Source organism: Mesoplodon bidens, assembly GCF_964165515.1.
Source record: "Mesoplodon bidens genome assembly, chromosome: Y".
Taxonomy (NCBI): Eukaryota; Metazoa; Chordata; class Mammalia; order Artiodactyla; family Ziphiidae; genus Mesoplodon; species Mesoplodon bidens.
Genome location: NC_138180.1, coordinates 52,712,503 through 52,856,681, shown reverse-complemented (window position 1 = coordinate 52,856,681; position 144,179 = coordinate 52,712,503). Strand labels below are relative to the sequence as shown.

Sequence of the window (144,179 nt, the reverse complement as noted above, 5' to 3'; positions counted from 1 at the left end):
CTTACAGTAACTTAGTAGAATGTATACAGTATAGTCCAGTATACAGTAACCTTTTATACATATCCGCATTATAAAGAGAGTGTATTCTGTAAGATTCCTACTGTCCAGTGTTTGGTCTGTGTTAATAAATATTGATTTGGTGCCACAACATGTGAACCAGATTCATAACTCATAACTCGTGAACCAGACTCAGTTCACCATCCAGTGAGGTGTCTTCCAGTGAAAGGAGACGGAATACCATCAGGCTAACTGGTGATTGCCAAACATATCACCTGTTTCTAAGTTGAAGGATGAAAAATAAGGCAAGGCAGGAACATGGAGTGTGTTTGAAATCCATTTCGTGGGAGTCGCATTTTCCAAAAGGAAGGGTTTTGAGTGAAGCTCTGATGATGGCTGGAAGAGTGAGTGAAGTGTGTATCTGTGGGTAGGACATGCTGGGACGTGGGAACAGAAAATACACAGGGGTTTTGAAAGGTCCTTTTGGTTGTAACTGTAAATATCCTAAAGGTGTGTTCACTTTGTCAAGGCATTTCCATTTACAGAAATTTTAAAATGATTGATACATATAAGTATGATTCACTGGTTTGTTGTCTGTAGTGTTGAAATATTTAAAACAACAATCTGGTAGCTATGACATATAGTGTGAGATGTAAAAAATTAATATATTAGATCTCTATGAATCAACATACAAATAATCTCTAAATATATTACCTTGTGAAAAAGCAGAAGCAAGATTCTCCATATAGTTTCATTTTTATGTATGTGCAAAACAAAGACTGCTGTCCAATATATTAATAGGTTTGTGTTTTAATGAAAATGCATGCCTACGTGTAATGTGTAAATTATACCAATCTGTTGAGAGGACCCAATTCTGTCTAGGGGATTAAAGAACAGTTCAGGATATAGAGATATTTTAATATGAACTCGTATGTTTATGTATATTTTGACGTCTTAATCAGATTTGGGGGTTTTAGGTCGTGCTAACCTCATAAGAGGAGTAGGACAGTCTCCCTCACCATCTCCTTCTGAAAACTTTGACTAAGTTTAGTGCCGTCTCTGCATGTCTGAGAGGATTCTGCAGTGAAATCTTCTGGACCTCCAAGTTCTTAATGGAAAATCGTATGATGACAGATTGAAATTCTTTAATAAGAAAAGGGACTTGTCAAATTTTGTGTTTCATCTTGTGTCAGTGTTGGTAACAGATCTTTCGAGAAATGTGTCCATTTCATCGAAAGGGTTAATTTGGTTGGCATAACTTTGGTTTTCTTCTACATTTTTCTTCATTTCTGTAGCATTTGTGGTGACTACCCTGTTTTCCTTATTAAGACTGCTCACACCACGATCACATATACTATTTCACAGTTGTTTAACTTGTCTATACCAGGTCCTACCTTTCAGTATTCCTTAAGAGGTTCATCCCGTCACTCTCTATTCTATTGCCTATGTGTATTTCCACCCAACCAATCCAGCATTTCCTGACATACTGTGAAGACCAGAGTTAGAACTCCAACTGCATACACCCTATTATACAGGAGAGATAATTCAAACATTGCCATTGAGGGCTTTGTTACTTTCAGACAGTCCCTGTAATCTTCACAACTGATGTCTCTGACACTGGCCAGCTGTACATTTGGAGTCTGTGTCTGTGTAGGCACTCAAACATTTATTCTGGTAAATATTGCTTAGGTGTAGCTTTATTTTCCCAGGGCTTGGACCAGTTTTCTGAACTTTGGCCCCACCCTGGGAATAAGTCATGCATGGAGGCTGCTGGATCTTTCAGACCAAAAGCACCTTGAGTGCTGTGCGGAGCTGATCACGGGGCTGTGCCCGTTAGAGTGGGGATGGCCACTCCTTGGGAATATACTAGTGTCTACTGCTCTTCGAAGCATAAGAGGATGGAACACCATCTTTAGGTGTTTGGAGCTGTGTTTGCAGGTACATCTTCCTGACTGAACTCTCAGTCATCTGGCCCCTCCAAGCAGTACACTGACTTCGTGATTCTATGGACTGACCAAGTCTCAGCTGCTGCTCCATCTTTGATTACTAGGGACCTAATTGTTAAGAAATATCAGGTCTTCAGCGCAATTTCAGAAGTGTTGGTGATGTCAGAATAGGCATTTCCCTTCAATTATGGCACATGGCATCTTGCATTTTCTGTGCATAAATCTCAGTGACTCAAACACAAGTTCCCCTTCCTGTAATGAATAAGGTGCTTTCTGGGGACGTTTTTCTTGACCAGACTGCCTCCTCCCACTACAATATGAGTCTCTGTAACCCTGTCCCCTGTCCGGTGATGGTTTAGTCCTCTTTCTCCTTCTCTCCTGGACATCTCTAGGACATCTGTATTTAATCCTCATCAGAATTGTGTCTGATGGGACATCTATCCTATGAAGGGCACATTTTCCTGGGTACTTAATGTGGATATTTGTGTGTTTTAAATTAGTTGACTTTCTGCACAGACACACATGTGCAGGGTATATACTACATCTATTTATTTAAACCCTCTGAAATCAAGTAGCACCAGACGGGACATGAATGGTGACCAGGAGAGATGAAATGGGAAAGGGAGTGTGATTCTGAAGAGAGAAGGATGATTGTTGTGCAGGAACCAGGAACGTTGCCTTCATGTTGTTGACCTTGATTCCATGGAGAAGATGATGTGCCTGGTTCTCAGTGACACATCCTGCAGGTGAATAAAACAGGACCAAAGTTTAGTGGAGTTGACTGTATGACAGCTGACAGGGGTGAGCCTCAGGTAGTGGGACTTCCAAGGGTAGAGGAGATGTTAGTGAATCCAATGGTCAAATTCCTGTGGACACATCTCTGTGACGTGGGAGGATCCATTTGGAATTTACCTAAGGATGTACGTATGGTGGGACCGTTCCCATTTGGGATCCACTCTAGGAGTTATGATTTCAGGATTCATGCTCGTGTGGATGCCTCATGTAAAACTGGTGTACCAGTTCTGTGATTGAGGTACACTTCTCTCCAATTCCAAATGTTTTGTCTTTTGGGGCTTTGAGAATTTTTTAAAAAAATATTTATTTTGGAGTATAGTTGATTAACAATATTGTGTTAGTTTCAGGTGTACAGCAAAGTGATTGAGTTATACAGATATGTATATCAATTCTTTTTCAGATTTTTTTCCCATATAGGTTATTACAGAATATTGTGTATAGTTCCCTGTGCTTGTTTATCTATTTTAAATATAGTAGTGTGTATATGTCAATCCCAAGCTCCTGATTTATCCATCCCCACCCCTTTTCCACTTTGGTAACTATAAGTTTTTTTCTCTGTGACTGTTTCTGTTTTGTAAGTCTGTTCTTTTGTTTCAGTTTTTAGGTTCCACATATAAGTGGTAACATATGGTGTTTGTCTTTCTCTGTTTGACTTATTTCACTTAGTATGAACATTTCTAGGTCCATCCATGTTGCTGCAAATGGCATTATTTCATTCTTTTTTATGGCTGAGTAATATTCCATTGTACATATGTACCACATCTTTCTTATCACATTCACCTGAAAGCTAGTGTTTTTATTTGCTTTTTTTCTTCCATTTTGTTCAAACAGAAAAATAAAAACACACTTTAGCCTAGATCAGTGTCATTTTCTGAGGCTCTCTTAGGTTAGAAAATTTAAAGATTCCACTATAACAAAATCACCTTCTGAAGGGGAATATAAACCAAACGCATGTTTCAGACAGTGTGGTTGGAAGGCCTTGAGCAGGGCAAAATTAAACATTGTTCTTGCAGGAAGTGTGAGTTCTCTTTAACCCCAGTCCTCCTAGAGTTGGGATGTGTATGGACAGCCATCATGTCAGGACTGACTGGAACACAAATTAGTTTCCACCAACTTCTGGCCATCCCTGCTTCTCTGTAATGACTCTGGTTGGCATGATTCCTGCAGGATAAGGCTGTCTCACTGGAACCACTCAGCATTAATCAACCAACAAACTTGAAATTTAATAGGGCTCAAGAGAAGCGAAATTACCTAATGTAACAGAAAAAGTTCTCTAGTGACAGAATTTAAGTTACTGGGACACAGAATCGTTACCTACAAAATTTGGCACATATGAAATCACAGCGTGTGCTTGTTGATTTGTTTGATGAAACAGCATTAATAACAGGCTGTGTTTACTTAGAATTAGGTGGTGAAGTCACTTTTTTTTCCACTGGGGAAAATCAAAAGGGCAGGAATCAAAGAGCCACTGATTACTACCATTTCTCAGTATTTCCAAAGTTTGTTTTTTTAAGTAATGGATTTTATAAAAGATTACTTATGGAAGATGAAGTTTTAAATAAATTGACTTGTTTCCTGATAGCATATTTACATACCAGGTGAATGATACATTCAGGAAAAAGTATAGTTCTGTTACCAGTTTCCATGACATTCACAGTATTTTCTTCTGAAATCCCCTCTTCTCTCGTCATCTGCTTGAACTTCTCAAAGTCTTCCTCTTTAATGTTATTTCCTCTGCCTGAAAACCACCATACAGAAAGCAGAATTTTGCCCGTTAGAACCCAGGGAAATGTCTGAATACAGAACAAGGAATTGAATGTGCAAATCAGATTTCGCTTGGTGTACAATGTAAGAGAGTCTCAAACGGTTACCGTTTCCCATGACACAGATGTCTGCTGTCTGTCTTGAGAATGAATCCCAGTCCAACTCTGTAACTAGGCACCGTCCAGCATCAGCAGCAAGACCCCAAAGGCTGACCAGGAGGTCTATGAATTTGGGGCTCAATCATCACATTATGGAACCTACTTGGTCCTTTATCAACTTCCTAGAATCTATACCTGACACTCATGCCTTGTTCTAGACTGAGATTAACTGGAAACACGATTCTCCGCTTCCAGAGACACATTCACCCTGTCACACAGGGTGATGGGTGATGGGAGAAAATTTATTCTCTAATTACCCCACCATTCTACCCAATACCTCTTCCAAAATAGACACCTGTTGTCCCAGTGGTACATACATCTCTCATTGCCCCTGTGTGGGTGTTTGGGGTGATGCCAGTATCCCTAATAACAATGCAGCAGAACAGTTGAACAAGATGAAGATTTATTTATTTTTATTTTTTTAAATTAATTTATTTTTGGCTGGGTTGGACTTTGTTGCTGCACGCAGGCTTTCTCTAGTTTCAGCTAGTGGGGGCTACTCTTTGTTGAAGTGCTTGGGCTTCTCACTGCAGTGGCTTGTTACGGACCACGGGCTCTAGGCGCATGGGCTCAGTAGCTGTGACTCGTGGGCTCTAGAGTGCAGGCTCAGTAGCTGTGGCGCATGGGCTTAGTTGCTTTGCGGCATGTGGGATCTTCCTGAACCAGGGCTTGAACCCGTGTCCCATGCATTGGCAGGCGGATTCTTAACCACTGCACCACCAGGGAAGCCCTGAAGATTTATTTTTAAAGCTTCAGTTCCAAGGCTCAGAATGCATTAGAAAAGTGGCATGAATGGAGAAATGGAGGTCAGCCTGATTATAACCAGGGCTTGAAATTAGTTGACATGTTAAACTACTCCTAGGAAAACTCCGTATTTTACTTTTTAATTTCAGCAGGTGGGAATTATTTTGAAATTTCTGATCTGATACTTCCCACCCCTACAAGCCCCTCTTTCTTGATAGATTACTTTCCAGGGTCGTTAACTCAGTAAACATAAAGACCTAGGCCTTGTACCCTGAGTAATGAATATTGTCAGCACATACTGACTTTCTGAATAAAAAAAACTGACAGTGGAAATGTTACATGAGAGTAGCAATGGGAATATTAGGATGTAATACATACCAATCAGTCCAGTAAATTTTGTAGTCTTGCCTTGTTCATCCATGTTGACATTATACATCCTCAGAGCATTTTCAGAGATAGGAATAATTTTGATTTTATTTTTACCTACATCTGTGAGAGAGAATATACATATATACAACCCCACGTTAATTAATTTATTGTCGATTAGATTTATCATGGCACATTTAGGGTATTAGCAACAGTACATCCTGTATTGATCTCTGTCTTGCTCCATGGGTGTGCTGAATGCTACAACTGATTATAAAGCAAGGCAAGCAGGGAAGAGTTTTCCTTATTCCCACCTTCTTATACAATTAAACTGGCCACACCTTGCTATCTTACTAAGATGTTTTCTAGAACATGTTTTTTAATGAACCCAACAGTTTTTTTAAACAACATGAGCAATTTATCAGATCCAAATTCTACAGTTCTTTGGTTTTCCATGATCCCAGCTGTGGAATTGACTTCTCTTTGGGACCAAAGTCAATAAACCACTCAAAACTTTGTGATCCTGAGTGCCTACCCTGTCCCAGGGAACCGTCTGAACACTGTATATTAATTATTGCATTTCCTCTGCCCCTTGGTCTAGGTTATTACTTTAAAAATGTGTAGACTTAAAAAATGTGTAGAGACCACTACCATGTCTATTGGTATGAAGACAGTTTTACTTGCTAGGATATGCAAGCAGTGACCACCTAACAGTTAATTCACACCCCGCCTGGAGGGTTGCACCTTCATCTCTGGCTCTGCCTGTCCACTCTGCCTTGTTTATCTGGGGAAGAGTAAGCAGTGACCTACCTTGCTTTCCTTCTAAACCCTCTAAATGCATTCTCTCGTCTAGCCCTGCATCACACCTTATTGAAATCGCTCATCCAGGTAGGATGTCAAAGTGCCCAGCTGTGTTCCTGAAACCCCAAATACCATTGCTCATTGTCTGAAACACTGAAAAAGCATTAGTCTGCTTGAGAAAAAGAAAAAAAGAGCAGCCGAAACAGCTTCAAAGTCTCATAGCCCCAGACAGGTACATGCGTCTTGCCCAAGGCCACTCTGAGTCCATGAGCCTTGGGTTATATTGGGACAATTTAAATCAGATTATACATCTCTTCAGGTCCTCAGTGAGCACCTGTGTTATAACCGTGGTTTTACAGAGGTGGACATTGCAGCATCACTAGATAGGCTGTAAAGGCAATGAAGGTGATGGAGACAATGAAAGTAAATCTGTCTTCCAGGTCTCACGTCATCATCAAGGCCACTGCTGTGTGCTGCATACTGTGGGTACACATTAGAGTCCCCAAATCAAAGGGCGGAGGGTGGTGAGGGTTTCCAATAGCTAGTTCCCAAGAGACCTGCACAAGAAGGCCAGCTACTCTGTTTTTCTTCCATCTTAAATTGCCCTTTCAAAATCCATTTAGATAATGTACAGCAGTGGAGAAAAGTGAAGAAAATACAGTAGAAGCATTAGTGAATCAGCCAAAGGAAAAATTAATACAGGAGTTAAAAATCTACTCCCAATCTAAAAATTACTGATGAATGTGTACGGGTACGTTTCAGGCATATGTTTTACTTACTTTTGTTCATTGTACAGTCACTTTGCTGTTGGTTATGTTAGGCAAGGGTAGGAACCACAGGTTGATAATGTTTAAATTTTAATCAAATACGTACCCCTTAGACCATTCCACATTCAGAGTGAATGAATCGAAAAGGATGTAGAGATAGAAATCTGAGCCAACATCCCCATTGCTTTGAACAGAAGCTGTGCTTATGAAGAAATGTGCTTGAGAATTGAAATAATTTATATCCCTGGATTTATATTCATCCACCAGACATTGGATGGATTAAGATGTTCTAAGATTGTTTTTATTTTTTATAGAAGATGTTGGGGGTAGGAGTTTATTAATTATTTATTTTGGCTGTGTTGGGTCTTCGCTTCTGTGCAAGGCCTTTCTCTAGTTGTGGCAAGCTGGGGCCACTCTTCATCGCGGTGCGCGGGTCTCACTATCGCGGTCTCTCTTGTTGCGGAGCACAGGCTCCAGACGCGCAGGCTCAGTAGTTGTGGCACACGAGCTTAGCTGCTCCGTGGCATGTGAGATCCTCCCAGAGCAGGGCTCGAACCCGTGTCCCCTGCATTGGCAGGCAGACTCTCAAACACTGCGCCACCAGGGAAGCCCTAAGATTGTTTTTAAAAAGTGTACTCTGTGGAGTGGCATTGATGTCTAAACTCAATATAGACCCATGAGATGTTAGTTCCTAAGGTTGTTTTAGATTACGTAGAAACAGTTTCTTATACTGAGAACCTTATGAAGTACAAGTTCTCCACACTGTGCTTAGTCTCTCAATGAGTAACACTCCTAATCGGGGCAGGGGGGGGCTGTCCAATTCGGGTGATTGAACCCTTTGCTCATGACCAGGTACATGGAAGATTTAGGGACTAGTGCCTGGTCACACCTCTAATTGTTAATAGAACTAGAATTCGGATATATGGAGTGGTTGGAGGAAGTTGAGACCAAGATTTCTACCCTGATACACCTTTACCAGTGAAACACTCTCATACTTACAGTCAACTTGGAAAACATGGTCTGCTGTCTTTCTTCTGTTAGCAGATAATTCTGTGCATTTTCCATGGAACCTTAAAAACAAAAGATCTTCAAGTTGGTTGATTACAGTGATAAAAATGTGACATACAATTAGGATTTTCCGTTTTACCCTCTTTAGACCCCGTGTTCAGGTATCCTTTTAGTGCCTGTGGAACGATCTGACATTCGAAAGAGTAGAAATATGTTGTCTAACATCAAGCAGCTATCAGGAGGCAAAGGTGTCATGTCTACACATAAAATGCGAGCAGAAGTTCCAAAGATAAACTGCAAATAAACAGGTCACGTTTACAGCCAAATAAACATGAAGAAATCTAGAATTTTAGAAAAGAAGAAAACAAGTCTTTCCTTTAAATACTTCCTGGAAATTGAGAGGTCTAGCCATCATGACTAGACCTTAGGGGTTCTCACAACCCTGGCAATGATTTATTAGATAATATGATGGCCAAAAAATTAAAGAAAACAGTGAGTTTAATTTCATCAAAACACAAATGTCTTCTATAAAAAACCTTTTAGAGAATTAAACACTGAAAGCCACATATGTGTATACAAACATTCACACACTCACAAGCAAATGCAGAAATACACATACATATCTGACATAAGGAAATTATGTACATGTAACATAAGATAATTACATATGTCACCTGTATAACAAAAGGCTTTGTCTTCATGTATCTCTGTGTGTAAGTATAAGACAAAAACATGCTATTTGTCATATATGAAGATGCACACAACCCAAATAAAAGGGGAAATAACCCAACAAAAATTGGATACATTATGGAACAGACACATCCAGAAGAATGGCGGTGTGAAACTGTGTACCCCCATTATTCGTCATTAGGGAAAAGCCAGTTAAAACCACAGTGAGAGGGCTTCCCTGGTGGCACAGTGGTTGAGAGTCCGCCTGCCGATGCGGGGGACGCGGGTTCGTGCCCCGGTCTGGGAGGATCCCACATGCCGCGGAGCAGCTGGGCCCGTGAGCCATGGCCGCTGGGCCTGCGTGTCCGGAGCCTGTGCTCCACAACGGGGGAAGCCACAACAGTGAGAGGCCTGTGTACCGCAAAAAAAAAAAACGAAAAAAAAACCACAGTGAGATTCCACTTTACATCAATGAGACTGGATGAAATTGCAGACGATGTTTATTCCAAGTTTGTAAAAGGACGTATTGCAGTTGAATGTCTTAAACACTGGTGGTCATAATCCAAAAGGAATTGTTACTGGGTACTTTACTGATTCCTGTAGCTAAATATACACTTGTACTGGGAAGCAGCCACTCCGTGCCTACCCAAGAGGACTGAGAGTATATGTCAACACAAAGATTAGTACAGAACTATTCACATCAGAGTTAGTCAGAGTCATCACAGATTGCGAATAACACAGTTGTCCAGTAACTGCCAAAATACGAATATTTATATCCCCATCGTCCTTTCACTTGGCCGTGAAAGATGTGACTCCTTGTGTATGTAGCCTGGTGGATACATTTTTAAAGTAGTATGCTGAGTGAAAGAACCAGGAGAAAAAGGTGCAGAGTGTATAATTGTTTGAAGTTCTAGAACAGGTGAGAAAATCAGATCAGTTGTTACCTCTGGCTGGATCGGTAGACATTTCATGGTCAGAAAGAGAAAGGGAATTTTCTGGGGTGATGGAAAGGTTTTATATCTTAACTGTGGCAGTGATTACACAGGTCTGCACATATGTCAAAACTCACTGAACCTTACCCTTCACAAGGGTGCATATACTTACAGATAAATAGACTTCAATAAAGTTGATTTTTAAAAGTGTGCCCACATATAATGTCAATTAAATGGGGCACAGACATTCTAAAAATAGCAAACAAGCAGGTAATGTATTCTTTAAAAAAATACTGAGAACTGAAAGGGACATCTACTGGGATAGGATATGTATTGTGTGTATGAGTGTGTATATAATTTAATTATATGTATACAATCAGGTATATATTTTTATGATTATCAATCATATATATTTATAAACCAATCTCTCCAGGCATAAGCCTCTTAGTTATTTTTTTCTTAATGTTTTTATTCTTCAAAGTATGTGAAGACAGGGAGAGAGAGATTGTTGGAATACACGTATATGGTTAGAAATTAGGTCTTCAGAAATAGACTTCAGTTTCTTATATGATTTTTTGGTGTCTGTTCTTCATTTTTTTATCATAGGAAAAGCTGCCCTCCTCCTCCAGTTCCAGTTTCTTTCAGTTCCTAACAGGTTAATAACTTTCTGTCCTTATTTTCAAGGCTTTATGCTTGACTCTCTTCTGGACAGTAAATTTGCCCTGGTTATTTATACTGATAGAAATATTTCCTTCAGTCTTCTGTTTCCTCCTAGATTTCTTCTTTGCACTTTCCCTCTTTGTTTATACTGCCATTTTTTTGAAACATTAAGCTATATTTCTCAATGCCATCATACCTGGATTTAAAGGACAGATAAATGTAAACACTAACATAAGTTATACCTACCATGTAAATATATATTTTAATCCTATCGACAAGCGATCTCTTAGCACTGTTTGATGCTTTTGGATACCCTACATTTCTTCGATTTAAATAATTCCTCCTGCTTCATTTCTTTATGTTTGTCTTCTTCTGCTTAAACTTAAATGTTAGTGTGGGAATAACTGTTCTTTCAAGGACGAAATCATCAAATTATGTGTTTACATTTATTACTAATTTAACGTAAAATTTAGATGTGAGAGAGACAGACAGACACTAAGATCTACAATTCCTAAAATATTCTTATTTAGTTTAAGGCATTGCCAGTGATCTATATGGTGAAGCTGAAACTTCAGAATTAAATTTGAGAATCCAAACCTTGTTTCTTTTCTATTTCATGAGTTTATAGGAGAAGCATAATCAGAAAGAAGTGGAATTTGACTGCTTCTGCATAACTCAGCAGATACCCATTTCTGTCATGGCGAAGTTGAAACTGGTAGTCGTTGGGCATATAAGAGTCTTCAGAACGAAGTCTCATATTTCTTTTCTAAATTTCCGCTTTTACAGTGACCTCCACACATACTATCCCAGCTCCCTGATTCTATTTGCTATTTCCTGGGTTTTTAAATAAATGGGTGCCTCTGAGGATGGCAGTATTTCTCCCTTTTCCTAGCTCTTTGTTTAGAAAACCCAACCCCCCTTCAAAGCATCCTATGCACCCCACATTCCTCATGTAATTTTTCAGGCTCCCCATGTTCCCACCCTCTCCAGTTTCTTGGTGCCCTCTTTCCACCTCATCCATACCATTACTGTAGAATTTCCCGTACAATATTGTTATTAGCATATGAATCTGTATCCTTCACTCTCCTTTCACCAATGAAGGTCAAGAACATGTTTCTTCATCTTCTCTTATTCCTTTGAGTTCCTAGTAAACCCCTGCAGTATAGTCAACATTCCATGGGTAGTACTTGGGGTTATGACAGCTTTAACAAATTTATTCGCGATTGAACATCGATGTGTGTAAAGCCCTTTCAGGGCAGAGCACGCTGTGTGTCTTCCACCTGCTCACAGCTTCTGGGGCGCAGTGGGAACCATCGCTTACCAATTCCGCGTGAAGGATTCAAGCCCCTGGGTGGGACTGTCGGGGTCGAGGGCAGGATCCTCTTCGCGCTGCTGTGTCCCTCTTTCCTTTCATGAGTTGATGCCAGTGGAGCTTCTGGGACTCCTCCCTCGAAGCAAAGGCTCCAGGGCATTCCCTGGAGGCTTAGAGGGGACCTGATCCCACAACTCCAGAGGCCCTTCTCAGCCCCATAACTCAGGGAGTCATGCTCTTCAACATATAATCCCCATAATTCCCTGCAAACGTGGAAGCCAGACCCTCCCTCAGGCTTCGGGATTTATATGTGGTTTCCTTCTACGTTATTTTTGCTACTTGACAAAAAAGTTGAAGGCTACTCTGTCATTTTCATCATCAAGATGAATATTAGGCATATAAACCTTGAATGGCCCATTCTCACTGGTCTTCTCTGGGTTACTGGATGCGATGTAAAGGGTTTTCCTTTCTCCTGAAAGGTAAAAGCAAAATTCTCTAGAAATTTTAGTCCATCTCTTTTAATCTTGCCCGACATCATCCGTCAGTAGTTTCCCTTCACTTTTGCACTTCAGCACAAATTGCCTAACTTGACTGAACAAAGCAGGATATGTAAAATCGTGTGATTACCCGTATCAACGGTAAAACAAGAAATGGAGATATTCCTGAAATACCTTACACTCTGTTATCAAATGCAAGAACTCCAGTCCAGTAGTTAAGTGGCTGATTCACCTTCTCTTTTACAAGCAGAGTAGAAATGGATGAGGACCCAATTAAAAGACAATATAAACACACAGAGACCGTGGAAGACATGTTCAGTAGAAGTGTATATGGACCCAGGTAATGGAGTAATTCTGAGTCAGAGGAGATGGCTAGGCTTTGGGGCAGATAAATTTGGATACACGTATATACAGCCCTAAAAGAGACACACACACACACTCACGCACACACACATACTCACGCACTCACATGCACATCCACATTCATAAAACAGCCATCACACCCCCTTTTTCCAGGGAGCCTTTTGAGATCTTTCTTCTTCAGCCAGCCCCACCTCCATGAAATCTTTTTTTTTTTTTTTTTTTTTTTTTGCGGTATGTGGGCCTCTCACTGTTGTGGTCTCTTCCGTTGCGGAGCACAGGCTCCAGACACGCAGGCTCAACTGCCATGGCTCATGGGCCAAGCCGCTCCGCGGCATGTGGGATCTTCCCAGACGGGGGCACGAACCCGTGTCCCCTGCATCGGCAGGCGGACTCTCAACCACTGCGCCACCAGGAAAGCCCTCCATGAGATCTTAATAGCAGAAATAACTGTCTGTCTGGTTACATACACTATTTGTGTCTGGGCTTTGTAGATACAGGGACGTGATTCTTTTTAACCCACAAGGAATCCCTTTTGGGCCCCTTTTAGGGGCAGTATTGCCACCACTGAGAATGCATATCCTAGAAAAATGCCCCCTGGTAATTGATTGTGTGGATTCCACAGTGCACTGTATCATTCCAAGGGCATCTCAGGCATATGCTGGTGTAGCCAAAGCAGCCCCTACTCGTTGCTTCATATTCTAATAATAGTTGTTATTATTATTGCTATTATTATGTTTTAGTCTCAACTTTGGTGTTGTTAGGGAGAGGTTTTCAGGCTCAGAAAGGGCCAGGCTCAGGTCTCCAAAAGGGGAAAGCAGGAGCAAGGGTTTTCATCTTGCTACGCGGTTTTCTCTCCAGAAATCTCTCCTCCCCAAGCCTCCTGTGCGCCCCTCGGGCCGTCCAGAATCCCATAGATCCATCCATGCAGACGGGGAAAAATGCAAACCCTGGTCACACCTCCAGTGTCTGTGCTAACTTCAGGATACACGTGTGGTCCGTTTCAATCATGAAAATAGGCATTGACCCAACTAGAGGAGACAGTCCTGTAGTTTGTACAAACATCAGAGGGTCAGCTTCCCGCTGGAAGGGTAGGCACCACTGTCTCCCCCATTATCCGTGCGCTGCTTTTCACGTGCATAGTGTCTGTTCTTTATTTTCATCTCGGTGTGCGTATTTATTTTGCCAGATGGCGGGCATGGCGTTCTTGTGGGGACATGGCGCCGAGCTCCGTTGTTTGTCACCATGTTTACCGTCCATGAACTGTGGAATTTCTTCCCCCTCCCCGCCCCAGAGTTACAGTTCCATATTAGCTAGTCCTGCGTTTGAGGAAAAAGCCACCCTCAGCACAAATAAGGTGCACTAGAAACGTATAAGAGCTTCCTCTCCAATCCTACCTAGCAGGTTACCTGCACTCAAGGACAGCACTTAATGAACCTTCCTAAATTGTAGCCATCTGGTGAGTGTGTTAGGAGACAAATTCAGTGTCTGTGGAATGAATGGGTGTCTCCGATTTTTAAAAAATAACTATTAAAAAGTATAGCAGATGTTCAGTGTCTTGGAATAACCTATAATGGAAAAGAATCTGACAAAGAATATGTATGTATGAGAACCTGCTGTGGAGCACAGGGAACTCTACTCACTGCTCTGTGGTGACCTAAATAGGAAGGGAATCCAAAAAAGACGGGATATATGTATACGTAGAGCTGATTCACTTTGCTGTACAGCAGAAACTCACACAACATTGTAAAGCAACTATACTGCAATAAAAACTTTTTAAAATGTATGTATGAAGAGTATATATATGGATGTATATATATAACTGAATCACTTTGCTGTACACCTGATACTGTAAATTAACTATGTTCCAATTTCAAAAAGTACAGCAGAGAGCAAAGTAGGCACTTACCCCCATGCATACTGTCCAGAAAGTGGGTATTTTCACAGGTGCCAATACCGTCGGGGTCAGTGTCTATTCAGCAGGTATCTGTTGAGCCAGGCTGGGGCAAGGCCATTGTTCTAGGCTTGCGGCAGAGAAAACAGCGGCCCACACAGGTAGGATCCACAGAGCTTCTGTTCCGGAAGGGGAGACAGGAAACAGACAAATAAACCGACAGTGTAGGAGATCGAAGAGGGTTATATGGAAACATAACATAGGCCACCCAGGCAGAGATCTGATGAGTGGAAGACAGCAAGTCATACAGTCGCTTGAGTGAAAAGATTCCCGAAAGAGTGACTACTAAGTCTAATACCTTTTTTTCTTTTAATTGTTAATTTTGGTGAAATACACAGAACTTGAAATTGATAAAATGAAATTGTATGTAGATAGACAAATAGGTAGGTAGATAGATCCTATTAAATGTTATAGTATATAATTTACCTAAATTTATCTGTCATCTATGTTTGCACATACATGTACAGTAATAAACTTATTTAAAATTTACTTTCATCTTCATATAACATACGAAGAGAATCAGACTCTGTGAAAAATGTACAACGTATGCTCTTTACCAGATATACTTCTTAGATATAAAGATGCAAACAGACTGAAAAGGAATATACCATGAAAATCTTAAAAAGAACATTTTGGAGAAAAAACTTTTCTGGCTTTTTCAGTGTTTCTGTAAAAAAAATTAAATAAAACAAAAAAGCTTTTGTCAATGGGACACGGAAGTATATATGACATAAAATTAGGAAATGTTACCTTTCACTTCTGGAAACATTTTCATATGCCATAAGGGTTAGGTGTGTAGCCATTTGTTTCTCTAATGAAGGAAATAATTGCTCTGATCCAACAGGATAATAAAACTTATCTCCCCCAAAGGTAACTGGTTAGAACTCAGACTTATCTTTTGGTGAAGCCCCAAGGTCCCTAGATGACTGGTATTCACTTGGGGTATTTACACTTCAAGGAGGAATGATCCCATGACCTTATGGCCATGGGTAGGGATAAAAAAAAGACCTGTGTCTCAGGCTCCTGGGGAGGTTTCATTTACATTGCAAAGGGCTGGAGGAAGGAGCGGACTCCTTTAGAGGACAGCTTCCCCCTTGACCTGTCCACACAAAGAAAACTCATTTTTCCTGCCCGCTAGGGCATTAGGCTCTTTACTTTGGACAGTTGTTTCTCATTGCATCCCCCCTTGGGTAAGGACTGGAGCAAACCCCAGGAATGCACTTCTTATTTCCTGTGAGATTCTTCACAGGAAATCCACCTCTGAACCAAGACACCTTGTGTGCAGAGTCAGGATAAAATTAATAAAAACCCAACAAACACTAAGTTTAAGTAAGCTGTTATGGCTATAGTAATATCACACAGAATTAGCAAAAAAAATGCAAGACGGTGTTGGGGGGGAAGGAACAGTGGACAAGAGTAAAAGATGAAACACACCAGGAAGGTATAACAATCCTAAAAGAGCATATGAGGAACACTAAATCCTGAAATCACCAGAGCAGACATCTACAGAACTACGATTGCAAAATTAGAGTGGGAGAGTTGAACACACTTCTTTCAGGACTGAGAGAACATTTCAATAAACTATCACAAAACATATAAAACATTTGGAAAAGAAGATTCATCAAGTTGAACTAATTATTCTGTCTAAAATATTTCGCAGAGCAATGGGAGAATGCTTGAACTTTAAAAAAGCAAACCAAATTTTCTATCTGCTGAAACTTCGAGGGAGTCTTACAAATGACACAACAGTAAAATCATACAGATTATTATGCATTTAACATTGAATTTAGTACAGCATAAGTAAAAGGAGAACTGGAAAGTGCATATATATTTGGAATTTAGAAAGATTTTTTTTTAAAAAAGGTGGATCCAAGAAAAAATAATTGGAAATTTGAAAATATTTTGAACTTATTGGGAGGATATATGTTAAGCTTTGGTCTAAATGTTTTCGGCATATCTCTTGGGATTCTTTTAGCCACCCTCTGAAATAAGGGTCCTTATTATCGTTACATTACAGATGAACTTGACCAAACACAGGTGTTACTTTGGGGTAAGGCATAAATGAAATTACCATAAATACTGAGGTAATTTATAAGCTGTTTAAATAACAATTGGTCATAAATTCTCAGGGCTTCCCTCTGTACCTCGCAAGTCATATACAGACAGGAGAATTGTGGAGACACAGAAGCATTTTTGAAATGTGGTCTCTAACCCTTAGCAAAACAGAAAGCCCCCGGTGAGTTTTGAGTGGAGAGACACCGTGCTCTAACGTTAACTTTAATCAGATTGTATATTTCACTTAACAGCGGCCGGGCGGGGTGAGACCACTCAGGGGTCTTGTTAGAAAACAGAGCAATGGATGAGAGGGTGGTATTTGTTCCTGGTGGTCCTGGTATTAGTAATGACTCATGTTTGGTTTCTGCAAACACTTTGAAATAGAACCTCCGTCACGTGCTTGCAGCTTGAGTATAGATTGGGAGAGAGGAGGAACAGCCAGAGGTGTAGACGTCTGTGTGCAGGCTTCTAAGACTCAGAAGGTGGACCTTGGGTCGTTTGGGGGCACGTGGTGGAGTCTGTGTGTGGACACCTGATGTGTGAGAACATACCAGATGTCTTCCTCAGCCCGCTTGGCTGGTGTCCCCAGCACCCAGCGTCAGTGGTAGTCGACACGGGTCAATGTTTATTTCAGCCTCCCGGCCATGCACGCGGCAGCTCGTGGAAGGCACTGCTCCATGTTTCCTTTCCAGGACAGCAGAGGAGAAAGAGCTCTTTCCGTGGGAAGTGCCCATTCTCAGGGCAAAGGGAAAAATAGGAGTTTGCACTGGACCCCACAATGACATTGCAAGTTTCTTCTCAGAGGTGGCATGTGGCATGCCTCCGCAGAACATGTCATTAGGTAAGAACTTGACGTGATCCGTCATACCTCACGGCGTGGAGATGGTTGAAATGTGGGTGCATCCCGGTCACTCATCATTTCAGCTCATGTCCGTATGACATCCATAAGCCCCACCCTCCCCTCAGCTTTGAGGTGCATTCCAGAGAGACATGAAAAGGAGAGATAGGGGTACTCTTGTCTAGACTACTCTCTTGAAGAATTTGGCAAGAGAAGGAGAGAAGCATGGCATATTTGGAGGGGAATAGGTGCTAAAGTCACTTTTTTAATTGAGGAATAATCAAAATAAATAAGTATCAACAGTATAACAAATAAATGATTCAGAAGAGAGTGAAACAATCAAATGTAGCAAATATGTTTCTCAAACCCCATAATATTGTTTGCAAATCTAAAAAGCATCCTTAAAATTTAATAATTGCTCATGAAGTTTGTATTAGGGTTCTCCAGAGAAACAGAACAAATATGAGATATATATACTGAATATTTATTATACATAATAAACATCTCTAATATAAATATATAAAATATGTAATATATATTATATATTACATATACTTTTATAATATATAATAGTATAATGTATACTTTTATGTAATGCATAATATACTTTTATATTAAACATAAACATGTTGATTATAAGTATTATATATAAAATTTAAGTTGAACAAAGCAGAGTATTTTTGCATGCATAGAGAAACTTAGTGAAAATTTTAAATAGATCCTTATTGGTATGAAAGCTCACACTCATCCATCCTTTGAGAGTCTCACCTATTCATATCTTACGGTTGAGCAAAACAGAACAAAAACACCAGAGAAACTACACACCCCACGTCTCTCTAAATGTGGGGAAGGGCGGGTTTTCAGAAGTTCAAAGGAAACACATCTAATTTTCACCAGTTCTGTGCAGGAGTTGCAGGACGTTGCAAGACCCTGTTTTCCTGTCTAGTGCTGATAAAAGTTAAATAAGTTCCACTTGTAAGTTGAGTTAAAATATCCTGTTGGCTTTCTATTTATAATATACTTTCAGTGAGAGCTGGTAAATGGCCAAGACAGTTGTTTCCAAGGAGGGAGCAGTTGGTTGAACAGGGTTGTTTGTTTTTCTTCAGGGGAGAAAGAAAAAAAAATCACTTGTTATTTTTAAGACAAATATTTCAGAGGTTTCAATAATTTGTGCAAATAGACTAAATAATTTTTCCCTGCCTTTTCCATAAAGTATTGATGGACAGCTTTGGCACAGGCTAAAATGCAAAGGCTCTGACCCCGATCTTTTCTGGACTGTTTAATTGTTTTCAAAGCGCTTCCGTTTCAACTCGTTTGCTGTGCAAAAGTATCGCAAACAAAGCAAGCATCGTGACCACTGAAGAGGTACAAATATTGTGATGTTAGCCACCACTTACAAAATTCCAAAGTGTTTCCAGGGAAAGCTTCTCCCCCAGAGTCCATGTAAATCTTGTAAGGTCACAGCTGAGCCGGTCCCCAGACCCTCCATGACGTCACAGGCTCAGTAGCCCTCCACCCGGGACCCACACTTCATCTCCCAGTGGCAGAGGATGGTCATCCCAGGGTGTCTCCCTTGCCCTGCTTTCTGTGTGGAGCAATGTTCCTGCTCTTATTTTAAGGCGTCCTCTTTCAAACCTGTAGTCTGTCTCCGCTGTTCTCTCCGTTTTATTTTGCACACCAAACTCATCGACATCTGACCTAATAGACATTTATTTACTTGTTTGCCTGCTTTTCCCAGACGAATGGGAAGGTCCCCAGGAGAAGGCAGGGTCTTCTAAGCTTCCTCAATACTTTATACCAAGGTTTATAAAAATGCCCAGTAGGCATTTGCAGAAGGACTGCATGTAATGTGTCCACTCTCAAGCTGTGGTTTCTAAAAGGTCCCCAGCTCAGTCCGCATGCTTCTCTCCACCTTCCCGGTGCCCACACACAAGCCTACTGCTGTGTCACGGGGCCGTCTTCATACAGAAAACTTCTCCTTGGCTGATTCCCACAAGGACCCTGCTCCTGTAGGTTTGTCAGGAATCTTAGCAATGACGTTGTGTGTCACCGAGAAGGGTCGTGTCCCACTGTACCCAGTCTTCATCCTGCCCATTTTTTCTGAAACTCATTCTTCCTTTCCTACCTATTTACTTTTATTAAAATTAGGAAGCAGGGACTTCCCTGGTGGCTCAGTGGTTAAGAATCTGCCTGCCAATGCAGGGGACACGGGTTCGAGCCCTGGTCCGGGAAGATCCCACATACTGCGGAGCAACTAAGCTCGTGCGCCGTAACTGCTGGGCCTGCACTCTAGAGCCCGCGAGCCACCACTACTGAGCCCACTAGCCACAGCTACTGAGCCCGTGTGCCACAACTACTGAAGCCCGTGCACCTAGAGCCCGTGCTTCACAACAAGAGAAGCCACTGCAGTGAGAGGCCCACGCGCTGCAATGAAGAATAGCCCCAGCTTGTTGCAACTAGAGAAAGCCTCTGTGCAGCAACCAAGACCCACACAGCCAAAAATATATAAGTTAAAAAAAAAATTAGGAAGAATTTCCCAGGTGTCAGGCATCTTTCTAAAGAAATCATAGAGCAGTGAAAATTAATCTGAAAGCATATATATTCTGTACTGATTTTTTTCAATGATTTATGATTTCATATATTCATATATCTGCTATTCCTTCATCTGGTGCTGGGTTTAATTTGCTGTTTTTTCTAGATTCTTAGAGAAAAAGTACGTTGATTTTAGTCCTTTACAAAATCTAATAGCATATAAAGCCATAAATATCCCTCTAGCTACTGCTTTAGCTACATCTCACATTTTTAATAGGTTGGGTTTTTAATACTTCTTGTCCTTCTATGACCCATGTACAAAGCAGAACTATTTTTCTTAAATTGCTAAATATTCAAGGATTTCCCAAGTAATTGTTTTCATTGATTTTTAACTTAATTCTGTTTTGATCAAAGACTACACTTGATAGATCTTCAGTCTTTGAAAATGTGTTATGATTTATTTTATGGCCCAGAGTATGGCTGATCCTTGTGGGTGTTTCATGTGCACTTGAGGATAGGATGTGTTCTAAACTTGGCAAGGGAGTGAATGTTCTGCAGAGGTCAGTTATTTCAAGGTGTCGTAGGGGGGCAGCTCACATCACCTCTACCCTTACTGATATTTTATTTGTTACACCAGTTACTGAGAGGGGAGGGTTGAACTCGGAATCTTTAATTGTGGATTTGTCCATTTTCGACTTTAGATCTGTTAGAATGGTGCTACCTCTATTTTGAATCTCTGTTATTTGCAGATATACATCTGTAATACGGTTATATTTTCCTGATGATTTAACCCCTTATCGTTATGTATCCTTGGTACTCGTATATTCCTGAAGTCTATCCTGTCTGGTTTTAACACAGCTGCTTCAGCTTTCTTATGCCTCGTGTTGCATAGTAGATGTTTCCCATCCACTTATTTTATTTTTATTAATTAATTTATTTTAACATTTATTTATGTGGCTGTCCAGGGTCTTAGTTGCGGCAGGCATGGGGGATCTTAGTTCCCTGACCAGGGATCAGACCCGGGCGCCCTGCATTGGGAGTGTGGAGTCTTAACCACTGGACCACCAGGGAAGTCTCGAATCCACTTATTTTAAACTTAAGGGATTCTTGTAACTAATGTGCATCTCTTCTAGGAGCATGATGTTGGATTTTAACCTTTACTGAGTCTATGTATTACATAGATGTATGAATGTGTTTATGTCAGTTTGTATTTTTCATCTAATTTGTTGAGATATAATGCATACAATGGACTACATCCACTTAATTTTTTTAAATATTTTTGTTGTTGAAGTATAGTTGATTTACAGTGTGTGTTAGTTTCCGTTGCACCACAAAGTGATACAGTTATACATATATATGTATCTATTCTTTTTCAGATTCTTTTCCCATATAAATTATAATAAAATGTTGAGTAGTGTTCCCTGTGTTATACAGTAGGTCCTCGTTGTTTACCTATTTTATATATAGTAGTGTGTCTCTGTTAGGAATTTGGGACTACATCCATTGAAAGTGCACAGTTTAGTGAGTTTGAAAAAGTTGTATAATTAGCGTAGCCACATGCCCACCACAATCAATGCACAGAGCCCCTGTAGAACCCCAGACATCCCTGCATGCCCTTTTTCCGACAGACCCTCCTGCTGTTCGTAGCCCTAAGGCAACCATTGGCATGTTTTCTGTCACCGTACACGCTTCAGAATGTCAAATATAGGAAATAAGACAGCATGTACTTTTTTGTGTTTGTCTTTCTGGCTTAGCAGGTAATTTAGACACTCAACCGTGGAGATGCAGGTATTGATGTGTCCAACAGTTCTGAAGCCGAGTCCCATTCTACTTGTGTGTCAAGATTCCACTTTTTATCTAGTCATGTTTTGTCAGATGTCCACTTTCTTTCCAGTTGACGCTGTCTTGAGTATACCCGAACAGATACATGTGTGATTGTGGTTTTCGTTTCTCTTGAGTTAAGGACATAAGAAGGGTATCGCTCGGTGGTTCGGTAAGATGATTTTTCATAGAGACTCTATTTTTCAGAACGATTCTAGAGTCACAGCAGTGTCGAGAGGGACAGACAATTTCCATACCCCCACCCCCACCCAGACACAGCCTTCTCTAATGTCAGCAGCTCCCACAGATGGTACAGCTGTTGTAACTGATGAACCTACATTGAAGCGTCATCATCACCTCAAGTCCCTAGTTTGCATTGGGCTTCACTCTTGGTGTTGCCCGTTCTGTGGGTTTGGACAAGTGTAAAATGACATGTATCCCCCATTGTAATATCATACAGGGGAGCTTCAGTGCCCTCAAAATCCTCTGTGCTCTGTCTGCTCGTTCCCTCCCTCCTAACCCCTGACAAGCACTGATCTTTGTATCGTCCTCACGGTTTTGGGTTTTCCAGAATGTCACATAGTTAGAATCACCCAGCATATACTCTTTATAGTACCATCATTTATAATTGCCCAGACTCAGATGCAGCCAAAATGTCCTGCAGTAGGTGAGTGGACAAAGAAACCGTGGTCCATCCACATAATGGACTATTACTCAGCGCTAAAAAGAAGTGAGCTTTCAAGCCATAAAAAGACATGGAAGAATCTTAAGTGAATATACTAAGTGTAAGTTTTTTTCAAATTTATGCATACTGTCAGCCTGTTCAAGCCAGCAATAATTGTCATCTTAATTAGCATTCTCTGCATTAGAGTTTTCCAGTAAGACAAAACACAAGAGATCATTCAGTCTTAATTTTCACATATATATAAAATTTTCAGCTTATATCTGTCTGTCTTCTATTTATCATTTATGTACCTAGATAATCCTTAACTTTTGCCCAGTTCACTTGTAATACTTGTGATATCTCACTCTCGTGTTTTTTCAAACAGCCATGTATTTCAAAATACGAATTGGTGTCCAGACAAATTATATCCAGAGATTTAAAGCTGCCAGTTCTCATCATCGTAGCTTTCAGGCCATTGATCAAATTAGAAGAAACATGATCTTCCTTTTACACATTAAGCTGACAGTGTGGCTACTGCCCATCAGACATGCTGTGAACACTTCACTTCTGCTAAAGCCTCAAATCTAGGATTGGAATTCCAATGGCCAAGTCCAGTTGGGGGTTCTGCCTTAATTTAAGAGATTTTTTCCACCCACCGTCCAATTATTTCTCTACCATTTTCAGAATTCATTGCTATAATCGGGATCTGGCGGTTGACCCACATTCTCAGGAATCGACCTCCGCCAACGTTCCCCAAACGTGCTTCTTCAGATCGCGTCCGTTTCCAGACCTCCTACGGCGTAGAGCAAAAAAACTGCACGACAAGCCATTGTGCGGTGTCCTAGCGTTGAACATTGTCGTATCCTCCTTCCTTTTCTTGACATCTCATCTTCTAGAGTCATCTACATCTCGTTCCTCGCCTTTCTCATCTTCCATTCATTCCTTAGCCCGCTCAGAATGAACTTCCTTATCTTCTCACAGCTGAAAAGTCTCTTGTCAAAAACCACACATTGTTGCTTCCCACGCTTGCAATTAAAATCTTGCTTTCCCGTGGTCACTTGCTATTAAATGTTGCAGCTGTATTCTGAATCTCTCTGCCATCTCTACAGCTGCTGTTAGCATCGTGCCTTTTCTACCTCTCTGTCCGTCCACTCCCATGCATGTCCGGGGTCCCTGAGTTACTAGCAACTGTGTCCATGAGGTGTGCGGTCTCCAGAGCCTTGGCAAGATACATGTTGCACCCTCTGCCACAAACCACCAGTCCTTACCTAGTTGATGCCTTATCATCCTCAGTGCGTCCAGTCCGATGTCATCTCTTTCCAAAACATTCTCTTACCCTTTTATTCCCATTCACAAAGCCCTTTTATATATGTATGCATCCTGCATACAAATATACCAGTATTGTAATGAAATAATTACCTTCCTTTCTCCATCACTTGATTACTTGAGGGCACAAATGAGGAGCTTGTCAGATTTCCACTTGAATCTCCCTGCCTGAAATAAGACTTTTAAAAAACATTCATTCATTCATTCATTCATTCATTTATTTATTTATGGCTGCGTTGGGTCTTTGTTGCTGCGTGCGGGCTTTCTTTAGTTGCAGAGAGCACAGGCTACTCTTGGTTGCGGTGCATGGGCTTCTCATTGCGGTGGCTTCTCTTGTTGTGGAGCATGGGCTCTAGGCCTGTCGGCTTCAGTAGTTGTGGCACGCGGGCTTAGTAGTTGCAGCTCACAGGCTTAGTGGCTTCACGGCATGTGGGATCTTCACGGACCAGGACTCGAACCTGTGTCCTCTGCATTGGCAGGCGGATTCTTAACCACTGCTCCACCAGGGAAGTCCCTGAAATAAGACTTTAAGGGTTCACATGTTATTGATCATTGAAATGATATTGATTGAACGAGTTACCTTGATGTTAATAAGCTACATTTATTAACTAGAACAATAGTGTACAGTACCCATACAACTACCCAGAACCAGGAAAGTGAAGGAGGGAAACATCTAATGACCACGGCCAAGAATTGTTACAGTGAACACCAGTTCAGTAAGCCATATCAGTACTTTGGAGCGATAGCAACGTAAAGTTAACCCAGATTGTTCATAACGAAAGCGAAATTGAACCAAGAGCTCACCCAACCCTGCAAACTATCTCTTTTCCTTTGAATTATTCTACTTCTAATTCACACTGGGAAAAATGATGATATTTTGAGCAGGGAATTTTCAAAAATATCCCACTAAATTTTGCCACTGAATCATAACCTCAGTAAGTGTCATGGTAAGAAGTCTGCTCTGACCATACTGGCTAGGTCTACAAATTTTAGAGTGACGGCAGTAATAATAGACAAAACAGGAAAGAGGTGGAGGAGAAATTATACAGAATACTGAGGAACTAATATCCAAAGTCTGAAGGAAGTGTATGGGTGTAACAGTATAACCTACTTCAGGACAAGGATCTTCGCTTGTATGAAAACAAGGTTGAAGAGCTTTGAAAACAATAAATTTTATACACCACTTTCTAGAACACTTACACGTCTTTAATAAAGCAATTCACACCCATGAAGGAAGAAAACAAAGTCAAAATACAATCACTCAAGAAAAGGATGGCAAGACAGCAGAATGTGGTCATGAACCAACATAACACTGTAATGCAGAGAGAGTAAAAATCACGGAAATGGAAATGAAAAGAAAAGCAAGAATATAACCTGCAGGGAAAATAATGAAGAGACAGAGAGGATAGGTGTAAGAAAAATAAATGCAATGAAACAGAATAAAAAGACATTAAAAAGACTTAGAGGGGTATATCTATCAAAAAGACCAATATAAGCATAATTGTAGTCCAGAAAACAGAAAGCCAAAATCATGCTATATATCGGTTATTACAGATTAATCCCCCCAAAATGTCAGAAGTAACATCACACTTGAAATCACTCTTTGGAAAGACCCATGTTATGTCAGGACAGTTAATCTGTCATAAGTTAGACAAAGTATTGCCCATGGTAGACAAGTATCCTTGGCAAAAAGATTAAACTGATTTATAAGTATTAAAATTTATACAGGCCTCCGTTTCTCTGTAGTAATATGCAATATTAATAACTGATCATACATGAGTCACAAACAAATCTTCAATATATTCAGTACAGTAAAATCCTGATTTTTAAATAGGGAAAATGCATAAATGTCTAACCTAAACAAAAGCCAAAATAACCAAACAACAATAAAAAATAATGATACCAAATTAAATATGTGTAGCCCAAAGGCACCATGTACTTATAGAGGAAACGCTAAGGGAAATATCCATTAAAATGAGGAAAAACACAAAAAATGCTTATTCTCACCACTGTTACCAACATTTACCATTGCTGAAGTCGGAGGAATTAGCAACGCAAATAGGCAATACTAAGGCATAAAAGTGTAAGAAATTCCCACAACTCAATAGCAAAAAAACCCCAAGTAACTTGATTAAAAAAATGAGCAAAGGGGGCTTCCCTGGTGGCTCCGTGGTTAAGAATCCGCCTGCCAGCACAAGGGACTCGGCAGCTGGTCCCTGGCAGCCATGCTCAGGGGTCTGTAACAGCCTGGTTCATCAACAGGAAATGAGGTGTGGATTACATTGTGAGACATGAGCCTTCAGACACAGAAAGAACAAGATGTTTATATTTGTAAATGAAACTGATATCTTCATGTGTGACTCTGTGTGTGTGTGTGTGTGTTGTAGAGCATGAACATTTGCTTTTCTGTGACCAATAAAACAAAGCGCCTAATGCATTTATGTGATAAAATTGCTAGTATCTATGAGAAGACCTTTTGTTTACTTTTCTCAGTTGCTTTTGCCTAAAGACTATTTTTATATCCTTTCGCTTTCAAAAACTCTACTTGACTGCAACACAGTAATGTGGAACAGAATAGAAATGAAATGAAATGAAACAATGATTTTCTTTTTACAAACAATGATTTTCTTTTTACAAACATTTCAGTTAGGAAAAAAAAATCACATGCCATTAAGTATAAGATCTGAAACCATGTGTCAGGAGCGTTGATGAAATTATGTGTGTGATTGTTAAGTATTAGTATTTCTTTGGCAAATGTTTGCTGTTTCAGAACAGAGCACTTTTATGCATAATTGTTGTGCTGAATAAATGACTCTGACTGTGACAGTCATGTGATGAGACGTGTTTATAGACAACTTGAGGAAAATGGTTGCCTGTTATCTTTAATCTCTTATAATATGGTAGGGGAGGGGGAGATTGCCCCTTCTACCCATCTTGAGTCCTTGTGGCTGGACTAATAATAAAGTTAACACAAGACAGATGAACAGGAGAAAAATAAACACATTTTTTTTTTTTTTGATGCAACCTGGACTGACCACATCTACACCGACAGCTGGATGAGACATAAGCCTGGACACTTTTTTTCCCCATTAATTTACTTTATTAATAGTTACTTTAAATGGAAAACATTGTGTTAAGATATAGTTGGTAACAATAATAGATTTGTCCAAGGGAATGAAGGACCTCATTATTTTAAAATGTTTCTTCTTTTTTTTTTTTACATCTTTATTGGAGTATAATTGCTTTACAGTGGTGTGTTAGTTTCTGCTTTATACCAAAGCGAATCAGTTATACATATACATATGTTCCCATATCTCTTCCCTCTTGCGTCTCCCTCCCTCCCACCCTCCCTATCCCACCCCTCTAGGTGGTCACAAAGCACGGAGCTGATCTCCCTGTGCTATGCGGCTGCTTCCCACTAGCTATCTGTTTTACATTTCGTAGTGTATATATGTCCATGCCTGCTTCTCACTTTGTCACAGCTTACCCTTCCCCCTCCCTATGTCCTCAAGTCCATTCTCTAGTAGGTCTGTGTCTTTATTCCTGTCTTACCCCTAGGTTCTTCATGACATTTTTTTCCCTTAAATTCCATATATATGTGTTAGCATACGGTATTTGTCTTTCTCTTTCTGACTTACTTCACTCTGTATGACAGACTCTAGGTCCATCCACCTCACTACAAATAGCTCGATTTCATTTCTTTTTATGGCTGAGTAATATTCCATTGTATATATGTGCCACATCTTCTTTATCCATTCATCCGATGATGGACACTTAGGTTGTTTCCATCTCCGGGCTATTGTAAATAGAGCTACAATGAACATTTTAGTGCATGACTCTTTTTGAATTATGGTTTTCTCAGGGTCTATGCCCAGTAGTGGGATTGCTGGGTCATATGGTACTTCTATTTGTAGTTTTTTAAGGAACCTCCATACTCTTCTCCAGAGTGGCTGTATCAATTTACATTCCCACCAACAGTGTAAGAGGGTACCCTTTTCTCCACACTCTCTCCAGCATTTATTGTTTCTAGATTTTTTGATGATGGCCATTCTGACTGGTGTGAGATGATATCTCATTGTAGTTTTGATTTGCATTTCTCTTATGATTAGTGGTGTTGAGCATTCTTTCGTGTGTTTATTGGCAATCTGTATATCATCTTTGGAGAAATGTCTACTTAGATCTTCTGCCCATGTTTGAATTGGGCTGTTTGTTTTTTTGATATTGAGCTGCATGAGCTGCTTATAAATTTTGGAGATTAATCCTTTGTCAGTTGCTTCATTTGCAAATATTTTCTCCCATTCTGAGGGTTGTCTTTTGGTCTTGTTTATGGTTTCCTTTGCTGTGCAAAAGCTTTGAAATAAACACATTTTAATTTGTGTGCACAGAGGTCTCCTAGAAATGGGACCTAAGAAGTGGCCAAAGCAGGCGGCTTTTATACTTTTTACACAAAGGAACAATACATTTGTGAGGAATTAACAGGACAAAGAAACACTGGCATTTAGTTAGTGAAGAGTCTAAACAGAGTTTGGGGTTGAGGCAGTCAGTTAAAGAAATAACAGGCTTCTCAGCCCGAATTCCCTGTCTCTGGCTGTAAGGATGTCCTTCTGTTTCCAGATGCAAGGAGGGAACCTTTCACAGGGGGGATGTATTTCCTGCTTCAAGGGGACAGAGAGGAGGGTCAGAGTGTCCCTCCTGCATCGGCTGTTTCTTAAGTAACTTTAATTCAAAATAATCAACATGCCAGGGAAACACATTTTGGGGTGGCCTGCCTGCACCCCAGCAATATCTATTCCTATTGTGGTCACTGTGCAGGACAGTGCAATCCATGTATAAGAGTAGCATTCTTCACTACTCAGCCATGAAAGAGAATGAAATAATGCCATTTGCAGCAACAGTGGATGGACCTAGAGTTGATCATAGACAAATACCCTATGATATCACTTATATGTGGAATCTAAAATATGACACAAATGAACTTATCTACGAGACAGGAGCAGACTCGCAGACACAGAGAACAGACCTGTGGTGGGCCAGAGGGGGTGGGGAAGGGATTAAAATATACACACTACTATAGGTAAAATAGGTGATCAACAAGGACCTACTGTATAGCGCAGGGAACTGTATTCAATATCCTGTGATAAACCATAATGGAAAAGAATACAAAAATAAAAAGAATATGTGTGTAACTGAATCACTTTGCTGTAGAGCAGAAATCAACACAACATTGTGAATCAACTATACTTCAATTAAATAAAAGAACAGTATCCTTCAAATAAAGGATATATTACATATTTGTGCACTCACGCACACACACCTTTCTTCCAGGTACTATTACAATTAGATGAATAAAGGCATCCGCAGGTGTTCTGTGATGTACGCGATTCTAATGAAGCCTAACTCACTGCATGTAAAATGGTGTCTCTTTACAGCCACTTTTTAAAGCACCTGAACGATTAGATGAACATGGGAAGGCTGGAATAAGGGGAGCTTCTATTTTCAGTTATAAAGAGTTATCTGTAAAGGAGGGTCATTACTGACCTATTTTTAATACCGAGCAGCAGAAGAGGCAGGTTACTAATTTGAAAGAATCACCACGCCTTATCTAAAGGAAAAAGCATTGCCGTCTAGTGCAAAACCAACAGAAAGCTTGGACTGTGTAGCAAATGTTTAAAGTATACCTGGCATTATATTATTTTATTCTATTTGCACTGTCTGCTTTCCATGTTTTTCCTAAGTCTTCAGAAATGATTTAACAATGTCTTGTTAGTACTGTTCTTATTTGAAATGTAACCAATGAATATAATATGAACTTTTATAGAAAACTGAGACTCCTTTTTAGACCTGGCTCTGGGGTCTGGGTTCAAGAGCGTTATTGGCACCAAGAAAACTGTTTCACTTCAAAACACATATAATGTGGACATTCACTGTAGTCATTTTTTAAAGTGCCAATGAGACAAAATATCTGATGTCAGGGTGACAGATTGCATTTCTTATTTTCCGCCTATTTTGATATCTTGAAATACAGTGTGTTCTCTTTAGGAAGCTAGTGATTAAGAAAAGTAAAAACATAGAAACAAGGCAAGGCAGAAGGTATAATTTCTATTTACCTGCAGGAAATTATGTATTTAGACAAAATAATAGAAGTAAGCGAAATATCAAATAGCTTTAATTCTGTATCAAGGATTTTTTTTCTTTTCCCCTCAACATCATTTATTTCATTTTTTACCACTAAATATTGTAAAACTGTGTGGTGTGTCATTTAAATAATATATGTTTTATTGAAATATAGTTGATTTTCAGTGTCTTCTTAATTTCAGGTATACAGCACAGTGATTCAGTTATATATATGTAACTTTTTTAGATTCTTTTCCCTTATAGGTTATCACAGGATATTGAGTAGAGTTCCCTGTGCTCTACAGTAGGTCCTTGTTAGTTGTCTATTTTATATATAGTCGTGTGTCTATGTCAGTCCCAACCTCCTAACACGTTTATACTTTGAATAGAAGTGTTCATTTGTTTAGATTTTACTTTTCTGCCCAGTTCTAAGACTGAAAGCTCAGCTGGGACACAGCCTCAGTGTTGTCAAATCTGGGCTAGAAATGGACCTGGGAATGACTGTCAGTGACACCTGTGTTGCTGGACATCCCTTGGGAATTAGAAACAAAGGACTGGGGTGAGGGGACCCTGGGGGAACACTGGGGACCCAGCTCAGCATTGCCGACTGCACTTTCTAGCTCCTCTGTCGCGACCTCATTAGCTGTATCCTCACCTAGCACCTATGCCTCTTGCACACACGCACACGCATGGGCTCCTACATCTCGGAATCGTGTCTTCTGACTCCACCGAGGCTGCTGTCGGGAACTCCGATACATTCCCTTCTTCTCAAAGGTGTGGTCAGAGTCCCTAAGAGTAAATTCTCGTTGACATTTAGCAGCACCCCCAGAAAAAAATCATAAGATAAAAAGCCCTCCAAAGAGCATGAAACATCACAGACCCAGAGAATTCTCTCTCATCCCGAATCATTTCATTAACCAATGAAATGAATGTCCTATCTTACATGTGAGAATTTTCTCCTTTAAAAAAATGTGTACAAATTTTCATAGAAATAGTCGATACTTCATAATTCTTGTGTTGTTCTCTGATGCCAGAGGTATTTATTTTTTGTTCAATTGCATGTTTACAGCAAAATACAAGTAATTATAGATAATGACTTTGATTTAGTAGGCGGGGGCCCTTGGGGTAAGGAATTAGGGGAGAGAGAGAGATACACCTTGGAGATTTGTTGCTGAGAGAAAAGAAACAAAAAGAAAAAAGGAAGTAGTGAAAATCATCAGTCCTGCAAGATCAAGACTGTCTCACAACTGGCGCTATCCCTGTAAAACAAAACAAGCAAAAACCAAACAAAATCTATACAAATTATTTTTTTAGGATTCATGATTATGGATCCTCTGAAACCTCTATGCGACGCAGGGCAATAGCTCTAAATGGCCCAAAGGAAAAGGTAGAATCCGGTCGAGTTGTTGCTTTTGTAAGTTGCCGTGAGTCTAACTTAAGTATGCCTTTGTTCCTGGTCTTTTTAGATCTTCCCTTTTGCTGTTTTATCTCAGTTTGATGAGCCTATGTACTGCCTTTTTTTTGGTTTCCTTTCCATTTTCCTGGGTTCATGTTTTTCTCCAGTTCTAGAAAATCCTTAGCCATTAAATCTTTGAGTATTGCCTATTTTCCTAATTTGCATATTCTCTTCTTTTGTGACTGATTACATGTGTGTCAGATCTTGACATTTCTGCTTCCTATTTATTTTTTGCATAATTATATCCCCAAACTGCGTTTTTCAGCCCTTTTCTATTTTTATATTCGTTCCCTTAAGCTATGGATAAATTGTTACCCATCTTTTAGATTTTTAAATTCAAAGGTTTTCTAAAATGTCAGTATTGTTCTTTTTCACATTACACCGATTGCTTTCAAAAGTGATACTGACACCCTCAGATGTTTCATTATCCTCTGAATGCTTTTAAACATTTCAGACCTGGTTCTTATATTCTTTGTATGATAATCCCAATTATAATATGGCTTTGCGTTCCCGAATCCTCTGCTTTTGTCACTCAGAGAGGCTTCTTCTCTTGGATTTTGGTTATTTATTTTATGATCTCATCTTTGATTCAACATAATTGCAGCATCTGTGCCCTCAGTGGGAATTGCTTTCTTCCAGAGATATTTGCTTTGGCTTCTGCTGGAAGCCAAGAGAAATATTGATCTAAGACCAGTTTAGCTCCTGGCAAGAATGCTGCCTGCTAGAGGGCTCCTAGGTCCTGCTCACCCATCTTGTTTGATGGGCCCCGGCCTGAATCACCAGGTTCCTTTCCACAGTGTTTCTATTTAATCCCAAACACACACACACACACCAAACAAACAAAAACATTTGACCTTGCCCACAGCCTACGTTTTGGTTTCAACTCATGGGATTTGCTTTTTATTGCTTGTTGTTTTGGCTTTGCATTGTTTGGGGTTCTTGGGATTTGCTTTCATTTTTAAAAACTCTTATTGGGGTAGGAACACTTCACGTGAGCTCTATCCTCTTAACAAAAATTTAAGTGGACAGTATTGTTGACTCAAGGTACGCTGTTGGACAGCAGAGCTAGAACTCACCTTGCTTACCTGAAACTCTGTGCCCTTTGATTCCAAACTCCCCATTTCCACCTCCTCCCAGCCCCAGGCAGCTCAGAACAGTCTGAGCCCATGGGTTTGACTGTCTTAGATTCCACATATAAGTGGGATCATGCAGTGTTTGTGTTTCTGTGACTCGCTTTATTTCTCTTGGCATGGTGTCCTCGAGGTTCCTGCATGTCCCATATTGCAGAATTGCCTTGCTTTTAAAGGCTGAATGGTACTCCATTGTATGGATCTAGCAAATTTTCCTTTTCTCTTCATCTCTCGGTGGACACTTAGGTGGTTTCCACAACTTGGCTCTTGTGAATAAGGCTGCAGTGAACATGGTTGTGCAAATATCTCTTCAGTATCCTGATTTCAATCCTTTCGGATAAATACCTTGGGATTTTCTTTCAGTTGTTAGGAGATCTACCAATTCTTAAAAGGCTTATGGAAATGTATGCAGGGTCCAGGCTGTATCGTATTAAAAGTATCTTCAGGAAATCCACTCCTGCACACTTTAGAGTTTGCCAACGCATCACTGAAGAGGTTTTGCGGATCATCTCAGGAAAAACAGACCTTAATCTTAAGACTCGTATTATTCCCTGATTCTATTCTGCTTATAGAATACAAGTCAAACTCCTTGCCATTACATACAAGGGGCTCTGTGATTTTTCCCTTTCATGTATTTCGTAGTCTTGTCATCCTCTGTGTCTGCATGTGTATTAGGCTCCAGTCATGTTGGGCTACTTAGAAAGCTTGTAATGCACACCTGACATCAATCTCTCTCCAGCATTGGTGGAGAAGCACCACACCCATTCTTTCTACCTTCTAGACACACAGAGAAATCACATCTGTCATCCTGTCTTACAGTTCGGGATGGCACATGATTGAGTTCTATCCAATGACCCATGGATGGACGCTGCTCACAAAACCAATAAATACCTCTGACATCATGCTACACTGTCTTTCTCTTTCCTGACCTGTGAGTTGAAACCATTATCATTAAGTTCTGGATTCTGGAGGCTGGATCATAAGCATCTGAAGAAAAAATGCTTTATGTTTGAGACTGGATTTCCCGAAGATCCATGTTTCACACTGTGTTCTAGGTCCAATAATTCTGGTGGGTTTTATCTGATATTCAGTGAAGCTGTCATAATTCAAAAGTATCCCTCTGAGCTTAATGTGGACAAAGGATGAAGAGAGAACATTGAGAGAGAACAGACTCCTAAGTACTGAGATTTGATACTTAGCTAGCAGTGAGGAAGGATGTCTTTTATATGAGAAACAGGAGAGGTGAATTATCTTCACGTCAGTTGAAAACTAGCGGCTTCCCTTCAAATAAAAAGTGACCAAAAGTAGTCGATGTAAAAAGTCTTTGGACATCCCTGGAGAAGCTATAGTTCGTGTGTTCTTTTAAATATTAGTAGTTAAAGGATATCAGGGTACTTTCTCTGGAGTGTTTCTCTATGTAAGGGCTGTGTGATATATCCACCATAATGACTGAGAGATTTCTGGGCTCCACAGATCTGCCGATTCATAATCTGTAGAAGGAAAGCCTGTGATTTGCTTCTTTAAAATCTCAGGCAAGGGACTTCCCTGGTGGTCCAGTGGTTAGGACTCCTGACTTCCATTGCAAGGGGCACAGGTTCGACCCCTGGTCGGGGAACTAAGATCCTGCAAGCTGCGTGGAGTGGTCAAAAAAAAAAAAGCTCAGTCAATTCTTGCATGTTCTGTAGTTTGAAAACTACGGCCCTAACGAAATACCTGGCAGCCATATAGTCATTAAACCACCCTCACCACCACCAGCACTACCGTCATCATTATAATCATCCTCCTCATCATAGCATCATATACTACACATCGTCAGCCAAGTGAGGATTGAGTGAAAGAGTTCACTTATAAAAGAGGGACAAATCGTACTTAACTTCACAATTCTGCTAGGCAACTTGACGTGAGTTTCGAAAATTTATTTTCGAAAATTTATTTTATTGAAATATAGTTGGTTTACAATGTAGTGTTAATTTCTGCTCTACAGCAAAGTGATTCAGTTACATATATATGGTATGGAGGAGGAATGGGCTGGGAGTTTGGGGTTAGCAGATGCAAACTATTATATAGAGAATGGATAAACAACAAGGTCCTACAGTAGAGCACAGGGAACTACATTCAGTATCCTGTGATAAACCATCATGGAAAAGAATATAAAAAATTATATCTCTATGCGTATAACTGAGTCACTTCGCTGTACGGCAGAGACTGCCACAGCATTGGAAATCAACTAGACTTCAATAAATTTTTTTTTCTTTTTTTGGTCTAATTTAAAACATTTTATTTTAAAGCATACATGGATAATAACCTAGAATAAGAAATTTGTGTGACTATTAAAAATAAATGACACTTTAGGGCTTCCCTGGTGGCGCAGTGGTTGAGAGTCCGCCTGCCAATGCAGGGGACACGGGTTCGTGCCCCGGTCCGGGAAGATCCCACATGCCATGAAGCGGCTGGGCCCGTGAGCCATGGCCGCTGAGCCTGCGCGTCCGGAGCCTGTGCTCCGCAATGGGAGAGGCCACAACAGTGAGAGGCCCGCGTACCACAAAAATAAATAAATAAATAAAATTTAAAAAAAAATTAAAAATAAATGACACTTTAAAGAGACTGTGGGTGCTCTTCCAGATTTCTGCACTAATGGCTGTGATAAACACTAATGGCCATATATTCACTTTCCTTTTTCCCCTGTTGTTAAGTGAGAGAAGCACTGTCTTATTTAAATACTGTTGAGAACAGAAAGATGATTGTGTAAATTATCAATTTATTTTCTTTCTGCTCCAAACTAACCCTTCAATACCTGCTCTGCAGTAATGGACTGGACTCGACTGCATTTCTCCTTTATAAAAAACATGATGTTAAGCTTTAGTAAGTGCCGAAGGCGTCAGGATGCTGGAGGAGTTTTTTCCTTTCTAGTTCCCTGGAGCTGTGTCTGTCCTGTCCGCCCCTCCTCCACGCACTCCCCCCTCCCCCCCTTCTAGGGACACTGGGAACATCTGGTGGTGCTCTCCCTCAGCCATGTGCCCAGAGTAAACAGGCCCTCACTGACACTGCAGTCCCAGTCTAGACCTGGTGACCACCTTGCCACGGCCCTTCTGAAGTGGATACCATGTACCCCAGGCCTCATGCCTCCAGTGCCTGACTGGACCTCTACGTGCCTGCCCACCAACCTTGGCTTGCCTATACCCCAGGGAGTTGTTTCCTGCAGTTTTTTTTTTTTTACATCTTTATTGGAGTATAATTGCTTCACAATGGTGTGTTAGTTTCTGCTTTATAACAAAGTGAATCAGTTATACATATGTTCCCATATCTCTTCCCTCTTGTGTCTCCCTCCTTCCCTCCCACCCTCCCTATCCCACCCCTCTAGGTGGTCACAAAGCACCGAGCTGATCTCCCTGTGCTATGCGGCTGCTTCCCACTAGCTATCTATTTTACGTTTGGTAGTGTATATATGTCCATTCCACACTCTCGCTTTGCCCCAGCGTACCCTTCCCCCTCCCCATATCCTCAAGTCCATGCTCTAGTAGGTCTGTGTCTTTATTCCTGTCTTACCCCTAGGTTCTTCATGACATTTTTTTTCTTAGATTCCATATATATGTGTTAGCATATGGTATTTGTTTTCTCTTTGACTTACTTCACTCTGTATGACAGACTCTAGGTCCATCCACCTCATTACAAATAACTCAATTTCGTTTCTTTTTATGGCTGAGTAATATTCCATTGTATATATGTGCCACATCTTCTTTATCCATTCATCCGATGATGGACACTTAGGTTGTTTCTATCTCTGGGCTATTGTAAATAGAGCTGCAGTGAACATTTTGGTACATGACTCTTTTTGAATTATGGTTTTCTCAGGGTATATGCCCAGTAGTGTGATTGCTGGGTCGTATGGTAGTTCTATTTGTAGTTTTTTAAGGAACCTCGGTTACTGTTCTCCATAGTGGCTGTACCAATTTACATTCCCACCAGCAGTGCAAGAGGGTTCCCTTTTCTCCACACCCTCTCCAGCATTTATTGTTTCTAGATACTTTGATGATGGCCATTCTGACTGGTGTGAGATGATATCTCATTGTAGTTTTGATTTGCATTTCTCTAATGATTAATGATGTTGAGCATTCTTTCATGTGTTTGTTGGCAATCTGTATATCTTCTTTGGAGAAATGTCTATTTAGGTCTTCTGCCCATTTTTGATTGGGTTGTTTGTTTTTTTGTTATTGAGCTGCATGAGCTGCTTATAAATTTTGGAGATTAATCCTTTGTCAGTTGCTTCATTTGCAAATATTTTCTCCCATTCTGAGGGTTGTCTTTTGGTCTTGTTTATGGTTTATGGAAAAGAATATAAAAAATTATATCTCTATGCATATAACTGAATCACTGCTGTACAGCAGAGACTGCCACAGCATTGGAAATCAACTAGACTTCAATAAAAGAGTTGTTTTTTTTTTTAATTTAGAAAAAAAGAATTCTCTTTTGGTAGTTGCATAAGTCATTCAAAGATTGTAACCTTATCTATTTACATGTATCATTCCCCACTATTTCATTCTCTCTTTATTGAGATATGTTCATATTGGATGGTCTGGCCAATAAATCAGGTATCACCAATGGAATTATTTTCAGTTAATTCAGTGATGGTTAAAATCAGAATATGCTTCATTGTAGTATTTTAAATTAGCTCAGAATATAACGTTAGGGCTGACACTCCTTAAGTGCTGTTGTTGTTAATTATGTATTTTTTTCTTGTGTTATAATTGCTGCATTCAAATCCCAGAATATTTTAGTTTGCTGTGATGTCCATTTTCCTGTTCACTTACCTCTAGGGATACTTTTTATTTACAGTACTGTGTTTAAAAATGACATTCACGGGCTTCCCTGGTGGCGCAGTGGTTGAGAGTCTGCCTGCCGATGCAGGGGACACGGGTTCGTGCCCCGGTCTGGGAAGATCCCACATGCCTCAGAGCGGCTGGGCCCGTGAGCCATGGCTGCTGAGCCTGCGCTCCTCCGGAGCCTGTGCTCCTCAACGGGAGAGGCCACAACAGTGAGAGGCCTGCGTACCGCAAAAAAAAAAAAAAAAAAAAAAAAATGACATTCACTAAACACAAACCCCTAACTTTTTTTTTTTTTTTGATGTGGACCATTGTTTTTTAAAGTCTTTATTGAATTTGTTACAACATTGCTTCTGTTTTATGATTTGGTTTTTTGGCCGTGGGGCATGTGGGATCTAAGCTCCCCAACCAGGGATCGAACCCGCACACCCTGCATTGATAGACAAAGTCTTAACCACTGGACCACCAGGGAAGTCCCTAGACATTTTGAATCATATCTTTAAAGCATCAATCTGTGCGTTCTTTTTATTCTATCTCAGTGGAAAGCAGTGGCTCTTGAGTTGGTCTCTTCTTCCACGCAGAACTTTCTGGTACACAGCTTCATCTTCCTTTGCTTCATTAAGTCACGGGGTGCAGACTTGATTCAGTACATCCTTTGTTTAAATTCTTGGTATCTTTGTGGCTCTGTAGAGTTTACTTCAGAATCCATGGGCAACTTTGGGAGTGAATTAGGAGAAAGACAGGGGTTTTGGTTGTATCTTTACTTTCTTCATATGCATATTTTATATGTAAATTTCATTTAACATTGATCATTGCTTGGTTAGGCTGTGAATAAACTGTGCAGGAAACATGATGAACACTGAGTTTCAGTGTAACTCACATATCTTTGGGGAGGCAGTTGAATATAAATTCAAAGACTCACAGATTTCTGCCCATAAAGATAGATTGAAATATTTGAGGTTCATAACTTGCCTTCCTAAATTCATACAGAGAACTTTATAATTATATCTTGAAACATACACAATAGAAAAGGAGCATATTCTTCTCCTAGATCTATCTGGAAAGAAACCAAATTTATTCTAATCAAGTATGTCACTATCCATATAGCTAATAGGAAAGCCATCACTTCTCATCAGAGATATTAATCCACATTCAGATTACATTTTTAATAGGTGGAATCCACAGGGTTTTTGGTGATTGTTATTTGTATTGAGAGACTGCAATTTCTGACCTAAGACTACCGTTTTGGTGTTTTCAAGATGCACTAAAAAGGGTTCCCCTTGTGTGTGAAATACCAAAGAATGCCTTGAATCCACCAAACTCAGAATACCAGCTTTACTGCTGACAGTGAATATGCCAGAGATTCTACATAATCACTGCTTGAGAAATAAATGAATAAAGCTGAAAAAATTACTTTCAACAGTACAGAGACTGCTGGTATTTATCTACAGATCAAAGAAATAATGCACAGTTCTAGAGTAAGGAATCAGACCAGACAGTGGACACAAATACTTTGCTTTCCTCACACAGGAAATTCAGACTCTACATAGAGACATCTTCCTCTGAGAGGGTTGGCTGATGAAAAGTTTTTGTGTTTTTTCCAAAAAGGGCCAAATCACCTTGCAACGTTTAACGTGCCAGAGTCTTTGGCAATTTGATTTCCAAGACTATCATAATATTCAAATCTTCCAGCCTGAGTTTCTACAAAACATGTGAATATTTTTAATACACTCTTCAGTGTCTTTGATGGAAAAAGAGAAAATTCTCTATTTCTTTTGGAGAAACAACTGTGAAGACCATTTACAAAATATGAAAGGTACATTCTTTGGCAACTGCTGGGAAGAACACACCCAGCAATCTTCAGTGTGATCGTGAGGATGACAGTTAATATTGACAGAGTGTGAAATAGGAATGCATCATGGCTCCTCGTAGGTTTTTTTTTTTTTTTTTTTTTTTTTTGGCGGTACACGGGCCTCTCACTGTTGTGGCCTCTCCTGTTGCGGAGCACAAGCTCCGGATGCACAGGCTCAGCGGCCATGGCTCACGGGCCCAGCCGCTCCGTGGCACGTGGGATCTTCCGAGACCGGGGCACAAACCCGTGTCCCCTGCATCGGCAGGCGGACTCCCAACCACTGAGCCACCAGGGAAGCCCTCCTGGTAGGGTTTTTATCTGAAGAGAGGAATCCAAATGCCACAAAACAACGACAGCAGAAACAAGACATGAGTAGGTTGGAATTTGGAAAACTATTACATTTAGAATGGATAAACAACAAGGCCCTACTGTAGAGCACAGGGAACTATATTCAATATTCTGTAATAAACCATATGGAAAAGAATTAGAGAAGAATGTATATGTGGGTATAACTGAGTCACTTTGCTGTACAGCAGAAATTAGCACAACACTGTAAATCAGCTGTACTTCAATTAAAAAATAAAGTTGTGGTATATCTGTATTACAATGGAATATCACTCAGCCATAAGAAAGAATGAAATCATGCCATTTGCAGCAACATGGATGGACCTAGAGATGATCATAGTAAGTGAAGTAAGCCAGGCAGAAAAAGACAGATATCATATGATATTGCATATTTGTGGAATCTAAAACAAAATGATACAAATGAACTTATTTAGAAAACAGAAAGAGACCCCCAGAAAACAAACTTATGGTTACCAAAGGTGAGGGATAAATTAGGAGTTTGGGATTAATGGCTACGAACTAATATATATATAAAATAGATAAACAACAAGGACCTCTATTGTATAGCACAGGGAACTCTACTCAATATTTTGTAATAACCTATAAAGGAAGAGAATCTGAATATATATATATATATTGGGGTGGCCAAAAAGTTCATTTGAGTTTTTCCATAAGATGCTATGGAAAAACCTGAATGAACTATTTGGCCAACCCAATTTTTTAATATATACACATAAATATTGAATCACTGAATCACTCTGCTGTACACCTGAAACTAACAACATTGTAAATCAACTATACTCTAATTTTTAAAAAGTGGGACAATAAAATCTGTACATAATGTTCTCTAATAATAGGGAATTATTTTAATGAAGAATGAATTATCTCAGTCACTAGTAATCTAAAAGCACAAATTAATATCTGTTAATAGCCAACTTAATATCAAATGATTGGTCTTTACTAGAACAATGCAACTATTTTAACTGCCCTATAAGCCACTCAGTTCTTCGAGGTTTTCTCTAATAGACGGAGCTAGGCTATTCATAAAGAAAGCGATTTCATTGAACACTTTATTCTCTGATGTTCTAACTATTGCTTTGGCAATCTTCATAAACTATAATAGGGTAGTGTAACTGCCTTAAAAGTGCCTCAGTATCATGTTTCATAGGAATGCCCTTCAAAATGATCCCATTATGATGGTCTGTATCCTTTGTATTTTATGTGTGTGATGGTTAAACCCCTGTGATTTTAAGACCTCTGCATCCAGCAGGAATGCAAATAGGGAGCACACTCTATTTCCAAAGTTTTCTTTATAATTTTTTCCTAAAGCTTAATTTCTTTTTTTATTATTTACCATCCTAGCCATTTTTTAGTGTACAGTTCATTGTGTTTAGTCATATTGTTGTTCAGCAGATCTCTGGAACTTTCTCATCTTGCAACACTGAACCTCTTTAGCCATTCAATACCAACTTCCCGTGCTCCATCCTCCCAGACCTTGGTGTACACTTTTCTATTTTCTGTGTCTATGATTTTAACTATTTAGATACTTCATACAAGTGGAGTCCTACAGTGTGTGTCCTTTTGTGCCTGGCTTATTTTGTTTAGCATGATGTCCTTGAAGTTCATGTTTTAGCAGGTGACAGGGTTTCCTTCCTTTTTAAGGCTGCATAATTTCTTGGATAGGACACCAAAACCAAAGGCAACAAAAGGAAAAAATAGACAGGTGGGACTACAACAAAACATTAGCACATCACAAGAAGCAATCAAGAATGAAAAGGTCACCTGTGAAATGGGAGAATCATTGCAAATCGTATATCTGATAAGGGGTTATTATCAGGAATATATAAGGAACTTCTACAGCTCAACAACAATAAAACAAATAGCTCGATTAAAAGATGGGCCAAAGGGCTTGAATAGACATTTCACCCAAAGAGACATACAATGGCCAATAAGCATGAGAAAAGATACTTCCTGGCACTGATCATGAGAGAAATGTAAATCAAAACCACAATGAGATATTACCTGATAGTACTCAGGATGACTGCTCTAAACAAAACAAAAACAAAAACAACACCAAAAACATACAGAAAAGAGCAAGTATTGGCGAGGATGCAAATTTGGAATACTTGTGCACTGTTGGTGGGAATGTAAAATGGTGCAGTTGCTATGGAAAACAGTATGGAATTTCCTCAAAAAATTAAAAACTGAATTACCGTATGACCCAGCAATCCCACTTATGAGTATATATGCAAAAGAATTCAAGCAAGATCTTGAAGGATGTATTTGCACACCTGTGTTCCCTGCACCATTATTTATAATATCCAAGAGCTGGAAGCAACCCCAAAGGTCCATTGAGAGGTGAATGGATAAAGAAAAGGTGTTATATCAAAGCTTAATTTCTTCATAGGTTTCTTTTCAAGGTTTAGGCCCAGCTGTTTAAGTGAATATCTTAAAAGCTGGGTGCAAAGTTTTGAACAATGACCTGAGGCTCGACACAATTTTTGTAGTGTAAAAGGCAGGAACAAAAAACTGGTTCAGGCAGTGCAGAGAAAATTCAAGTGAAACCTCCAGTCTAAACGTAAGTTAAAGAAATTAGCAAGGTAAAAAGAAAATTTATCATATAGAACAAGAGTTTGATAGCGACTTTCCTCTTAACTTCCTGTGTACACAGACTAATTCATTCAGAGAAAACTTTGTCATAGACTTTTTTTATTGAAGTAGAGTTGATTTATAATGTCAATTTCTGCTGTACATAAAGTGATTCAGTTTTATTTATATATATAGACACACACATTCTTTTTTACTGTTCTTTTCCATTATGTTTTATCATAGGATATTGAATATAGTTCTCTGTGCTATACAGTAGGATCTTGTTGTTTATGCATCCTATATGTAAAAGCAAAAGTTTTACTTGAGAGATACTGGTGATTATCTACCTATATAATATTTATACCTATATCTTTTATATTAATCATCAGTCTGCTACATCTATCTATATATTTTCTAAAGTGAAAATGAAATATTCCTTGTGAAAACAGGTTATCTCAATTTAATAGTTATGTATGCATATTTATATTTTCAATGAGTTAGTCTTTTTGTTTTTCAAAATAGGTTACATTGCTAATCTGTAGTGTGTGCATGTGTGTGCGAGGGAATGAAAATGACATGGTCTATATGAAAATATTTTGAAACCTGTAAATCCATAAAGCGCCCTGAATCCTCTTAGATGAAGAATGTGAGGCTCACATATGTCTGGTAAGTGTCTCGTGGTGAATAAGACCCAGGTCGTCTTTCAACGTGTAATTTCAATCCGTTTCTAAGTAATCATGAGAAAGTTCTCAGCACGTCCTTTTGGTGTTGTATTTGTATCCTGCTAGTGTACCCGGCAGGTACAACATACAGTGCTTCATTTCATAACAGTGGTTAATGATGCAATAATCACCATGGACCATGATGTCCAGATATAGATAATAAACACGTGCATTTCAGTGTATGAATGGAAGCAGTTCACCAGGTGTCCAACTGTGTGTGTTCCTCTTGGGAATACAACCCCCCCCCATTTTAACAACTTTCATAAATTCTTACCATCACTTCATAACCATCATTACAATGGTCATGGGTACTGAATTTAATAACAATTTGATACGGTAAAATATTAGCCTAGAAGAAGCATTTGCTTTCCATAATGCAAATAAGCTCTATAATGCTCTGAATATCCACTGTTAATTATTTTAAGTCATCTAATCAATATGAAACTTTGAACTGCTTATTTTCAATTAGAAGTAACACAAATTTACCACAATAACAGAACTAATTTCAAAACATAGCATCTAATCCCATAATGGTTACATGCACTATCAAATTTAATATAAGTTGACAGAGAAAAGGGTTAAGATACCATTTTCTTAGTGTTGCACTGTGTACATCTAATGTCCCCCAATTCTGGAGGACTACCTAATTTATAGTTAATCCTATTTAACATATTCCACTGAGTAAATTAGGCTCTAAGGGAGCTGTGTACATTAGGTTTTAAAGGGTAAACAGAATGGGACAATTCTGGCAGAGAACAGCTGTACTGCGTCTGTCCACATGTCATAACTGTACTCACGTATGCAATCAGTATGGACTCAATTCCTAGAAATAATGGAAATCGTAATACTTCACTCCAGCAGCTTAATATGCTTGTATGATTTATTATGCTTTATTAACCAAAAGGAGATTATACTGTTGTAGGCAAAGGTGTTATTATTTTAGAATTGAGGAAACTCAGGTCTCCATGCATGAGAAGCATATTTATGGATGGAGGAAAAAGTGCTTGTTCTGAGAAGAAACAGAAAGGAGTAATTTGGGGGACGCAGCATCATTTGCTCACTAACAAGTTTATCCCGTGGTAGGTAAAGGACGGGAACAGCGTAGTACAGGAAAAGCAAAGAGCCCGAGACATTCGTCCTTGATCTCGTGCTGCCCCCGTGACCACGAGCAGGCAGTTCACATCTTCAGTCTTTAGTCGGCTTGGCTCTTGTTGAGGTTGGGATGTGTTCCAACAATCCCCTTTTGGCTCTAAAATCGTACACTGCTCTGATCACTTCCAAGTAAAGTTATACATGGACATAAACCCTGTTATATAGGTAGAATATCCCAGCATTAATGGAAATGCTGACTATTCTAGGGCATCCATGACAAAAATTCCTATCCTGCTTATGTTCTAATTTTACCTGTGTCTACCTTTTCATTTTTGGTGTATTCATTGGATAGAGACAAACCATGACATAATTCTGTTTTTCAATAGCTCATGACAGATCAAACAAGGTCCAAAGGACTGTACAATAATTAGGGCATAACAACAACTTTAACTACTTCCTAAATTCTGAACACATAGATTATTTCGTCAAACAATAGCCCTGAATCTCAAATAGAAGAACATTGGGGTGCCAGTGTTACTGAACCATACTTGGGTCCACTTGGGTCCAGAGGTGCAGTAAAGCCAATCTACTGACCCCAGGTGAAAAGAAAGTACAGCGTTTACTGCAGGTGCCAAGCAAGGAGAACAGGCAGCTCATGCTCAAAGGACCTGAGCTCCCCGATGGCTTTCAGGGAAGGGTTTTTAAAGACAGTGTTGGGGAGAGGGTCCTAGGATGCCTGATCAGCTCCTGGACCTTCTGATTGGTTGGTGCTGAGGTACAGGGTGATGTTTCGGGGAATCTCAATCATCAGCCTTCTGGTTCCAACCAGCCTGGGGTCTAGTGCTTGTGGTCGGCATGTGGTCACCATCCTTCACCCGGGCGGGGGTCTTGGTTTCTGCACAACAACTCAAGAGAATACGGGTCAGATTGTATCTCTGTCCTTTCAGGAGGAACTATGAGAGCTGTGACTCTATAATTCTAAGCCTTAACTGCTTGAGTCTGCTCTTTGGAATGTGGGGAAGGCCTAAGACACGAAAGCCTTCTTCTACAAACAAGAAACTGGGGACACAGAGGAGATACTGTACCCGGGAGATTCCCCAAAGAGTCCTGCTCATTTTCAGTCCCCTCTTTTCTTTGATATTCCTCACACCTTAGGGGAAACGGACGGGACAAGAAAGGCAATAAAGTTTTGGATGAAGAGGTTAATCTTAAACTCGGCTGGGGAACTCAGTACTGGGAGACTTGGTTTCACCAGGAGTCATAACCTCATTGTTCCTGGTTGACATTAGCAAGGGGAAATAGAAAGATTAAGAATGGGAATTTTAGGACAGGAATGGAAGAAACGTGAGCAGAAAGAGCTTACGTAAAACCAGTAATGATGCCAAAAACTGAGCGTCTGTGCACCAGTGCTGAATCAAATCTCGGAGACAGTTGTGGGTGAAGTAGAAAAGAATAGCTTTATTGCTTTGCCAGGCAAAGGGGGAACATAGTGGATATGCCCTCAAAACTGTGTCCCAACCTGGAGCGGGGGTGTAGTGAGGAGTTTTGTAGCAATGGTTCAAGGGTGGGGTTGCTGATAAGGATCAGGGTGTACGCAGGGCCTGCACTCCTTTAATCTGGTCTCAGGTAATCTCTCTCTCTCTTACTTTTTTCAAACATTTATTTATTTGGCTGCACCAGCACTTAGTTTCGGGAACGGGATCTTTGTTGCAGCACGGAGGATCTTCAGTTGCAGCCTACGGAATTTTTAGTAACAGCATGTGAGATCTAGTTCCCTGACCAGGGGTCGACCCTGGGCCCCCTGCATTGGAAGCATGGAGTCTTAGCCACTGGACCACCAGGAAAGACGCTCAGGTAATCTCTTGAACTTCTCTGGTCCCTTTAATCTGGCCTCAGGGGGTCTTCTCTGGAATAAAAAATGACAGCTTCCATCTGTTGGGGGGTTTCAGTGCTGTAAAGAGCTCAAACATATTGTCATGTGTATCTCTCGAGGGGGAACGAGGACCCTGCCCCAGGGCTGCACTGTTGTGTCTTGACTCCTCCTCCCTGGTCTCTGCATCCCCTCCTCCCCTGATTGGCACTGTTTGCATCTGCCCTTTGGGAGTCAAGGAAGGTCCAGGAGGCTGGAGTCTGTTCCCTACAAACAAGAAATGGGGGACAGAAAGGCTTCCATGCCCAGGAACCCCACAGGGTCCTGCTCAGTTTCAGTAACCCAGAGCAGTGGTGACCAGAGATAACAGACATTCTGTTATCGAGTCTGTTGCCCTGAGATCAGGAAGCCGTCACTCTAAATCAGTGGAATCTCTCCTTGCAGGAAGCATACACGTTTAATGCTCACTTTCTATAAACTGAGCACCTACCTCATGGAGTCCTCATCTTTATTTCTCTTGCCCTTCACTTTTGATCTACCAGCAAATCCTGTTGGTTCTGTGGTTATCCCATGTCTCAAGTCTGATTCTCACTGTCTCCATTTCAACCACGCTCTCTCAGTGATGCCCCTAGATGGGTCTCCCTGTTTCCACTTGTGTGTTACAGACTCCCCTGTGCCCCCCTCAAGTGCATACGTTGAAGCCCTAACCCCCAATGAGACTGTATTTGGAGATGGGGCTTTTAGGGAAGTAATGATGGTGAAATGAGGGCAGAGCCTTGATCCCATAGAACTCCTGTCCTTATAAGAGGAGGGGGGCACACCAGAGTGCTCCCTCTCTCCCCCCCCTCTTTCTCTCCCCCTGTCTTTTATCTCTCTCTCTCTCCATCCCCCTCTCTCCCTCTATCTCTCCCTTTCCCTCTCTGTATTTATCCCTCTCTATCTTTCTCTCCCTCTCTGTCTCCCTCTCCCCCCCTCCATCTCTCCCTTTCCATCTCCCTCTCCCCCCCTCGCTCTCCTTCTCTCAATCCCTTTCTCTCTCCTGCTCTCTGGGTCCTTCTCCATCTCTCTCCCTCCCTCTCTCTTTCTCTCCCTTTCCATCTCTCACTCCCTCGCTCTCACTCTCTCAATCCCTTTCTCTCTCTGGGTCCTTCTCTCTCTCTCCGTCTCCCTCTCTTTCTATCCCTCTCCATCTCTCTGTCTGCCCCTCTGTCTTTCTCTCTCTCCCTCTCCATGTCTCCCTGTCACCCTCTCCGTCTCTCTCCTCCCTCTCTCAATCCCTCGCTCTGTCTTTATCTCCCTCTCTGCGTGTCTCTCTCCTACTCTTTGGGTCCCTCTCACTCCCTCTGTCTTTCTGTCACCCTCTGTGTCCCTCTCTCTGTCTCCATCTCTCTCCCTATGTCTCCCTGTCTCTCTCCATCTCTCACTCTGTCCCTCTCTCACTCCCTCTCTCCCTTTCCATCTATCTCCCTCTCTATCTGTCTCTCTCAATCCCTCTCCCTTTCCCCCTCTCCCCCCCTCCCTGTCTCTCTCTCCGGCTGTCTCTCTCTCTCCGTCTCTCTCTCCCCCGCTTTCTCTCTCTCTGCCTCCCTGTCTCTCTCACTCCCTCTCCTGCTGTCTCCCCCTCTCCATCTCTCTGCGTCCCTCTCTCTCTCCCTTTCCCTCTAAATCTCTCTCCCCCTCCCTCTCAGTCACTCTCTCCGTCTGTCTCCCTCTCTCTCAATCTTTCTCTCTCTGTCCCTCTCACTCTCCTCCTCTCTCAATCCCTCTGTCTCCCTCTCTTTCTCTCCCTGTCTCTTTCACTCTCTGGGTCCCTCTCTCAGTATCTCTCTCCTGCTCTCTGGGTCCCTCTCTCTCTCCCCCTCCCTCGCTGCATCCCTCTCTGACACTCTCTCCCTCTAAGTCTCTCTCACTCCGTCTCTCTCCATCTCCCTGTCTCTCTCCTGCTCTCTGTGTCCCTGTCTCCCTCTCCCTGTCTCCCTCGCTCTCTGCCTCTCTTTCTCTCCCTCTCTATCTCTGTCTACCTCTCCATCTCTCTGACTCCCTCTCTGTGTCTCTCTCCCTCCCTCTCACTGGCTCTCTGTCTCCCTCACTGTCCATCCATCTGTCTTTCTCCCTCTCCGTCTTTATCTCTCTCTGTGAAAGTAGAGGCTAGTGCCTTGCATAAGGGTGCCCAGGGGTGGAGCCTGGCGCTTACCAGCCACGAAGTGGATAGCATCTTTCTCTTGGGCTGGAAAGGCTTGAGGGTGGGTTGCCTCTTCTGCAAGCTGAGATCTGAAGGTTGGATGTGGTGATAACATTCCTATTGCAGGAACAGGCGTTATTCATGGAGAACCTGGCTGAGTGGCTGAAGAAGACCCAGAAGCACTGAAAAGAGGCCGTTCAGGAGCCCACACGGAGGAAAAGGAGCTGCTACTGAGATGAAGTAAAACCACGTTGTCTACGTAGGTACACAAACCATTTCAGCATCTGCTTCGGAGGGAAGGGGTTCAGCTCTGGATCCATCAGAATTAGACAGTAACTGATGCACAAGCTCCTTACCGTGTCCCTACCAAGGACTTGGTAGCTTAAAAGAACAAAAATGTGCTGTCTTACCGTTTTAAAGCCTAAAGCTCTAAAATCAAGGGATCCGCAGGCTGGTTTCTTCTGGAGGCTCGAGGGGGAGAATCTGTTTCCTGCCTTTTCCAGCTTCTGGAGGCATCTGCCATCCTGAGCTTGTGGCCCCTTCCTTGATCATCAAAACGAGCAGCTCAGCATCTTGTAATCAAATGCTCCTCTGACGTCCTCTTTACAGGGACCCATGTGATGACACTGGACCACCTGTAAAATCCAGGTTACCTGTGCATCTCAAATTCCTTAACGGGACCACATCTGCCAACTCCCTTTTGCTATGTAAGTTCACATATTCACAATGTTCGTGGATTAGAACATGGACATCTTTGGGGACATTATTCAGCTGACCACAGTGGGTGTCTCAACACTGATGCTACTTAGGCTATTCTGTGCTCTCCCTCAGCTCTGGACTCACTGGTGGATTCCCCCAATCTTCCTCAGTTCTTATACTGTTTTACTGTATCCTTAAATAACAGAGGCCAGAAATAAACCTGCACACCTATGGTCAATTAATATTTGACAAAGGACACAAGAATACGCAATGGGAAAAAGTCTCTTCAGCAAGTGGTGCTGGGAAAGTTGGAGACATGCATGTAAATCAATGAAGTTAGAACACACACCATACACAAAAATAAACTCAAGACATGGCACCATAAAACTCCCAGAAGAGAACATAGGCAAAACATTCATCATACCAATGTTTCCTTAGGTCAGTCTCCCAAGGCAATAGAAATAAAAGCAAAAATAAACAAATGGGACCTAATCAAACTTACAAGCTTTTGCACAGCAAAGGAAACCATGAACAATCTACAAAATGGGAGAAAATATTTGCAAGCAATGCAACCGATGAAGGCTTAATTTCCAAAATCTACAAACAGCTCATACAACTCAACAACAAACAACCCAATCAAAAATGGGCAGAAGACCTAAATAGACATTTCTTCAAAGAAGACATACAGATGGCAAACAGGCACATGAAAAGATGCTCAGCATCTCTAATTATTAGAGAAATGCACATCAAAAGTATAGTGAGGTATCACACAGGTCAGAATGGTCATCATCAAAAAGTCTACAAATAATACATGCGGGGGGGAGGCTGTGAAGGAAAGGGAACCCTCCTGCACTGTTGGTGGGAATGTAAGTTGGTGCAGCCACTATGGAGAACAGCCTGGAGATTCCTCAAAAAAACTAAAAATAGAGTTACCATATGATCTAGCAATCCCATTACTGGGCATATACCCTGAGAAAACCATAATTCAAAAAGATACAGGCACCACAATGTTTATAGCAGCAGTATTTACAGTAGCCAGGTCAGGGTAGCAACCTAACTGTCCATCAGCAGATGAATGGATAAAGAAGATGTGGTACATATACACAATGGGATATCACTCAGCCATAAAAAAGCATGAAATAATGCCATTGGCAGCAACATGGATGGACCTAGAGATGATCATATTAAACAAAGTAAGTCAAAGACAAATACCACCTGATCTCACTTATATGTGGAACCTGAAAAATAATACACATAAACTTACTTATGAAGCAGAAACAGACACTCAGACATAGAAAACAAATGCATGGTTACCAAAGGGGAAATGTGGGGGAAGGGTGAGTTTGGGATGAACATACACACACTACTATATATAAAATAGAGGAAAACGAGGACCTACTGTGTAGCACAGAGAACTCTACTCAGTATTTTGTAAGAACCTAAATGGGAAAAGAATATGTACAGGGATAACTGAATCACTATGCTGTATACCTGAAACTAACAACACTAAATGAACTATACTCCAATAAAAAATAAAATATGTACCAAAAGCTGAGTGGATTGCAGAGTAACTTACATCAGCAGATTCTCATTTCTCTGATCAGGGAAGCAAGAGATGATCCATTAAATGGGCGAGTACAGGGGGAGAGTATGGTGGGTGTTCTGATCGCCTGCACTCCATCCCTGTCCACCTCTGCTCCTTGCCCCACAGAGCTCACCGTGGGTCCGCCTGTTGGATGTGGGTAGAGATGCCCAGCAGGAAGGGAGAGAGATGTGAGGGGCACGGAGGTGAGGGCTGTCCACCCTCGGCCCCGTCTCGCAGGTCAGCTGAGACCCTCCACCAAAAACCACTGCTCCCAGGGGACTTCCCTGCTGGTCCATTGGTTAAGACTTCACCTTTCAGCGCAGGGGTGTGTGGGTTTGAGACCTGGTCAGGAAGCTGAGATGCCACATGCCTCATAGCCAAAAAACCAAAACATAAATAGTTAATCAAGTCCAGGAAGCACAGAGAGTCCCATACAGGATAAATCCAAGGAGAAACACACCAAGACACATATTAATCAAACTATCAAAAATTAAATAGAAAAAATATTTAAAGCAGCAAGGGAAAAACAAATAACATACAAGAGAATACCTATAAGCTTAACAGCTGATTTCTCAGCAGAAACTCTACAAACCAGAAGGGAGTGGCATGATATATTTAAAGTGATGAAAAGGAAGAAACTACAACCAGGATTACTCTACTCAGCAAGGCCCTCATTCAGATTTGATGGAGAAATTAAAAGCTTTACAGACAAGCAAAAGCTAAGAGAATTCAGCACCACCAAACCAGCTCTTCAATAAATACTAAAGGAACTTCTCTAAGTGGGAAACACAAGAGAAGAAAAGGACCTACAAAAACAAACCCATAACAATTAAGAAAATGGTAATAGGAACATACATATTGATAATTACCTTAAACATCACTGGATTAAATGCTCCAACCAAAAGACACAGGCTCACTGAATGGATACAAAACCAAGACCCATATATATATGCTGTCTACAAGAGACCCACTTCAGACCTAGGGACACATACAGACTGAAAGTGAGGGGATGGAAAAAGATATTCCATGTAAATGAAAATCAAAAGAAAGCTGGAGTAGCAATACTCATATCAGATAAAATAGACTTTAAAATAAAGAATGTTACAAGAGACAAGGAAGGACACTACATAATGATCAAGGGATCAATCCAAGAAGAAGATAACAACAATTATAAATATATATGCACCCAACATACGAGCACTTCAATACATAAGGCAACTGCGAACGGCTATAAAAGAGGAAATTGACAGTAACACAATAACACTGGGGGATTTTAACACCTCACTTACACCAATGGACAGATCATCCAAACAAAATTAATAAGGAAACACAAGCTTTAAATGACACAATAGACCAGATAGATCTAATTGATATGTATAGAACATTCCACCCGAAGGTGGCAGAATATACTTTCTTCTCAAGTGCATATGGAACATTCTCCAGGATAGATCAAACTCTGGGTCACAAATCAAGCCTCAGAAAATTTAAGAACATTAAAATCATATCAAACATCTTTTCTGACCATAACACTATGAGACTGGAAATCAATTACAGGAAAAAAAAACTGTAAAAACCACAAATACGTGGAGGCTACACAGTGCACTACTAAATAACCAAAAGATCACTGAAGAAATAAAAGAAGAAATTAAAAAATACACAGAAACAAATGACAATGAAAACACGATGATCCAGAACCTATGGGATGCAGAAAAAGCATTTCTAAGAGGGAAGTTTAGTGCAATACAATCCTACGTCAAGAAACAAGAAAAATCTCAAACAATCTAACCTTACACCTAAAGGAACTAGAGAAAGAAGAACAAACAAAACCCAAAGTTAGTAGAAGGAAAGAAATCATAAAGATCAGAGCAGAAATAAATGAAATAGAAACAAAGAAAACAATAGCAAAGATCAATAAAACTAAAAGCTGGTTCTTTGAGAAGATAAACAAAATTGATAAACCATTAGCCAGACTCATCAAGAAAAAGAGGGAGAGGACTCAAATCAATAAAATTAAAAATCAAAACGGAGAAGTAACAACAGACTCTGCAGAAATACAAAGCATCCTGAGAGTACTACAAGTAACTCTGTGCTAATAAAATGGACAACCTGGAAGAAATGGACAAATTCTTAGAAAGGGATAACCTTCCTAGACTGGACCAGGAAGAAATAGAAAATATGAACAGACCAATCACAAGTAATGAAATTGAAACTGTGATGAAAAATGTTCCAACAAACAAAAGTCTGGGACCAGATGGCTTCACAGGCGAATTCTATCAAACATTTAGAGAAGAGCTAACACCCATTCTTCTCAAGCTCTTCCAAAGAACTGCAGAGAAAGGAACACTCCCAAAATCATTCTATGAAGCCACCATCACCCTGACACCAAAACCAGACAAATATACTACAAAAAAAGAAAATTACAGACCAATATAACTGATGGATATAGATGAAAAAATCCTCAACAAAATACTAGCAAGCAGAATCCAAAAACACACTAAAAGGATCATGCACCATGATCACAGTGGGATTTATCCCAGGAGTGCAAATATTCTTCATTATACATAAATCTATCAGTGTGATACACCATATTAACAAACTGAAGGACAAAAACCATATGATCATCTCAATAGATGCAGAAAAAACTTTTGACAAAATTCAACACCCATTTATGATAAAAAGTCTCCAGAAAGTGGGCACAGAGGGAACCTACCTCAACATAGTAAAGGCCATATATGACAAACCCACAGCAAACATCATTCTCAATGGAGAAAAACTGAAAGCATTTCCTCTAAGATCAGGAACAAGACAAGGATGTCCACTCTCATCACTATTATTCAACATAGTTTTGGAAGTCCTAGCCACGGCAATCAGAGAAGAAAAAGAAATAAAAGGAATACAAATTGGAAAAGAAGAAGTAAAACTGTCACTGTTTGCAGATGACATGATACTATACATAGAGAATCCTAAAGATGCCACCAGAAAACTACAAGAGGTAATCAATTAATTTGGTAAAGTTTCAGGATACAAAATTAATGCGCAGAAATCTCTTGCATTCCTATACGCTAATGAAGAAAAATCTGAGAGAGAAATTAAGGAAACACTCCCATTTACCATTGCAACAGTAAGAATAAAATACCTAGGAATAAACCTACCTAGGGAGACAAAAGACCTGTATGCAGAAAACTCTAAGACACTGATGAAAGAAATTAATGATACAAACAGATGGAGATATACGCTATGTTCTTGGATTGGAAGAATCAACACTGTGAAACTGACTATACTACCCAAAGCAATCTACAGATTCAATGCAATCCCTATCAAATTACCAATGGCATTTTTTACAGAACTAGAAACAAAATCTTAAAATTTGTATGGAGACACAAAAGACCCCAAATAGCCAAAGCAGCCTTGAGGGAAAAAAACAGAGCTAGAGGAATCAGGCTCCCTGACTTCAGACAATACTACAAAGTTACAGTAATAAAAACAACATGATACTGGCAGAAAAACAACTATAGATCAATGGAACAGGATAGAAAGCCCAGAGATAAACCCATGCACCTATAGTCAACTAATCTATGACAAAGGAGGAAAGGATATACAATGGAGAAAAGACAGCCTTTCGCAGTAAGTGGTGCTGGGAAAACTGGACAGCTACATGTAAAAAAATGAAATTAGAACACTCCCTAACACCATACACAAAAATAAACTCAGAATGGATTAGAGACCTAAATGTAAGACCAGACAGTACAAAACGCTTAGAGGAAAACAGGAAAAACACTCTTTGACATAAATCACAGCAAGATCTTTTTTGACCCACGTCCTAGACTAATGGAAATAAAACCAAAAATAAACAAATGGGACCTAATGAAACTTAAAAGCTTTTGCAAAGCAAAGGAAACTACAACCCTCAGAATGGGAGAAAATATTTGCAAATGAATCAACAGACAAAGGATTAATCTCCAAAATATATAAACAGCTCATGCAGCTCAGTATTAAAAAAAAAAAAAAAAAACCCTGATCAAAAAATGGGCAGAAGACCTAAATAGACATTTCTCCAAAGAAGACATACAGATGGCCAAGAAGAACATGAAAAGCTGCTCAACATCACTAATTATTAGAGAAATGCACATCAAAAGTACAGTGAGGTATCACCTCACACCAGTTAGAATGGGCATAATCAGAAAATCTACAAACAACAAATGCTGGAGTGGGTGTGGAGAAAAGGGAACCCTTTTGCACTGTTCATGGGAATGAAAATTGATACAGCCACTGTGGAGAACAGTATGGAGGCTCCTTAAAAAACTAAAAGTAGAACTACCATAGGACCCAGCAATCCCAGTACTGGGCATATACCCTGAGAAAACCATAATTCAAAAAGAGTCATGTACCACAGTGTTCACTGCAGCTCTATTTACAATAGCCAGGACATGGAAGCAACCTAAGTGTCCATTGACAGATGAATGGATAAAGAAGATGTGGCACACATATACAATGGAATATTACTCAGCCATAAAAAGGAACGAAATTGAGTTATTTCTAGTGAGGTGGATGGACCTAGAGACTGTCACACAGAGTGAAGTAAGTCAGAAAGAGAAAAACAAACACCATATGCTAACACATATATATGGAAACAAAAAAAAAAAAACAAAGGGTCATGAAGAACCTAGGGGCAAGACGGGAATAAAGACACAGACCTACTAGAGAATGGACTTGAGGACACGGGGAGGGGGAAGGGTAAGCTGGGACAAAGAGAGAGAGTGGCATGGCCATATGTACACTACCAAACGTAAAATAGATAGCTAGTGGGAAGCAACCACATAGCAAAGGGAGATCAGCTGGGTGCTTTGTGACCACCTAGAGGGGTGAGATAGGGAGGATGGGAGGGAGGGAGATGCAAGAGGGAAGAGATATGGGGATATATGTATATGTATAACTGATTCACTTTGTTATACAAACTAACACACCATTGTAAAGCAATTATACTCCAATAAAGATGTTAAAAAAAACAAACCTAAAAATAGAATTACCATATGACCCAGCAATCCCACTCCTGGGCATATACCCAGAGAAAACCATAATTCAAAGAGACACATGCACCCCAGTGTTCATTGCAGCACTATTTACAATAGCCAGGTCATGGAAACACCCTAAATGCCCATCGACAGATGAATGGATAAAGAAGATGTGGTACATATATACAGTGGAATATTACCCATAAAAAGGAACAAAATTGGGTCATTTGTAGAGACATGGATGGATCTAGAGACTGTCATACAGAATGAAGTAAGTCAGAGAAGAATAAATATCGTATATTAATGCGTATATGTGGAACCTAGAAAAATGGTACCGATGAACTGGTTTGCAGGGCAGAAATAGGCACAGATGTAGAGAACAAACGTATGGACATCAAGGGGGGAAAGCGGGGGTGGATGGTGGTGGTGGGATGAATTGGGAGATTGGGATTGACATATACACTAATATGTATAAAATAGGTAACTAATAAGAACCTGCTGTATAAAAAAATAGAATTCAAAAATTCAAAAAAAAATAAAGCTGACTTTTCTCATAGGTGTTGAATGGATGTAGTTTGATGTACCGAAGGTGTTTGCTTTTTTATTTCTCCTCTTGGGTAACTATCCAGGGTGGGTTTTATTTTTCCAGGAGCTCTGCTGATTGTCTTGGCTGGGGTTCCCCAGCATGCAGAGTCTGAGATGCAGATTTGGGAATATGTGGGGTGAGGGAAAGGGATGGGGGACCAGGGTTGTGAACCAGGCCAGGTAGCGCTGTGGGGCGTTTGGACTTAATTGCTCTGGAAACCCCGGTGCCCTGTACAGCCCCTGTGAGCGAGCTGCCCAAGGTGGCTGGGGGATTTCTACTCCACCTCCCCTCGGGGGCTGGTGGCTGTGGATTCCCTGCACTGAACTGATTCTAGGGCGGCCAGTGGCCTTCTGGGAGCAGAGGGAGGCTCAGTCACTGAATCCTGGATCTGGCAGCTGGGATGTGGGCAGGGATGCTGAGTGGCAGGGCTTAGGGGCACAACAGGGGCACCCTGACCTCACGGAAATGAAGGGCTCTACAAACGTGGGGAGCAGTAGGGGGTGATTGTTCAACTAGCAGGTTTCTCAGCCTTGTTGGGAAAGGTTCCCATTCAGAAACGGAACGAGGTAGGGAGCTGAGATGCCCCTGCTGGGCTCTGACAATCCTGCATGCTTATCTCAAGCCATGTTGCTATGGACGGATTTATATCCCCTCAAAATTCACATGTTGAAGGCCTAACCCCCCCGCAGTAGCTGTATTTGGGGTAAAGAAGTAATGAAGGTGAAATGAGGTTATAATATGCTATGGGGTCTGTCTCGCTTTCTGTCTCTCTCTTTCTCTCTCTTCCTTTGTCTCTCTCTCCACCACACGAGGACACGCAGATAAGGTGGCATCTGTAAGCCAACAAGGGAGCCTCGCCGGGAACGGAGCCTGTCCACGCCGTGATCTCAGACTCCCAGACTCCAGACTGTGAGAAATAAATTTCTGTTGTTTAAGCTGCCCAGTCTGGGGTGTTCTGTTACAGCGGCCTCAGCTGACTAATACCCACATCTGCATGTTTTAAGATGATAAAGCCTGATGGTAAAATCAGCGGTACTCGGCGAGAAAGAATCATACTGACTGACGAACGAACACAGAGTGATATTAACTTAATATTGCAATCATCACCGACCAGGGACTGAACCCACGCTCTGCATTGGAAGTGCAGAGTCTTAGCCACTACCAGGGAAGTCCTATACTGAAGATATTTTATGAGTTGTATATATTTCTCTTAGAGCATCTATTAAATTCCCCCTGAGCACACCCCACCAAGTCCCATGATTTCTCTGCATCTGTCTCACTCTAGTCACACGATAAACCTCTTGTGTGTACACACACACACCCATCTCATTACACTCCTGTAAAACTGTCTTTTACAAGGATTGTGCTATGCCTTCTGGAATAGTTTCCAGGAGCATTTTACAAAATGCTCTTCCCTTAATCCAATTTTCTTTGGATTGGATTAAATCCTTGCTTTTTTGCAAGACTAATTTAAATTGTTGGCACGAAAGACCCAGATGTCTCTCTTCGGTAAATACTGAGCCGGCTTTGCTCAGAGCTCTGTTAGGAAGCAGCCCATGGCCAGCACCCTATGCTTTTCTGATGTGCCCTCCTGGCCACTGGGACGTCAAGGGCAGGACTATCTTCACGTATTTCCCAGATGTCTGTTGCATAAACATCCTACCACAGAGGCTTTTCTGTGTCCAGTAACATCAGCACTCCCCTTTCTACGAATTTCCAGGGATGTGTTCCGGGCCCCCAAGCAGCCTGCAGCACAGCTCTGTGGTGATCAAGAAGGGCCCCTCCTGGGTGTGGAGGAAAGGGAACCCTCCTGTACTGTTGATGGGAAGGTAAATTGATGCAGCCACTGTATGGAGGTTCCTCAAAAAACTAAATATAGAGCTACCATATGACCCAGCAATCCCACTCCTGGGCATATATCCAGAGAAAACTATAATTTGAAAAGATACATGCACCCCTACGTGCACTATTTACAATAGCCAAGACTTGGAAGCAACCTAAATGTGCATCAACAGAGGAATGGATAAAGAAGATGTGGTACATATATACAATGGAATATTACTCAGCCATAAAAAAGAGTGAAATAATGCCATTAGCAGCAACATGGATGGACCTAGAGATGATCATACTAAGTGAAGTATTGATAAGTCCAACAGAGAAAGACAAACATCATATGATATCACTTATATGTGGAATCTAAAAAAGAACGATACAAATGAACTTATTTACAAAACAGAAATACACTCACAGACGCAGAAAACAAACTTATGGTTACAAAAGGAGAAAAGGAGGGTGAGGGATAAATTAGGAGGTTGGGATTAGCAGATACACACTATATATAAAATAGATCATCAACAAGGACCTACTATATAACAGGGAACTATACTCAATATTTTGTAATAATAAGGAAAAATAACCTGCAAAAAAACAAAACAAACTGACTCACTTTGCTGGACACTTGAAACTAATGCATTATTGTAAATCAACTATAGTTCAATAAGAAAAAAAGAACTTCTCCCTCTGACATGAGCCTCAAGGCTTACTGCCTCTGATAACTGGCATCTCATTGTGTCAGAAAAATCCTCTGAGATGCTGGACTCAGTCCTAGGATGTGTGGTCCTCCCAGATCTGCATCCCCCATGCCAAAAGACCATGCAGTCACAACAGGGCAAGGCTGAGATACAATGATGCCCTCGTGGCCACTGGGCCACCCACTCCCATGTCCAGCTGGATTCCAATGACGGCTTAACATTCCCTTTCCCAGGGGCCTTTACAGGCTGATGGTCCGGAAGCTTTGATCTCATTTATCGCTAATGATCAATTTGGGATGAGGAATAAAAGAAGCCACAAGCCAAAGCCTGCCTTTCTTTGCTGGCTGGACCTGGGTCAGAGATGGAAAATACACACTTTAGAATAAACTGGATTTTTAAAATACTGCTTAATAGCTCTCCTAGACATCCGTCACGATGAGCCAGCACTTTCCAAACAAATACTTATCCCCAGCGTTTTTACCTGGTGCAGCTGGGTGGTTTTGGTCCAGGTCTGCCCTTGAAGGCCATTGCTTTTATCCTTTCCAACAAAGATTAAAAGCAAATCAGATTATGGAAATGGCTGAGCTGCCTTCAGAGTAGTTAGGATGGGGGGGGGGGTTGGTATGTGCCTACGATATGGGAGGAGGGGGGTGGTTTGCAGGGTCTGTGGAGCTTGAAGACTGCATCAGGATTAGGGCTGGCAGGAACAGAAACCCTAAAACAACAGGGCTCAAAAATGCTGGAAACGTGATTCCCTCTCACGTAAAGGTGACCCCGAGGAATGGGGCCAGGGCTGGTGTCAATCCTCCGAAAGCAGGGTCCTTGCATGTCCCTACTCCTCCACCCCTAGTTATGGTGCAGGAGGATGGCTCCCCATTTCAGGGGGCAAGGAGGAAGAAGAGGAGAGGAGGAGAGGAAAGGGCAAAAGCCGTATCTGTCTTTGAAGGAAGGTTCCTGGCATGTGGTACAGGGAGTGGGCAGAGAGGGCTTTGCTTTGGGAAGGTCTGTGTATGAGTGATGGTGTCATTAATTACTAGCTCTGTGACCTTGGGTGAGGCTCAACTTCTGTAACATGATGGTGATGGTGATGATGAAAATGATGATGATGGTGGTGGTGGTGGTGGTGGTGATGATGATGGTAGTGATACTGTTGATGGTGGTAATGATGGTGGTGGTGATACTGTTGATGGTGGTAATGATGGTGGTGGTGATGGCGGTGATTATGGAGATGATGGTGACGGTAGTGATGACGACTATGGTGGTGATGAAGGTGATGATTATGATAGTGGTGATGATTATGGTGGTGATGATGGTGATGGTGGTGGTGGTGGTGATGACAGTGGTGAAGATTATCTTGATGATGAAATGATGTAGCCTCATCACAGATGAGGCTAAATGAGACAAATGAGCTAAATTATACAGTCCCTTGAAAATTATAATGTGTTATACACATGACAGTTGTACAGGTGATCCATTTCTGATGAACATCTTTATTTTCTTGAAGGCTCACACTGCAAGACTACCTACTTCAGTTAATTAGAAGGCAACTATTTATAATTTATGTGTTTGTGTTTGTTTGTGTGTGTTTATGCATCAGGAGATAAATATAAATATATACCCATTGCATTTTATATAGACAGACATTCAAAACACTACTCAGCATGCACATCAATTAAGTTAGAACACACCCATACGCCATATACAAAAATAAACTCAAAATGGCTTAAAGACTTAAATATAAGACTTGACACCATAAAACTCCTATAAGAGGGCTTCCCTGGTGGCGCGGTGGTTAAGAATCCTCCTGCCAATGCAGGGAACATGGGTTCATGCCCTGGTCTGGGAAGATCCCACATGCCGCGGAGCCACTAAGCCTGTGTGCCACAACTCCTGAGCCTGCGCTCTAGAGCCCGCGAGCCACAACTACTGAAGCTAACTCGCCTAGAGCCTGTGCTCCCCAACAAGAGAAGCCACTGCAATGAAAAGCCCGTGCACTGCAACAAAGACCCAACACAGCCAAAAATAAATAAATAAAAGTAAATTTTAAAAAACTCCTAGAAGAGAATGTACACAAAACATTCTCTGACATAAATTGCACCAATGTCTTCTTAGGTCAGTCTCCCAAGGCAATAGAAATAAAAGCAAAAATAAACAAATGGCACCTAATCTAACTTACAAGCTTTTGCACAGCAAAGGAAACCATTAACAAAAGGAAAAGTCAACCTATGGACTGGGAGAAAATATTTGCAAACGATAGGACTGACAAGGGCTTAATTTCCAAAATATACAAACAGTGTATACAATTCAACAACAACAAAAAACAAACAACACAATAAAAAAAAATGGGCAGAAGACTTAAATAGACATTTCTCCAAAGAAGACATCCAGATGGCCAACAGGCACATGAAAAGATGCCCAATGTTGCTAATTATTAGAGAAATGCAAATCAAAGCTACAATGAGGTATCACCTCACACCAGTCAGAATGGCCATCATCAAAAAGTCTACAAACAATAAATGCTGGAGAGGGTGTGGAGAAAAGGGAATCCTCCTATGCTGTTGGTGGGAATGTAAATTGATACAGCCACTATGGAGAACAGTATGGAGGTTCCTTAAAAACCTAAAAACAGCTACCATGTGACCCAGCAATCCCACTCCTGGGCAAATATCCAGAGAAAACTCTAATTCAAAAAGATACATGCACCCCTATGTTCATAGCAGCACTATTTACAATGTCCAAGACATGGAAACAATCCAATCAACAGATGAATGGATAAAGAAGATGTGGTCCATATATACAATGGAATATTACTCAGCCATAAAAAAGAATGAAATAATGCCATTTGCAGCAACATGGATGGACCTAGAGATGATCATACTAAGTGAAGTAAGTCATAGAAAGACAAATATCATATGATATCACTTATATGTGGAATCTAAAAAATGACACAAATGAACTTATTTACAAAACAGAAACAGACCCACAGACGTAGAAAACAAACTTATGGTTACCAATGGGGAAAGGGGGGAGGGAGGGATAAATTAGGAGTTTGGGATTAACACATACATACTATTATATATAAATAGATAAGCAACAAGGACCTACTGTATAGCACAGGGAACTATATTCAGTATCTTATAATAACCTACAATGGAAAATAATCTGAAAAATGTATACATACGTGTAACTGATTCACTTTGCTGTATACCTGAAACTAACATGATATTGTAAATCAACTCTATTCCAATTAAAAAAAACACTACTCAGAAAAGACAAGTTTTATTCTCCCAAACTTGTCTTCACATCAGATAGACGTGGTGCAGTTTTACACTGTATCCCGATTATTTGCTGCATCTGTTCATCACACCTTGGATGGGAAGTACTCATTTCTGTCTCCCTGGTACCTGGGTGAGTGTCTAACGCCTACACCACCCTCCACAAAAGCCTTGCATTGAATTAAATTCTGCAATACTGTTAATGAGCCAGATCAAGGTGGTGGGTATGGGGGAGAGCAGGAGAATGCAAGGCAAGAGAGCGAGAAGACACAGAACCGTCAAGAACAGGGTAGCCTCAACAAGGAAAAGAGAAGCCCAGATAACCACGCAGATTCCCTTCATCTTTTTATGCCGTTCATCAGCAAGTCCCCAGTGAGCCTGATTCTCATCACCCACCCTCCATCTCCTGCCTGGTCCAAGACGCTGGACATCTGTCCCTGGACAACTCCAGCATCCAGGACCTGCCACCTATCCCTCCTGCGTCACTGTTGTCCACACAGCAGTCAGACTGATCCTGTTTGTACCCCAGTCAGGTTTTGCAACTGACCTTCCGCCAGAAGCAGAGCCTGGGTTGAGGGTTGAATGCAGGGAGGGGCAGGGAGCTCCAGTAGTGGGATGGGGATGTCACACAAGGGAGGAAAGTAGCCAAGGAGGGGGGAATTAGCAGGCCAGCCACACCCAGGTGACTGGAGCGTAATATCACGGTGATGCTCTGAGAAGCACCATAAAGCACTTTCCTCGGGTGATCCTGGCCGAGAGGTGTGTGAGCTGGGGTATTTATACCCTGTGTTCAGTAGTTACCAGTGGGGCTATGTGCCTTTCCCAGATCTGCAGCTTGTCTCTCCCATGGGCCCCCTGTGTTCCAGCAAGCAGGGTAGGTATCCAACCAAGAGCCAGGGCTTGCATTGGAAGACAGGTCGTTGTTCACGGAAATGGCAAGGAATTCCCAGCAGTTGTGGGTAGACCACCACCGACATCGGCTCCATCCGGGAATAACCTCCAGTGGCTCCCATCTCACTCACGATAAACTCCAAGTCAGATAACAAGACCTGCCCAGTCCCTCTGACCTCAGCCTCCTGCACACACATCTGCTCGAGCTGCATCCCTCCATGATGGACCATCGCCGTTCTACCGTCCACGCAGTCTGCTCCTGGCTGGGGCACAGCTGTCCTTTCCCTTCCTCACCTCAGCCAGGTCTCCGGACAAATGTCACCCCGCATAGAAGCCCTCTCCGGCCACGATGCTGCAAGGCCTCCTCTGGTCAGTCTGTCTCCTCCCCACTCAACCTCAGAACACTCAACGACCATGTTGTAAAAAAACACATTGTGCGTTTCATCTCCTTGCATCTCCGCTCACCGTCTGCTCCTTCCCCCTGGGATGGACATTAAGCAGGGACTTGACCTGGCTTGTTCACTGGAGCCAGAATGGTGACCAGCACAGAGAACCCCTGAATAGGTAAAGACTTGTTGAAATAATACATGAAAGAGGGTGAACCAAGGAAGGAGGAAGAGAAGGTCTGTGGGACCTCAGGACTTAGGAGGTTGATTCTGCCATGCGCCATCTTTGATGTGGAGGCAGGTGGGTTTTGACCCTTTGTTCCTGGGACCGTGGTCACCAGGTGATCACAGAAGAGGATTTTGGAGGATCTTTCAGGTAAACAGGAGAAGCTCTGTCTCTGATCAGTGGAGGGACCTTGACTTGACTACTTCATCGCTCTAAACTTAAGTTCCTTAACCTGTTAAATGGGAGATACGTCATCCCTTTGTCATCAGAGCATTGTAAGCATTTAATGGAGCCACCGGCATTCAGTGGGCGTGTCGTCCGCACTGGTTTTTCACCCTGTTACCACCCTCCGTTAGCTGCTCATCCCTGCGACTTAGGAGGGGGCTGGGGGAGTCGTTTTCTCATGTTGCTTTTGCCCACTACAAATGGGCACGTGCCATCTACCTCTATGAGGATTAAGTCAAGAGCCGCTGCAGCTGTTGACCTTCAACACCCCTGGAAACGAGCTCAGGGTGGAGACCAGGAATGAGGAACGCTGTGTTCTGGGAAAGACTGGCGGGACAGGACTTCAGATACTTAGAGATTTTCAGGAGACGGTTTTATGAGCCCAATGCTTGCATCTCCTCGTATCCACAGAAGCACTAAAATCCTTCCCGGTGACTTCTGCTGCTCAAGACTAGCAGAAACCTTCTGCAAAAATATGTGCTTGATTGCATGCACCCCCCCTTCACAGAAATCCCATATACACTGACCTTCCCCCCTACCTCTTTGGAGCGGTTTCTCAGGGCTCTCTGAAATGCTGTCTCCCAGGCTATAGTCCTCCTTTTGTCCCAAATAAAACTTAACTCTCACGTTGTGTTTTTGTGTTTTTTTTTTCAAGTTGACACTTTCCAAGAGGAATACTGGTGATTGGGCGTGGAGCGCACAAAGCAAGCAGGGTTTGTGCCCGCTGCAGGGGATGAGGGCTTCTCTCCTTGCTTTGTGCGCTGAATATCCTGCAGCCAACTTTTGGGTGTGGGTCCAGGACCCCTCCCTTTCCTTAGCTTCTTAGTGGTTAACACATAAGGTGTCGGGTAGCTCTGGAGCCATCAGAAATCACAGCACAGTTTCCCACCAACTGTGAGGTCCCGGAGTGGCTTTCATGAGTGGCGGCTTGCAAACCACACAAGAAACGCTTCCAAAGCAAACCTGTACGAACACGCCCCCAAGCCTCCTGCTGAAAGCAGTTCCCAGTAAACACGGAGAAATCTGTATCCTGACTTTTCTCCTATTTCTCATCACAAGCATTTTTTTTTTTTTTTTGTCGTACGCGGGCCTCTCACTGTTGTGGCCTCTCCAGACACACAGGCTCAGCGGCCATGGCTCATGGGCCCAGCCGCTCCGCGGCATGTGGGATTTTCCTGGACTGGGGCACGAACCCATGTCCCCTGCATCGGCAGGCAGACTCTCAACCACTGCGCCACCAGGGAAGCCCCAGGATCCTGTTTTTCTCCATCCTGAATCCCCTCAGGGGGCACCATTGTGGGCGGCTGCAGTGGCTGAGGGCTCGATGGCCTCAACGTCCTTTGTTTACTGATATGGCAGGTGACATATTTTTGTCCACACAGCCATGCCTTCTGTTTCTCTTTTCCATGCCTCCTCTTCAAGACCAATGCATTGAAATAATTCTGCAAAGGCAGGAGTGGAAAACACACTGTAGCCCTTTGGTTGGTTGTCAACGAGGCACAGTCAATGAATGCAGTGGAGGGCATAGCTGGGTGTTATGAGTGGTTTTGTGTGCCTGGACTTTGACAGCAGGTAGGAGTCTGTTTACTTAAGTTGTGTCTCCATCCTGGCTGCCTGGCTCATTGCCTCTTCATGCCACACCATGAGAGCATTTTAATCAGGGTGAATACTTTGGTCGAAGCCTTGGGAACGTGCACACGCTGGCCATAATGTGATCTTGTGTGCTGAATGAGCTTCTTGCCTGATTACACAAAGCTAACACCCCAGAAGACAGCCTGGGTAGCCACAACTTTCCAGCGCACCTGGCCTCTAGGAGATTGGGGAACACCTTACTTAGAGGATACACACGGACTTACAGAAGCTCAGGTGAAGACGTGCCATAGAGACCAGAAATCAAGAAATTTGTTTGTGCCTGGTTCACCATTGTGTGGGGTTTCGGAGGATGAAGGTCTATCTGCTGATGCCCCAAGTGTGGTCCATACACCAGCACCATCAGCCTTACCTGGGATCTTGTTAGAAATTCAGAAATCTCAGCCCTGCCCCAGACCTGTTGGGTCAGAATCGGATTTTCACAAGACCCCCCAGGGAATCATGGACACAGTAACGTTTGAGAAGCCTGAAGTAGTCCCTGATATCTTTTGCCTCATTTCTGCAAAAATAATCTATGGAGAAAAAATATGTTTTGCCACAAAATGCACCAGGGTGCGCCATCATATTTTTCAGACTTTATGAGGAAGGCTGTACATGGGTCCATCAGGATACAGAACAGGTGGTGATGTCTGTACCTTTAAGCAACTATAAAATGCCAAGTAAATGAGGCAGAAACATGTGGGAATTTTACCAAATCAGGCATTTGGCTTGGCAAGGAATACTGTTAATGAGGCATAGCCCTGTCGAGTGAGGAAGCACAGCAATGGAGTGTCTGTCTGAGAGGTTCGGGCTCTTGCCCCCTAGCCAGGTCTTCAGTCATTCTGTCATGGCTCTCTCTCTTCCTGAATGGGGAGTAGGTATGTGATGGCTGATTTTATGGGTCAGTGTGGCTGAGCCACGGTACCTAGATCTATGGTCAGACATGATTCTGGATGTTTCTGTGAGAGTGTTTTTTTGGTAGGAGATTAACTTTTAAAATTGGTGTACTTTGAGTAAAGCAGGTTGCCCTCCCTGGTGTGGGTGGGCCTCATCTAATCAGTTGAAGGCCTCAAAAGAATAAAGACTGGATCTTCCCTGAGCAAAAAGGAATTCTGCCAGCAGACAGTCTCTGGGCTTTGGCTGCAACATCAGCTCTTTCCTGGGGTCTTCAGCCTGCTGGTCTACCCTGGAGATTTTAGAATTGCCAGTCCCCATGATTACATGAGCCAATTCCTTAAACTAAATCTCTCTCTTTCTGTAGATAGATAGATAGATATAGGTATAGGTATAGATATAGATAGATGATTGGTAGGTAGATAGATAATAGATACAGAGAGATAGAGGTACAGATATAGATAGATATAAATGGATAGATGATTGATACCAGAGTAGACAGATAGATAGATACACAGATGTAGATAGATGAAAGGTGGATGGATAGATAGATGGATAATAGATAGATGACGGATAGATAGGTAGATAGATAATAGAGATAGATGAGTAGATAGGTAGGTAGGTAGATAAATGATGGATGGATAGATGACAGATGATTGATGAATGGATAAATAGATGATGCATGAATAGATGACAGATAGGTAGATATAGATAAATAGATAGATATAGATAAATATAGATAGATATAGATAGATAGATAGATAGATATAGACAGACAGATAGGTAGATACATACATACATAGACAGACAGATGATCGTTAGATCCTTCTGGTTCTTCTCAGGTCTAACATTCTATTCTTCCTTCCCTGCTTCCTCTTATATTCCTCCTTTTTGCTCCTTTATTCCTGATAAACAACATTGCATTCCTACTAAGTAGGTGCTGTTTATCAGGGCAACTCAACCTTAACTATGCATATCATGTCCTGGAGATACTGCAAAAATGTGGATTCTGACTGAGTAATTAGGGGTGGGTCCTCTATTCTGTGGGAATGCTGTTAACCTGGGCTTCGTGCTTCCAGTAGCAAGGTGACCGATGACATAATGCTAGATTAACTTTTTCTTTGTGAATAAATATGACACGTAAAAATGAAAACACATTCACATGATCGGAAACTCTGAGTAGGGAAACAATGCAATGATATTGTAATTGTGTAAAAGGAAATGCTGCTAACATCACAGATTTTTTTCATTTTAAAAAATCCTAGGTAGTACAAATATTCTAGAAGATGAATAAAAGATGAATGGTGTCTCACCTCAACAAACTCCAAGCATGAGTCAGATTCTCTTTGTTATTATGAAATAGTCCAAAGTGGTTAAGACGCAGAACTTTGTGATAAATATTTTTTAGGGATGGCACTTGGTCTCTGCTAGAAATACCTTCCTTTTTACATAGGACTTTTACACAGAGATTAAAAGTTTGATCCCTGGTCTGGGAAGATCCCACATGCCGCGGAGCCACTAAGCCTGTGTGCCACAACTACTGAGCCTGCGCTCTAGAGCCTGCAGGCCACAACTGCTGAAGCCCTCGTGCCACAACTACTGAGCCCACCTGCCACAACTACTGAAGCCTGCATGCTCTAAGTCTCACATGCCGCCACTACTGAGCCCGGGAGCCACAACTACTGAAGCCCGCACACCTAGAGCCCGTGCTCTGCAACAAGAGAAGCCACCGCAATGAGAAGCCCACGCACCGCAACGAAGAGTAGCCCCCACTCGCCGCAACCAGAGAAAGCCTGTGTGCAGCAACAAAGACCCAAGAGAGCCATAAACAAACAAACAAACAAAGTGTACAGCCAAGTTTCAGAACGACTGCTCCAAGGGGTAAAGTGAAATCATGAAATTCTCCCTGGGGTCATCCCATAAAAACCAGAGCCCAGAATTCTTCCTCTTTAGAAGTGAGAGTGTTTGTTGCTCTCTCCAGAAGCAAGAATGAACATATTCAAACGGCTCTGTCCACAGTGAATGGCTACATGGAAGGAAGTGCATTCAGTCAGCTGATTTTTGATGGGCTCTTGTTATGTGCAAGGTTTTTTGTTTTGTTTTGGTTTGGTTTTTTTGCAGTACGCAGGCCTCTCACTGCTGTGGCCTCTCCCGTTGCAAAGCACAGGCTCCGGACGCGCAGGCTCAGCGGCCATGGCTCACGGGCCCAGCCGCTCCGCGGCATGTGGGATTTTCCCGGACTGGGGCACAAACCCACGTCCCCTGCATCGGCAGGCGGACTCTCAACCACTGCGCCACCAGGGAAGCCCTAGGGCATGGAAATTTATGCTCCACATCCTTGAGGGCCGACTGTCTACATAAATTATCTACCTGTTCTTCTCTCGTAAGGGAGATTTATTTATTCTCCCCATTATATACTTATTCAATCATTTATTTATGTCTGTAGAGATTAATGGATATTTATTTTAAACTTTGGGTTACAATCCAACCCTACTTTATTTATTTTGTTACTCAAAAAATAAACTATCACTTATATCTTGCAAAACCCATAAGACCTTCTATATTTTTACAGGGCAGGACTGTGATGGAAAAAAAAAGCCCACAGTTTGGCCTCTATTCAGTGCTCAGTATTTAAAATATGATGTGACATGTTCGGTCAATTATACCACAATCAATATAAGGAAAAAATAAAACATGATGTGACCAACTCAGTAGCTGGGAGTCCATCTGATAAAACTTATTACCATGGAAGGTTTCCAAGGCTCAAGGTTAAGATCAGACTCTAAGAATGTTGGTCATAAAACACAAAACTATAATATAAACATCTCCAAGACATTTAAAAAATAGCTATTGACATATCAGCCAACCAAGAGGGAAAATAAATATGATTTTTAAAAAAAAAAAGGTTTTCTAAGCCTTCTGGGTACACCAGAAGTCACTGCCCTGACCTTTCTCTGACGACTGAATTTCCATTACTGTGGAAGGAGATGGTGGCCTCAGGAGACCATCCAGCTGCAAATTTACCTACTAGTGAGTTATTTTATAAGTCATCTTTTAGCCAGCTGGGAAAAAAAATCAGTCTAAGAATAAGATAGGAATTTATCATTTATGCAAATAGGAATTATGGGTTTAATGTTTAGGAGAACTTTTAAAATTTTATTTTAATTGATGTATAGTTGATTTACAATGTTGTGTTAATTTCTGCTGTCCAGCAAAATGACTCACTTATACATATATAGACATTGTTTTTCATATTCTTTTCCATGATGGTTTAGCCTAGGAGACTGGATATAGTTCCCTGGGCTCTACAGTAGGGGCTGGTTGTTTATCCATTCTATATGCCATAAAACTCTTTGGTTTAAAGAAAAACAAAGTCTCCTTTCTATAAAAGGGATTGAAAATGACTTTCACAGATGAAAGGTCGACACCTGTTCACTTTATTTTGTTATCTGTCAGAACGCAGAGCTGCAAAGGGTGTACCCCAACATGGGGACGGGGCAGAGTAGGAGGTGGCTATGCAGGGGTGTGGCAGTGGATCAGCACATTGACCAGGCACCAGGCACTTCTGTTCCTTATCTGGAACGCAGAGCGTTCTGGAAACAATCTAAACAGCCTCTCCAACTCTTGTGTTTCAGGTTTTTGTGAGTTGATTCCTCTGCCGGAAGCCTGCAGAGTCCTCCTGGCCACCAGAGGGCTGAGTGTATTCCCCGTGCTCCTTATAATTCTCTTCTTTGTAGTGTTTTGGTTTTTTTTTTTGGCCGTGCCACACGCCTTGAGGGATCTTCGTTCCCCAACCAGGATGGAACCTGAGCCCTCAGCAGTGAAAGTACAGAGTCCTAACCACTGGACCGCCAGGGAATTCCTGTAATTCTCTATTAGCCCAAATTCATCTTCATCTTTAAGCTTTGAATCACCAGTTTTGTGCTCCTGCAACAGTTTGGATGTTTTTCTTTCTTCCTTCTTACCTTCTCCCCTCTAGGAAGCCCCTCCACTCTCCAAGACATCCACTTTCACGGGGTATAGTGTGTTCCCAAACATTTCCTGCACTGATTTCTCATCTCTAACGGTTCTAAGATATTTCTGTTAGTGTCTTTTCTTTCTCAAAATGTCATCATTCCTCAAATCAGGAATGATGTCCGTATGAGTTTCCTGGGGCTGCCCTAAAAAATGACCCTAAGCCATGAGGCTTGAAACACCACAAATTCATCCTCCCCCTGTCCTGGAGGCCAGAGGTCTGACATCAAGGTGTCTCAGGCCCAAGCTCCCTCCAGGGGCTCCAGGGGAGAGTCCTTCCCGCCTCTTCCAGCTTCTGGGGGCTCCAGGCGTCCCTGGGCTTGTGGCCGCATCCCTCTCGTCTCTTCCTCTGTCTTCACGTGGCTTCTCCTGTGTCTCTGTGTCTCTCCTCTTCTGTGTCTTAGAAGGACCTTTTCATTGGATGTAGGCCCACCCTCATCCAGGAGGACCTCATCTCAGACCCTTCACTTCATCTCATCTGCAGAGACCCTGTTTCTAACTAAGGTCCTGTTCACAGCTTCCTGTCACTGGAGTTAGGGCCAGCCCCATCCAAATGGTCTCATCTCGAGACCCTTCACTTAATCACATCTTCAGAGTCCCTACCTCCAAATAAGGTCGCCTTCAGTGGTTCTGAGTATTAGAACATGGAACTATCTTTTGAGGGGCCACCACTCAACCCACTACAACATCCCACCTATTTTCCCACCTCTTTGAATGGTACTGAGCACTGAGCATGGCTTCCAGCCATATTGTCAGAGATTTCCTGGTGGCCTCTTACCCTACCAGGGTTTCCTAGAGGGTCCAGGAAGCATGGTGATGACACCTAATGGGGGAGTGGGCTTGGGGCCGTGACTCTCTCCCAGCTGATAAAGAATCTGTTGCATATTTGAACAAACAGAAGAAAGGTACTGGAATCTGCCAGCTAAAGAATAGCCCTGCTAAAATTTCTTCTTTCTCCCCTAATCCGACCCTCTTTGCAGCTAACTGTGCTCTTAACGATGCAATTATTTTTTCAATGTCTCGGGCAGAATACTTCCAAAGGTGGTCTTCAGGCTGCTCTGTTTCCATCTTTCCCTCCGTCACAATTATCCTGTCCTCCTCCTTTCTACCTGCTCACCTATCCTGGTCTTTGCTGCCTAATGTCAAAGCCCTGACTCAGTTTCCCAACTGCCCTATGGGACTTGTAAGGCCATCTTCTCTGAGGCTCTCATTCTCCTTGACCAACTGGGTTTCCCACTGCTTTCTAAGATTTCTGTTTTTGTCAACTACGTCGTTTTTGATACACATGCCTTGATAAAGTGTAAGATGCCACCACTATCCCCTGTTTTCTACAGGATTCCAAGTCTTGGTCAATATACATTGATATGAACATAATACGGGAAAAAAAAGAAGTTCTTTACATCTGGGTCTCAAAAGCCTGCAGTGATATTCTATTCATCCAAGGCCATTGTGCTGATCAGCCCAGGTACGGCAGGTGAATTTATTTTCATTTTATGAGGCATCAAAACGAAAGCATTGTCTGCGTAGATAAAGGTCAATCACCCCAGCCAAAACTGTGCTTGGCCAGTGCATCAGAGGTCACTGAAAACATAACCAAAAAGCCAAAAAAGGGGCTTCCCTGGTGGCGCAGTGGTTGAGAGTCCGCCTGCTGATGCAGGGGACACGGGTTCATGCCCCGGTCTGGGAAGATCCCACATGCCGCGGAGCGGCTGGGCCCGTGAGCCATGGCCGCTGGGCCTGCGCGTCCGGAGCCTGTGCTCCGCAACGGGGAGAGGCCACAACAGCGAGAGGCCCGCGTACCACAAAAAAAAAAAAAAAAAAAAAAGCCAAAAAAAACCACCTGCTGTTCTGTGTATTCAGATATCCTGGTTCTATCAGGTCTAATTCTAAAATTTTAACATGGACCAAATCAGAAAACTATGTAGAAAGCTGATATTTTTCAAATCCTTCATTTGAGTCACAGAATTAGAAGACAACACCAAGGTATATTCATCAACTTGGGGGACCAGTTGATTCTTTAACAAAGGTGTATTCATCCCCTGTCACTTGACTGTTGTTATGATACAAGGACAAGCAAGAAGTTCAATCCCTGGGTTGAAGTTCATGGTGTGGACAGGATCTTGTATTTCATTCCTCAGTTTCCAATCAATGTGGTTTAGGTGATTTCAGATGGCTGGTTCCTAGACCTGTTTCTATTCCTAGGATTTTGTCAACTGTGAACGCTTACAGTTTTGTTTCCTAGTATTGGCAGTGACTGAACACAAATATGAAGCAAATATCCTTAAGTGATTCGACTGTTTGGAAATGGAATATAATAATAATTTAAAATGGAGTGGGAATGTAAAATTGTGCAACCACTATGGAGAACAGTATGAAGGTTCCTTAAAAATCTAAAAATAGAAATACCATATGACCCAGCAATCCCACTACTGGGCATATACCCTGAGAAAACTCTAATTTGGAAAGATACCTGCACCCCAAAGTTCACTGCAGTGCTGTTTACAATAGCCAAGACATGGAAGCAACTTAAATGTCCATCAACAGAGGAACAGACAAACAAGATGTAGTACATATATAAAATGGAATATTTCTCAGCCATAAAAAAGAATGAAATAATGCCATTTGCAGCAACATGGATGGACCTAGAGATTATCAATATTAAGTGAAGTAAGACAAAGACAAATATCATGATATCACTCATATGTGGAATCTGAAAAAAATGATACAAATGAGCTTATTTACAAAACAAAAAGAAAGCTTCCCTGGTGGCGCAGTGGTTGAGAGTCTACCTGCCGATGCAGGGGACACGGGTTTGTGCCCCGGTCTGGGAGGATCCCACATGCCGTGGAGCGGCTGGGCCCGTGAGCCATGGCCGCTAAGCCTGCGCATCCGGAGCCTGTGCTCCGCAACGGGAGAGGCCACAGCAGTGAGAGGCCCGCATACCGCAAAAAAAAAAAAAAAAAAAAAAAACCAGAAACAGACTCACAGACATAGAAAACAAACTTATGGTTACCAAAGGGGAAAGGGAGGGGGGTATAAATTAGGAGCATGGGATTAACACACACACACTACTATATATAAGACAGATAACCAACAAGGACCTACTGTATAGCACAGGGAACTCTACTCAATATTCTGTGATAACCTATATGAGAAAAGAATCTGAAAAAGAATGAATGTATGTATATGTATAACTGAATCACTTTGTTGTACATCTGAAACTGACACAACATTGTAAATCAACTATACTCCATCTCCAGTAAAATAAAGAAATTAATATAAAATTGGAGGGCTTCCCTGGTGGCGCAGTGGTTGAGAGTCCGCCTGCCGATGCAGGGGACACGGGTTCGTGCCCCGGTCCGGGAGGATCCCACATGCCACGGAGTGGCTGGGCCCGTGAGCCATGGCCGCTGAGCCTGCGCGTCCGGAGCCCGTGCTCCGCAATGGGAGAGGCCACAACAGTGAGAGGCCCGCGTACCGCAAAATAATAAAAATAAAATAAAATAAAATTGGAGAGTGACCTGAGTTTTTTTTCCCTGGTAATTTACTGATGAGTGACATATTAAAGGGATAATGCAGCATCACGATAAATGAAGATTCCATGATTGATAACATCCTCAACTCTGAAGAAGTAACACCATAAGCTCAGAACTGGGATCCTCTCTTTATTTCTCTTGGGAAGAGCATTTGTTTGATGGGCTGCGATCTCCAATCTTAACTATAGATGTTCTTTTCAGAATTCCTGGATGAAGGACTTCCAATACACAGGAGTCCATCCATGTTAGCAAATAGGCTTATTTTCCAGAGAAGGTTTTCTGTGGGGAGAGAGGATGAGTTGCCCTTCCACCTTTGTGTGTGTCCTTATTATTTAAAGTTCCTGATTCCCATATTCTCATTTGACGACACACAGGAAGAAGAAGGAGCCACATTAGCATGATGCTTTGTTATTCCCCACTAGCATCTCTGCTATATCTCCTCTATGCATGTTCTCCTAAGGTTCTTTTCTCCCTAGAAAATACCCATGTATCTTTGTTCCCCAGAAGGGAATTCAGAAGCTGGCATCACCAAAGGTCTTCTCTCTTTAAAAAAGTTAGACTTGGTTCCCATCGATCTTCACGGCATCTTCATTTCCATCCAAAGGAGGTGACGTGGAAAATGGTTTCCTGTCTGCACAGTTCACTGGACACACATCAAGACCTGCAGCTGACATTTTCAGCGTTACTCAAGTTTGTGAGGAAAGGGGGAAACGGACACAGAATTCTTTTCAGGGATGGCCAGCGATGCATTTGGGATTTGAAACCCTGAGACGGAGCCAGTGGGCGTTGGGTGACATCGGCAACATCTATCTTGAGCAGATCCAATCCTCCTTGGAAAAAAATCGCCAAGGAAACAGGAGCGACTAAAATAAAGCAATGTATTATCTTTAGGAGACAAACCACATTTTTACACGATCAACGCAGAGAGAGAGAGTTTTTAAAAATCGAGTTAACTTTCTTCAGAGACATGACTTGGGGACCACCTCGGGGACATGAACATCACCGGTGACGGACATCACGACCCCTGCGTGTACATGTGTCGCTGGGGATGCAGGACAAGCTCACAACCAAATGTTTTCTCTTCTGTCTCCGAACTTGTGTGGAGAATAAGATTCAACTTGCAAATGATTTCTCACAGTGGGGAGGCATCCGCTGACAGCTAAAAGGATAGGTTTCTGCCGCCCCAGTGCTGTGCTGTATTTTTGCTTCTGGGAAGCAAGGAATAGGCATGCATAAATTAACCCAAGGATACATCACAGCCGATAATTAGCCATGCGCGGCGCGGTGGAAGTATGGGCTTGGTGGCGCGTGTCACAGAACGTACAATCTTCTCTTGATCTGGTGCAGAAAACGCCTTGATTCAGATTGCTTCTCCATTACTGTGTCAGTCGTGATGAGAAGCAAAATCTACCAAAAACGAAGAAACCCAAAAAGCAAGACAAGAGGAGCTGCGTATTGATTCGAAATCCACATGTGTGCATGTTTGCAAGGCCACCTCTCCTTATTTGCATGGTGCTGGGGATTGCGTTCCCCAGGTAAAGTGGTGAGGGGGAGGTGGAACCTCTTACGTCCAACCTCTCTTTTAATACAAGAAATCCAAAAAGCATGTGTTAAAGTGATTTCATCCGTGTAGGCTGAGCAATTCTCGTATATGCCGATCCGCCTAACTATGGGTTTCACTTGAAATTAAGAAAATGTGTCCATTACAAAAATTAGAAATGTGCAAAGCAGAAGAATGTGGGTTCTACTTTTTAGGTTTTTTAAGGAGAGGCGATATCAAGATTACACACATGTACCACAAATTAGGGACAAGATGAATCTGAGAAATGGTTCAGTATAATTGGATTCTATCCTGACTTTACAGGCCTAGGGTCTGTGGCTCTCTGCTGACCCGTGGCCCCGATGCCCACTTCCAAAGAAGGCGATGCCCTATTAGGGGACTCAAGGTGGGTTGGGAAGAGTCTCGTAAATGCCACTGGTCTCTACACAGACAAGCCAGGTGTGTAAGTCAGGATTCTCAAGGAAACAGGACCAATAGGCTATGGGTATGTATGGGTTGAGAGAGAGAGATTTATTTTAAGGGATTGGTTCAAGCAATTGTCGGGCTGACAAGTCTGAAATCTGCAAGGCAGGCTGGCAGGCTGGAAACTCGAACAGAATTTCTATGCTTCAGTCCTTAGGCAGAATTCCCTCTGCAGGAGTCCTCAGATTTTGCTCTTAACACCTTAAACTGACTGGACGAGGCCCACCCACATTTCCAAGGGTGAGCTGCTTTGCCTAAAGTCTCCAGATGGTAGATGTCAGTCATGTTGACATATCTCCATGGCAACCCCTAGAGGAGTGTTTGATTGATGGACAGGGCACCATTGCTCATCCAAGTTGACACACTGACTTTAAGCATCACACGAGGCCTGTGGGGCTTCTATCCATGTTGGAAGTGTAGGCCAGTGGGGGCCTCTGTGGAGGGGTCATTCTGCAGGGGTCAGCTGGGGACAGCAGAAGGGAATGGAAGTGGGAGGCCAACCCACCAAGATGGCAGGACATTGCCCATGGGTCCTGGTCTGCTTCCTGGGAAATGTTCTCCAGAATTCACAGGCAAACCAGACAAGGTGACGCCACGAGGCTGAGGGTCCCGCCCCAAGATGGGCATTATAACCTCAGAGCCAGGGATGACGTTGGAGGTCACCTTGTCCAATCCTCCCCACTTTTAGGACATGATCCTGAAATGCAGAGACACCAAGATACTACTTGAGGTCACCCCTCATGGTGGGCTTGGCCCCTTGGAAGGTGCTGGGACTATGTCTACCTAATTTAAAGAGGACCCACAGTTTCCTGGGAAAGCATCATTTTTAAAAAGACTTTCAAGTTCGTTAATGTAGGGGTGCATTGCATGTGTCAACATGATTGGGTCACGGGGTCCAGATATTTGGTGAAGCATTATTTCTGGGTGTGTCTGGGAGGGTGTTTCAGGATGAGATGAGCATTTGAATCAGTGGACTGAAGAAAGCAGATTGCCCTCCCCAGGGTGGGTGGGCCTCATCTAATCAGGTGAAGGCCTGAATAGAACAAAAAGGTGGAGGAAGGGAGAATTCACTTTCTGCCTAGTTGCTGAGCTGGGACATCCATCTTTGCCTGCCCTCCACCCTCTGGCTCCCAGGCCTTCAAGCTACACCACCTGCTCTCCTGGGTGTTGAACTTGCAGATGGCAGATGGTGAGACCTCTAGCCTCCATAATCTCATGAAACTTATAATAACATTTGAATAAGTATCTATCTATCTACCTATCTCTATCTACCTGCCTATCTATCTATATGTATCTATCTATATCTATCAACTATATCTGTCTATCTACCTATCTATCCATCTATGTGTATCTATCTAACTACCTGGCTATCTATCTATATCTATCATCTCTATCTATCATCTGTCTATCTATCTATATGTTTATCTATCTATACATCTTATCTTTTATCATCCCTATCTACCTATTTATCTATATGTATCTATCTATCTATCATCTATGTCTATCTATATGTCTGCCTATCTATCTATCTAACCACCTATTGTCTATCTATCCACCTATCTATCTATCATCTCCCCTCTTTCTCTCTTTCTCTCTCTCTCTCTCTCCCCGCCCCCCATTATTTCTGCTTCTCTGGAGAACTCTAATACAATTAGCATCACGCTTTACAATTTCAACTGGCTTTTAGGCAGTTTTCATTTAGCTTTTCAAGTTCATTTGCATTTTGGCTCACAATTTTACCTGGGTTAAACAGTTGTAAATATAATTCATACCTATAATAAAAAATGAAAAAATGTAGAAGAAGAGGGAATGCATGGGGTGAAGAGCAAATAGAACCCCCCTACCCCCCACCCCTGCCTCAACACCACTTTTCCTCCTGAAAAGTCATCACTGTTATGTAACCGTCTGTATCTGTCCAGAACTTCCAATGCATAGACACGTACATTACAGTACATACATATACGTAACTCAAAATGCAACTGAAATCATCTTTTAAAAACTAGCTTCAAACTCAACTGGTTTCACTTAGAATGTATTTTGGACACTTTACATTTGCAGACCTATGGGATCGATTGATCCCATTTGAGAAGATGTCAGGGTTTTTTCCTATCTCTATTTGGACATCCACTGACTTAAACATTTCCTATTGATAAACATTTAGGTTATTTCCAATGTGCCATAGTTTAAGCTCCATCTTCCCACATGGAGCTTTGCACAGACGTTCAATAAATCAGGTAGATCTTTAGGATAAATCCTCAGGGATGTGCACATTATAATTTGGTGGATATTGTCAAATGACCCTCCTAAAAAGTTGCAATAATCTACAGTTCTTGGTTTCCCACACATGCATCAAGACTGGAGAGCATCAAAACATTTTCATTTTTGCCAAAATGATAACTATAAATGGCATTTCACTTTATATTCATCTGCCTTTAAAAAAGAAATAAATGAGCTTGTGAAGGTGATCATTGGATATATCTTTCTTTCCTTCTCTGAACTGCCTCTTTGTATAGTTGGCCCACTTTTTTTTTTAAACTTTTTTTCATTTTCTATGTTTATTATTATTAGTTCCATTATTTTACTTTATTTTTAAAAATTTATTTATTTATTCATTCATTCATTCATTTATGGCTGTGTTGGGTCTCCGTTGCTGTGCACAGGCTTTCTGTAGTTGTGATGAGTGGCGACTACTCTTTTGTTGTGGTATGCAGGCTTCTCATTGTGGTGGCTTCTCTTATTGTGGAGCACAGGCTCTAGGCGCACGGGTTTTCAGTAGTTGTGGCATGTGGGCTCAGTAGTTGTGGCTCACGGGCTCTACAGCACAGGCTTGGTAGTTGTGGCACATGGGCTTAGTTGCTCCGCGGCCTGTGGGATCTTCCTGGACCAGGGCTCGAACCCGTGTCCCCTGCACTGGCAGGAGGATTCTTAACCACTGCACCATCAGGGAAGCCCTAGGTCCATTATTATAAATCTTTGAAGACGTATGCCCTACAAATACTTACACACCCACTCCCAATAGCTGTACACCTTACAACAGCACACTTAGGATCTTAGAAATGCTAAGCTCTTAGGAATCTTAATGTCACACTTCCTGAGACCCAAGGTCTGCACTTAATAAACAATGGGCAAGTTATCTGACCTCCTTCTGCATATATTTTCTTGTCTGTGAAATGGGTTAATGACAGTACCTCCTTTCTCAATTTTGTCTGAGGTTTCAATGACGTCAGGAAGATAAAGTGCTTAGAACATGGATAGACCTAGAGCTTATCATACTAAGTGAAGTAAGTCAGAAAGAGAAATACAAATATCATATGATATCACTTATATGTGCAATCTAAAAAAATGATACAAATGAACTTATGTACAAAACAGAAACAGACCCACAGACTTAGAGAACAGACTTGTGGTTACCAAAGGGGATAGGGGGGGAAGAATAGCAGTTTGGGATTAACAGATACACACTACTATATATAAACTAGATAAAAAACAAAGACCTACTGGACAGCACAGGGAACTATATTCAATGTCTTGTAATAACCTATAATGGAAAAGAATATGAAAAAGAATAGATATATATATGTATCACTGAATCACTTTGCTGTACACCTGGAACTAACACAACATCGTAAATCAACTCTACTTCCATAAAAAATTAGAAAAAAGAAATATAAAGAGCAGGCACGTATTAACTGGTCAACCTGTGTCAGATGTTACGATAGCTATTTTTCCTTTCTCTGTATAGATACAAGGTACCTACAACAATATTAAACCACAAAGGTGACATGATAAAACATGCTTGTCTTGTTTTGGTTTTCACAGCTTGTTTCCTGGTGAATACTCACTTAGCACAGTACTGGTATTTGCAAACATACACATATGTGTATGTAAATATACACCATGGGAACAACATTTTAACTTTCTTTTTTTCTAATTTTTTTTTATTGAAGTATAGTTGTGTTCATTTCTGCTGCACAGCAAAGTGACTCAGTTACACACATATATACATTCTTTTTCATATTCTTTTCCATGATGGCTTATCCCAGGGTAGTGAATAGAGTTTCCTGTGCTCTACAGTAGGACCTTGTTGTGTATCCATCCTATAGATAACAGTTTATATCTGCTAATCCCAACCCCCCAGTCCATCCCTCCCCCACCCCCTCCCCCTTGGCTACCACAAGTCTGTTCTCTATGGAACAACATTTTTCTACTCTTGTTTTGTTAAAGAATTCTTCTCAGGAAGAATGGTGCAATTTTATCAAATATCCGTTAGACCTGTATTAGTTGTTTCCTTTTATTTTGACCTATTTATAGGGTGCATTGCATGAATCATATCTTAATTAACCCATCCTTCAATTCCTAAAATTAACCTCACCTTTTCATGTGTATTATTCTTTTGATGTAGTGAATGATGCTGTTTGCTGAATCAATTTTCATGTTATTTGCAATAATATTTCTATTACTTTGGAGTCTCTTTTTCTTAGGCGTTTTAAATCAAATTTTAGAATGATTCTGAGGAAGCTGTCCCAAATTATTTCGAAGCTTTCCTTCTTAACCCAATCTCTGAGTAATATAAATACCTTGAGAATTCCTTGCAGGTTTCAGAGAACTTAGTTAAGAATTCTATGACCTTGAACATTTTTATGCAGAGAGAGCTCTTATGCAATTTCTTCGTTAAAGCTGATTTACTGATATTTGCTTTGTTTTTCTAAATTCTGGTCATGCATATTTTCCCTAGAATCATCCCTTTTATTCTACTTTTCAAAAGTATTTGCATAAGCCACTGACAATCACACTGATTTTTGTGATGAATATACTGTCTTGGGGTCAATTTGGGGTATGCACACTTTATCATTCTTTTCATATTGCTTTCTAGTGGTTTATCTGAAAATTTTTTCAGAAGGCTAGGTCTTTGCTTTATTGTATCCTCTTATTAAATATATTTATGAAGCATTCGTTTCAGACTCTGCAATACTCTAGAAGGTGGATATAAGGCTGTGAACACAATAGTTAAATCCCCTACTTGGTGGCGATTACCATCTGGGCATTGAAAATTCTAGCAAAGGGAACCGACCGGGTAAAGGCCCTAAGGTGGGACTGCAATCCCAGAAAAGCAAAGAGGTCCATGTGTCATCAATGAAGGGAGAAAAATAAATAGTGGTGGAATTGGAGATCACAGAGGTAGCTTGTCTCCAAATCATGTAGATCCCTGAAGGCTTTGGGAACAAGGGTGGATTTTATATTATGCATATTTATCCATGTTCTTACTTATTCAATTACTCCCCTATTAGCTGAAGAATTTCATTTTCTTGCTTTCTTGAGATTGATGTTTCTCTTTATCAGCTTCTCAGTCTAACATTTGATTCGTTATTTAAAAAATAAACTCATTCTAAAAAACGTCAATCCCTTTTCCCCTACCACCCGAGAGTAATTTTAGCCATAGACCCAATGTTCTGAAAGTGATTGCTCTAACTTCCTTTCTTCTTCCCGAAAGACATTTAAAAGAGAGTTTTAAAATTCCACTTGGAAACTGTAACTCAAAAAGACACATGCACCCCTAGCAGCAGCACTATTTACAATAGCCAAGACGTGGAAGCAACCTAAATGTCCATCAACAGAAGAATGGATAAAGAAGATGTGGTCCATATATACAATGGAATATTACTCAGTCATAAAAAAGAATTGAAATAATATCATTTGCAGCAACATGGATGGACCTAGAGATGATCATACTAAGTGAAGTAAGTCAAACAGAGAAAGACCGTATCATATAATATCGCTTATATGTGGAATCTAAAATATGACACAAATGAACTTATCTACAAAACAGAAATAGACTCACAGACACAGAAAAGAGACTTATGGTTGTCAAGGGGAAGGGGGGCAGGGGGAGGTAGAGGGGTGGATTAGGAGTTTGGAATTAGCAGATGCAAACTATTACATATAGAGAACGGATACACAACAAGGTCCTACTGTAGAGCACAGGGAACTATATCAAATCCCCTGGGATAAACCATAATGGAAAAGAATATAAAAAAGAATGTATATATGTGCTTATAACTGAGTCACTCTGCAGAGACTGGCATTGTAGATCAACTATCCTTCAATAAAAAACAATTCCAGTTGGATGACAGTGTTTGTGAATATTCTGTTATCAAATTTTAACATCATGACATTATGGCCCCAAATATGGTTGATCCTATTTACACTATTTGAAATTAATGTTTTCTTTTTGAGCTAATAGTTAAAAATGTCATTTACATTTTATGGATATGGATTTTCTTATACATCCATTAAACTTTCCTTCTGTTATATAACTTAAATCTTTAATATTCCTATTTTTTTCTCATCATCTTAATCTGTCATGGTTAAGTCTTTTAATATGAGTGCTATTTCTGGTAACATGGAAGATTAGCTTATTTGAGCCAACATTCCAACTGAAACAAAATGAAGAATGCTGGGTGAATCTATTGTAAAGCACCTTTTTTTTTTTTTTTTTTTTTTTTTTTTCCTGGCTGTAGAGTTTGTGGGATCTTAGTTCCCTGACCAGGGATTCAAACCGGGCCCTCAGCAATGAAAGCACAGAGTCCTAACCACTGGACTGCCAGGGAATTCCCATAAAGCATCTTATTAGAAGCATCTCAAGACAGATGGGATAACAGAACCTTCAGGCCATAATCTTGAGGGAGACAGATAGGCAGAGCCCTGAATCCACCTCTTCCCAGAGAATAGTCAGTGAACTGGTCAAACACAGACCACATTTTTGATGTCCTCTCACATCTCCAGAAACAGAGGACAATGCTTTTTATGTCTTTGTCAAGGTCGGGAGTCTAATGAGACATCTTCCTCCACGAAGTTGTGACTCCAAAGTGCTACACTAGTTGTTCTCAAAGTGTGGTACAGGGAACCTTGGGGATGGGCACCCTGAGTCAAAACTCTTTTCCTAATGATACTGAGACCATATTTGTCTTTTTCACCCTCGCTCTCTTGTAACAGTCCAGTAGACTTCTCTGGAGGCTATGTGATGGGTGATAATACAACAGATTGAATACAGAAGCAGATATAAGAACCTGGTTGTTTTCTAGAATGCCAGACATTAAAGTGATTTGCAAAAATGTAAAACAATGCCATTCTTATCACTCATATTCTCCCATTAGTGAGAATATATTACATATAACATATATATATAGTTTATAAGAAAAATATAATATACTCATAAGACTATATTCTTTAATATAATAAGAATATAAGATATTCTTCATACAATAAGAATATATTATTTGTGTTAACATGTAATGGATTTATTATCATTATTTTTAAATGTATCCATCCATAGATGTGTAACAATCTTCTCAGTTTTCGTTGCTAATATGGTAAATATCAATTTATATAAGTCACCCAGACAGAAGCTGTTTGGGGTCCTTAATCATTATTTAGAATGTAAAGAAGACGTGAATTTATGGGTTTGAGAATCAGCAATGACATTCTCAGTATAAGAGTCCACAAGATGCAAACACGGCTTCCACCCTCCAGAAGTCATGCATTGGCACTTAGTTAATAAGGCAAAGGAAAGTTCTTGAACATCTATAACCAAGAATCTGCCCTCATGCAGATGAGCAGGACAAACTCACATCACTTAGGTGGCATTCCCTCCAGTAAAATTTGAAACTCTGAATTTGGTTTAAAATGGTCCTAACTGACAGTGTTTCTAGGCACAGTGGTGACATTTGAAGTATAACAGCAGGGATACAGCAAGGATTCCAACTATCAGAATGAACAGCATGATTACATCATACTTTTGGCACACCGAGACCCCCAGAAGATGCAAACACACATCTTCTCTCGAGGAATGTGCCCTCATTCAGGGACAAGGGAGAAGAGAGTCTGAAATGTAAAGATTACAAAGCCCATAAGGACTTAAGTCTCCTTGAGCAATTCTCAACAGGCATGAGACACAGAACAAACAGAGCAACAAAGATTTCAGGTTTAGATGATCAGACACAGGTTGCAGTGCAACCTACACAAAGAAATAAAAGCAAACTTGATTTGAAAAAGACCCAACAGAACTGGAAGATACAAACACTGAAATTTAAAACTCAGTGGATGGAGTTAAAAGTAGATAAGAAAGAAATGAAGAGAGAATCAGTGAATTGGAAGGCTACACTTTCCAGAAGCCAGCACAGAGAGACACAGAAATGAAAAATGTGAAAGAGATGTTAGAAAAATAGTGAAGACACAAGAAGAAGAGCTAACAAATGTTAAGAGTTCCAGAAAGACAGGGGACAGGAATACATGAGGAGATGATGATTGAAAATCAACCAGAAAGACAGTAACCCACACGTATAGGAAATCAAACTAATCCCAAGAAGAATAAAATTAAATACATGTACACACATACATCACAAGGCATTCCAGAATATACCAAAGACAAAGAGATAAGCTTAAAAGCAGCCAGACAATAAAAGATGGCATATTTTCAAAGGCTTGATGGTGGGACTTACACCTGACTTCTTTCGAGCAATGGAAGCCAGTCTACCAGGAGAGAGTGGAATAAAAGAATTAAAGCATTGAAAGGAAATAGATCCCAGAGAAAATATCTTTCCAAAACGGGGCTGAAATAAATACAGCTGCAAAAACAATAGCCTATGAGCATTTTCACGAGTAGACCACCACTGAAGAAGATTTTAAAGCCTGTGCATTAAGGTGTACTCTCTCACCACTCCTATTCAACACAGTACTGGAAGTCCTGGCTAGAGTAACTAGGCAAGACAAAAAAATAAAAAGCATCCAAATTGAAAAGGAAGAAGTAAAATGTTGTTATTTACAGATGATATAATCTGATATATAGAAAATCCTAAAGATTCAATCATGAAACTGTTGGAATTAATGAATTCAGTACAGTTTCAATATATAATTACCATACAGAAATCATGTGTTTCTATACACTAACAATGAAAAATCTGAAAAGAAATTACAAAGATCATCACATTCACAACAGCATAAAAATAATAGAATACTTAAGGAATTAAAAATCTGTACAATGAAGACAAATCTCCGATGAAAGAAACTAAGGAAGAAAGACAAATGTAAACATAGCATGTATTCATGGATCATAAGAAATATTATTGTTAAAATGTCCATATTACCCAAAGCAATCTACAGATGCAAAGCCATCCTCATCAAAATTCCAATGGCATTTTTCACATAAATAGAACAAGTAGTCCTAAAACCTGTATGGCATCACAAAAGACCCCTCATAGCCAAAGCAATCATGAGGAAGAAGAACAAAGCCAGAAGTATCACACTTCCTGATTTCAAACTATACTACGAAGATATGGTGATTAAAACAATATGGCAGTGGCATAAAAATAAACACAAAGACCAATGGAATGAAAACTGAGCCCACAAATAACTCCCCACATTTATGGTCAACTAATATTTGACAAGGGAGCCAATAACAGTCAATGGGGAAAAGACAGTCTCTTCAACAAATTGTGACGGGAAAATGGGATGACCACATGTAGAAAAATGAAATTGGATCCCTATTTTACACCACCCTCAAAAATTAACTTGAAATGAATGAAAGACTTAAACATAAGACCTAATACCATAAAACTCCTAGAAGAAAACTTAGGAAAGAAACTCCTTGGCATAGGTCTTGGCAATAATTTTTTTAAGATATAACATTAAAAGCAAACACAACAAAAGCAAAAATAAACAAATTACACTCTATCAAAGTAAAAAGCTTATACAAAGCAAAAGAATCCAAAAAAAATGAAAAGGTAACCTATAGAATGGGAGAAAATTTTTGCAAACCATGTATGGAGCAAGGAATTAATATCCAAAAAATATAATAAACTTGTACTACTCAAAACCCCCCCAAATCCAATTAAAAATGGGAAGAGGAACTGAGTAGACACATTTTCAAAGAAGACATCAAATGGCCAACAGGTACATGAAAAGGTGCTCAACATCAGTAATCATCAGGGAAATGCAAAATTTTTTTTTATTGAAAAGACATTATTGAACATAATATGATTATATACAAGCTATCAGTTTCTGACTTATTTAACCAAAGATATAGAAGTTAAGAGAAAGGATATGTATATATTTAGAGCAGGAGTAGATGCAGCATCTAGTTCCAGATTTCTCTTTTCTTTTTTTTAAACTAATTTTTATTGGAGTATAGTTGCTTTACAGTGTTGTGTTAGCCTTCACTGCACAACAAAATGAATCAGCCATACACATACAGATATCCCCTCCCTTTTGGACTTCCCTCCCATTTGGGTTATCACGTGCATTAGTTCCCTGTTCTATACAGTATGTTCCCATCAGTTGTCTATTTTATACATAGTATCAATAATGTATATGTGTCAATTCCAGTCTCCCAATTCCTCCCATCCCACCTCTTTCCCCCTTGGTATCCATACATTTGTTCTCTATGCCTGTGTCTCTATTTCTGCTTTGCAAATAAGATCATCTATACCATTTTCTAGATTCCACATATATGCGTTATTATATGATATTTACTAGGGCAATGCAAATTTAAACTACAATAATATAACACCTCACCCCTGTTAAAATGGCTATCATCAAGAAGACAAAAGATAACAAGTATTGGTGAAGATGTGTAGAAAAAGGAACCCTGTGCACAGTTGGTAAGAGTATATATTTGTTCAGCCACTATGAAAAACAGTATGGAGGTTCTCTCCAAAATTAAAACTAGAATTACTGGAACTTCCCTGGTGGCACAGTGGTTAAGAATCCGCCTGCCAATGCAGGGGACATGGGTTTGAGCCCTGGTCAGGGAAGATCCCACATGCTGCGGAGCCACTGAGCCTGTGTGCCACAACTACTGAGCCTGCGCTCTAGAGACAATGAGCCACAACTACTGAGCCCATGCGCCACAACTACTGAAGCCCATGTGCCTAGAGCCCGTGCTCCACAACAAGAGGAGCCACTGCCATGAGAAGCCCGTGCACCACAACAAAGAGAAGACCCCACTGGCTGGAACTAGAGAAAGCCCATGCGCAGCAACGAAGACCCAAAGCAGCCAAACATAAATAAATAAAATAAATAAATTTACTTAAAAAAATAGAATTACCATATGATCCACAAATTCCATTCCTTGGTATATCCCAAGGAAATAAAAATTGGATATCAAAGAGATAACTACACTCCCATGTTTACTGCAGAATTATTCACAATAGCCAAGATATTGAAAGACCCTAAATGTCTTCAACAGATAAATCAAAGTAACAGATAAAAATATCACTCGTGCATGCACGCACATGCACACACACACACACAGAGGAATATTATTCAACCATGAGGAAGAAGGAAATCCTACCTTTGCAGCAACATGGATGGACCTTGAGGACATTACACTAAATGAGATGTCAGGTTACACAAAGACCAATACTGTATGGTATCACTTATATGTGCAATCTAAAAACCTCAGACTTGTAAAAGCAGAGCGTGGAATGGTGGTTATCAGGGGCTTGGGAGTAGGGGATTGGGAGATGTTGTTTAAGGGTACAAGCTTGCAACCAGTAGATACAGAAGTCCTGGAGATTTAATGCACAGCATAGTGATTATAGACATCAATCTTGTACTGTAAACTACAAAGTTGCTAACAGATTAGATCTTAATTGTTCCCACAACAAAAAAGACATAATTATGTTATATGACAGAGGTGTTAGTACAGTGGCAATCATATCGCAACACATCAATGTATCAAATCCACATGTTGCCTGTCTTAAACTTATACAATGTTTTCTGTCAATTATATCTCAATACAAGGTTTTTAAAATTTAAAAAAAAAGCCAGCACTAACCCATGTTGGAAGGTGCAAGAATGTCCAAAGAAATAAAGACATCAAAAAATGGTAAACGTGTAGGCAAATCTATACAAATATTGAATGTATAAAGCGATATTACTCATGTTTTGTATAAGGTCTGGGATAACATGAGGAACAATATCTGAAACCAGTGCTTGCCAAGGGAAACTTACCATGGGAAAATAGGTAACTTTTTAAATGGACACATTTTATACAAGTAATGTCATATTTAATAATACGAATGTGTTAAGTGTTGATAAACTGATACTCTCACAGGTCAGATAAATGGTGATTCTTTATGACCACATGGGTCCACCTTGGTGCAGGCTCTGCTGGGATGTTTGGGAATGAAATCTGGAGGATGTCTTAAGTGATATAGTGGACACTGCAAGTGAAATGCCAGCAGGAATCTGCAGCAGGTGGCATCCCCCAGAACCCTGAGCAGGCACCCCAGTCACCAGCCATCTGATGTACCTGGTGTGTGCGTGCATATACACACACACACACACACACGCATGCACACGTGAGCTCCTGGAAACCACGGGGGACATTTCCCACCCATTGCTGACTTAACGATTGACTTGTGCAACCCAGCACACTTTATTTCCTTTCAGATTGGCAGCAGGCTGCCAATCAATGCTAAAAGTCACTCAGTGGAAGGGTGACAAGGCACAATGGACACACTGCTGTCTATGATAAAGAGGAAACTGTGGTTGCAAAGGACGGGACCTCAAAAATGAATGCTGAGATTCTACTGTTCAGATCAGACAACTCTGCATGATAGGTTCTCTCTCCACAGTCTTTCTTCTTGTGATGAAATGTTCTCTTCTGAATATTCCCTCTGCTGCTTCACTCTCAGGTTAGTTATTTAAAGGATGAAGAGCAATGAGAGATCAACATCACTGTTCTACTTTCAAACGTGGCACGCCCATGGCTCAACTATTATTATTATTTTAAAATCTACAATGCTTTTTTTTTTAAAACTCAGGAGATACAGTTTGAAGGTCCAACCTCCCTTCACAATGTCTGCTTTACACAGCTCACATGCCTATGCGTCCAGGGAACACAAGAGCCTCCACAGCAATGTTCAGACAAATGAACGCCCAGCTGCGTGTCGGGGAAATTCACGAGAGCCATTTTGCACATTCCTCGAATCGCTTTTAATCACCCAGGGCAATCATGACCGGGCAGGTGAAAAATGTCCAACTTCCTTCTTGGAAAACTTAATTTTAAAGGACATTCAACATCTCTGTTGAATAAATCATTTGTTAGCAGAAGTAGCTTCTCAGGTGGGGAGGAATTTCTGTTCCTACAGTGATTTTCACCTCAATTTATCTGATCATGTAGACTGACATCTTCCCAGTTAAAGCTTTGGAAAAATAATAGGAAGTGATGGCGAAAATGTGTAGAAGTGGATGAATCTAGAGTTTCATTTCCCGTCACTTCTTTGGAAAATATTGTGTTGGCCAAAAGTTCGTGTGTTTTTTTTTTCTGTAAGATGTTCAAATGAACTTTTTGGCCAACCCAATAACTGTAAAGTTGTCACTGCTTTACTAATTCAACTGATATTTATAGGACGCTGAGGCCATGTTAAACAAGAAGCTACAGACTGAGCAGAGTGGAGAGACAGGTAATTCCTGGTCCTTTTTCTGAAGGAGCTTACAGTCTACAGACAAAAATAAGATTTCTATGGCAATAGTGCCACCATTCAAGGGTTTCAGTGAGACAAGAAATGTGCGGGTTGGGTTTATGGTCTGACATAGAGATCTTTTGTTGTATTTCTCATCTCTGGTGGGTTAGCAGCAAGACAGCAAAATTAAGGCAAGCAAGGCACCCAGGATGCAACATTGGAGGATGTGCTCTCTGTCAGACTCATGCAAATGCAGAGTTTGCACCTGATAGTGTCTTCCTTAAATATGCCTGGAAACCTTGCTTCCATTGTCCTAGTCTGGGGGGTGATTAGCAGAACCTACCGTAGAAAACTAGGTTTGCTCTACACGAACCTAGTGGTTAGACCACAAATACCTAACACAGCACTCACCATACCTATATATTTCTTTTTTGAAGCTAAGCAATCTTGGTTGGTTCTTTCCTAGCTTGATACCCACCCACACTCAATAAATGTTGCCCAGTTATTGGTCTATGGTTCTCCAGTGGTTTCCCAGTGGTGCTCAAAAAATGTTAGCACTTGAGACACAATTTCACTCACTTCAGTGGTCCCATCAGAAGTCAGATTGTAAAATATTGAAAATAAGGAGTGTTCTGACTCTAGAAGCTTAATCAGCCTAGCTCTAAGTCCTAGACAAATGTTTCAAACAAGGTTGCTGGCTTTAGCAAATCGACACACAGGACACATAGTTAAATTTGAGTTTCAGATAAACAACAAATAAACAACAAATATGTGTTCTTCAGTATAAGTATGTCCCAACTACAGCATGGGACATATGTATACTAAATAAAAGATTTGTCTCAAATACTGCATGGGACATACTTGTACTAAATAAACTATTTGTCTCAAATACTGCATGGGATATACATATACTAAACTATTATGTATTGTTTATCATGCAATATTTGGTATATGTTTATACTAAAAAATGTTATTTATAAAAAATTCAAGTTTAACTGGTGTCTTGTAATTTGATCAGGCAACACCACTTCCAAAGGCTGATTCTTAGGGGCAGAAAAGGAAGAGACAAAGACAGCTGGGTATCAAAAACATGCAAAACGTCCATACAGTGTGACCAAGAAGTCCTGTTAATCGGGGTTTATTCTAAGTAAATAATACAAATGTGGGGAGGAGGGAAGCACAAAGATGGCTACCTCAGCACCATTTTATAGAAGGTCAGATAAAATGCACTTTCTCATTTGATAAAACACCAGGCTGCCATCAAAATTAATGTGGATAGCAATACATAAAATTTTCATGAATGAATATTAAATATTAGAACACTGTAATTACAAACACATGTGCACATCAACATTGTGAAAATGACTCTACTACCCAAAGCAATCTACAGATTCAATGCAATCCCTATCAAATTACCAATGGCATTTTTTACACAACTAGAACAAAAAATCTTAAAATTTGTATGGAGACACAAAAGACCCTGGATAGGGGCTTCCCTGGTGGCACAGTGGTTGAGAATCTGCCTGCCGATGCAGGGGACACGGGTTCGAGCCCTGGTCTGGGAAAATCCCACATGCTGCAGAGCAACTAGGCCCATGAGCCACAACTACTGAGCCTGCATGTCTGGAGCCTGTGCTCCACAAAAAGAGAGGCCATGCTAGTGAGAGGCCTACGCACCATGATGAAGGGTGGCCCCCACTTTCCACAACTGGAGAAAGCCCTCACACAGAAACGAGGACCCAACACAGCCAAAAATAAATAAATAAATAAATAATTTAAAAATGAATATCTGCTTATAAAAAGAAAAATTGTTTAAAAAAAAAAAAGACCCCGAATAGCCAAAGCAATCTTGAGAAAGAAAAACGGAGCTGGAGAAATCAGGCTCCCTGGCTTCAGACTATACTACAAAGCTACAGTCATCAAGACAGCATGGTACTGGCACAAAAACAGAAATATAGATCAATGGAACAGGACTGAAAGCCCAGAGATAAACCCACGCACATATGGTCATCTTATCTTTGATAAAGAAGGCAAGAATATACAGTGGAGAAAAAACAGCCTCTTCAATAAGTGGTGCTGGGAAAACTGGACAGCTGCATGTAAAAGAATGAAATTAGAACACTCACTAGGACCATATACAAAAATAAACTCAAAATGGATTAAAGACCTAAATGTAAGGCCAGACACTATCAAACTCTTAGGGGAAAAACATAGGCAGAACACTTTATGACATAAATCACAGCAAGATCCTTTTGGACCCACCGCCTAGAGAAATGGAAATAAAAACAAAAATAAACACGTGGGACCTAATGAAACTTCAAAGCTTTTGCACAGCAAAGGAAACCATAAACAAGACCAAAAGACAACCCTCAGAATGGGAGAAAATATTTGCAAATGAAGCAACTGACAAAGGAAAAATCTCCAAAATATACAAACAGCTCATGCAGCTCAATATCAAAAAAACAAACAACCCAATCCAAAAATGGGCAGAAGACCTAAATAGACATTTCTCCAAAGATGGCCAACAAACACATGAAAGAATGCTCAACATCACTAATCATTAGAGAAATGCAAATCAAACTACAATGAGATATCACCTCACACCGGTCAGAATGGCCATCATCAAAAAATCTACAAACAATAAATGCTGGAGAAGGTGTGGAGAAAAGGGAACACTCTTGCACTGTTGGTGGGAATGTAAATTGATACAGCCACTATGGAGAACAGTATGGAGGCTCCTTAAAAAACTAAAAATAGAACTACCATACGACCCAGCAATCCCACTACTGGGCATAGACCCTGAGAAAACCATAATTCAAAAAGAGTCATATACCACAATGTTCATTGCAGCTCTATTTACAATAACCAGGACATGGAAGCAACCTAAGTGTCCATCAACAGATGAATGGATAAAGAAGATGTGGCATATATATACAATGGAATATTACTCAGCCATAAAAGGAAACGTAATTGAGTTATTTGTAGTGAGGTGGATGGACCTAGAGTCTGTCGCACAGAGTGAAGTAAGTCAGAAAGAGAAAAACAAATACCATATGCTAACACATATATATGGAATCTTAAAAAAAAAAAGGTCATAAAGAATCTAGGGGCAAGATGGGAATAAAGATGCAGACCTACTAGAGAATGGACTTGAGGATACGGGGAGGGAGAAGGGTAAGCTGGGACAAAGTGAGAGAGTGGCATGGACATATATACACTACCAAACATAAAATAGATAGCTAGTGGGAAGCAGCCACATAGCACAGGGAGATCAGCTCGGTGCTTTGTGACCACCTAGAGGGGTGGGATAGGGAGGGTGGGAGGGAGGGAGACGCAAGAGGGAAGAGATATGGGGATATATGTATATGTATAGCTGATTCACTTTGTTATAAAGCAGCAACTAACACACCATTGTAAAGCAATTATACTCCAATAAAGATATTTTTAAAAACCTGTCATCAGAAGCATCATTATCAATAAACGTTGTAGCTACACATTAAAAAAAAAAAGACAGCATGACACAGTAATTAGATTGTGTAGGTGAGATATTTTATTTTAATATTCATGCTGAAATTTTTGTAGTAAGGTTCTCCAGAGAAACAGAACCAATAGGATGTGTGTGTGTGTGTGTGGAGAGAGAGAGAGAAAGAAAGGGAGATAAAGGAATTGATTCATGGAATTACATGCAATTATAGAGGCTGGCAAGTCCAAAATCTGCAGGGTACACCAGCAGGCCGGAGACCCAGGAAAGAGATGATGTTGCAGTACAAGTCCACACGACTTTTGCTGCAAAATGCCATCTTTCTCTGGGGAGGTCAGTCTTTTGTTCTAGTCATACCTTCAACTGATTTGACGAGGCCCACCCACACTATGGAGCACAATCTGCTTTACTCAAAGTCTAACAATTGAAATGTTAATTTCATCCATAAACACCCCCAAGCTAACATCCAGAATAATGTCTGACCAGATATCTGGGCCCCATGGCCAAGTGAAGTCGGCCTATGAAATTAACACAAGCACTATTACTAAGATGAAATCATTGGGGAAAAAAGGAAGACTGAATGTGAAGCAGGGAACCGGGAGCTGCCAGAATGCACTATTTTTAAAAGCAGCCAGACAAAGAAAGGGCTGATATAAATGGGAACGCACGTGTAGGTAACACAAGGTTAGAAGCAGCTCATGCAAGACAAGGGAGTCTGCCATGCTTGTGGGTCAGGAACAAGAGATTAAGGAAAGCCTTCCAAATGAGGACCCCTCTTGTCAACCCCAAGCCAGGGGCTTCTGTGATTTGATAACAGAATGAGAAATCCCACACAGATAACTGCCAGTCCTCCACTGTGCCAAGTTTTGCCTTCAGTTTCGGACACAGTGTCAGGAGAACAGAGTTTGCCCTGACACTCTGGTTCAAACATGGATGATATCTGATCCAAGCTCTTCTGAAATATGTGTGTGTGTTACCAGGAAAGAACCCCCCATACCTATGAAAGAAGCACAATCATATCGCAGGTTAAAAGGTAGACCTCACAGGTGTTAGCCAGGCCAACTTTTTCCAAGAGCTCATGGGCATCATTTATTCATTCAACAAACACTACTGCATGATCACCATCATCTTGCCAGCTCCTACATTTTTATATCCCTGGTTTCTCATGCAGTACTGATATCCCGAATGTTTGCACAACTCATAGGTCAAAGCAATGAATGGATAAATGACTAATTCCTTTGCTCCATCCTCCCTTACAAAATCCTGAGCAGAAACTCTGGGATGAGCCTTGGTCATTTCACATAGTACCTAAAATGGATTTCTGAGATTTACCTTAAGCCATGTTTAATAAGACCAAAAAAAGAAGATCTTGCATGATAACCCAAAACTAAAGTGTGCATGATCTTATTTTCTAAGTGATATGAGCCTCTAGCTTATTAGCTAAAAGCATCACCAACATCATCACCATCTTCATCACTGCCATTATCATGTCATCATCAACACCATCATCTTCATTCCATTATCAAACTATCACCATCATCAGCACCACCACCATCATCCATGAGAATCTGAATCCCCTGTGGTGAGTGATCAGAGCCTCCACTTAGGCTTCTGAGAAAACAATCTGACCCAAAATGACTGTTTCCCTCTCTTCTTTATCCCTGAAAGAGAGTCTTCTGACTGATGTTTTCCTTTGGGCAGTGGAGCATTCTCGGTGGCCTAAAAACTAGGGAAAGTGATGATCCAACCTCCTTGTGAGACAGCCTCTAAGTGGCCTCATAACAAATTGGTCTGGTTTGAGCCTCCTAAGTGATTTTCAGTGCAGTTTCATCCCCCTAAACTCATTTGTTGTGTGTCATGCCATGGTTCCTTGAGAATCAATTAACAGAAACTGAACAGAATAAGGTCTCTTTCTCTCCTTTAACTTTCCTTCAACAAGTATTGGTTTTTCTCCAGAGGAACTTATTGTCCTGAACAAGTATAGGCATAGAAATATTCATTTCTGTTACTTTGCCCTTCCGGGACAAATGACAGGAGTAAGTATATGTCATCTCTGGCGTGGCCATCTGGAAACTAAAACACTTAGGTGGCCCCATCTGCTAATTTTGAAATAGCTTTAGACATGTGGTGTGCATCTGTGCGACTGAACTCAGATATAAGTCGGAGAAAGGATCCACCAAAGCTGTGCTAGGAGAACTCACTGGGAAAAAGAGTTGGATGAAGAAATTTAAAACAGTGTTGTTTGTTTAGAAAAGACATGGTTGCATGTGAATGGACCAAAGCCACAAGTCTTTCCATGGCCTCGGGTCCCATGGAGGAGCAGCAGAAAATCAAGGGCACCATATATGTCAATGAATTCTGAGCTGCTGTGGCTGATGGCTGCATCTTGGCTCCATTAACTATGGTTGGCAGGGTATTGTTAGCAAAGTTAGAGCTTGAGACCCAAACTTCAGTGAACCTGGGAGGACAGCCCTGCTGACAGCAGTGACTCCACAAGGCCAGCCTAAGACTCCACAGGTTCAAATAGTTATTCAAGCAGATAAATGGCACCAGGCTATCAAGGTGACAAGGCTAGGTATCTGTCAAGGTGGATGGACGCTGGTGAAAGAAAGCCCGGCAAGAAAATTTTGGAAAATGAGGTGGGAGATTTTGCCATTGGGATGAGCCATCCAACCACCCACTCATCCATTCACCATCCATCCATCTACTCATCCAACCACCCACTCATCCATTCACCATCCATCCATCCACCCATCCATCGATCCATCATCCATCCACTCATGCATCCATCCACTTATATCCATCTACCCATCCATCCATCCACCCACCCACTTATCCACCCACTCATCCATTCACCATCCATCCATCTGACAAGGAAGCATCATGTGTCAGGAACTTACGACTCAAAGGCATAAAGATATGGTCCAGTCAGCAGAACTCCAGGCTCGCAGTCAGGGTTGAGGTTCCAAGAAGAAGAAACATGGAGACACAGGTGAGAGAGATGAGCTTGGGTGATTCAAAAACTAGGATGTAGCAATCTCTCACTTTAGAAGAATGATGGGTCACAAAAAAAGCAGGGCAGACTGTGCTTTTGGGCCCAACTCAGCATCCAGTGGTCAGCACAAAGGCACCCCGTTCTCAGGCAGCCTCGTGGGAATGGGGACATCATCTGACCTTCTCCATGAAGGTGCTGGACCAAGGAGGATTTTCTCCATGGGCAGCTTTAAAGCTCTCTCATTCATGTCCACACTGATCTAGGAACCGACATGGAAATGAGCTTCTTAGTGGAGATGCAGGGAGAAGGCAGTGAAAGACTCTTTAGGTCAAGGTGAGGGTGGGATGAGGAGAATGAAACCCAAGGGTGAAAGTCAAAGAGAAGATGCAGGGGCGAGGTAGACCCAGAAGGGAAGCTGTAACAACTGTAGCATTTGCTCTGGCAAAGGGCAGAAAATATCCAAGGCAGAGGAGGAACTTCAGCAGCAAAAGACAGTAGTTAGTCGTGAGGGTTTTGTGTGAGGAACGCTATGGAACTCCAGAGCAGCTGCAAGGCACATGGCAGGTCATGGTTGGATGGGTGATCTGGAGGAAGTTTGAGGATAGAAGGCCTCGAACAGGTGGCCAAGGGCTTTGACTGACAGGCAATGGGAGATGGGTGGAGGCATCGGGAGTGGACCATCGCACCTCTGCGTCACCTGGATTCCAGTGGGGGAGAGACTGAGAGCAGGGAACCCAGGTAGGGGACCATGGCTCTAACTGAGCTTTGGAAAGAATGGCTCACAGCAGGAGAAGAACAACAGAGACACAAAAATGCAAGAGAGATTTTGAAAGAAGGTGAGCAAGTAAGGGGATGCGACATTCACGAAAGTTTCAAAATCGCTCGTGACAAATGGTTGTTGGTGGGTTAACGTCATGGGTTTCCTCAGAAGAAATTGTTGTATTTCTAAGATAGAATAAACTGATTGAATATGTGAGCAACAGAGTGAGGTGTCAATGATATAATTAAAAGTATTATGTGAATGAGAGAGAGAGAGAGAGTTTTACTGAGAAAATGAGACGTATCCATAAAGATGTGTTGGAGGGAAATTCAGACTTTTATGGGAAAGTGACCCCTTTCTCTAATCCAACCTTACAGACTATGGCAAAAGCTGTGATGGGGCTACAGAAAGCAGTCGACTACTTTTGACTAGCTTACTTTTAATTTAGTGATGGAGCAAAAATGATGATGATGATGATGGTGATAATAACGGTGATGATGATGTTGGTGATGGTGATGATGGTGGTGGTGATGATGGTGGTGATGGTGATGATTATGATTACGATGATGGTGATAAGTGCAGACTAGTACATATTGACTTTGAGATGACAATTTCAAGCCAAGTTGGTATTTACAGTAAACACCTTAAGAAGGTCTTAAGAAGACCTCTAAAAGGTATTAAGAAGAGTCTGTGGCTAGACGTAAAATTCTGAAAGTCATATGCATGGCAAAATTAGAGGACTGAAACTCTGAAGCGAAATCTACTCTCCGAGACAAAAATTGCCATCGTAATGAAGCTGATAATTCTTGAGATTTCAGCAAGAGCCAGCCTTAGCTGTGAGTCACAGCGAGTCATTCACCCCGTCTTCACCGAAACCCTATGCGTTGAGCACTGTGGTTATATCCCAATCTCCGGATCCGTGTGGGCAGCACAGAGGTTGAAGAGCGTGCTCAGGGTTACAAAGGTAGTCTGCAGAGATCTGAACACAAATCCCGACAGTCTCAGGATTTATTCCTATCGATTTCTCCCTTTATGTCTGTTAGTCTTTGTTTTATGTATTTTGGGGGCACCTATATTAGGTGCATATATGTTGATGAGTGTAAAATCCTCTTCCTGTACTGATCCTTTTATCGTTATATAGTGTCCTTCTTTATCTTTCTTTATAGCCTTTGCTTTAAAGTCTACTTTGTCTGATACGAGTATTGCACCGGCAGTCTCAGGATTTAAATACAAGGATTTCAAGTGCACAAGTCCACAGAGTTCACGTGGCCAAGAAGACGGAGAAGGTCCCAAGTATGGAGGTATACTAGCCTTCGGGGAAAGAAAAGAGAAACGGCCGGAAGGCAGATATCAAGAGAACAGGAAGCAGAGGGGAGGAAGGTGGTCCCAAGATGGAGCAGAATCACGGCAGCCCAGGCTGGGAGCTGCGAGAGGATGGGGCAGCCAGTGGACTGGACGCCGAAGATGACGGGGGGCATATTGGCAGCAAGTACATCACAAGTGGGTTCATCCATCCATCCATGTGACTAGAAGTCATCACGGGCAAGTAGCGAGGGATTGTGTTTGGAGTGGATGGCACAGAAATGGAGCTATGAATTTGGTGAAGGAAAGGGTACTGTTTTCATTGAATAGTTGCACTTGTACATATGGTTTTTTAAAAAATACACTTATTGGGCTTCCCTGGTGGCGCAGTGGTTGAGAGTCCGCCTGCCAATGCAGGGGACACGGGTTCGTGCCCCGGTCCGGGAAGATCCCACATGCCACAGAGCAACTAAGCCCATGCACCACAACTACTGAGCTTGCGCATCTGGAGCCTGTGCTCTGCAACGGGAGAGGCCACAGCAGTGAGAGGCCCGTGTACCACTAAAAAAAAAAAAAAAAACTTATTTATTTATTTGTTTGTTTGTTTATTTATGGCTGCGTTGGGTCTTCACTGCTGCACGCAGGCTTTCTCTAGTTGTGGTGAGCGCGGGTTACTCTTCATTATGGTGCAAGGGCTTCTCATTGCGGTGGCATCTCTTGTTGCGGAGCACGGGCTCTAGGCGCGCGAGCTTCAGTAGTTGTGGCACATGGGCTGAGTTTGCTCTGCGGCATGTGGGATCTTCCCAGACCAGGGCTTGAACCCGTGTCCCCGGCATTGGCAGGTGGATTCTTAACCACTGCACCACCACAGAAGTCCCTATACATGTGGTTTTAGTTTAGAGATGAAGAAGAAATTCTGGCCCATTAAAATTATTAGGTCATATAGAGATGGCTAAAAAGCACATGTAAAGATGCTCAACATCACTAATTATTAGAGAAATGCAAATCAAAACTACAGTGAGGTATCACCAGACACCCGTCAGAATGGGCATCATCAAAAGATCTACGAACAGTAAATGCTGGAGAGGGTGTGGAGAAAAGGGAACCCTCCTGCACTGTTGGTGGGAATGTAAACTGGTGCAGCCTCTGTGGAAAACAGTACGGAGGTTCCTTAAAAAACTAAAAATACCATATGGCCCAGCAATCCCACTCCTAGGCATGTATCCGGAGAAAACCATAATTCGAAAAGACACATGCACCCCAATGTTCACAGCAGCACTATTTACAGTAGCCAAGACACGGAAGCAACCTAAGTGTCCATCAAGTGAAGAATGGATAAAGAAGATGTGGTACATATATACAACAGAATATTACTCAGCCATAAAAAAGAATGAAATAATGCCATTTGCAGCAACATGGATGCAACTAGAGATTATCATACTGAGCGAAGTCAGAGAAAGACAAATCATATGGTATCGCTTACATGTGGGATCTAAAAAAAATGATACAAATGAATTTATTTACAAAACAGAAATAGAATCACAGATGTAGAAAACAAACTTATGGCTACCAGGCGGTAAGGGGGGGAGGGATATATTAGGAGATTGGGATTGACATATACACACTATATAAAATAGATAACTAATAAGGACCTAGTGTATAGCACAGGGAACTCTACTCAGTACTCTGTAATGACCTATATGGGAAAAGAATCTAAAAAAGAGTGGATATATGTGTATGTATAACTGATTCACTTTGCTGTACAGCAGAAACTAACACAACATTGTAAATCAACTATACTCCAATATAAATTAATAAAAATATTTCTTAGGTTGTGGTGTGAATTTCCAAAGAAGGTCTTAAGTTTTATGTTCTGGGTGTTGTATTATTTTTAAAGAGTAAGACACTCTGTTCCAGCCGCGTCCTGAGTCCCATCCTACGACAAAGCCACGGCCTGTGACGGGAGTGCCCACACACAGGAGCTTCTTACAAAGAAGTGTGTGGTAGAAGATGAGCTTGCTTGGAGCTGCTGCTAATCTGACAAAGAGCCCCCTGTCCCTCAGTCCTCGTGGGTTTCTCCTCAGTCTGCAAAGGCTTCTTTTAGCTTTTGGGGAAATCTGCTGATTACACAATAAGCAGCGGCAGTGGGTTGCAGGAGGAGAAACAGAAGGACATGGTTGGATGGAAAACTGCATGAGAATAAGGCTTAGCGGGCGGGGTGTGAATCAACCTGCTCCATTACTTTAGAAAATACCAAAGGAACTAAGATACCAGGGCCTTTCGCAGTGAAGAAGAAAGAGCATGCAACACACTTGTGCTTGTAGAATCTGCACAAGGGGATAGGATTCCCAAACTGTGTCAGACACAGAATTAGAGGTTCCTTCTCGAGTTTTCGGAATCACGCTACGATCACACCATGGACCCGCAGATTTGTCTAATTCGGACAACAGAGAGCTGCAAATATATACCTAAGAGGTATCCACTCTCAGGTCTTGTTTTAGTTATTTTATTAAATGGCAGACTCCAGCCAGCAGGAGATGAAATCAGTGAGCTGAAGGTCTTTTACCACGGAATCATTCGAATTGCTGTCCTAGTTTGAGATTTTTAAGCTCTGGACGTAAACACTAAGATGACACCGTCGACTGTTGATATGTCATGAGGTTCTGTCCCAGCTAGAAATCCAGATGTTTTGTCAGCCACGCCTCTAGCCATACAGTTTTAAATGATTTTGGAAAAATATTTCAAACTTTATAGTCTGATTCCCAAACTGGGAGATGGCCAAAGAGACAAGTAGAGAGCCGATTATATGACAACTCTTGCTCCAATCCCATAGCTGTCTACACTGTCAGGACGCTCCCTTGTGTAGACAGTCCTTTTTTCCCCTGAGCACGTGACAACTGCACATGATAACTGCTCCAAGTCTCAAGTCCCCACGTTAACATGTCCATGCTTCTTTGCTCCAATTAGCATAACCTCTGAATCTCGTGGACACCGCCCTAGAGGTTTGTATCACTCCATCTTAACCAATATTTTTCTCATCATTGTGGGAATTGCATGATGATCCATCTGCTGGGCTCATTAGTCATCTGGGGACACAGGAATCCTTTAACCTAGGCAGACAGTCTCCAAAAGTCAGCCTGGTCCGTCCATCCTACTCCATGGATTATGGTGGATGGATTTTCATGGCCCATTCCAAGTCCAGGAAAGCAAGTACATATGGGTGAGTCTACTTTGTGTTCTATTTTCCAGCTTTCTGACCACAGGAAAACTGCAGAATATCCCTGTGGACACGTGATTACCTCCTCCTTCTCCAACACCCAAGGCATTTCTCAAGGAACAGAGAGAATTTAGAATACTCTTCGGTCTTCTAAATGGACATCCGAACCTGAGCTGTCTGAGACAGTCTTATAGTAATCTCTCCGTCTAAATAGAAATGACCCATCTCTCAAATGCTTTCATATGTGCGTGTTTGGGTGTCTCTTGTCTTCTGCCATCAGCATGGGGCGCAGTAGAGCCTTCCAAGCTCCATGGCAACCACAAAATGTCGGCTTCACTCAGCATCATCGGATCGCCCCAGGGAAAGGTGATCAATATCTGTCAACCACACAGTTCAGCTGCCGGGGATAGTTAATGGGCTGAGGACGCCAGGCTCTACGAAGCCAAGTCCCGCCAGGAACCAGAGGGCAGGGCCTGAAGGAGGGAAACGTATCCCATCTTTCAAGAGACCGTTGAGGATGTTAAAAGCAACCTTGGGCCACTCACAGGAAGAATTAATTGCTTGTGACTACTATATTCCTGTCCGTGGCAGAGACTCACAACCAAGCAGGATACATCACGGTCTGAGCACCTGCCGAATCATCCCCTCTGTGGACACTGGTGCACATTTTCCGTGGGTAAGAAAAATTAAGCGAGAAGTACTAAGAGCTCCCCTTTCTTCTCACCGTTGTGAAGGAATAATGAAGCATCTGTGCACACAGAACACATGTATGACATCCATAACAGAAGCATCAGAAAAGGAGCTGGCCTTGCACATAGGGAAGTGATTGCTGTGGGATTAGGAGAGTCCTTTAAGGGAAAAAAAAAAAACTTGTGTTGGAGCTTCTTTTAGTTTCCTGAAGATGCTATCACAAAGTTTGCAAAAACTGGGTGCTTTCAAACAAGAGAAATGTATTGTGTCACAGTCTAAAGGACAGAAGTCCAAGAGGAAGGTGTTGGCAGGGTTCCTTCTGAGGGCCGTGAGGGAGAATTTGCTCCACGCCTCTCTCCCAGCTTCCGGGGGCTGCTGGCAGCCTTGGCATTCCCGGGCTTGTAGATGCATCATTGCAAACCCTGCCTGTCTTCACATGATCTTCTCTATATGTGTGTTCTCTTTCGTCTGTTTTAAGGACATGAGTCATTGGATTTCTAGAGTCTACCCTCATCCGAGATGACCTCATCTTGAGATTCTGAACATCACTGCATCTGCAAAGACCCTTTTCTGAAATAAGGCTACAATTCCCAGGAACCAGGGCTTAGGAATGTAGACATAGCTCTTGGAGGAACCACAATCCAACCCACTACAGAGCTTGAGCAGAGCAGGAATGAAAGGGGAAAGAAAAAGAAACATGGAAACCCATAAAATCAGGACCCTTTTCTTTCCCCTTGAAGGAATTTGAGAGAAGTAAGGCATCTTGGGCACCCATGAGCTGTCTAGAAGGCTGGTCTAGCAACGAGTTTACGATTCTCACGGCTTGACGTATGTCCAAAACTTTTGACTATGTTCCTTATTGGAGTAGGATCGACATTTTAAAACCTGGACCAATCAGCGTGGACAACATCCCCACGTCAACTTGAATCATTAGAAAGGCCAAGAGTGTGGCTATTTTTTTAAGACCATGGAAGAAAATCTATCTAGAAAGTGCCATCAAGATGCCAAATGGACAGAAGACTTAAATAGACATTTCTCCAAAGAAGACACACAGATGGCCAAGAGGCACAGGAAAAGATGTTCATCACTAGTTACCAGAGAAATGCAAATCAAAACTACAATGAGGTTATCACCTTACACCATTCAGAGTGGCCATCATCAAACAAGCCTACAAGTAATAAATGCTGGAGAGGGTGTGGAGAAAAGGGAACCCTCCTGCACTGTTGGTGGGAATGTAAATTGGTGCAGCTACTATGGAGAACAGGATGGAGGGTCCTCAGGAAACTAAAAGTAGAACTACCGTATGATCCAGCAATTCCACTCCTGGGCATGTATCTGGAGACAGCCATAATTCGAAAAGATACATGCACCTCAATGCTCACAGCAGCACTATTCACAATAGCCAATACGTGGAAACAACCTAAATGCCCATCAATAGATGAATGGATAAAGACAATGTGGTACACAGACACAGTGGAATATTACTCAGCCATAAAAAGAATGAAATAATGCCATTTGCAACAACTTGGATGGACCTATAGATTATTATTACTAAGTGAAGTCAGACAGAGAAAGAAATACCATATGATATCACTTATATGTGGAATCTAAAAAAATGATACAAATGAACTTATTTACAAAACAGAAACAGACTCACAGACTTAGAAAACAAACTTATGGTTCCCAAAGGGGAAAGAGGGGAGGGATAAATTAGGGGTTTGTGGTTAACATATACACCCGACCATATATAAAATGGATAACCAACAAGGACCTACTGTAGAGCACAGGGAACTCTACTCAACATCTTGTAATAACCTATAATGGGAAAAGAATTTGAAAAAGAATAGATACATGTATATGTAGAACTGAGTCACTTTGTTGTACACCTGAAACACAACATTGTTCATCAACTCTAATACAAAATAAAAATTTTGTAGAAAGATGCCAAATGAAGCACTGGCATGTTTTTCATATTTCTTTCAAGTGTGATTTCTGACTAGTTTACATCTGTCTCCTAGTCACTCATCAGGGGAAAAATCCTGTGGGCCCTTCCCCTCCCGCTCACCTTCTGGTGCTTTCTTTTCATTTCAGTGTACACCAGTCACAATAGCTGCCAAATTGCTTTGGGATTCTCAACCCACTTTGCCCCTTGGGTGCTGAGATTCCTGTGGGTCTCATGCAATGGCCTCACACAGACTGGTTTTTTGCTCCCCAGCTCTGAGTAGGTAAAGGTGAAAGGACCCCACACCTGGACGGGAACCCAGCCATTTTCTAGATGAACCCCACTCTCTGCAGAGATAAGAGAAATCCCTGCCATGGAGGCAGCTCCACTGTGAGGAAACAATTCTGACCTTGAACATTAAAGTGCTGTTGAAGAGTCTGGGGTGTGAGAATGAAACAGAAGGTGTGAATGAGCAGAGCTTGGTAGCCACCCGGGTGGCAGACAAGTGGGAGCTCAGAGGTGCCAACCTCAGAGGTGATGAATTGCTTCTGTCACCCCGTGGCATTTCTGAGTTCCCAAATCCAGTCACCCAACATGGGGTAAAATCCCATTCTCTCCTCTGCCTTTGTCCCCAAGAATGAGTGATGCAGGGTGAGGAAGAACATAGCAATGCAGGGCGTGCTGGTTCCTGTTCTTCCTCTCTGGGTTTTGAGTATTTCTCTGTTTCAGCTTGCCTGGCAGCTTTACACCGTTCTCCTGATGCCTCCACAACATGGCGCTTTGTGACAAGATGGTAGACGCAAGGCGGTCACTACCAATAAAGTGATGGTGTCAGTTCTTAGGCATCCACCAACACCTAGAGCATGAAGCCCATCACTTTCCTTGCCATCGGACAGGCTCATTGCTTTATGTCCTGGTGCCAGTCAACCGTACTCATGGCCGTGAAGCCTCGGGGTAGGTGAGATATGGCTGTAACATCACCACAAAGAGATGGCAGTTGTTAAATTGGTTCCTCCACCTCCTTGTAAAGGAGATTAGATTAGAATGGGGATTCGTACCCATCCCTCTAAGCCAGACAAGATCCACCTCTGCATGTGGTCCATATCCTACCTGGGGTTCCCACTCATGAGTCACCAGTCTGGCAAAGTAAAGCTGCTGAATGATGTTTCATTAGGTGGTCCTACAGCTCAAGGCCAACAATGAAACAGATGCTGGTTTATGGCATGGTTTGTCTACAATGCCTGCAGAAGAGGTGTCCCCAGGAAGCAGTAGAGCTGCTCTTCCAAAGCACAAATCCAGGTGTTTCGGGAAAGTGTCATTTTCCCACAGCTTGGTAACGCCCCTCCTCCCCCCGTTCCCCAAAGCCAAGCATCTCCTTTAAAGGAAAAAGAAAGAAAAAGGGATCCTGTCAGTGTCCTTTAACAGAAGAGGGGTCCTATAATAATGTACTTCCTAGTTTCTGATGCTTTGATATCTTGGGGTCTTGCTGACCTTCCAGGGGATGGCCAATTCCTAGAGATAGCAAACGACCCCCCTTCCAAATGCAAACTGACCCATCCAGACCCCATGCCCCACCCCCTCCTCTGAGGGGGCTCTCATACGCCTCCTTGTTTCATAGAAATATTAGCTGTTTCATTGCTTCAAGATCTTCTTTGGTTCTATGTTAAATTTTTTTGAGAAGCTGAGAGCACAGATGAGGCCAATGTGAAAACATTTCCCCCGTGTTAAAAAAAAAAATGATGGAAGAGTAGTATGTATCTGGAATCTGAGAGTTTACAATGTTGGTGACACTGGTCCCTTTTGGAAGTGAATCCCCTCGAGGATCCACATTTGATGGAGGAAGCAGAATTCAGGTTTTAAGTCTACTAAGGATGTGATGCTGGGTGTGAATGCCAGCAGGGAGCTACCTGTGTTGCTCTTTTCATTTGGATTCTCAAGGGCCACCATCCATCTGCCTTCACGTCTCCCAGAGCAGGTACCAGACAACTAGGAGAGCAACTGTACCCAGGAGCTGCTGGAATTATTCACACCAGCCCATCCTAGCCCTGCTGACCTGTTCCTTCCTGTGGAAACCATAATAAAGGCTGTTGTCTAGTCCCCACCCCCCATCCTCCTCACCGACCCTGGTGCCTCCCCATGTGGCCCTGCATGGTAGGGTATCCCCCCTCCTCTTCGAAACTGTGAGTCACCAACTATTTCCCCCCCATCTTTATCAACATAAAATTGATGCATAAACATTGTATTATTTAAGGTGTACCACTTGATGCTTTGATATATGCATATAATGTGAAATAGTGGCCACCAATAAACTAATGAATATATATGCATCATCTCACATAGTTTCCAATTTTGTTTTTGTGTGTTTGCTTGTTTGTGATGAGAACAGTTAAGATCAGCCCTCTTAGTCCATTTCAAGTATACAGGACGGTATTGGTAAGGAAAGACACATTGCCGTAGATCTACAAACTAGCTTCTCAATGGCAGTCATCTCCTGATTTGTTGGATTTACTATACCTGAATAATAATAAACCCTATTTTTTAACTATTTTATTTAATTTTTTTGGCCACACTATGCGGCATGTGGGATCTTAGTTCCCCGAGCAGGGATCGCACCCACGCCCCCTGCATTGGAAGCACAGAGTTTCAACCACTGGACCGCCAGGGAAGTCTCTAAACCCTATTATCTTAAAACAGTTCCCCACCTTGACCTGTCTGGTCAGAGTAGCATAAAGTCCTGTCTGAAGCAGATGTCATTCAGCTGATCACATCTCATTTCATCTACCACCAAGATTCACCTCGGGAGCCATCTGTTCTCAGCAGCTACAGATTTTAGTCATCTTCAACTGTATTGGGCTTTTTGGATACCAAAAAATTCACATATTCCCACATGACTGCCATGCATATTGGTATTCTTCAAAAGAGGAGATGAAGTGCTAAAATACCTACTACTCATTTAGCCATAATTTATGACGTATTTGTGGCTTATTTGGAAAAAAAAATTGACTGTGTATGCATAGCAGACACAGTCTTATCTGTCGTATGGGCAGTTCTTGGTGTGGAGATGGGTGTACAGCCCCTGGCAGTGATTGCTCACACTCTGCCCCACTCAGGGCTCCCCACCATGGACATGCAACACCCCCTGCCCCCATGGAGGACCCCTCCTCTGCATGAAGTCCTCCCCCTCACCTCCTCTGACCACACACAGTGGTAGAGATGCTCTTTGCAGGTATAGGTTTTAAAAAAACAACATCCTCAGCTCTGAATGTTGGAAGCAGACAACTCAGGAAACCCTTCGGTGGAGTGTCGGTCTAGGAAACCTGCCCCGTTATTGAAGGGGGTTGTCCATCCAAGTAGCTCATGAGCATCTACCCGTGTCTGTGAGTTACTGCCTGGCCGAGGCATCCTGTGTTGGGCTGTGGTCCCAGCCTCGTGCTTTGTACTCAGGGGGGTGTTGAAATGTCTCACCAAATGCAATTCATCGAGCAACAAGGCATCTTTAAGAGCTGCCCACTAAATGCAGGATGCTGAAGGTAAGCCAAAGAAATGGGACCTGCCTTGCAAAGCTCGGTCTCCTTGGACACAGAGTCGCCAACTGTTATGGGTTAAGTGTGTCCCCCTACACTTAACACATATGTTGAAATCCTAACCCACAATGTGATGGTTCTTGTGGTATTTGGAGACAGGGCCTTTAAAGAGGTGATGAAGGTAAAATGAGGTCACTAGTGTGGGTCCTGATCCCATAGGACTGGTGTCCTTCTAAGAAGAGGAAATCAGGACACAGACACACACAGAGGGATGACCACATGAGGACACAGGGAGGAGATGGCCGTCTACATGCCCAGGACAGAGGCCTCAGGAGGAACCAGCCCTGCCCACACCTGGATCTCAGATTCCAGCCTCCAGCACCAGGGGAAATAAGTGTGAGTTGTTTAAGCACCCCCAGTCTGGGGTGCTTTGTTATGGGAGCCCTACCAAACTCATACAGCAACCGAAAGCTGCAAAGCAAGAAGAATCGAGTATCATGACCAAGCAGAGGTAGGAAGAGGTGTCAGGCACTTCCTTTGCACCATGATTAGAAATTTTCACGGCATGCAAGCCTTAAGCCTTCCTTTCCTTGTGCAAGAATGGGGTGTCCACCAGGAGCCCCCGACCAGCTCCTCTACAACTTTACAGACCCCTCCTGAGGACGAGCCCACAGCAAATCTTGCTGCTGAGGATGAACTCCATGTCATTGATGGTGGGGCATGTGCAGACGGGTCAAGGCCCCTCATCCCTCTCCCTCTTGTCTGATCTGCTTCCATGGACCTCAGACTTGGATGGACCTTGGAGCTCCAGGCTGGGTAGGGGAGGCAGACGGGTCCTGGTGGGTCCCCAGCTCAGAAAGGTGGCAGGAGGAGGCCCCCCACTTTGGCCCCAGTTGCCAGCCAGGCCAGGTTCCCCTGTGATGATCACAGAAGCCACCTTCAGACATTCCCACATAGAGGACAAAAGTCATCAGCAGGTTGGGGGCAGGAGAGATGGGGAGTGAGTGTTTCATGGGGACAGAATTTCAGTTTGGGAAGATGAACAAGTTCTGGAGACGCATGGTGGGGATGGCTGCACACACAGTGTGAATGTGCTTCATGCCAGAGAACCGTACACTTAAAAATGGTTCAGGCGGCAAATGTGACGTTATGTTATTTTACCACGATTGAAAAACTAACGAGACAAAGAAGACCAAGAAAACTCCATCGACAGGTTCTCAGCCAGAAGGACCAGAGGAAGGCATTGAAGATGGAGGCTCCCGGCCAGCTGGGAAAAATAGCTGCTTTCATTCCAGACGTGGGATTGCTTCTTGAATCCACTGTGTATTTGTCTAGAGCTCCCAAAGCTAAGCCAGCGTCTTGACACACACAGGGCAGTTTGTGCGACAAAAGCATCTCATGCAAATGTACCCTATGGGTTCCCATTGGGCACCATTTTGCAGGACGACCTTCCAAGGATGTACTGCCTCCTTGAAGCTGCTGGGGGATTGAGAAAATTCCGGCTTCTGTGTTTCCCCGGTGGTAGGCAGAGTCCGTGAATACGGAATGTTGAGGCTGCCTTTGTTTCATAAAAATAAATGGACAAAAGAAGCACCGTGTCGAAGTGTTGGGCCCAGCGTGGCACATCTTGTTGACCCTTATGGCAGCACGACGGGGTGGGCGTCAACATCTCTGTTTTAGGGACGGTGGGTTTGTACCTAAATGTCTGTGTTGTATTGCTCAGTAGAACTATATTCTGGGCTACGGGGAGAATTGAACCGTCATTTGAGTCCACAGAATGAATAATGAGAGGTTCGTTTTCACTCCCACTTTTCTCACGGCGCCTCTGGCACCTCAGCGCTGCGTGGTGGCCTTAGGAAATGAGGTCTGGACGCCCCTGTTCAGGACAGAGAGGGCTGTGGAGGGGAGGGTACCGCTCAGCAGACTCGGCCCCACTGTTCAGGTCCCGTCCTTATGAAGGCAGGTGTTGGAGCTCAGAAGCCCCAGGCAAGGGGATCAAACAGCCCCAAATCTGATGCACTGCTGACTTCTGGACCCCTGATCTTCCAGACACTGCCTCGGATTAAAGGCAGCACTGTTGGCGGCATGAATTTTGAATACAGAACAGGATGAAAGAGTTTCACCAGATGCTTTCCAGCTCACAGAGACTGTAGCCGCTTCCTACTGGGATTCTTCACCAGGTTTCTTCTCTGAGATGCTGAAAACCTGAGCTAGTCGCCGGCAGCTTAAGTCTCATCCACTGACTGAAATAGTGGCAATCATGATGGTGTTGTTGGTGGCGGTGATGAAAAGAATGATGATCACAATGGTTGCCAACAGATTTGGATCCTTGACTGTACGTGTGATTCTCACAGCCCTAAGAGTTCTGCTTCCTTAATTTCATATAATTGTATCTTTTCAGTAAGACCAAGCTTGACCATTCTTATTCTGCAAATGGTACCCCACTCCTAGCATGCATGATTCATCAACTGTCTTCTATTTGTTCTTTTTCCTATAGTCTGGCACTTTCTCTATGTATCATTATTATTATTACTGTTATGTAATTATTGAGCTTACATAATAGTAAGTTCAATGGTTATTGGTAACCATCCCTTTTAAGTCATAAGCAAAATGAGGGCAAGCGGGGAGGGGTTGTTTATTTTGTTCATGGCTGTTACCCAAGCAACACATCTCAGAGGCTCCATAAACCCTGGATGAGTTGAATCTTCCAGAAACTCCTATAAGGTTGTAAACTTGTATTTCCTGTTTACCAGATAAGAAAAGGGAATGATAAAGAAGTTGTGATGCTAAAAACGTAATACAAGAATTGGAACCCAAACCCTCAGTTACCTGCGTGCTCTTGACATCTGTCTCTGCATTTTGAGGACTGTGAGATTCACTAGTTGTGATGGTTTGCGTCTTAAGACACTATCTGCTCACATTTTAGGGTTACCTACATGTCAGAGGTCCAGACATTAAGCAGCATTCTCCAGACTCTCTTAAAACAGGAATGCTAGAACTTCTTACAATAGCCAAGACACAGAAGCAACCTAAGTGTCCCCATCGACAGATGAAGACATAAAGAAGATGTGGTAGAAATATGCAATGGAATACTACTCAGCCATAGAAAAAGAACAAAATAATGCCATTTGCAGCACCACGGATGGACCCGGAGATGATCATACTAAGTGACGTAAGTCAGAGAAAGACAAATATCATATGATACCACTTATATGCGGAATCTAGAAAAATGGTACAGATGAACTTATTTGCAAAGCAGAAACAGAGTCACAGATGTAGAGAACAAACATAGTTACCATGGGGGAAAAGGGTGTGGGGTAGGGATAAACTAGGAGTTTGGGATTAACATATACACCCTACTATATATAAAATAGATAAAAAAGAACCTACTGTATAGCACAGGAACCATATTCGATATCCTATAACAACCTATAATGGAAAAGAATCTGGAAAGGAACATATATATAATATATATAGTATATAACTGAATCACTTTGCTGTACACCTGAAACTAACATGATAATTGTAAATCAACTATACTTCAATTACAAAAAATAAAAAAAAAATAAAAAACAAATTCTGGAATTTACCAAGACAAATCATAATTAAAAAAACAAAACCAAAAAAACACTAATGCTAAAGAGGACACAGGTCAGCTCATCAGATGTGCTCCCATGACCTCTGGACAAGGGTCAAGGTAGAAGACACGCCTCCAGTGCAACCATGGAGGTGTTTCCCTTTCTATGCAAAAAAACCAAAACCCCAAGAAGCATTTGAAAAGATGTTGGACATCATTAGTCACTGGGGAAATGCAAATAAAACCCACAAGGAGACAGCTTCTCACACACACACACCCAGGATGGCTTTGATATAAAGGACAGGTAGTCACGTGGGTTGGGGAGAGTTTGGAGAAAATGACCGTCTTCATACGTGGCTGGTACAAATGTGAGATGGTGCAGCCACCTTGGAAAACACTTTGGTGGTTCCTTAAAAAGGGAAACGAAGATTTACCCTATGACTCAGCAATTCCACGCCTAGGCATCTGCCCCAGAGAACTGAGCACGGGTGTTCAAACAAAACCTTCTCCACGCGTGTTACAGCGGCATCCATCACAACAGCCAAGAAGCAGGAAAGAGCCCAACGATGGATGGATAAACAGAATGGGGTCCATCCATGCAACGGAATATTATTCAGCCATAAAACAGAACAAAGTACAGCTACGTGCTTCAATGTGGATAAATCTTGAAAACATTAAGCTGAGTGAAAGGAACCAGTCACAAAGAGCCACAAGTGTAGGGTTCCATCCACATGAAATGTCTAGAATGGGCAATCCATGCAGACAAAAAGCAGATTAGTAATGCCAGGGCCTAGGAGAAAGGGGCTGATGGGCTGGGGGGGTGTGGGTTGATGGGAACAGGGCTTCTTTAGGGTGGTGACAACGTTGTGAAATTAAACAAAGTTAGTGGTTTCACAACTTTGTGAATATACTAAAACCCACTGAATTGTACATTTTATTTTAATTTCTTTTTTAAGTTTTTATTTTATTTTTATTTTATTATTATTTTGGTGCAGGGGCATGTTGGATCTTATTCCCCAACCAGGGATCAAATCTGCATCCCCTGCAATGGGAGTGCAGAGCCCTAACCACCAGACCACCAGGGAAGTCCCTGAATTGTACATTTTAAAAGAGTGAATTTTATGACATGGGAATTACATCTTTATTAAAATATACATATATCCTGCAGTAAATCTTTTCCAACTTACTGTACCTCAAATAGACTGTTCTCTACAACTGAGCACTGGGCTATACACTTTTCCTTTCTTTCTCTGTAAAGTGCAGGAAAAAAAGCTCATTGATTGGACAAAATAGTCTCTTGTCTGAGAAGGTCTCCAACCCTAAAAGCAAATTTCCCCCAGGATGCCTACACTGTAAAGGGCACAGAACTAAGTTCTCAGGTAAATATCCTAGAATGTCACTGGGCTGTTGATTTCATCTCTGAAATGTAAACCTAGGAGCCATGACTTAGGTTGTGTTACACATAAAATTACATAAAAGTTTTCCCACAAGAATATAAAATTCATTTCTCTAAGGGAACCACACAAGGAGATAAATGATTTCAGGACATTTCGAGGCCCTTTGAATAGACGGGAGCAGAATAGGTTTCTGCTCAGAGATATCGGGCCATGTCATTTCATTGCACAAATGAAATGCCTTTCCTTGGAAACAGGCTGGTGGAAAACTGCTGGGTAGAGCCCACGGCTGTCAGCATATTTATGAGACCTCTGCTGCTTCCCCAGGAGCAGGGTTGTTCAGTGAGTTTGCAAAAGTTCCTAAGAGTCCGTGGGAACAACTAGATGCCATCCATCTTCTTTATTATAGTTATAATTAAAAACATTTTTTTCTTTAATTTTTATTTTATATTGGAACAAAGTTGATTTACAATGTTGTGTTAGTTTCAGGTGTAAAGCAAAGTGATTCTACTGTACATATACATATATTTATTCTTTTTCATATTCTTTTCCCATTTAGGTTATTATAAAATATTGCATACAGTTCCCTGTGCTATACGGTAGGTCCTTGTTGTTTATCTTTTTTATGTATACTAGCGTGTATCTGTTAATCCCAAACTCCTAATTTCTCTCTCTCCCCTTTCCCCTTTGGTGACCAGGAGTTTGTTTTCTATGTCTGAGAGTCTGTTTCTGTTTTGTCATGATTTCCCTGTAATGTCATCTGATGTAATGTAATGTCCCTGTAATGTAGAATGTCATCTGATTTCCCTGTAAACAGATAACACTGGGTAATGATGAACAATTTGGAAAATTTTCAGAAACAAAAACAAGGCATGAGAAAGCCTTTATTCAAAGTCAGGGATTGTTTCAGAAATTCTCCTTTTTAAATTATTTTTTTAAATTTTATTGAAGGTTGTTTTACAACGGTGTGCTAATTTCCGCTGTACAGCAAAGTGATTCAGTTATACATATATATATACCTATTCTTTTTCATATTCTTTTCCATTATGGTTTATCACAGGATATTGAATATAGTTCCTTGTGCTATGCAGTAGGACCTTGTTGTGTATCTATGCTATATATACTAGGTTGCATTAAATTATTTTTTTAAATTGGAGTTCACTTGCAATATAGAAATTCTCCTTTTAATCACTTCTCAATCACAGTAAGCAGAGAGTGATTTTAGACAAATACCACATGATATCACTTATATGCTGAATCTAAAAAAAAATGATTCAAATGAACTTATTTACAAAACAGAAACAGACCCACACACGTAGAAAACAAACTTATGGTTACCAAAGGGGGAAGGGGTGAGAGGGATAAATTAGGAGTTTGGGATTAACAGATACACACTACTGTATATAAAACAGATAAACAGAGATTGGTTCAAGCTCGCAGAGTAGAAGGACATGCGCTCATGCCTCTTGTGAGAACACCAGAATCACTACTAACTGCTGAACAATCATCGATAGGAAGACACTGGAACTCACCAAAAAAGATACCCCACATCCGAAGACAAAGGAGAAGCCACAATGAGATAGTAGGAGGGGCGCAATCACAATAAAGTCAAATCCCGTAACTGCTGGCTGGGTAACTCACAAACTGGAGAACACTTATACCACAGAAGTCCACCTACTGGAGTGCAGGTTCTGAGCCCCACGTCAGGCTTCCCAACCTGGGGGTCTGGCAACGGGAGGAGGAATTCCTGGAGAATCAGACTTTGAAGGCTAGCAGGACTTGATTGCAGGACTTCGACAGGACTGGGGGAAACAGAGACGCCACTCTTGGAGGGCACACACAAAGTAGTGTGCACATTGGGACCCAGGGGAAGCAGTGACCCCACAGGAGACTGAACCAGACCTACCTGCTGGTGTTGGAGGGTGTCCTACAGAGGCGGGGTGTGGCTGTGTCTCACCACAAGGACAAGGACACTGGCAGCAGAAGATCTGGGAAGTACTCCTTGGCGTGAGCCCTCCCAGGGTCTGCCATTAGCCCCACCAAAGAGTGGGGCAGGCTCCAGTGTTGGGTCACCTCAGGACAAGCAACCAAGAGGGGGGGAACTCAACCCCAACCATCAGCAGACAAGCAGATTAAAGGTTTACTGAGCTCTGCCCACCAGAGCAACAGCCAGCTCTACCCACCACCAGTCCCTCCCATCGGGAAACTCCCACAAGCCTCTTAGATAACCTCATCCACCAGAGGGCAGACGGCAGAAGAAGAACTACAATCCTGCAGCCTATGGAATGAAAACCACATTCACAGAAAGATAGACAAAATGAAAAGGCAGAGGACCATGTACCAGATGAAGGAAAAAGACAAAACCCCAGAAAAACAAGTAAATGAAGTGGAAATAGGCAACCTTCCAGAAAAAGAATTCAGAATAATGATAGTGAAGATGATCCAGGACCTCGGAAAAAGAATGGAGGCAAAGATCGAGAAGATGCAAGAAATGTTTAACAAAGACCTAGAAGAATTAAAGAACAAACAAAGAGACATGAACAATACAATAACTGAAATGAAAACTACACTAGAAGGAATCAATAGCAGAATAACTGAGGCAGAAGAACAGATAAGTGACCTGGAAGACAGAATGGTGGAATTCAGTGCTGCAGAACAGAATAAAGAAAAAAGAATGAAAAGAAAGGACAGCCTAAGAGACCTCTGGAACAACATTAAACACATCAACATTCGCATTATAGGGGTACCAGAAGGAGAACAGAGAGAGAGAGAGAGAAAGGACCCGAGAAAATATGTGAAGAGATTATAGTCGAAAACTTCCCTAACGTGGGAAAGGAAATAGCCACCCAAGTCCAGGAAGCGCAGAGAGTCCCATACAGGATAAACCCAAGAAGAAACACGCCGAGACACATAGTAATCAAATTGGCAAAAATGAAAGACAAAGAAAACTTATTGAAAGCAGCAAGGGAAAAACGACAAATAACATACAAGGGAACGCCCATAAGGTTAACAGCTGATTTCTCAGCAGAAACTCTACAAGCCAGAAAGGAGTGGCATGATATACTTAAAGTGATGAAAGGGAAGAACCTACAACGAAGATTACTCTACCCGGCAAGGATCTCACTCAGATTCGATGGAAAAATCAAAAGCTTTACAGACAAGCAAAAGCTAAGAGAATTCAGCACCACCAAGCCAGCTCTACAACAAATGCTAAAGGAACTTCTCTAGGTGGGAAACACAAGAGAAGAAAAGGACCTACACAAACAAACCCAAAACAATTAAGAAAATGATCATAGGAACATACATATCGATAATTACCTTAATCGTGGATGCTCCAACCAAAAGACACAGGCTTGCTGAATGGACACAAACACAAGACCCATATATATGCTGTCCACAAGAGACCCACTTCAGACCTAGGGACACATACAGACTGAAAGCGAGGGGATGGAAAAAGATATTCCATGCAAATCAAATCAAAAGAAAGCTGGAGTAACTATACTCATATCAGAAAAAATAGCCTTGAAAATAAAGAATGTTACAAGAGACAAGGAAGGACACTACATAATGATCAAGGGATCAATCCAAGAAGAAGATAACAACAATTATAAATATATATGCTCCCAACATAGGAGCACCTCAATACATAAGGCAACTGATAACAGCTGTAAAAGAGGAAATCGACAGTAACACAATAACAGCGGGAGACTTTAACACCTCACTTACACCAATGGACAGATCATCCAAAATGAAAATAAATAAGGAAACAGAAGCTTTAAATGACACAATAAACCAGATAGATTTAATTGATCTTTATAGGACATTCCATCCAAAAACAGCAGATTTCACTTTCTTCTCAAGTGCGCACGGAACATTCTCCAGGTTAGATCACATATTGGGTCACAAATCAAGCCTTGGTAAATTTAATAAAATTGAAATCCTATCAAGCATCTTTTCTGACCACAATGCTGTGAGATTAGAAATCAATTACAGGGGAAAAAACATAAAAAACACAAACACATGGAGGCTAAACAATACGTTACTAAATAACCAAGAGATCACTGAAAAAATCAAAGAGGAAATCAAAAAGTACCTAGAGACAAATGACAATGAAAACACGACGATCCAAAACCTATGGGATGCAGCAAAAGCAGTTCTAACAGGGAATTTTATAGCTATACAAGCCTACCTCAAGAAACAAGAAAAATCTCAAATAAACAATCTAACCTTACACCTAAAGGAACTAGAGAAAGAAGAACAAACAAAACCCAAAGTTAGCAGAAGGAAAGAAATCATAAAGATCAGAGCAGAAATAAATGAAATAGAAACAAAGAAAACAATAGCAAAGATCAATAAAACTAAAAGCTGGTTCTTTAAGAAGATAAACAAAATTGATAAACCATTAGCCAGACTCATCAAGAAAAAGAGGGAGAGGACTCAAATCAGTAAAATTAGAAATGAAAAAGGAGAAGTTATGACACCAGAGAAATACAAAGCATCCTAAGAGACTACTACAAGCAACCCTATGCCAATATAATGGACAACCTGGAAGAAATGGACAAATTCTTACAAAGGTATAAGCTTCCAAGACTGAACAAGGAAGAAATAGAAAATATTAACAGACCAATCACAAGTAATGAAATTGAAACTGCAATTAAAAATGTTCCAACAAACAGAAGTCCAGAACCAGACAGCTTCACAGGCGAATTCTATCAAACATTTAGAGAAGAGCTAACACCCATCCTTCTCAAACTCTTCCAAAAAATTGCAGAGGAAGGAACACTCCCGAACTCATTCTATGAGGCCACCATCACCCTGACACCAAAACCAGACAAATATACTACAAAAAAAGAAAATTACAGACCAATGTCACTGATGAATATACATGCAAAAATTCTCAGCAAAATACTAGCAAACAGAATCCAGCAACACATTAAAAGCATCATACACCATGATCAAGTGGGATTTATCCCAGAGATGTAAGGATTCTTCAATATAAGCAAATCAATCAATGTGATACACAACAAAATGAAGAATAAAAACCATATGACCATCTCAATAGATGCAGAAAAAGCTTTTGACAAAATTCAACACCCATTTATGATAAAAATTCTCCAGAAAGTGGGCATAGAGGGAACCTACCTCAACATAATAAAGGCCATATAAGACAAACCCACAGCAAACATCATTCTCAATGGAGAAAAACTGAAAGCATTTCCTCTAAGATCAGGAACAAGACAAGGATGTCCACTGTCACCACTATTATTCAACATAGTTTTGGAAGTCCTAGCCATGTCAATCAGAGAAGAAAAAGAAATAAAAGGAATACAAATTGGAAAAGAAGAAGTAAAACTGTCACTGTTTGCAGATGACATGATACTATACATAGAGAATCCTAAAGATGCCACCAGAAAACTACTAGAGCTAATCAATGAATTTGGTAAAGTTTCAGGATACAAAATTAATGCACAGAAATCTCTGGCATTCCTATACACTAATGAAGAAAAATCTGAAAGAGAAATTAAGGAAACACTCCCATTTACCATTGCAACAGTAAGAATAAAATACCTAGGAATAAACCTACCTAGGAAGACAAAAGACCTGTATGCAGAAAACTATAAGACACTGATGAAAGAAATTACAGATGACAGCAACAGATGGAGAGATGTACCATGTTCTTGGACTGGAAGGCTCAATACTGTGAAAATGACTCTACTACCTAAAGCAATCTACAGATTCAATGCAATCCCTATCAAATTACCAATGGCATTTTTTACACAACTAGAACAAAAAATCTTAAAATTTGTATGGAGACACAAAAGACCCCAAATAGCCAAAGCAGTCTTGAGGGAAAAAAACGGAGCTGGAGGAATCAGACTCCCTGACTTCAGACTATACTACAAAGCTACAGTAATCAAGACAATATGGTACTGGCACAAAAACAGAAATATAGATCAATGGAACAAGATTGAAAGCCCAGAGATAAACCCACACACCTATGGTCAACTAATTTATGACAAAGGAGGCAAGGATATACAATGGAGAACAGACAGGCTCTTCAATAAGTGGTGCTGGGAAAACTGGACAGCTACATGTAAAAGAATGAAAATAGAACGCTCCTTAACACCATACACAAAAATAAACTCAAAATGGATTAGAGACCTAAATGTAAGACTGGACACTATAAAATGCTTAGCAGAAAACATAGGAAGAACACTCTGACATAAATCACAGCAAGATCTTTTTTGATCCACCTCATAGAGTAATGGAAATAAAAACAAATATAAACAAGTGGGACCTAATGAAACTTAAAAGCTTTTGCACAGCAAAGGAAACCATAAACGAGACGAAAAGACAACCCTCAGAATGGGAGAAAATATTTGCAAACAAATCAACGGACCAAGGATTAATCTCCAAAAATATATAAACGGCTCATGCAGCTCAATATTAAAAAAACAAACAACCCAATCCAAAAATGGGCAGAAGACCTAAACAGACATTTCTCCAAAGAAGACATACAGATGGCCAAGAAGCACATGAAAAGCTGCTCAACATCACTAATTATTAGAGAAATGCAAATCAAAAGTACAGTGAGGTATCACCTTACACCAGTTAGAATGGGCATCATCAGAAAATCTACAAACAACAAATGCTGGAGAGGGTGTGGAGAAAAGGGAACCCTCCTGCACTGTTGGTGGGAATGTAACTATGGAGAACAGTATGGAGTTTCCTTAAAAAACTATAAATAGAATTACCATATGACCCAGCAATCCCACTACTGGGCATATACCCAGAGAAAACCATAATTCAAAAAGACACATGCAGCCCTGTGTTCATTGCAGCACTATTTACAATAGCCAGGTCATGGAAGCAACCTAAATGCCCATCGACAGACAAATGGATAAAGAAGATGTGGTACATATATATAATGGAATATTACTCAGCCATAAAAAGGAACGAAATTGGGTCATTTGTGGAGACGTGGATGCATGTAGAGACTCTCATTCAGAGTGAAGTAAATCAGAAAGAGAAAAACAAATATCGTATATTGACGCATATATGTGGAACCTAGAATAATGGTACAGATGAACCGGTTTGCAGGGCAGAAATTGAGACACAGATGTAGAGAACAAATGTATGGACACCAAGGGGGGAAAGCGGGGATTGGTGGGGATGGTGGTGTGATGAATTGGGAGATTGGGATTGACATATATACACTGATGTGCATAAAATGGATGACTAATAAGAACCTGCTGTATAAAAAAATAAAATTCAAAAGTAAATAAGTAAAATAAAATATATAAACAAGGACCTACTGTATAGCACAGGGAACTCTACTCAGTATTTTATAATAAGCTATAAGGGGAAAGAATCTGAAAAAGAATGTATATGTATATAAAACAGAATCACTTTGCTGTACACCTGAAACTAACCCAACATTCTAAATCAACTATAGTCCAATATAAAATAAAAAAAATTTTTTAAAGAACATATTGGTTCATAATGAAAACAAACAAAAAAAAGCAAACAAAATACTCAGGGACAGTAAATCCTAATTCCCCAGGAGGTCAGATGTGTCTGGCATCTGGCTGGAGAACATTCTTCAGTCCTGGGAGCTGACAGGAGAAAAGTGTGACCGAGGTATTGCTGTAGGTTGGGATTAACTACTATTTAGGAAAATGATGACCACGGAGCACAAGGGAATATTAACCAAAGGTAGATTGGAGGCACGGACCCACCAGGTAGGGAGGGTGGGTCCCCACTCGATGCTGGAGGACCCCAGCCTCGGGGCATAGAACTCTCCTAAGAAAGCTGCAGAATCACAAGTGCACAAAGCATTGTGTGTGTGCGCCTCACACGCAAATACTATTTCCCGTGCCTGCGAAAATTCTGTTGAAATGAATAATGACATAAATACTTTAGAACCTCATAGCTTTGGTCGTTAGTCATCAGCTTAAGGGATGTAACAGGTTTGAGCCATGATTCCTGAAAATAGTGGATGGCATGAGGAACAAGTCAACATGAATTTGCCATTTGAGAACAGCATCAGCCATCACCTGACTACCTCACTGAGCTCATCCCCTGTCCCACATGATGCAGAAATGGGGCAAGCAGGAAAAAAGCCAGTTTTCTGAAACACCAGTTTGATCTTGTCATTTGCTTATTCAAAACCACATTGTTTCCCCTCCAGTTTCGGCAGAACGATTTCAACTTCTTGCTCCAAAACCTGACACCGGTTTATGTCTTCAAAGCGGACTCCGTGGGCTCTGAGAAAGGAATCATTACTTCAACCCGACCAAGACCATAGGCGTACGTGGTGCCCACTTTCCCAACTGGCATTGCCCTCAAGTCCACCAGGCTGGTTAACGGCAGAGCCAGGATTGAAATCCAGGTCTAGACTCCTAACCTGGGCTTCTTCCAGCAGGAACCCTGCCTACAGCAGAAGTCTCTCTTCTTCCCATTAGACTTTTCTTGACTGTACTACCTAAAATATATAAAAATACTATCTCATCCAATATTATTCACAGACTTATATACATGGATGTAAACTACTATATATCGACTTCCAAGGGCAGCCATAACTAATGACCATAAACTGGGAGGCTAAAAACAACAAAGATTCATCCTCCCCCAGTCCTGGAGACCAGACATCTGAGGTCAAGGTGTCTCAGGGCTGCGCTCCCTCCAGAGGCTCCAGGGGAGGGTCTTTCCTGCCTCTTCCAGCTTCTGGGGGCTCCAGGCATCTCTGGGCACGTGACTGCCTCCCTCCCACCTCTGCCTCTACCTTCTCAGGGCTTCTCCTCTGTGTCTGGGTCTCTCCTCTTCTGTCTCTTGTAAGGACATAAGGCCACCCTGACCCAGGATAATCTTGAAATCCTAAAATAATCACATCTGCAAAGACCCTATTTCCAAATAAGGTCCCATTCATATGTACCAGCAGTAAGAATAGGGATACACTTCAAATAACTACTATACATATATGTTATATATAACATATATACCTATATTGAATCTGCATATATATACACAATATGTATATAGAATAAGTAAATAAATATATACTTCATACATATTTTTTGCTGAAAACATTTCTGGGGACATTTTAGATAAATTAGTTTCGATAAGAATTGTGTCTAGATCTTTATATTTGAACTCTGTGTGCCAATGTGTGTGTGTTATAAATAAAATGATAAACTACTAGTTTAGTTGCAGTGAACATAATTCTACCTTTTATAGAAACTGAATTAAACCCTTGCTAATTATAGTTTTGCTTCTTAATTTTCACATTTTGGAGGAAATAGGACCTTTTCAGGTCTCAAGCATCCATCACCAACCCCAGCACTCTGCAAGGCAACCTAATAGTTTTTACCCCAGGGCACACTTAGAGAAGTATGATGGTTAATTTTATGTGTCAAACTGGCTAGGCTGTAGCACCGAGTTTTTGGTCTACCCTTAGTCTAGATGTTGCTGTAAAGGTTTTTTTTGTGTGTTTGTTTTTTTAAAATGAGATGAACATTTAAATCAGGAGAGGTTAAGTAAAGCAGATTGCCCTCCTACTGTGGGTGGGCCACATCTAATCAGTTGAAGGACCTAAGAGAAAAATACAGAGGATCCCTTGAGAAGGAGGAATTCTGACTTTGGATGGTTTTCAGACTCAGAGTACAGCATTAGCTCTTCCCTGTTGATCTAAGCTAAAGACTTTGGACTTGCCAGCCCCTACAATCATGTGAATCAAATCCTTAAATATCTATCTGTCTGTTACCTATGTATTCATTTACCTACCTATCAATCTGTTTATTTATCATTTATCTATCATCGATCAATCTTTCTATCCACCTATCTTTCACCTATTTATTCATCTATCTATAATCTATCTATTCTTTTATCTATGTCTAATCTATCATTCATTTATCTATCAATATTTCTATCTGTCTCATCTATCATGTCTACCTATCATCTATGTATTCATTTATATCTAATCTATCATCAATCTATTTATCTATCACCTATCATCTATCAATCTTTCTATGTATCTATCATCTATCCATCCATCATATCTATTCTATTATCTATCATCTTCTTATGTATCTATTTATCTATCACCTGTCTCCATCTATCTATCTATCTATCTATCTTTCTTTCTTTCTTTCTATCTAATCTCCTGTTGGTTCTGTTTCCCTGGAGAACCCTGACTGACACAGAAAATGATAGTGAGACTCACTGGGGTGGATGCACAAGGCTGCATCCAGCCAGAGGCCATGAGTTCTGGACTTTGCCTCAATGACCAGGTTCCCCACAGTCCTTGGGAACCAAGGCGGGGCCTTTGTTGCGTGGTATGAGCTGTGGTCCCCATGCTTCCCTGCAGGCCACTGTGGAACAGAGATGGTGTCCACATTGGTCTGTAAATTAAGGTTCTGCTTCTCCTATTCTCTCCATTTATTCTTCCCAGTAAGCGACAGCCCTCCCTGCCTTTCTCTCCCTTGCCTGGGGGTGGGGGGGGTGCTGAGGAGGGGCCAGCAAGGCTCTGAAGCTGTAGGGGAAAGCAGACCTGGCAGCGGGGAATAAGCTAATAGATTAGCGTAAGTATCTGAGGACTGGCTGCTGGATGTCCCTCCAGGGGCGAGACCTCCTTCTACCGAAGATCAATGGAGCAAAATCCATCTCCATGGACCCCAAATTAGCTCATCTCCCCAGGGACGTGGGGGAAGGGGGTACCACACGTGACCAACTGTCCCCAGATTGCTCCCTCCCTGCCTCTCACGGGCCTCCGAGCCTCCTGGGATGAAGCATTATCGCTTAAACACTTTAACCTCGGGAAAAATAAAAATGACAAAGTACCGATATCGAGCTCTTGAATGAGGACAAAAGTAAGTAAAATCCCCAAAGGTGAATGCATTTTTCTGTCTGATAGGACTGCCCACTGCACAGGGCAGCACCACACCCACAAAAGTGCATGTCTGCAAACTGTGACACGTGGGCCAAATCCGGCCCTCACTTCCTTGTGTAAATAAAGTTTTACTGGTACACAGCCAGGTCTGTGCATTGACATACTGTCCACGGCCGCATTCCTAAAACACCTGAGGAGCTGTAAGAGGGACTTCCGGCCTATGGAGCCCAAAATATTAACCACCTGCCCCTTTACAGAAAGAGCTTTCGAACCTCTGACCTTCAGCATCTAAAATCATCCCTAAGTTGCCTTTTAAGGTATAGCTAAGGCCCTTAGGTTCCATCATGTCTCATCTTGACTCGGTGGGGTTTTTAAAGACTAATAAGGAACAAAACAACATTTTTTAATGATAATTAAATCACTGCATCCAAATGTCAGGCAGATATAGAAAACTAACTTATGGTTACCAAAGGGGAAATGGTGGGGGTCAGGGGAGAGGGATAAATTAGGAATTTGGGATTAGCAGATACACACGACTATATATAAAATAGACAACGAACAAGGACCTACTGTATAGCACAGGGAACTCTACTCACTACCTTGTAATAACCTATAAGGGAAAAGAATCTGAAATATAAACATATACATGTATAAATGAAGCACTTTGCTGTACACCTGAAACATTATAAATCAACTATATTTCAATTTTTTTTAAGTAAGGCATTTTTGTGGTCATTTTGGAAAAAGATCCTGAGAAGTTCAACCTCATCATGTGCTACGGTGTAATTTGTAGAATTGCCATCACAAATGGTTACTATTTTCTTTTTTAAAATCAAGTGATGTGAGCCCTGTCAAAAGTGGTTGTATAGCCTTGTGTGCAAAAAAACCCCCTGCTCACTGAGGTTCGGTTTTCTCATCTGTAAAATGGGTAAAATGAAGTGTTTCTCCTAAGATGCTTGTGTGTATCAGGTAAGAACACAGGTGTAAAGGTCGACCACAATTTCAGGCACAAATGGGGCAGACGGTTGATGGAGGCTCTTTCTTGGAGTTTCATCTCAAAATGTTAACTTTGTCTGCAGATAATGGGGCTCGGGCTTCTCCAAATTTACAAAAGCAGCATAAAATGCCAGGGAAGCAATACCACCGTCCGGGAAAAATACTTGCCATAAGGACCGAGGGGATGACGGAAACAATCACGCCAGTCGTTTCTGAACACGTACAAATATGACAACATGCGCTCCCAGGGACATAAACTGTGATTCGGGGCCACCACGGAGTTTTATGTTTCTCTCCTCTCCCTTCCCTTGAATCTCTCCCCTTCAGTTTTTAGCAAGATTCCTCCTGTTCCTTCAATGCCAAGGTTTGGGTCATCGCTGGGAGGCGGGGAAAACAAAACGGTTCTCTTGTGAGTAGACTGACTTGGGGACGAGAACCTATACAGTGCGTTTCCCTAAATGGCCTTCGGGGTCAGAAAACCAGGACACCAGGGCTGGGGACTCGGTGCCGTCACGCCTGCAGGAAACAGACACACACACACGTGCGTTTTCTGGGACACATGTGACAGCCACTGATGCCAGAGCAGGGTTGCCACGGGCGTGGGGGCAGATGCGGACACGCAGTAGAAAACTCGGCGCCCAAAGACACCAGCCTGGCTTCATCACCCTGCACCGTGAATGAGCCTGCTGGCGTTTAATCCCCAGCTTCCCTACAGACTGTTTTCACGGGAACTGGGCTGTTTTCGGGTTCCTCTGCCCTGTGCCCACGGGCCTCTCTGGTGACTTCCGTACCTCCAGGTCACATGCACGCCCCTGCTCCGTCCCCTGTCCACACCTTCTCCTGCCAGGACCCCTTGCCTTGGAGATTGCAGGAAAGGCTCTTTGGAGAACGTCTTCCGCTCCGATCCCAAACTCTCAGCCGAACTCCCGCCCCGTGTTTGCAGCTGGGAGCCTGGAACACGTTGGTTGGGTCCAAACGCCACTTCTTCGATCACTGTCAGCCGTGCTTCCCTCTTTCTGTGAGTGCAGCTCGCCGCGCAGATTTCAAAGCGGCCTTCACCACACGTGGGTGCTGACCCTTCCCTGTGCGCCCCCCCTGCCCCTCCATCTGGGCTCACGATCGGCTCTTCCTCCAAGGGGCGGCTCCGGGGGTCAGGGTCTGAGGCCTTGTAGTTCTGTTTTCCCCACATCCACTCACGTCGCAGCACACAGGCACGCACACACAAGGGCATCGACGCACACGTGCGTGCACTCACGTACCTGAGGCATCCACACGTGCATGAAAACATGAGTGCATGTATGAATCGCACATATGCACGGCACGTATGCACACACACAGGCATGCAAACATATACGCACTGTACACCTGCACATGTACACTCATGCATACCCACACATGCATGCACACACACAAGGGCATCAACGCACACGTGCATGCACACACGTACCTGAGGCAGCCACACGTGCATGAAAACATGAGTGCATGTATGAATCGCACATATGCACACATATGCACACACACCCACACAGGCATGCAAACATACATGCATTGCACACCTGCACACGTACACTCACGCATACCCACATATGCACGCACACAGAAGGGCATCAATGCACACGTACATGCACACACAAGGGCATCAGGGCACACGTGCACGCACACATGTACCTGAGGCATCCACACATCCATGTACACTCATTCGCACAAAAACGAGTGCACATATGAATCGCACATATGCACGGCATGTATGCACACACACCCACACAGGCATGCAAACATACATTCATTGTACACCTGCACACGTACACTCAGGCACACACCCCACACACACATATGCATAAGTGCATGCATGCACCGTACACCTGCACACATATATTTATTCATGCACACACATTCATGCATGCACACATGTGCATATAAATGCACATGTGCATTGCTCACATGGACATACATTTGCACGGCAGACATCCACACTCAGGTGCACACGTGCACACAGGCATGCATGCACGTGAACATAAATTCATCCATGCATGGCACACAGGCACAGGCACTCATACACCCATGCACACGTGCACACACATGCACATACACTCACACACCCTGAAGCACCTTGAGGTGTTCATGATATAAAGTAAAGGCCAGGTGTCTACCTCTGATGCCTTCTGCAAAGTCAGTACATCCACCATAAGAGTTACCTTCTTTTCTCCAAATCGGCCACACCCTTCCCACTTCTGCCGTCTCGGTTTTCAGGCTGTGGTTGGAGGCCAAGAGTCTTCTTTCTTTTCTTTTCTTTTCCTTTTTTTGGCCGAGCTGTGCGGCGTGCAGGATCTCAGTTCCCGGACCAGGGATCGAACCAGTGCCCCCTGCAGTGGAAGCGCCGAGTCCTAACAACTGGACTGCCCGGGAAGTCCCCCAAGAGTCTTCTTTCAACTTCACAAGGAGCCTTGGGATATGCTGACTTACCACCGTCTCCGTGGGAGGCCGTGACCTCTGACCAGCTCCACCAGAGCCAAGAGGAAGCGCCGCCATTTATCCCCAGGCTGTCAATCTTCTCTCTACCCTGAGGGTTCCTGCTGCACCATCCAGTGCACTGGTTCCTCCCCTGGCTTTTGCTTCCCACTTAGGACCACGAGCCACCTCTTCCCGGGTAGGGCTCACTTTCTGGCCCTTTTCTGCCTCTGGCCGTAACCCTGCGGTGGCCTCCTGCCCAGGAGCCTCTCAGCCGCTGTGACCTGCCCACTCCCCCACCTGCTGCTATTTCCTGGGTGCTGGAAAATCACGCTACGTCCTTGCTGAGAAGTGCTGTGGTCCTTGGGCGGGGGGGTGCGCAGAATGAAAATCCACTGATGCCAGACGTGGATCATCATCCATCCGGACCCTTGCTGGCATTCTCCACGAGCCTGAGGCCAGCACGTCTGAGTGCACGGTGCTCCCAGCAGCTTGAAGGAGGTCGGAAGGTGCCCACACAGGGTCCCAGGTGACCCATCATCACCCAGTGCCCTGGGTGATCAGGAGGTGGGTTCTGCGTGATTCACCGACGGCTGTATTTCCCCCTAAGACCTGCCTTCCATCCCGCACGGTCTCTTGAGGCTCAGCCCTTCCTCTGGTCCCCCGTTCTCCCCTCCCCCGGTGAATACCCCCCGTTACCCTCAATTCTCAGGCGCTGGGGACGACGGAGGGACAGAGCTTTCCAACCCAAGTGAGGTCATCCTCCTGGCCTTTGCCTCACGACACCCACTCCAGAGACACAGCGTCCTTGCTGCTGGAATCACCAAGCCAAGCCCTGTCTCAGGGGCTTCACACATCCTGCCCGCCCCCCGCATGGAGCGCCCGGCACCCCAGGTAGATGCAGGGCCCGCCCCCTCCCATCAGGGAGGTCTGCTTCAATGTCACCCCTTCTCTGACCCTCTATCGACTCTCTCCACCTGTGTCTGTTCCTCACAGACTTCATGTCTCTCCTTGGTTGTCCTCAGTCTCTGTGTTCATGTCTGTGTAGACATTCAGATCCATGTCTACGTGTATTTACATCTATCATCTATTATCTACCTGTTATCTAGCATCTATCTACTATCTGTCATCTACTATCTAGCATCTATCTATCAATATCTAATCTATCATCTGTCCATCTCTATCTTATCTTTATTATCTAATAAAATCTTCTATCAATCATCTGTCGATCTATCATCTATCTACCTATCATCTATATCTACCTAATTATCTCTTTAATCCATCCATCCGTCCATCTATCTAAATATAGTCTGCCATCTGTATCTATTTATCTGTGATAATGGTTAGAAACTGGGGAAGACTCTACCCCCAGGAGACAGTTGACAATGTCTGGGGACATTTCCCACTGTCACAACTTGGGGGAGGGGTGCTCCTGGCACCTGGTGGGTGGAGACCAGGGATGCAGCTCCACACCCCGCAGGGCACAGGATGCCCCACATCCGAGGGTCACCCAGCCCCAAATGTCAGTGGGCTGAGGCTGAGAAACCCAGGTCTAGAAGATGCCGTCATCTTAAAGGACAGAAGTTTTGATGCAGAAACAGACTGCTGGGGAACAGCCCCCCCAAGATCCAGGCTTCCACACAGAACCATCGCGGAATCAGCCTCTGGGTCTCAAGAGCTGACCTTAGCATCACCCAGGCCTCTAGGGAAGGTGTGTTCCTGGGTACCTGAGGCTCACGGTCACGTCTCACACAGCAGGGTCCCTGTAGGATCCTGACCTTTTACAAAAAGGCACCATTTAAAAATTCATCTCACTGATGACTTCAGAATGTAAGAAGCCTCTGCTTCCAGCGTTGAGGGGGGAAGATCAGAGAGAGACGCCTTGAGGGTCTCTCCTCATCCCACCCAGGCTGCCCTTATCCAAGAGCTCCCAGTGCAGAAAATCAGGAAATGCAGACAGAATAAGGTGATGTACCTGCACAGGGGCACGCCTCTATCTGGGGCTGTCACACCTGCACGCTGACCTTCTATCTTATTTCAAGGAAGGCATTTCTTTTTTTCTTTTCTTTCTTTGTGCTCCAGTTCAACCTTCACACTGACAAACGCACAGACCCAGAACGACTTGCAGAATGGTCCAAAGGACGGAGCTCGCATCTCCGCCCGGGAAGCCGGCTCAGAGCATCAATTACTAATGTGGTCTGCAGCACAGCCCTGGGGCCGGAGGGAGCTCTGATGCTCAGCATCCGTGCCCTTGGCTGGGGGCTAACTCCCTCCCCATTCTTGCCCCGGCGTCTGGTACTTTAAAGTCAGAAGCGATAATTCCCTGTGAAGGTAACTAAATTAATTTCCAAGGGACCGGCGGAGATCACAGTGTAGCTGTTATTAAATGGGTAGGAATAGAAATGAACAGCCAAGGAGGAGAGAGGAGATATGATTGTGGGGAGAGAGAGAGAGAGACCAGGTCAGCAAGGGAGAAACAGAGAAGGCAAAAAAAAAAAGAGCCCAATTCGCAATGACAGCCCACTTTGCTGGCTCCAAGTGAAGGAAGGATACGGTTGCCTTTTTGTGTTTGGATTGATTTCAACGCTGGGCTTTATAAAGGGACAGCAAAAGCTCCAGAAGTCGTAGGAAATGTCGGGCTCAGAAGAGACGGGCGGCTGCTTCTCCGTCCTCAGCAAAGATGGGCATGACACAGGGTCAGTGAGCGCTGGGGGCTTCTATCAGCTTCCTGGGCTGCTGGAACCCATGACCCCAAAACAACACACGTCTACTGCCTTACGGTTCTGGGGGTGAGAAGTCTGACACGGGTCTCACAGGGCTAAAAGCAGGGTGTCGGCAGGACTTGGGGGAATGCATTTCACTGCCTCTTGCAGCTTCCGGAGTTGCATCCTTGGTTCCCGGCTTCTTCCTCCAAAGAGCAGGGTTCCATCTTGAAATCTGTCTTTTGTCACCTCCTTGCTTTCTATCTTTCCGACCCCCCATCTCCCTCTGATCAAGACCTTTATGATTATATTGCTTCCCCCTGGATAACCCAGGACCCTCACCCTTTCTCAGTTACTCACACCTGCAAAGTCCCTTTGGCCATATCCAGGAACCGATTCACGGATTCTGGGATTTAGGATGGGGATGTTTTAGGGAGACCATTATTCAGGAAACCACAGGAAGGGAAAAAATACATAGAAAGAGAGAGTGGTGTTTGGTGGATTTTGGAATGATGTGGGAAAGACCCTCCCAGGGCAAACCCAGTGGCTGGACGTCTCGTCCCTGTATGGTTGATGGTGTCCAGCTACGATGTCAGAAAACGTAAAACCACGACTGCTCTACAGATACACCGCGAGTCTGTATCAAGGGTTTTTTAAACCTCATTCACGAGGGAATGTGTGCAGTGTTAAGCCTGGTCCCACAGCAGCTGGAGGGGTTGGTAAATATATAGTCAGGATTCTGGACTAAAATGTAAAAGTCAGATACAAAGCAGGTGGGTGTCCTACAAGGCAGTAAACCCGCCACGTTGGGGTTATCTGTTCTCCGAGGTGTAGATCATTGACTACTTCCCCATCTTCTACAAGTTACCAGGTGACCTGATACAGCTGGGTCCTTAATCCATAACCAAGAGTAATTCATAGAAGGTTACAATTGCAGAGGGTCGAATGCAACCCCTCCAAGACGGTTTGGTTTGATAACATTCAGATGTGACATTGAAAGGGGGCACTGGATTGCTTTTGCCTCATTTCTCTGGTTTGTACAATTCTTAAGAATAATGTTGTAACTGAGCAGGACCCTGTGAGTCCGTCCTGGGACAGAAACCCCTCCCCCCATGTCCTCTGCTTTCCTGTTGTTTGTAGAAAAGCTTTCACCTCTTAGTCCTTCCCCGAGTTCCAAAGAGCAAATTTAATCAGAGAAGTGGGAAAATGCAGAAGCAAAGGGAAACAGTCAAGCGTGACTAAATAATAATGATGTTGCCATTAAACAAAGTCAAGGACCTCGGTTCCTCCTCAAGGGCTATAGATCATATTCTGAGCCATGTCCTGTGAGCTGTTTTGCAGATACTGAAACCCCAGCAGGTGGGAGAAGTTACCTACATGCTGCCCACCAGCAATGGAGACCCCAGACCAGTCAGAACCAGAAGGTTGATGATGTGGACCCCCGATGACCTCTCTGCCAGCCAATCAGAAGAATGTCCACCAGCTGATCACACACCCGCCACCCCCCTCTCTCACCCTGTCTTTAAAAGCCCTCCCCTGAAAGCCACCGAGGAGTTCAGGCCTTTTAAGCACTAGCTGCCTGGACTCCTTGCTTGGTGCCCGCAATAAACACTGTACGTTCTTTCACCACAACCCAGGGTCAGTACATTGGCTTTGCTGCACGTGGGTGACCGGACCCAAGTTTGGTCTGATAACAATGTGCCTGACCATCTCACTTCCCATCTGGTTACAGAAAAGAAGTATCAGAAGGTGTCAACAGGTGATATGGTGGCTGCACCGGGATGCCGTGAACGACCCTTCTGGGACTTGGCTAAGAGTGGATGACCCTCTCTGGGAGATGCTGGGTCTGTGATGTAGGCTGTGATGCATCTCCTTGTCTGCACCTCAGAATCAGGTCCACACACTACTGAACTGTCTTAGAAGGAAAGGTGATGGGCAGCTTGGAGAATGTCCAGGATACTGCTGGACCAGAGAAAAGGCAGGGCCCAAGCAACATCATGCCCCAGGTCCTGGGTGGAGAGGCCAGCTTGGCTGCCCCAGCCAACCCTGCCTTCACACTGGAGATGCCTGGATGCTGCTCTGAACCCATCCTCCTGCTGCCTGGAAGGACCACACCACTGCCATGTTGAGAGCTGATTCAGGACCATCTACCCTAATCCTGCCTCACCAGGTTTGCATAATTCTCCCCGGCAACTGTGTGACTGATGGAGCAGGTTCACCTGGCCTGTCCCAGGGGCAGGAGAAGGACAAAGAAGGGACAATTCTGCCTTTGCCACGTGCCTGGTAGGAGACAGACTCTGCCCGTGAGACCGAAAATGTTCCCCAAACATGAGGGACATCCAGATGCTGGGTGACCTCTGATGGTGACACCGGCTCCCTCCTCCTTTGATGGTCCAGATGGGACCATATTCACCTCTGCAGAATTTCACAGATGAAAAGATTCTAGGAACAGTCTCCAGGTAATGTTTCATTAACAATGGGCTTCTTTTTTTCCTTTGCATTAGGTTAAAGTCGTAAAAAAAAATTACCTCGTGATTTTTTTAACGGACGTGAAATTCATATTATATAAAAGTAACCATTTTAAAGTGAAAGATTTGGTGGCGTTTAGTACGTGTATAATGTTGTGTAACCATCACCTCCATCTAGTTTCAGAACATTCTCATCTCACCAAAGGAGACCCCAACCCCATGAGCAGTCACACTCCCTATCCCCCTCCCCAGACCCTGGCACCAAGTCCACTTTCTGTCTGTGAATTTGCCTGTTCTGGACATTTCCTATAAATGGAATCACACACCGTGTGTCCTGTGTCTGGTTTCTCTCACTGAGCATCGTGTTGACTTATGAAAAAAATCACTGAAAAAATATTCATCATAAGCCTCTACATCCTGTAAAAGATTTACATTCAGACCACACTATGATGTCACGATACACCTATTCAAATTGCTAACCTAAACATACTGATAATACCAAACGCTGCTGAGGATGTGGGGTGGCTAGAATTCCCACATGATGCTGGCAGGGATGCACAATGGCACCACCTCTCCGGAAAACAGTTTGGCCGTTTCTTATAAAGTTAGCATATTCTTAGCATATAACCCACTGATCCTACTCACAGATGTTTATCCAAGAGAAATAAAAACGTGCGTTCACGCAAAAACCTGTACAGGAATGTTGGTAGCAGCATTCTGCACAAATCACCCACGAATGGAAACCACTTGGCTGTCCTTCAGTGGGGAAAGGATGAACGACATACAATGTGTGCCTACAATGGAATATCCCTCGGTGATTAAAAGGAACGGGCCATGGTTCCTTGTGACAACTCAGCAAAATGCATATTGCTGAGTGAAGGAAGCCACTTTCAGAGGGCTCAGTACTGCAGGATGTCACTTATACGACTTTCTGGAAAAGTCAAATATAGGGAAAGAACACAGGCCAGTGGTCGCCAGGGATGAGGGCTGGAGGGAGGGTTTGCCTGTGAATAGAGAGCCAGGACGAGCGAATACTCTGAGGTGATGGAAACGTTCTGAATCCCATCAGGGGTGGTGGTTCCACGAATCTGTACATGAGTTAAAACTCACATGACTGTACTGCAAAAACGAGTGAATGTTTTATCACATGTAAAAATGTTTAAAAGAGCTCTATGTGTTGAAACACTGGAAAATGGAATTACCCTATGATCCCACAATTCCACATCTGGGTATTTACCCAAAAGAAGTAAAAGCAGGGACCCAAAGAGGTATTTGCGAACCCACGTTCACAGCAGTGTTATTCACAATAGCTAAGAGGTGGAAACAACCCAAGTGTCTGTGGATGGATGGACGGATACACAGCATGGGGTCCATCCACACAGTGGAAAATGACTCAGCCATGAAAATGTGTGAAGCTCTGACACAGGCTACCACATGGATGGACCTTGAACACAGGATGCTCAGTGAGAGAAGCCAGATATAAAAGGACAAATCCTGTAGGATTCCAGTCCTATGAGATCCCTAGGAGTCCGATTCCATAGCGACAGAAAGTAGGATGGCCGGGGCCAGGGGCTGGGGAGGGGGATGGGGAGTGAATGTTTAATGGGGACAAGGATTCCATTTGGGAAGATGAAATGCTTCTGGAGATGGATGGTGAGGATGGTACATCAAGTACATTGTGAATGTAGTTAATGCCACTGAACTGTGCACTTAAAAATGGTTAAGACGGTACATGAAACACTCAGTGTGTGTCTCTCTCTCTCTCTCCCCCTGACAAGGATCCAGAGCTGCGCTGCAAATGGTACCGAGAAATCGCGATTCCAGAAAGGCCAAGCGTGTCATAGCCACTTGGTGCTGCCAGGATCCTTGCTGGATCTGCTTACATCCCTAATCACCATCCGTGGGGTTGGGCAGGATATCAGCTCCAGATGTGGAGGCTGCATCTCAGGGCAGTGCACCTGGTTCGAGCGTCCGGGCTGTCAGGTGGGGGTGGGAGGGATGGGCTGGGATGCACGCCCGCCAGCTTCTCCTTGGCATCCCAGACCCTTAAGTGCTCTGAGAGGGGGAGCCTGGGACACCTCCCCTCGGAAAAGAAAACAGCAGTGCTCACCAGCTGGGGTGTGGGTGGGGGGAATCTCAGCAGCTTTTTCGTTGCTGTTGTGGTTTTATAATTTGGTCTGGAACAGACTGGTAACTCACTTGGAATTTTAATGTGCATTCCAGCTCTGCAATTCTAAAATCTAGTGTACATAGCTTTGAAAGGTTTAGTCTTTGGAATGACCCAGGGGTTCCCCAAAGGGAGTAACCCCGACCCCCAGTGGACACTAGCAATGCCTACGGACATTTTGGGGTGTCACGACTGTGAGGTGCTTCTGGAATGTGTTGGGTGGAGACCAGGGATGCTGCTCCACAGCCCCCAGTGCCCAGGACGCCCACATCAGAGTAGTCCAGCCTCAAATGTCCACCGTGCCCAGGTGGAGAATACCTGGGGTAGCCAATAACATCACCCCTTATAAATTATGTAAATATATATATTTATATACACACATACACACATATATATATACACACTCATATTCATGAATCAAATTGTGAGAAAACCCAAGGTGCAGGCGTCTGGCCACTTGGTCCAGTTTCCTGGCTGTGTCCTGACCTCCCTCCCTTACAAACTTCTAAGACACGTGCATTCTCTGGTTTGACACATCGGGGCTCCATCCATCATTTTCCAAGCAGAGGGTTGCCACTTGCACTGCCTGGCGATGCTTTCGGTCATTTTCCGCAGGATATAATTTTGCGTCTCTAACTTAACCAGGTGCCATTTTTTCCTAATACCCAGGGCACATCCCGAAAGCAAATCCTGTGCCTTCGGAGGTCCCTGAATCATTTTGGACTGTTTTATAGCTCCCTGCAGCCCCGGGAAGGGTGCACCATCATTTATGCATGGCCTCTGAGGTCCTTCCAATCCTAGGAAATCGACTGTCATATTTCATTCCGCTTTGGTACTTATAAAACCTTCCACGGAGAGAATTTCAAAGACGGGCAGAAAATGATGGAACCCAGTGGGGTCTATTTCTTTCTATTTTGAAGGTTGCTGAAACTCTTGTTATTTTTCCGCCTCCTTGCCCTTCAGACATAGGGAGGTGGAGTTTTTAAAGGAAGAGGGGCTCCTGCTACAAGTGAGAATTAAAGGCTGCTTGCCTTTGCCAAGGACGTCTGAAGGTCAAATAACTAAAATACACAGTGAAGTTGCCAACAGCCATTGATATGCAGATCTATGGCCCCAGTGGCTGGGAGGCTGGTCCAGTGGCTAGGGAGGGAAGGTCTGCTTTGGACCGGAAGTTGCACATTCTCAATGTGAAAGGATGACCTTCAGCCTCCTTCAAAGGCAAGCTATGACCTCGAAGACAGAGGGGAGCTGTGTTTTGCTTCCTAGAGCCTTGGTTCTACCTGGAAGTGAAGGGTTTGACCTGCTACACTACAGGACTTCATGGACAAGACATGCTTGCCCGGAGCGTGTCTTGAAAGTTTCATTCAAAGCATCAAGTGTCGGAACGTCTGAGGCATGGAAATATCGTCCATACGGTCCAGTGGATGGGGGCCTGGGAGCCCAAGGGAGGGACACCTTGTTTGCAGGATGCATAGACGGTTAAATAAGATGATATTGGAAGGTTTTTTTGCGGGGGGGGGAAGTAGAGTTGCTTTACAATGTTGTGTTAGTTTCTGCTGTACAATGAAGTGCATCAGCTATATGTATACCTATATCCCCTCCCTCTTGGACCTTCCACCACCACCCCCCATCCCACCCACCTAGGTCATCACAGAGCATCGCGCTGAGCTCCCTGTGCTATACGGAAGGTTCCCACTGGCTATCTATTTTACACATGGTGATGTATTTATGTCAAACCTAATCTCCCAATTTTGGAAATATCCTGGCATAAAGTAGGAACTTTCCAAATGGAAGCCCCACATCTCCTGTCTTATTTCCCAATCTTTTTGAAAAGGAAACGAACACCTGTATTAGTTATCGTTGATTTGATTGAAGCAAGAAACAAATTAACTTGAGGGCTATCCGATAGCGTATAATACCCAAGCAGCCCACCACGGGGGTGTCCCCCGCCCCGGCATCAAGCAGTTAGCTTAGGTGGACAGGAGCTGGGCGTAACTCCTGTGCGTGGAAACCGAGGATGATATGCGAGGTCTGTCAGAACCCCCAGCATCACACTATGTCAACCCTACCATCACCGGGGTCGACATCCCTGGAAAAATGCTCTTCTTGCCCTCTTGGGAATCCCGGCTCAGGAAAGCTATCCCAAGGGGAGAATTCCTTATGCAATCCTGGTGCAAAGGAAAAATGGAAGTGGAGGGTCAGGCCAGATTGCTTCTGCTCCATTGATCAGTTTGGTCCGGTTCAAAGCACCGTACGTGAATGCCCAGCGTGTGGGGCTGAGAAGAAAACACAGCCTTGCTGGGAGGTGCTTTGTATCTGCTTCGTAGCAAATATTTAATTGTATGGAGGTGAGATTCACATAACATCCAATGAAACACTGAAACTGGACAATTCAGGGACACTGTGCACATTCACAATATTGTGCAACCACCACCTCTATCTGGTTCCAGAACCTTCTCATCTCCCCAAAAGGAGACCTGTCCCCATGAGCAGTCACTGCTCCCAGCCCCTAGCAAACACTAAGCCACTTTGTGTCTCTCTGGATTTTACTATTGCGGATATTTTGTAGAAATGGACTCATATACGATGTAGCCTTTTGTGCCTGGATTCTTTCACTTAGGATGTTTCCAGTGTTCACCCACAATATACCATGTATCAATACTTCATTCCTTTTTCATGGCCAAATAATATTCCAACCCGGGGATGTAGGTTAACCCATTTTTAATGTCCCTTTACTTTCCTAAAACAAAATCACAGATACCTACAGACAAATGTAATAAGAGCCACATGATGTCCACATAACACAAATGACCATAAAGTGATACCCATTTGAACATATCAGTGCTTGGACCTCCCCCCCACCCTGGAGAGGGTGAAGCAGTAAGGGGATATCCTCATATCTTGGATCCCCAAGAAGGTGCCGGCTGCCCCAGGCCTAGAGAACTGGTAACTCAAATGCCACAAGCTGCCATCTGCCCTGTGCTTTCCCCATATGGTGAACATTCAAGCCAAGGATAATCTTTTCTCTATGAATGCAATGGTTGCTTGCCTGGAAGTTCAATCTCTTACACTGATGTGTGAACAGCCATGAGTTCTAGGCTGGGGTTAATTATAAACAGGGTTTCCCCTATGTGAACATCTGGCCAGATGTGAGGAAGTCATGTGGGGTGTGAGAACATCTGACACTGGGTACCCTGTCCTGTGCCTTGTAAGAAATCTAACACGCTGGCTTCCTCCTGCCAAATGCTAGTGCGAGGTCCACTCAGGGTGCCCCTCCCCACCTTTATCTGTACCCCGGAGAAAGCAGCCACTATTTAGAAGCACCAGGATATCAGGAAAGCAGTCCAGATCATTAGGTCCACGTGATTTGCACCAAACCCACAACGGCGACGTGACTCATATAGGAAATGTATTTGCAGCCCTAAAACACTTTTAGATCCATCCTCTTATTTGAGTCTTATCACCATAAAGGACCCATTGAACAGAATGGGACACTGGGATCCTGGAGGGTAAATTGTTTGACAAAATTATGCAGTTGGCAATAGACATTTCACACTGTTGCTGCAAATCAGAACATCATGTTGTCCACCTTAAACAGATACAATTTCTATTTGTCAGTGATACCTCAATAAAGCCAGAAAACTAAATATTCCTCCCTTAAAAAAGTGTTCCTCTTAGCTCCCATGCTGTTTTTTTCCTTTCCAGGATATTTTAACTGAAAATGTTTTATTGTATCCACACATCTGGTACCACGGTAGACCAGAAGTCCTGCAGGGTCTTTGAAGGACAAAACAAGTAGGTTCTGGGTGAATTAGAACAGACGTACTTTTTAATGCATTCCTGGACCCATGACAGTAAAATGATTATTTTTAATTCTATATACTTGGGGATTTTTAAATACCCATTGAAGTAACCCATGGGGTAAAGAGGAACCATGAAAATAAGGACTGAACTATGTATCTATGAGATACAGCCCAAGTGACAGACAAAAATGAGGACCCTGCGACCAGAAATATGAAAAGTAAAAAATAAAGGGCAGGCATCAACTCAGGAAGCTCAACATGACATCCCAGAATGAAGGCAAAGAATGAAGGGAAAAGAGGGAAGAAACAGATGTAGTCAATATCACCAGAAGTTCTAAGCTAGCAATCAATGCAAAGATCGCTAAAAGTTTGTGAATTTCAGAAAATGCTTCATTGAACAGAGCCCCAGAGACTGGAAAATTCTCAAGCTTTTTACTATGTACAGATGCTCCCCCATCACACATGTAGAAACCCAAGATGTCCATAAGTCTGGGATCGTGTTTGTGTTTTTGTGGCCGTCGGTAAACAAGCTACGGATTTAGATCCAACCCCTAGGATACTGGTACCCAGACGACAGAAAGCACAACTCCAAATCCTTCAAACAGAACGCATACCGTCTTGCTGTCCACTCAGCAAACCCGGTTGTAGACAGGGCACATGTTAGGAGCATTATTTGATGGATGAAGAGTCGGAAACACAGAGACCAAAAGGCTTAACGAGGGTGCTTAACAAATGCGAGACTTGACACTTCCCAAGGAAGAGCCCACATGGGAAATGGGCATGGTGCTACCTCCTGGACCCGTGGGCCACCTGAGAAGCTCCTCATCAGCCTCCCAACCTGTCCAGACTTGGAGGGAGCCCAGTGCACCTTCTATGGTTGCATTTCCTAATACCGAAGATGAGAGGTATTTTCGATACAGACACCAAAGGTATTTTCGATACAGACATCAAAATCCAGTGGGAGTCGAGACGGAGGAAACTTCAACTGGGTCATATCGGACACAGACCCGCCTTTGTAGAGCCCACTCTTTCCCATCAAAAGTGCCTCTTATCACATCTGGTACCATCCCCAGTTTCTAGGCATTAGGACCTGATATCTTTGAGTCCTAATCCCACCCTAGAGAGCAAGCTCCTTTAGGACAAGAGCTCTGTGTCACTCAACTTTGAGCTCCATCCAATGTTTGCTCAGAGCTTGGCTGGGTAACCCTACTCAACACATCATTGCCGAATGAATGAATGGATGGATGCATGGATGCATGGATGCATGGGTGGATGGATGGGTGGGTGGGTGGGTGGGTGGATGGATGGATGGGTGGGTGGGTGGGTGGGTGGGTGGATGGATGGATGGGTGGGTGGGTGGATGGGTGGATGGGTGGGTGGGTGGATGGGTGGATGGATGGATGGATGGATGGATGGATGGATGGATGAGGTGGTTGTTCCCACTGTCGAACAAAACTCATTGATGCTACATGGAGAGGACTGAGAAATACATGCACCACGGGTCCAATTATTGAATCAAGACTTGCCCAGGGATGGAAGGTCATCCATCCTGGTGTGTATGCACAGAGCCCCCTTCCCGGGCTCCCCGAACGACAGCGACAGGTGTAAACCCAGGATCCCCAGTGCCCACCATGCCGTGGACATGGCCTTACTCACCCAGTGGTCCACGAGACTTCTCCAGCTGCTGGGAAGTGTCTCTGAGGTCTGAGGAATGTTCCACAATCAGGTGTCGAGGGAACATGGTAACTTCTCCAGAACTGTGTCCTCTCTCTCCCCTGATGGACGAGTGACATAAGGCCAGTCATGCAAAGAGGAGGGGCCCTGTGAGGCCAGGGTCCCACACAGTCCAAATTGCTCTCAGAGCCTATCTTCGCCCAGGGACTGCAGCATCTTTCAGGGGCCAGCAAGCTTGTTCTCAAAGTGACAGAGGATGTCGGACTGGCCAGGACTCACCCTGCCTCCTCATCCTGAGTCTGTACTTGGGAAACAACTGTGTGATGCTGCTAAAAGTAGCTGGCCCTTGTGTACTATGACCTCGAGCCGTAAAGGGCTGTCTAGTGATGTGCAAATGCTCCAAGGTTGGGATCTTCCTGGAAGTCAAGATCCTGCTTTACAGCACATCATCCTGGCTGTCCGGAAATATGAGACGAGGCATGTCTCCATCTTTGTTTTAACATACAAAGTAATTCTAGTTCTGAAACACATCAGTCAGGGCTGTAGGGCTTAGCAGAACATCTGAGCAGTTCTGGAAGGGGCTGGCGCCCAGGGCTGGAAGCTTCAATCTGCATTTGCCTGGCCCAGAGGGTCTCAAACTTGCCTGAACAAGAGGACGGCTTGAGGAGGTCTAATAAATGCCGGTGCCCAGATGAACAAACTTGGGGATTCTCTTGATGGTGGAGCTGAGCATTAGTGGATTTCAGAGGCTCCCCCAGTGTGCAGCCAAAACCCACTAGCCTTACTGGATCTTGGGGAGAGGTCTTCACCACCCATGCAAGGTAGGCTTGAGCACATCAGTGGCTGGATGGAGGGTGTGCTGCAGGTGGGGGTGTCCTTATTGGGTGCAGACTTGCTCCTCTTTCTTGAGGTTGGAAGGAATGTGAGCAAAGAGGGCTATCACATTTGCAGTTCCAGGGCAAAATGAAAATGTGGGTCCTTGTTCACACTTCATTAAGAATTTCAAGATGGCGGTCATAGGGCATTAAGCCAATAGGCGTCCTTATGAGCCCAGGGTCCTGTGTAGCAACATGGGTCACTCGCCCAGGAAAGCGGCCTTGGGTACATATAGAAGAAGCTGTGACCTCCATGGTTTTCCAGGTCACCAGAAAAGGAATGGATGTTTCCTGAGTTTCCAAGTATCCAGTTCATGTACCATGAAGTGGATTCAGTATTTTCTACCAAAAAGATATGACCAGGTCCTAAACCCTGTTACCTGTGGATATGACTTTGTTGGCAAAAGGGTTGGCATATGTAACTAATGAAGGATCTTGAGATGAAGAGATCATTCTTGATTATCCGGATGGAAGTAAAGGGTCTGAGATGAGGTCCTCTTGGATGACGGTGGCCCTAAATCCAAGGACAGGGTCCTTATAAGAGACAGAAGAGAAGAGACACAGACACAGCCACAGAAGACACAGGCAGAGATGGGAGGGAGGTGGCCACAAGCCCAGGGACCCCTGGAGCCCCCAGAAGCTGGAAGAGGCAGAAAGGACCCTCCCCTGGGGCCTCTGGAGGGAGCACAGCCCTGGGACACCTTGACCTCAGACATCTGGACTCCAGGACCTGGGGCTGGATGAATTTCTGCTCTTTTCAGACTCCTAGTTTGTGGTCCTGTGTTACAGCCTCCCAGGACACTCTTATACACCACATAATAGTGAGCTGTTTGAATAAGCAGGGTCTTCCACTCAGACCACGTGCCCCCACCTTCACACGGTGATCTGAGCCCCAGGCCACCAGGACCCACAAATCGCCTTGTGGGTTCACACCGTAATCATTACCTCTCCTGCAACTGCGATGAAGGCGGTCAGGAATCTCTGACCCTCTGGCATCTGTCTTCCTTGTGCTGGTCCTTGGTCCCTGGGAGCCTCCTTGTCACCCTATGGTTCTCCCAGGAAGGGTGTCAGGATGTTCCTTATCCGAGCGGACATCCTGCAGAGTCTGTGCACCTGCAGAAGGGGCCCTGGTGTGTTCCTCTCAGGCCACCACATGAAAAGTCCCACACGCTGGGGTCTCAGCTCTGCCAACCACAGCAGGATGCAGGCGAGGAGGTGAGGACCTCAAACGTACACGTCCTGGTCTCCTGTCCTTTTACACCAATGTCTCCTGGTTGCACGACACAGAATTTATAACATCTTGTTCATCTGTAAGGAAAACATGGTCTCCGGGGTTAGACACCCCTGAGGTTCCCACCTAAGTGCCAGCAGGAACTTGAAACTGGGTGAGACACCGAGTCTTTCTGAGGCTAAATGCCCACCCATATGACAGGACTTACAGTTCTCAAAGTGGCACACAGGGGTCAAAACCCTAGGTCAACAAAGTATGGGCCTCGGATAAATCTGACCTCCCCCCTTTTTTGTAAATAAAGGTTTATTAGGACACAGCCACACATTAGCGTAGTGTGTGTAGATGCTTGTGTGTCAATATGGAAGAGTTGAGTAGTTGTAATAGATCATAAACCCCTAAAATATGAAGATATTTATTAACTGATCCTATATATAAAAAGTTTGCTGACCCGGAAACCCTATCTATCTATCTATCTATCTATCTATCTATCTAGTGTAGTGTGAACCCCACTCTGGAAGAGCTGCTGGCTGTTATTCCAACACATGAAAGTGCTGGGGGCTGACATCAGGTTTGGGGCCTCAGTGGGATTTTGTCAATTGAGGGAATGCATGGTTAGCTGACCAGTGGTCCCCGGTCTTGAAATTCAGGGTGCAGCCTGGCAGGAAACACAGAGTCCTTTTGCTAGCATTCTAAATGTCTGATCTCTCCATGCTGGAATTTGAGAACCCAAGAGCCATTCTCAGAGAGAGGATTGAGCCTTCCTTGCCTGACTAGTGGGTGAAGCAGGACGGGCCCGGATGCCCAGGCAAAGGTCCACTAAGCTGCTAGAGATGTTCACATGTGTCAACAACTGTATCAGTTTCTTGTAACAAATTACCATCAAGGTGTTGGTATCTTAAAGCAACTGAAATTTATTCTCTCTCAGTCTGAAGATGCAGGGCTGAGCTCCCTGAAGAGGCTCCAGGGGAGGGTCCTTCCTGCCTCTTCCAGCTTCTGGGGGCTCCAGGCATCCCTGGACTTGTGGCCGCATCCCTCCCATCTCTGACTCTGTGGTCACATGACCCCCTCCCTCTTCTGTAATCAGTTCTCCCTCTCCCTGTTTCCAATAAGCAACCTTGTGAGTACATTAGCCCTACCTGGATAAGCCAGGATGGTGTCCTCATCTTAAGACCTTAATGACATCTGCAATGATTCTTTTCCCAATAGCAACACATTTGCAGGTTTCAGGGGTTAGGATGTGGACATATCTCTTGAGGATCCACCATTCAAGCCACTACAGAGGGAACTGGATGAAACCAGGATGGTCCCACCACTGACCTGTTTCCAAGGCATAGAGGGTGGCCGTCACGCTGCTGAAAGATGAGGCATCTGCAGACCCTGGAAGGTCCATGATGAAACTAGTTCAGGAAGAGCCTGACAGACCGCGATGGGCACCCACATCCAGGGAAGCACTGGGCATTCGACATGATTATTATTATTATATTAGTATTGTGGTTTGAAGTATAATCCAAGCCCTGCACACATCTCCAGGAGAGAAACATGCCTGTATTAACATACGATGAAATGAAGCAGCAGACACCAGAAGAGAGGCTTCACATGACCACTGAAGGGTAAGTGGGCAGCAAAGCTGCCACTCTTTGACTAAGGCCCTAAAAAATGGTGGGGGAATGTGAAGACCTGCAAACCTTGTGCAGCTGAATCCCATGATTGGTTAAGTCCAGGCCCTGTCCTCATCCCCATCCTACAGACCCCACAGTGACAGGTGTCCAGGCCCCATCCTACAGACCCCATGGTGACAGGTGTCCAGGTCCCATTCCCATCCTACAGACCCCACAGTGACAGGTGTCCAGGCCCCATCCTACAGACCCCATGGTGACAGGTGTCCAGGTCCCATTCCCATCCTACAGACCCCACAGTGACAGGTGTCCAGGCCCCGTCCTACAGACCCCACGGTGACAGGTGTCCAGGCCCCGTCCTACAGACCCCATGGTGACAGGTGTCCAGGTCCCATTCCCGTCCTACAGACGCCTTGGTGACAGGTGTCCAGGCCCCATCCTCATCCCACAGACCCCACGGTGACAGGTGTCCAGGCCCCGTCCTACAGACCCCATGGTGACAGGTGTCCAGGTCCCATTCCCGTCCTACAGACGCCTTGGTGACAGGTGTCCAGGCCCCATCCTCATCCCACAGACCCCACGGTGACAGGTGTCCAGGCCCCATCCTACAGATCCCATGGTGACAGGTGTCCAGGCCCCGTCCTACAGACCCCATGGTGACAGGTGTCCAGGCCCCATCCCCATCCTACAGATCCCATGGTGACAGGTGTCCAGGCCCCATCCCTGTCCCACAGACCTCATGGTAACAGGTGTCCAGGCCCCGTTCCCATCCTACAGACGCCTTGGTGACAAGTATCCAGGCCCCATCCCCGTCCTACAGATGCCATGGTGACAGGTGTCCTGGTCCCATCCTACAGATCTCCATGGTGACTGGTGTCCAGGCCCCATTCCCGTCCTACAGACCCCACGGTGACAGGTGTCCAGGCCCCATTCCCGTCCTACAGACCCCTTGGTGACAGGTGTCCAGGCCCCATCCCCATCCTACAGACCCCACGGTGACAGGTGTCCTGGTCCCGTCCTACAGATCTCCATGGTGACTGGTGTCCAGGCCCCATTCTCGTCCTACAGACCCCACGGTGACAGGTGTCCAGGCCCCATCCCCATCCTACAGACCCCTTGGTGACAGGTGTCCAGGCCCCATCCCCGTCCTACAGATGCCATGGTGACAGGTGTCCTGGTCCCATCCTACAGATCTCCATGGTGACTGGTGTCCAGGCCCCATCCCCATCCTACAGACCCCTTGGTGACAGGTGTCCAGGCCCCATCCCCGTCCTACAGATGCCATGGTGACAGGTGTCCTGGTCCCATCCTAC

General features: G+C 42.7%; 1 long non-coding RNA gene across 1 annotated transcript; it reads right to left on the bottom strand.

Moving 5' to 3' along the window:
• Positions 1-48,374: 48,374 nt before the first annotated feature.
• LOC308609705 lies at positions 48,375-142,947 on the bottom strand. Its single transcript, XR_014014332.1, has 4 exons — positions 142,568-142,947; positions 140,965-141,327; positions 139,127-140,533; positions 48,375-48,773 (listed from the first exon to the last, which is right to left on the bottom strand). It is a non-coding gene; the product is annotated as an uncharacterized lncRNA (long non-coding RNA).
• Positions 142,948-144,179: the final 1,232 nt, after the last annotated feature.